The following is a 123,627-nucleotide window of genomic DNA, read 5'->3' as shown; positions in this document are numbered from 1 at the left end:
TTCTCGGTCCCACCTTATGATGGCTTTGGCCCTTGGGCAGAGGTATGGGAAGTGATGACAGGATGAGAGACTCTTGCAGGGGACCTGTCTGTGGGCTTTGTACCAGGACAGACACCTCCCTGCTAGCTATGGGGGGCTTGAAAATGAAGCTTCCCTTTCAGCCCTCCAATGTGGTGGTTCCCCCCAACATTATTTGCTACTCCAATATTGAGCTCTGCCACAGCATGGACAGTCCAGTTAGAACTGGACTCCAATCTAATTGAGGTGGCATGGAGGCACAAGACCTGTTTAGTCAGGTTGGGTGTCCCCTGCTCCTCTTCCCTGGTGGGTTGGGATACAGAAGACAGTGGAATCTGGAAAGATCAGCCAATGACTCTCATGTTGAGCAAAACTGACATTTGAAAACTATTTTACAAAGGAGCTCTTCTAAATTCAATTTTCTAAATTACAAGCTCCTGTGGACCAGGGGTGTTTCATAATTATAATTGACAAAAACAGAAACAAACAAAAATTCAAATGAAATAAACCCCAAATCAAAAATGCAACCCAACAATTAAAGAATTTTTTTTTTTTTTTTTTGTACTGAGGATTGAACTCAGGGGCACTCAACCACTAAGCCACATCCCATGCCCTTTCTTGTATTTTATTGAGAGACAGGGTCTCACTGAGTTGCTTAGCATCTGGCTAAGTTGCTGAGGTTGGCTTTGAACCCATGATCCTCCTGCCTTGGCTTCCTGAGCCATTGGGATTACAGGTGCAAGCCATCATGCCCCGCCAGTAAAAGAACTTTTGAGTTTAATGGATAGATTTTCTGTATTATTCAATTTTTTTTCTTAACTTCTCTCCACTAAATATTATGCTGGCAGATAAGAGGTCAATAAAGATGAGATTGTTGGGGCTGGGGATGTGGCTCAAGCGGTAGCGCGCTCGCCTGGCATGCGTGCGGCCTGGGTTCGATCCTCAGCACCACATACAAACAAAGATGTTGTGTCCGCCGATAACTAAAAAAAATAAATAAATATTAAAATTCTCTCTCTCCCTCTCTCTCTTTAAGAAAAAAAAAAAGATGAGATTGTTGGTGGGAAGACCTGAAAATTGTCCTTTGAACAGTGCTGAACTATTTCAGATGAGTGTATAAACAACTATGTCTGATTTCCCCTAGTACTGAGGATTGAACTCAGGGGCACTCTACCATTGAGTTATATCACCAGCCCATTTTATTTTGGGACAGAGTCTCCCTAAGTTGCTCAGGAAGGCTCCAAACTTATAATTCTCTTGTCTTAGAATCCTGAGTTGTTGGGATCACTTATTTTAAGGATTGCATAGTATCTAAAATAAATTAGTCTGAGTATTTCCGATGTAAAGGAACAAATTCTGTGCTGAACCACAGTTAAGATGGGATTAAACATACGCCTGTTTCTTATGTCTGTTCTCAGACTTTCCAGGTCTAAAAGAGACAAGCTCCTCTACAAGCCATCTCACCCAGGTGATAGTTTCCCAGTTAACTGAATGAACCTAGCTCTGGTTTGCAGATCCAGGGATATACAGTCCCTCGGGTCTCTAGATGCAATAAAAAACCAGATGGCCTGACCAGACCCTAATCAATATTGGAATCTGGACAAACTGACCTACACAGGAGAGGTGATAGAAGGTTCTTGAATCTTGCAATCCAGCTGATGAGGTCAACTGCAGGCTGGGAAGCCAGGTAGAGGAAAGGTCTTAACACCAGCCTGGGACTTTGGACCGCAGAAACTGAGTACGGACGGCCTCTGGTGGCGGGGCCCCAGTATTGCCTCCTCCTTCTTTCAGACAATTTGATAGCTTCTCAAAGCTGAAGGGTCCTGAGGACATGCTGCGTCACACTCCCTCGTATTACCAATGGGGAAACTGGCCCACGGAGCAGAGGCGTTTTTCCTGAGGTCACACAGCGAATCAGGCGAGAACTGAGAATCGAATCTAGGTCTCTCCACTCTACGGCTGTGATTCCGAGTGACTCGTGTTCTTTTAAATGGACACTTGTCTTAAGCGCGTTCGGAGGGGCGAAGCACTTAGAATCTCCGAGAGGCGAAAAATGAGCTCTTCATAGCATCTTGGGCGGGTGCTTTAAAGCAACATGACATAGTAGCTCACGTGTCCTCCTTCCGAGGTCCTTGAGGCCGTCGCTTCGGGTGGTAAAGCCTGGCTCCGGCGCGGGGCATCCCGGGAAATGTAGTTCCACCTTTCTCCGGACGCTAAGTGTGGGCCGTGTGGAACTTCATTTCCCACAAGGCTGCGCTCCCCGTCACGTGGGCCGGGTAACGAGCCGGCAGGGGCAAAACCATGGCCTGAGCTTTTTAAATTCTCAGGAGGAATGAGTGACTGCGGACACAGGCCTTTGGCAGCGCGGTTTGGAGTTACCTGCCTGGGCGAAGCGGAGCGCAGAGACCATGGTGCCAATCACACAACTCTGCTTCCGGTCGGCGGGCAAAAAGCTGTGGCTGGTCTCCTTTAATTGAGGTGGGCGGGGCGCGGCGACGCGATCCGTGTTGCCATTGGCGGCAGTTGGGGGCGCGGAAACTGAACTGGCGCAACTGCCGTCGCCACGAACTCGGGCTCCTCCGGCGCCTCTGGCGCAGCGATCCTAACCATGGCCGCACCCTGCTCAGTAAGTGCCTGCCGCGCCGCCTGTGCTTTCGTGTCCCCTCTGGGATGGCAGACACCTGGCTGGCCCGAGCAGTGACTGCGAGAGGGCGGGGTGAGGCGCTGGGTTCCCGGGCGGTCCTCTCCGCCTCCTGTTACGGTTTGCAGCGGACGGGTCGGCGCTCTTTCTGAGAGCCCGCTGCGCCTCAGGCCCCGCGTCGGTCTATGAGGGTGAACAAACAAGCTCCTGTCTCCAGGGTTCGCATCTTAGGAAGGAAGTCACCAGCGCGATGAGACTCAGGTGTGGCCTGGGACCCGTGTGGGCCTTTATAGTCTGTCTCCCCATCCCAAGCAATGGGTGGCCGGACTGGGTCTTGTGAAACATCTACCCTTTTCCGACAGGTGTGCACAGCAGGCCACTGGGATGCCTGGGAGAGCCCAGGTCTGCTGTGTGACCTGGGCCCGGACACCCTATTTGGATTCCGGGCTCTTCAAGAAGACAGAGAGGAACCCTTCAAAGTTGGTCCTTTTGAGAATTTGCTTCCAAGTGGACCTGGCTTTCTGGCCAGAGGGTAGTCTGTTGCCTCCCCCGCGATCCCCCACCCTGAGGCGTCTGAGAATCTGGGCAGAGGGCCCAGATTAGGACCCAGACCTCTTGACTTCTAACCCCATGCTCACCCTGCCTCCCCATACAAACCCTTCTTGGGGAAGATGAAGCCAACATCTAGGGAACACAGAAGGAAGAGGGGTTTGGGCATTTTAAAGGCACCCATGATCAGAGGTAGATCTGTACTTGTCTCTTCCCACTGAACCCAGAGTTGGACCCTGTCTTGCACTCGTTTTTCCCCGAGACAGGTAAGAGCAAGAGGCAGAATGGAGCACTTGCTATCTGTTGGAGTCCCTCTCCCTGTTTTTTGAAAAGGGCGCTCAAGCAGGTGTGCTGGGGGTGGAGCTGGGCATTGGGCCATGGAGTCTTTGTTTTGGTTACAGCTTTGTGGGGTGACATCAGCTTTGCTCTGCCTTATCGGCATCCTTTCCCAAGGAGAGTCTTTGCAAAATACTTCATTGTGGTTTCGGATATATATATATATTTCTCTCTAAATAAAATATTTTATTTATTTATTTATTTATTTATTTTTAAAATTTTATGAAAATTTATATATTTATTCTAATTAGGTAAATATGACAGCAGAATGCATTTTGATTCATTGTACACAAATGGAGCACACTTTACATTTCTCTGGTTGTGCACCATGTAGCATCACACCATATGTACAGTCATATATGTACTTAGAGTAATAATGTCCATCTCTTTTTTTAAAAATTTTTATTGGTTATTCAAAACATTACAAATATTGCAGAATCACATCGGTTACACATCCACATTTTTACATACTGCCATAATAGTAACTGTTGTATTCTGCTACCTTTCCTATCCCCTACTATCCCCCCTCCCCTCCCATCTTCTCTCTCTACCCCTCTACTGTAATTCATTTCTCTCCTTATTTTTTTCCCTTCCCCTCACAACCTCTTATATGTAATTTTGTATAACAATGAGGGTCTCCTTCCATTTCCATGCAATTTCCCTTTTCTCTCCCTTTCCCTTCCACCTCATGACTCTATTTAATATTAATCTTTTCCTCCTGCTCTTCCTCCCTGCTTTGTTCTTGGTTGCTCTCATTATATCAAAGAAGACATTTGGCATTTGTTTTTTAGGGACTGGCTAGCTTCACTTAGCATAATCTGCTCTAATGCCATCCATTTCCCTGCAAATTCCAAGATTTTGTCATTTTTTTAGTGCTGCGTAGTACTCCATTGTGTATAAATGCCACATTTTTTTTATCCATTCATCTATTGAGGGGCATCGGGGTTGGTTCCACAGTCTAGCTATTGTGAATTGTGCTGCTATGAACATCGATGTGGCAGTATCCCTGTAGTACGCTCTCAGATATATATTTTTAAATGTTTATTTATTTTTTTTAGTTGTAGTTGGACATAATACCTTTATTTTATTTATTTTTATGTGGTGCTGAGAATCGAACCCAGGGCCCCACACGTGCTAGGCAAGCGCTCTACCACTGAGCCACAACTCCAGCCCCAATGGTTTCGGATATTTAATATGGAGGGATACATTTGGGTGACTGGTGGGTAACACCTCAAGTGCTCAGATACATGCTGCTGTTGCATGGAGAGAATCTCTTCCTAAGTAGTGTCCCGAATGCCCCTACTGTTTCTCTGATGTTGGATAGAGTAGAGATTGTGATGATGCCACCAGGAGTCTGTCCAGGGCTGACCTTTGTGTTCACTAGCCAGTTCACAGGGAGATTGAGGGTACAGGATCTGATACCTGAGATGGAAAGTGCTTGAAAGGCCCATTTTTCCTCTTTGCCCTCACCATCCCCAATACTTGGGATTGAACCCAGGGCACTTTACCACCGAGCTATATCCCCAGCACTTTTTATTTATTTATTTATTTTTTAATTTATTTTTTAAATATTTATTTTTTTTTTTAGTTTTGGCAGACACAACATCTTTATTTGTATGTGGTGCTGAGGATCGAACCCGGGCCACATGCATGCCAGGCAAGCGCGCTACCGCTTGAGCCACATCCCCAGCCCCCCAACATTACATTTATTTTTTCTTTTTTTTTTTTATTGGTTGTTCACAACATTACAAAGCTCTTGACAAATCATATTTCATACATTAGAATCAAGTGGGTTATGAACTCCCATTTTTACCCCAAATACAGATTGCAGAATCACATCGGTTACACATCACATTTTTACCTACTGCCATATTAGTGACTGTTGTATTCTGCTACCTTTCCTATCCTCTACTATCCCCCCTCCCCTCCCCTCCCATCTTCTCTCTCTACCCCATCTACTGTAATTCATTTCCCTCCATGTTTGTTATCCCATTCCCCTCATAACCTCTTATATATAATTTTGTATAACAATGAGGGTCTCCCTCCATTTCCAGCTATTGCCCTTCTCGGACTATTTCCTGAAAACCTTAAAAGAGCACACTACAGGGATACTGCCACATCGATGTTCATAGCAGCACAATTCACAATTGCTAGACTGTGGAATCAACCCAGATGCCCTTCAATAGATGAATGGATAAAAAAAAATGTGGCATTTATACACCATGGAGTATTACACAGCACTAAAAAATGACAAAATCACGGAATTTGCAGGGAAATGGATGGCACTAGAGCAGATTATGCTTAGTGAAGCTAGCCAATCCCTAAAACACAAATACCAAATGTCTTCTTTGATATAATGAGAGCAACTAAGAACAGAACAGGGAGGAAGAGCAGGAAGAAAAGTTTAACATTAAACAGAGACATGAGGCGGGAGGGAAAGGGAGAAAAAAAGGGAAATCACAACCAGCACTTTTTATTTTGAGACAGGGTGTCACTAAGTTGCCAAGGCTGGCATAACTTTATTGAGATACTATTTCTATACCTTAAAAATTCATTAAAAAAAAAGAGAGAAACCTCATACTCAATAATAGTACTTCCCTTCCCCCTCTTTCGAGCTTCTGACAACCATAATCTACTTTCTGTCTCAATAGATTTGACTATTCTGGATGTTTCATATAAGGGAAATCAGATAAAATGTTCCTTAAGTTTTCAAGGCTCATCTATGTAGCATGTGTCCTTTTTATGGCTGAATAATATTGTTATATGAATATACCATATTTGGTTACCCTGTTGTTGAAAACTTGGGTTTATTCACTATTTGGATAGTATGAATAATGCTGCTGTGAACATTCACAAGCAAGTTTTTGTGTGAACATGTTTCCAGTTCTTTGAGGCATTTGCCCAGAATTGATGGGTCATTGTTAACTCTGATGAATTGACAAACTTTTTTCGACAGTGACTATTTTGCTGTTGTTGTTGGTTCTTCTAAGATTTTTTTTTTGGGGGGGGTATGAATTGAGTTTCCATACAAATTTTAGGATTAGCTTGGGCCCTGAGATTTTGATAGGAATTATCAGGGCTGACCTTTGGGTTCACTAACCAGTTCACAGTACAGGCTCTGATTCCTGAGATGGAAGGTGCTTGGAAGGCCCATTTTTCCTCTTTGCCCTCTTCACCCAATACTGGAGATTGAACCCAGGTTCACTTTACCACTGAGCACTTTTTATTTTTTAATTGGGATAGGGTGTCACTAAGTTGCCAAGGCTGGCCTCAAACTTGTGATCATCCTGCCTTGGTCCCTAACTAGTGAGGATGATAGGCATGTGCCACTGTGTCTGGCTCCTTGGGCTATTTTGGACATTTTATATAAGTGAAATCAGATAAACTGTGGCCTTTGGTGTCTGACTTCTTTCTGGTATTTTGACAGGAATTATGTTGAATCTGTAGAATGATTTGGGATGTATTATATATTAACAATATTGTATTCCAATTCACAACATGGGACATCTTTCCATTTTTTTTTTTAGTTTCTCTTTAATTTTTTTCAATGATATTAGTTTTACTGTATGTGTCTTATATTTCTTTTGTTAAATTATTCCTAAATATTTTTTGTTTACCATAAGTGGAGCTGTTTCTTTTATAGATTGCTAATTGCTACTGTATGGGTGTTGATTTTGTATTCTGCTTTCTTGCTGAACTCACTTATTAGTTCTATTAGTTTGTAGTGGATTCCTTAGAATTTCCTGTATATAAGATCACACCTTGAGCTTTTTTTGTGTGTGTGTGTGTGTGTGTGTGTGTGTGTGTGTGTGTGGTGCTGGGGATTGAACTCAGGGCCCTGTGCACGCAAGGCAAGCACTCTACCAGCTGAGCTGTGTCCCTAGCCCCACACCTTGAGCTTTTTTAACCCTTCCTGCCTGTTATAATTAAAGTCTTGGCTCTGGGGCAGCCTCTTCACTTATTTAATGTGACTCTTTTGCAGGAGGACCCCTCACTGGAGAGGCATTTTAAGGGCCACCGAGATGCAGTTACCTGTGTGGACTTCAGCGTCAACATGAAGCAGCTGGGTAACAGAAGGCATCTTGTCCCAGGCACTAGGTTATGAGTTGAGAACCCTTGAGTCTCTACCTGGGAGGTGTGGTGTAGGGGCAGCAGAGCATAACAGTGACGTGGGCACTTTGTCTGGATCCTCTTCTTGTTTTCACTTACCAACCATCTGGGCACTGGGCTTCATGAATTCCATTTTACATGCAAAGAGCATGACACTTAGAGAGGTTAGGGCCTTTGCCGTAGTTACACAGTCTTTGAAGGTAAGACAAGAGTCTGGGCTATTCCCTGCACATTCCAGTCACCTCTTAGTGGGCTCTAAGCTGTGAGCCCATTTCCTTTAGTCTTAGATTCTGTTGTTCACAGTATTATGATACACCTGGAGTTTTGTCTGTTTATTTGTTTGTTTTTGGTGCTACCGGGGTGTCTTACCACTGAGCTACATCCCCAGCCTTTTAATTTTTTATTTTGAGATCAGGTCTCACTAAGTTGGCCTCAAACTTGTGATCCTCCTGCCTGTGCTGTTGTTCCTAATGGTACACCTTCTTGTTACAGAGGCCTACCAGAGAAAAGATGTTGAACAGAGCCTGGGAACCCCCACCCCCATCCCCTATTCCCTTTTGCTGTGGCTGGGTGCCTCCCTTCCTTAGTCACATGGGATTTATACAGTTTCTTGGTTGTGGCTTTCTTGTTCCCATGGAGTAGGCTCACCCCTTCTTTTTGTCAAAATCTCTTGCCAGAAGCTGTTGGCTTTATAGTTTGCTGTAGGCAAAGGAAACTGAAGTCATTTTTGGTCTGTTCTGGGGACCTCTTTTAGGTTTTTCTGTTGAGTTGGGTCTTCTCAATGGTGAATGGGTTGGGCTGGCTCCTTAGTACTGGGAAGACTTGGTCTTTGTGCCTTCAGGGTGTGTTAGTAGGTAGACTAAGGGCCCCATGGAGATGAATTTTCCCAGAGCCCTGGATTGTAGCTCATGGCTGGCATACTGAAGGGCCTCTGTTGGACTGATTTCTATATAGGACTGTTACTTGGAGAGTTGCCAGGCATTAGACTCTCCAAATTTCAAGTCAGTGTCACTGGCAGTATGGGCTGTCACTGTGGGGACCCTTTTCATTGCCCTGTTTGTGAATGCTGGGAATGTGGAGCTAGGCCCGATTTCCCCACTGCTTCTCCAGTATCCTAGTGAAGCCTTGTGGACCACTCAAGCCAAGAGTCATAGCATCACCCACTCTCTTCAGCCAGTGGCTCCATGGACTCATGCCTCATGATCTGGCACATGAAGCCACAGTCACGTGCTTACCGCTTCACGGGCCATAAGGATGCCATCACCTGTGTGAACTTCTCCCCCTCCGGACATCTGCTTGCCTCAGGATCCCGTGACAAGACTGTTCGCATCTGGGTGCCCAATGTGTGAGTTATATATCTGAGGGGTTTGACAGAGGCTGGGACCCTGAGCCAGGGCTGTCCCCACCAAGGTCTCTATTTTGGCTCTGGTTTGATTACAGTGTGACATTTGTCCTACCACAGAGAGAGAGCATCATCAGAGGCTGGGCTTTAGTTGGGGCCCTTTCCTCAGGTTTGGAGAGGGGTTCTGGGGTGCCACTAGCCATCCTCAAAAGGTCTACTACTTGACATTACTTGCATGTGGGTAGAGATGGGAGGGCAATGCTCTGCTCCTGTGTTGGAGACTCTGGAGGGACTGGGGTACTGAGGATTGGACTGATTTGGGGAGGGTTACTTGAAGGGTAGGAGAGCTTTGATGTGCTTTTGGGCCCTCATGTCACTTATAGGTTTCCTGATTTGTTTTCTATCTTCTTAGTAAAGGTGAGTCCACTGTGTTTCGCGCACATTCAGCCACGGTGAGAAGTGTCCACTTCTGCAGTGATGGCCAGTCCCTTGTGACAGCCTCTGATGACAAGACAGTCAAGGTGTGGTCAACTCATCGCCAGAGATTCCTGTTCTCCCTGAACCAGCACATCAATTGGGTCCGCTGTGCCAGGTGAGCATTGTCATGGCTGGAGGCTCTTGGAGGAACTCAGGGGTTGAGGAGGGATACAGTGAGGCTGTTAGGTATCATCTTGTAACCTTGGGCAAGTTACTTAGCCACCCACCAATCTTCTTGTGCTTTGGTTTCCTTATTTGTAAAATGGCAACAGTAGTATTTCCTACATTGTATTTGCTAAGAAGTTTCACTGAGTTGATGACACATAAATTAGTCAACTGGCCACCATGACGACGATCTGACATTGGTGCTGGCATAGCACTAGCTGAGCCAGTAGGGGCCACTTCTTAGCAATAGCAATATCAGTAATAAGACATTGTTAGAACTATGACTATATAAATTTTCCTTGTTTCTCGGGATAGTTCTCTCAGCTAGATAGTATCATGTGCATTTTGCATATGAGACTCAGAACAGCACAGTGTTTTGCCCCAGGGTACATAGTAGGTAAGTGGAAGAGCTAGGGATCTGAACCCAAGTCTCTCTGGCATAAGTCTTGCCTACTTTCTGCTGTAAAGAGATTGGATTTTTTCCCCAGAGCTGATAGAAGGGATTTCAGGGTCCTAGGGGGGATTGGCTTGGAGGCTGGCCCTCTCTTTGGTATGGGAGGCTGTGCTATGCACATGGGGAGCCAGGTGACCTAAAGGACTTTTCATGGTCCAAGAATTACAGACATAGATATGCATATTCTTAATTATTTGATTCCTTTTGTTTTATTGTTTTTTTAGTACCAGTGATAAAACCCAGGAACGTTTAATCACTGAACCACATCTCTAGCCTGTTTGTTTTTTATTTTAACACAAGGTCTCACTAAGTTGCTGAGGCTGGCTTTGAACTTACTCTCCTCCTACTTCAGCCTCCCAAGCTGCTGGGATTACAGGCATGTGCCACTGCTCCTGGCTATTTAATTCCTTTCAACAGAGTTCTCTCTCTCCCTCTCCTTCTCCCTCTCCCCGCTCTCCCTCGCTGTCTCTCTCTTTTTTTTTTTTTCTTCTCTCTTTGCTCCAGAGAAGAGGGTTGAAGGGGCCAGGAGACACTAGGAAAACATTGCAGTCAGAGACTGGGGACTGTTGAGCTGTCTCTTTTGAGAATCCATGCAAGTTTTTGTTCCCTAGGGCAGCGCTCATTCCTTTGTCCTGGGAGGTGCCTGATTGCTCTTAAGGTCTTACGGTCAAAGTCATAAGAACAGGAGGGACCAAGCCAGCAAAGTGGCATGTCAGGCCCTTAGCAGGCCTTTGGTGGTTAGGTCCCCATGACCTCCATGCTGTTGTGTTGGCAGGTTGTGTTTTGCTGACCCGGATAACCTGGGGGCAAGATAGTTACACCTGATGTGGGGTTCCTCACCCCTTAGTGCTAATAAGCCAGGAGTTAGCACTGGGTATGTTTTGCCACATGCCATGTACCTGTTGGTCCCCCTGTCCCCCTGCTACTCCATGTGAGGATTGAACCTAGGGCCTCATGCATGGCAAGCACTCTACCACTGAGCTACATCCATCCCTTGGCCCTCTTTACTGGGGTTTTTTGTGCATTGTGTTACTCTATGCTTACTGTGGGATAGGTACTGCTCTACTCCACCTCAAAGAGAGGTAAGCACTTACCCAGGGTCACTTGGAGTTGCAGCAAGATGTGTACACCCTAGATAGTTCCTGGGTCAGGTAGTACGCATTCAGGGAAAGGTAGCTGTGGAAAATGGTGTGTGATTCCCATGCAGTCTTTGTTAATCAGTGCTGTGACTTCTTCCCTGTCCGGCTCAGATTCTCCCCTGATGGGAGGCTCATCGTGTCTGCAAGTGATGACAAGACTGTCAAGCTGTGGGACAAGACCAGCCGGGAGTGTGTTTACTCATACTGTGAGCATGGCAGGTAAGTCCTAATGCTATCTTCTATCTGCAAGTGCTCCAGCACAGAGTGCAGACCTGGAAATGCCAGGGGTCTTCAGGGGCTGGAGCCATGGGGGTGGCAGCTACACCTCTTCTGCTTCTTGGCTGGTGCCTTTTGTACAAGCTCTGTATCTTTTCCTGTGTGAACGGAAAGTGTCCCAGCAGCTTGGGAGGCTGAAGTAGGAGGAGAGTAAGTTCAAAGCCAGCCAACAGGAATGTTAACCTCAAGCTATGTAATTATTTAAGCTTCCCTCTTTTCTCTTTACTTTCTAGTTCTCAAAATTGTAACATGTCTGTCTCTGAGCAGTTGAACTCACTGCCCCAAACTTCATTTTTCAAGCTTCCATGTATATTACCTGTTGTGATGGATTTATGAATGAAAGCCTTGTCAGGTTTTTATAGCAGTTGATAACTGTTTATACTGTGCCACATTATTAAGAGAGGAAGGAGCCTGCATTTCAGTAGGGACTTAGTTGTTCCAGGTTCCTAAATGGACCCGAGCTTCTGCCCACTTTGATTAGGCTGGGGACCACAAGGAAGGACTTCTCCTGAGAGGCTGTGTATTGAAAGCCCTTGGTACGTCTCCTAGAGATACATAGCCAGCACCTCAGCTGGCAGGACCTACTTTGGAGCCAGCCCAGGCAAGGGTACTAGTTTCAGCTCTGGAACTCCAGAGCAGCCTTGCTGACCTGTGGGTTTAAAGACAACCTTTTCTGCTTGTACTTGAAAATCGATCTTGGTAAGTCCACTGCTAGTGACTATTCTCACTTTATTCTTGCTCTCCCTTGGTCATCGGTTTAAAAAGGGGGAAAAAAAAAGTATTATGGGTTGAGGAAACAGTGTGAGCAGATGCACAGGGCTAGGAAAGCGATAATGCTTTTGGTTACATCCTGAGCCAGGGCAGACCTCTTACAGTTCCCGATGGCCCCTGTTTTCTAGCTTTGTCACCTATGTGGACTTCCACCCTAGTGGTACATGCATTGCTGCCGCTGGCATGGACAACACAGTGAAGGTATGGGATGTGCGGACTCACCGACTGTTACAGCATTATCAGTGTGAGTATTGAACAGCCTCGTGGGCCTATAAACAGCCATGGTGGGACTGTGCTGGTTCTAGATATTTGGTTTGTTGCTGTAGACATTTGGTTTGATGCTCCTGAGGACATCCCTGAGGAGGAGTCTTCGGTCTGTTGGATAACCAGGGATGAGTAGTCTGTGGTGTGCCTGTCCTGCTTGGAATGTTGACTAGGAAAAGGAACCTGGTACCATTGGGCTTCCAAAAAGCCCTTTGGTGCCCAGCTATTAGGTGGCAGAGTCTCACGCACACTGTAGCTGGAATCTTTGGCTAAAACTCCTTCCCTTTAAGGCCACTTCTGGGGCCATCCATTGCTCTTATTTCTCCCCATAATGGAGATTGTCCTTTAGGGCCATGGGACAATACTGACCATACAGGTCAGGATTGGTGGGACCTTGGCCACCTCTGGCTTCAAGGTATCATCCTCATGTAAAGCCATATAGAGGGTTGACTTAGCAGCCAGGCTCAGGAGTCAGGCCCAGTGCTGTGCACCCTGATTTAATGTAGCCTTTGAAAGGCAGGGCAGCAGGGGTTTGACACAGGTATGGGCTTTGAGATTCAGAGCTCTCCTTAATACTCCCATAATCACTTCTAGCTGCTCTCAGATATTTGAGGACAGCACTTTCTTAGGATAACCCTGGTGACCAGACCTCCCAAGAATGGGGAGAAATTTCTGGCCTGGGAACAGCACAGGGTGGAGGATGACTCTTTGACCAACTTTGGTACTCCTGGTTGTGACACTGGATATTCATTTGACTCCTTGGAGCTCATGGAACAATGATAGGGCCTCTTTCCGAGGTGGTGTTAGAGGGTTTATGAGTTGGTTCATGTCAAGAAGTAAGAGAATAGCTGGCACAAAGTGGGAATAAGGTACAGTGTTAATGATGCTGCTGCTCTTGTTGAGTCTCCTTCTTGAGTTCTTTTTTTGAAAAAATCTTTTATTGATTTTATTTTTTTTTAACATACAATAGCAGTGGAAAGCATTACAATTCTTATTACACATATAGGGCACAATTTTTCATATCTCTGTATATAAAGTATGTTGACGTCAATTTATGCCTTTATATATGTACTTTTTTTTGTATTACAATTCTTAATACACACATATACCACAATTTTTCGTATCTCTGTTTGTGTATAAAGTATGTTGACACCCAATTCAAATCTTCATTCATGTTCTTTGTATAATGATGTCTATCACATTCCACCATCCTTGATAATCCCCTGTCCCCTCCCTTCCTTCCCACCCCTCTTCCCTATCTAGAATTCATCTATTCCTCCCATGCTCTCCTTCCCTACCACACTATGAGTCAACCTCCTTATATCAGAGAAAACATTTGGCATTTGGTTTTTGGGGATTGGCTAACTTCATCTTCTAACATCTTCTCCAACGCTATCCATTTACCTGCAAATGCCATGATTTTGTTTTCTCTTAATGCTGAGTAAAATTCCACTGTGTATATATGCACTTTTTTTTTTTTTATCCATTCATCCACTGAAGGACATCTAGGTTGGCTCCACAGTTTAGTTATTGTGAATTGTGCTGCTATAAACATTGATGTGGCTGTGTCCCTGTAGTATGCTGTTTTTAAGTCCTTTGGGTATAGTCTGAGGCTTCCTGAGGTCTTTTAAGAGTCTGGTCTCCTGGTAAGGCCAACTGTTGGTCAGGACCTGCAATAATATACATCACCACTGGATGGCAGGGCCCAGCCACATAAACCAGGTTTTGGTTTTTTTTAAAAAAATGTACCAAACATGTATATCTTATTACCCCTTCCTTAAACAATACAATATAAAAACTATTTACTTAATGTTTAAATTGTATTAGGTATTATAAATAGTAAAAAAAAAAAAAAACCCACACACAGTCCTGGCATCTGTCATTGATGGTCTTTTAGAACCTTCTAGAACAGAACAGTAGTGGTGTCTACTATCCACTTGGAGACCACCACCACTCGGAGAGTTGTGGTCCTTTCCCTTCTTCAGGCTTAGAGGCCCTTCTTCTGCTCTAGGTCAGGCCTGAGTTAAGGGTTGGGTTGGGGTGTTGGACACATTTATGCATCTATTGGTGAAGGTGGGCAGGTCAGAACAGGGAGGGCTTGGGCAAGGAGAGATGGGACAGGAAGTTGACAAGACAGTGCAGTTTTCAGGAGTGAAGCCTATTTTCCTTTTTGTAAAGGGAATGATAATAGATCCTTATGCAGTGAAGATCTGATGGGAGAATCCACATGAGGATTATAATATAGGGCTGGGTGTGGTTTGTACCACATGAGTCCTAACACTGGGAGGAGAGGGTCTTCAGGCCTATCCCTGGTGATTCAGGAACCTAGGCCCAGTGTTCATGGAGTACAGCAGCAGGTACCCCTTAGAAAGAGCCTTGAATGCCATCTCTGGCCGGAGTCCCAAAGATGAGTCCTGACTGGTAATAGTGGGAAAATGGGCCTGTCACTTGAGGAGCAAAGGGATGAGGGACATCTGAGAAAAAAGCAGTGTTGATAATATATGGATGGAGTATTGCTGTCTCATGGTGACTGGTGGGTGGGCTATCAGAGCTTAATGTTAAAGTGAGCTCTGACATCAGAGTGGGGAGGGGTCAGGCCCAGGGAATGGCTTGTGGGATTTGGGATGAGAGAACAGCTGATGCCACATCCTGGGGCTCCATAATTGAAAGGCCCTGTAAGAAAAATGGCCACAAAACAGCTGGAGTGAGAGTTATGAAGTCCATCTCCCAGTACTAGAGTGCTGGAGAAATTGAAGCCAGGGGAAGAAAGAGAGTGGGGTTTCTTAGGGGATGGTCAGGAGGTAGAGCAGTGCAGAGCAGGTGAGGGGGATGGGTGGGTCCAGGGAGAGGGCCTTGAGTTCTGGGGGAACAGGCTAGGCAGTGGACAAGAGTGAAGCTTAGTGATAATAGGGCTGGGGAAGTGGATGCACTCAGGTGAGTACCAGAACTAAGTCCTGAGTTATTTTAGTTATGCCCAAAAGACCAGACAAGAACAATGTAGGGGAGGAAAAGTTCATTTTGACTCATGGTATCAGAGGTTCAGTCCATGGTTGGCCCACTCCATAGCTCTGGGGCTGGAGTGAAGCAGAGCATCATGGTAGAAGGGCATGGCATAGGAAAGCAGCTCAGACATAACAGCCAGGGAGCACAGAGTGAGCTCCACTCACCAGGGACAAAATGTGAACCCCAAGGCACACCTCCAACAACCTATCTGCCTACAGTTACCATCCATTTAATCCATACCCACCGGTTAATCCATGGATTAGGACACAACTCATAATCATTTCACCTCTGAAAATTCTTGCAGTGTCCCACACTAAACCTTAACATGAGTGCACCTGAGTATATGTCCTAGTGAACAGGCTCCACTGGGAACTTCCAGTCTGCTTTTGCTGCTGTCCTTTCCTCTTGAGATGGAGCTCCTTATTGAGCCTGCAACATCTTGTTTCTCTGCTGCCCTGATGTAGATCGGAGTCTTGAAAAGACTTGGTACATCCTGTAAACACAGTAGGTTCCCCCTGAGCTCCCCTTCCAATGCTGTGTCACCTGGCAGGTGTTCACAGGAGAGCAGACTCATCCCCTAGCCTCAAGGCTCACCTTGGGGTCTCTTTGGAGGCTGATTCCACAAGAAAGGCTCTCAGCATTATGGTGGAAGATGCCTGATCTCTTTTCTGTCTCTGGTTTCTAGGAAACCCAGGGGAAAGGTTTTAAGGATGCAGTGATATCCAGTGTCTCTCTCCCCTGTTGATTCTGGATGGATATCAGGCACTTCCTAAGTGGCTTTCTGGTATGTGAGTCCAGTAGACTCTTCTGAGAGAATTGGTAAATGATATTGCAGTGTGTGTCTGGCCACCCCCCAGTCATGCTTTGTAGAGGGCACTCCCCGTCTTGGGTTGGGTTGTTGGAGTTGAAGCCTGCCTGGGGCTTTGGACTATAGATAGCTGGCACCATTTATCTCGGGCTAGCCAACTCTCCTCCCAGGCAAAGAGTTACTTGGCTCTGGCCTATCACTGTGGGGAGCATTTCTGATTTCCCAATTCAGTTAAGGAGACTAGCTGGTAGAGCCCTAAGAGTGCCAGTCCCCATGGAGGTGGGTTAGGATCCATATGCTCTGAACCCACGTTAAGACTGTTCAAACATCTGAGCAGCAGCCCCCGTCCCAGAATCCAAATGTGCTTTGTGAGTTTACAGGCATGTGCTGATCCATTATCTAGTGATATCTAGTGACAGGCCTGGGTGGCCAGCAAGGCAGGACAACGTCCCACTTTGATGATGGCCATGCAGCTAGGAGGCTGTGAATCTGGGTCTTCAGCTCAGGGTCTCTAAGTCTGGCATTCTGCCACCATTCCCACGCTGGGTTCCTTAAACTGTGTGATGACTCTAGTGTTTTATCCAAGATCCCAAGGAGAGGCAGTTCCCTTGGCTGCCTCACAGCAGGTTTGACCTGGCCTTTTCCAGAAGCTCTAGTTGGAGCTTTGAATCCCAGGTGTTTTGGGCCACTGGTCCCTAGTATAATACCCCTGCACTCCCAACCTACCTGAGGCTTGGTCATGGAGGAATTTTTTTTTTTTTTTTTAATGTAGTGCTAAGGATCGAACCCAGGGCCTCACACATGCTCTACACCCCCAGCCTCATCATGGAGGATTTTGAAGTGGCTGTACCCTTTACTTGTTATTTTGAGACTAAAACCATTGATTGAGAGCAGTGTGCTTATCCTTCCTGATCTGGCCAACTTACCTGTCTCTTTCCTTCTATCCTGAAGTGGGCATTTACAAAGTGTTTGCAAAAAAGAATGTTTTGGGTGTCCTTTGCTGCTAGTATTAAGGCACTTACAGGTATGAAACAAACACCCCTTGGAAACCCAGAGCCACTGTGTCACAGGTGATACCTGTGATACATCACAAGGATCCTCATGGGCACATGGAAGTGAGCTACCCCTGTGTGACAAGATGTGGGGATGCAGCTTGACCCAGGCATGACCTGCCCAAAAAAGGTCCCTCCTACTTTCTGGATTCCTTGGCCAGTTAGTATCCCTTTAGGCCCATGTTTGCTGAAGTCCTCTACACATAGCAGTATGAGCAGAGTGGATTGTGGGTACCCAGGTCTCTCCTTAAGTTCCCTATTGCTTACAAGCTGTGACCCTGATGTTTGGGTCTGGGGGCTGTGGTGATATCATTCCATACCTCGTGGGCTCCTGGTGACCTGTGTAAACTCTCTGTTGGTTTATCTCTGATCCTGAGTTGGAATTCCCTTTTTGAGGTGGAGGTTGAGGGATAATTGCAGTCTGTGTCATCACTGATATCTACCATGGAGCCAGGAAGAAGGCCTGCAGATTTGGACTTGATGAAAAGTGGATTGTTTCTGGACAGTCACTACTCAGGGCATCATGATGGGAGGTTCAACCCCCTTGTGGAGCAGTTGGACCCTTGTGTGGCATCCAGGGATGGCTCTTAAGATGAGGCCTTCTAGATTGGTCCCTCGTCTCCACCACCACTTTAGAGGCAGAAAAATGTTAGAGTGGAGGTGGTACAGCCAGTGAATGAGGCAGGAGAGCAGGTGGAGGAGAGTGTGAGTCCTGTGTCTGGGGCATTCCCCAAAGCCTGGCATGCCAGTCTGAGCCCTCTTCAGAAGTAACTGACTCCAGGTGTTTGGTGTTCTTGGCATTTATAGTAGAGTGGGACTTCTGTTGCCCGTCCTTGGAGGGAGGTTGTCTCCCTTGGGTGGCTTGGCCAGATGAGAGGCTATGGTGTGGTGTCCACACACTGACTCTGTTTGTCCTCGTGGTGCTGGGGAAATCTAAGGATCCTTGAGCCACCTTCCCTGCTCCACCCTCCTGCCACTGGCTGCTCCTCTGCAACCTTTGTCTTAGGTGAGGGCCTAGGGTGGCCTTCATCCTAGTGTAGGCAGTGGGGTCTCTGCATTCTGTCTCTGGACTGCAGAGACCCTCAGCTCCTCTCTAGACTACCTCCTAGAGTTCCTGGCACTTGGAGGGTGTTGTTCAGATATAAATATCATGTTACGTAAATCCTTGGCTGTCTCCCCTTAGTGTACTTGGGAACATGTCTTCACACTCCCCAGTACATCAGCACATCAGCTGGGCTGGCATCTGAGGGGCTCCTTGTACCCCTCTGTTGAGGGCTGTTTGATGGTGGGTATGCTGCTGGTCCAGTGTGTTCTGAAGCCTCTCTCTGCTGAGATGAAGGCATGGTTTGCAAACTTGCCTTTATGTTTGTGACAGTGCTGACTTTGCAAGATCATGATTACCTTAGCCCACTAGTTCGCCTCACTAGACCATGATAGTGGGTGCAAAGTCACTCAGGGCTTTCTTGGCAACAACTCTTAAGAGGCTGTGATGAGCAGGTCCATGCACTGGCTGTGGACTTGCTCCACCCAGAACATGCCCTCAGCTTTGAGGAAAGGCTGTGTGACCTACTGAGGCTTCTGGACACCCAGCTCATCAGCCACTTTCTGATTTCCACTTGGTGCTAGGCACTAAGCTGGTAATAGGGACTCAACTCTGCTCCTGCCTGAGGGCAGTCAGGGGACACGGAGGGCAAGAGTTTTCTATGCCCATGGAAACAAGGGGAAAAAAGGCTTCATGGCTGGGAGAACCAACAGCTGGGCCAACTGGATCTTGGAGAGTAAGGAACAAAGGAACAGATGGTGGGCTTGCGCTAGGATGGTGAGGAAGAGAGTTGTGGATGGGGTTGAGCTGCCAAGTGGGTAATGTGGCAGAACTTGGAGTTGTAAGGGACATGGTGCAGAGAGAAGAGAGACATCCATGCTGGCACTGAGGTCTGAGGGCTCGCTCTGTGGACTTAACCTGGTAGCATCCCTGGACTGCAGAGACCCTCAGCACATGTGGGTGCTGACGTGTAGATGGAGAAACTGAGACTCAGTGCAATCAAGGTGCTTGTTCATGGTCACAGGGTGGGCCAGTAGGGAGGCTAGGATGGGAGCCCAGTACCAACTGGCTCCTGAAAGTGTCTTAGCCTTGTGATTGCCTGTCCCCATACCCCCCTCCCACAGAATATTGGCATTGTATTGGCATTTTGAGGGTTTAGTTTTCCATTTGGTTTTCCTAAAGTAACAATATAAAACAGATTAAACGCTATGTTTGTGTGTTCTCTTCTGCCCCAGCTTGACTGCTGGGTGTCATGAGAGAGGGTGAAGGAATCACTTGATTCCTCTGGTTTGCCACATCCATTTCCTCTTCCTTGGTTCTCCTACTGTCCACCCTTGACTCTGGATGAGTCTTCTCCTGGCCTTTGATTGTGCCACTCTCCTGGGAGATTAATGTGGGATGATCCACAACCCTTCTGAGTAATGGCTATCCTGGCCTATCAGACCTGTGCTGAGCCAAGGTTGACCCTGATTGCCTGTCTCAGGCTTCAGCTTTGCTCTCTCAGCCTCTCAGCCAGAGCCTGACTGATGTCCTTCCCCCAGTACACAGTGCAGCGGTGAATGCCCTCTCTTTCCACCCATCGGGAAACTACCTGATCACAGCCTCCAGTGACTCAACCCTGAAGATCCTGGACCTGATGGAGGGCCGGCTGCTCTACACACTCCATGGGCATCAGGTGAGAGGCATCATCCTGGTACTGAGTAGCATGGAGTGGGGCAGAGGTGCAGCCTTGATGCCAGTGCAGGTCAGAGTTCAGGGTTGGAACCCACTGTGGTCCCTTCATAACCTGTGCAATAAGTAAGATGCATATATGAGATAGCCACCTTTATGACCACCAGGGAAATGGTGGCCTTTCCCATAGCCACCTTTATGACCACCTTTCTGGGCTGATCGCTGGGGTTGGGCCTGGTGTAGCTGAGAAGGGAGTAAGGGAGGCAGATTGGGTGGGGTGTGGGAAGGGCATCATCTGGGCATGGTTTGCAAACTCCCCCCGGGATAGGTGGCTAAATGGAATCTGTCCCCTAATGACCTCAGATATCCCTTGGTCTCGTGGTTGAATAGAGCTCTGGAACCCATGCTCTGTGTCACCATCAGAGTTCCCAAGGATTCTGGGGTGGGCTGACATCCAGGCTTCAGAGGCAGACAATGATGTGTGCTGCAGAGATTGAGGCACAGACCTGGGAATTTTTGAAATTCAATCAAAGGAGCAGTGCCCTTCTGTCTGACTGACTTCAAAGCATCTAGTACCCTGGACTGCCTGGGTGGTTGGTGGCCAGTGTAAGGCCTCTATGCATTCGCTATGGGAGATGGACTACATGCAGCTCTCACTAGCAGCTGACTTGGGTTCAGGCCTCTCATACACACCCTACCAGCAAGTGTGGCCTAGCTGTGCCTTGCTCAGCAGATCAGTCATCACAGTATCTCCTGCTAGGACAAAGTTATTGTGTTTAAGTGGAGCAGGGAGTGTGCAGTTCAGAGATTTTGTCTTTATCTCCTCTACCTATGAGCCGGAGACAGACAGATGAGTGAGGTCCTGGGATGCTAGGCCAGTATGGGAATCCAGTATAGGCATTGAGCCAAGGGTTTTCAGCTGCTGTTTGGGGTTCATTGCCTTCTGGGTTAGGGAGCATGGGGGGCCTTTTGGCCATGGCCGGGGGTTGGGGACATAGGCCTTTATTTTTGTCTCCTTGGGACCTGGAGGCTCCTTGCTATCCCCCAGCCTTGTGGTGACTCCTAGTCTTCCCTGTCAGAGACACATTATAGGACCAGCTGGGCCGTTCTCCCTGGGCCAGCACATCCAAGTGGAATGTGCAGCCAGCCTGGGCTTGGGTGACTGCTGGTCCTGGTGTAAGCCTGCTGGAGTCACTTCTATTACCCTTGGGCAAGTCATATTTAAAGTAATGTGTAAGCAGTTTAGGAGGGCATGTGAAAACCATGTGACTGCTGCTACTGCATTTGCTCACTATAAGCAGAACAAAAAGCATTACGTAGAAACAGCACGGAAATAGGTGCATATCAGGTGATCACCCAGGACATTTTCTTTTCTTTTCTTTCTTTTTTTCTTTTTTTTTTTTAATGTGAGGGACCTTTAAACAGCCAATTCCCCTGTCAACCTGAGCACACTTCAATGTGATATCTAAAATGTCATTGCTGGTGTTCAGGCACAGCATCCAGCACATAAAGATACATCTGTTGACATTGTTCTCCCTGTGAAACAGGGAACATGAGCATCTCCTTGTCTGTGTTAAACCTGGACATGTGGTAACTAAGTTGAGGCAGTTGAAGATCTGTGGGTGTGGAGTACAGGAAAATGGTTCCATGGAATCACTGGGTCATTTCTTCATCAGGACACCAAACTCACAGTGCCAGAAAGAAACTAGGTGACCTGTGTTCATGTTGTCATTCATTTGTTCAGCATCCACTCTGGCTTACTAGGATGGTCATGAGGGAGATAAAATGGATGTCATGGGGAAGTTGACAGCTGAAGGCAGGATGAGATGAGGTGGAAGACGGGAGAGAGGCAGGCTAAGTCTTCAGAGGTACTTGGAGGGTTGGGTAAAGGTGGGCAGACCCTGTCTCTGTCTCAGTGTAGTTCAGATGAAGATAATAGTGAGGATATGAGGCTCTAATTTTTTTTCTGCTCCCAATCCCCCAAACTCCCTATTTAAAACAGAAACTTAGGACACGTTTGCCACAGGTTTTAGGGACTTTTCTTCCTGGAATAGTTGTGACACCCAGCCCCACTGTGGATGCTGCAGGTGTCAGGTGTGGGAGGTCATGGGTTGGACCTGCTCAGGGTTCCATAGGGGCTGAAGATGGGCTGTCCAAAATTGCTTATCTCTGCCCTATCCCTGATCTGGCTTTACTTCTTGCTTCTTTCTAGAGAATGTTAATTCTGTGCCTACTCTCCTCCTCCTCAAGACCTGTGGTGAGACCACCATGTACTCCCAGCTGATGGTGGTACCTTGGTGCTGTTTTTCACAGTTGGCTCTGGTCAGAGGTCCCCAACATGGACAGGCCTGACTTAATTTCCTCACCCATTCTGCAGTATGGGGTGGCTGACTTGAGAGGGCTTTCATTTGGGGTGCTCACAAGTGATGTGGAAGCAGCATCAGGATTAAGAGTCCAGTCTTGGCTGATGCAGGGATGTGAGTGCATGAGCACACGTGGGAAAGGGCTGCGCATGAGAAAGCCGTGTTTACCCCGAGCAAAGCCCAGCTCACCCTCCTGGCTTTGCCTCCTGGGTGAGGGTAATTCAGAGTCGGCTAATGTTGGCTTCCAAAGTGGGGATTTTACAAGTTGGACAGCCTTAATTTGGGCAGTTGGTTAAAATACAGAGCCCACAACTGGACTGAATTCCTAATGCTTATAGAAATCCATGACCAGGAGTGGGGTCTGCTATGCTGAGTTCCAAGGGGGAAAATCCCCAGAGGCTGGCCAGTGTTGTCTGTTCATAATTATGAGAGTTTGTGAAATGCTGGTAAGCACATTTGGCTCAGCTCCAGAAAGAAGTTCTACGTATTACCCTCTGATTGAGCCCTAGGAGTCACCCTAAATGGAGATGCATCCCAAAGGGCGTTGACCAGTGGCTGAGCTCTGACTGGGTTCTCTGCCACAGGTGCTTAGTCCTCAGAGGCTCCCTGCTTTGTAAAGCTCATTCCCTCTTTCATCCTTCCAGGAAGATGTGCAGGTGGGCTCTTCGGTGACGAACTTTCACATTCTGTTCTAGGAGAATGGTGATGCGGGGGCTGGTGGCCAAGTGCCTGATTGAACACAGCTGCTATCAGCCACTTCCTGCTTTGTGTGGCTTAGCAGCTTCAGGGCCCCCAAATGGGATTGGCTGCCCAGGGATTCCATCCTGTAGATAAGGAGGAATGCAGATATGAAAGCACTTTTGAGTCCAGTGGCGAAACAGAGCTGTCTAGACTTGTAATGGGGTCTCATGCCTCTGAAAGTGGCCCAGCTGGGACAAGTACCTACCTCTGTGCAGTTTCTACCATACTCACTCGGCCTCACACACATTTTAACATTCAAGTTGTGGTTTCACTCTTGTTTTTGGATCACTGGTCTGAGTGAGATATCAGCAGGCCTCATGGTCGCTTGGATTCCAGTCTTGTTGCTACATACTTATACTGGTCTAGCAAGAGGGAACCCCATGAAACTTTGGTCTGGATTTGGAGGTCCTATTAGTGTAGCCCTGGGGGATCCATGAGAGGGAGGGCCACTGAGTTTTCTAGTCAGTGGGACAGCCACTCCCTCACAAAGGCTTCCATTTTCACGTTTGTGAGAAGGGGATGATGCAGGCTAGGGTGAAGCCAACATAGAGGTCGGCTTCAGGGAGCTGCTCTGGAGTGAAGCAGACCTTGACCAGAAGGAGGGCTAAGTGGGTACTAGGAAAGTGCTGTGTCCTGAGGGCAAGACTGAAGCAGGCCCCTCTGGGGAGACCATGGGGGAGGATCCCCCATAGGAGAAAGAAGGGTCAGGGCTGCAGTGCTGTTTGGTAGCACTTTCTTGTCTAGACTAAGGTCAGAATCACCTGATGTGGTTTTCCTTTGTCTTCTAAAGCACAGGGATCACCAGGATGAAGGACTTGCTAGTGCCAGATGAGATCAGGATCATCCAGTACCCTGAGTCTCCTGGCTGGACCTCTATGCTGGCATTGAGGGTAGTTCATCAGCCAGGGAGTCTGACCATGCAGACAGTTGGGTGGTTCTTTGGTGCAAAATGGGCCACATTTCCCATTGGCTCATTTGAAGGACCTTTTGTTCAGAAAGCCCTACTTTGGGGCCAGGGAGTTGTTTGGATCCACATTGGGCTGCTATAACAAGATGCCTGAGACTGAATAATTTAGAAAAGTCAGAAATTTATTTCTCATAGTTCTGGAGGCTGGGAGGACAAAAATTAAGGTGATGGTACTGTTGGGGGCTGTTCTCTTCTTTGACTGAGGCCAAGTACTAGGAAGCATTTTGTGAGGGAGGGCTCATACCATCTTATGTGGTAGATGATGAACAATGCCCAGTTTTCTTTCTTTCTTTTTTTTTTTTTTTTAAAGAGAGAGAATTTTTTTAATATTTAATTATTATTTTTTTATAGTTTTTGGCGGACACAACATCTTTGTTGGTATGTGGTGCTGAGGATCGAACCCGGGCCGCTCGCATGCCAGGCGAGCGCGCTACCGCTTGAGCCACATCCCCAGCCCCAATGCCCAGTTTTCTAAGGAAACCCCTGATGTCTCCAGCAACAGCTCATACCTCCCCATTCCTCATTTTGAAAAATTATAGGTGCTCTCCCAACTTGTTCAGCCTGAGCAGCCTAAGCTCCAGGAAGCTCCAGATAGCAGAGGAAAGGGCTGCAAAGGGGCTGCATTAGACTGGTGCGCCCCCTCCTCTTACAGCAGGGAGCACCAGTGGGAGAAGGAAGGGCTTTCCTACTGAATGTGACTGTCATTTGAAGCCTCGTGCCCCAAGTGAAACTCTCACAGCTTTGTGTGGGGGAAAGGTGCTAGAAATACGATTTATTTTTCTGTATTTTCTAAAACATAATCTTGAGCCATGCTCATTTGGTTTAAATCCCCTACAGCTATTTGGGAGAGGGTGGTGGGCGGTCCGTGGGCAGAGAGTTAAATCTGGTGTTAGTGGCTGTTCAGTTGGTGTGTGTGTCACTGCAGAGTGACTGAGCTGCACGCAGTTCCATGCGTCCAGCTGGCCCATCATGTGGGTGAGCCTCCCTCACCTTAGGCCAGACCTGCACAGGGGCTACTGACTACAGCGGGCACTCAGACTCTGAGTGCAGGGTCCACAGATGTTTCCTGGGCACATGTGCAATACCAGGCCCTAGGCTGGAGCTGGGGAAGTGGCAAAAAAAAGAGACTCACCCTGGAGGAGGGGAGACTGCAGTATGACAAGAGTCCTGGGAGGCTGGCCCTTAGGCTGCTCCAGGCAGAAGGAATCTCTGAGAATGTGCCTTTAACCCTTGTTTCTTGGAGTACTCTATAGCTCTTGTCCAAATCATCTTATTTGGGGGTTCTTTTTTTTTTGGCAGGGCGGGGGCTGAGGATTGAACCCAGGGCCTTGTGCATGTGAGGCAAGCACTCTACCAACTGAACTCTATCACCAGCACTCCAGTTGTCTCATTTTTGGAGGATTATTTCAGTTTTCAGGAGGATCATACCTAGTTTGGATGGTTGGGCCCCACTTGAGAGATGAGGGGACACAAAAAGAGAGATCAGCTCATTTATTCTACTCTAATAACCTGGAGTCAGCCTGGCCTTTGGTGCCCTGCCAGCAACTCAGAGTTGAGAGCTGGGAGCAGGTGTTTTGGGACAGGTTTGGGAAAGAGCCTGGGCAGCACCTCTTGCACAGAGGGCAGTCCTTGTTTTGTTTGTTAGGTTGTGATGACCCTATCGGCCACCACTCAGACATAAGAGCCTAAATCACAATAGCGCTGTGGACCCCACAGCTGATTGCAGGAGCCCCTGGTGGGGGTTGTGGAAGAGTAACTTGGTAGGTTGGGTTGCACTTTCTTTGCCTGAACACGGGGGTCAGAGGCCAGAGCACCCCATGCCAGAGGGTTCTTAGTCCACCATGGTCTCTGTGTCTGTTTGATGGCCACTCTTCTTTTACCTGTGACCTCAAAGGACATGTGCATATGAAAGCCAGTGAAAAATATTTTACAGCTCTTATGAGGTTGGTAGGTGAGGGTACCTGGCTAGACTTTTGCCAGCATGGCCGTTGTGGGCAAATTGGTCCGAGTTCAGGAATGTATAGGCCTCATCGAGTCAGGTGGGAGGGTGCAGAAAGTAGAGAGTCTTGCAGAGGCTCCTGGGGGGAGCTGAGTGATAGTAATACTCTGCAGTCTAATCTTCTAGTTATCATGGGCTCCTTTTTTCTTCTTTTTGCATGAAAATGAACTGGACAGTATAGTTCCCTTGAGTCTGAAAACTGGCAAGGGAAAAGAAGTGTATAATAAAATTATTGGTGTGGGTCCAGCCAAGCCTAAGGGTAGTAGGGTTGGGAAGAGAGTAGGGTGGACACCAGGTGTGTTCAGTGCTCATGATAGAGTAAATAGGATCATCTCATAAAAGACTTGAGTGGTCCATCAAGGGAAGGGGCTGGCCTTGATTGACCCTGTAAAGCATTCCTACCCAAGAACCTGGTGAGGAAGTCTGACAGGGATGAGGCTTCATCAAGTGGGCCCCTGGGTGCTCAGGACAGGCAGGAGCCACACTGAAGGTTCAGCCGAGAGCCACTGCTCAGGTTATACCAAGAAGTCCCTGTAGAAACAGAGCTGTCTAGATTTGTATGGAGTCTCATGCCTCTGAAAGGCACCTGGCCTGTGGGAAGAAAGAACTTGGCAACAACCCTGCCTGGTAACTAATTAAATGAAAGGAACCAGGCATGGTGGCACATGCCTGTAATGTCAGTGAATTAGAAGGCTGAGGCAGGAGGATCACAAGTTCAAGACCAGCCCAGGCAACTTAATGAGATCCTGTCTCAAAAAGTAAAAAGCTGGGAATGTAACTCAGCCACAAAGAACTGCTAGGCTCAATCCCCAGTATCGTCTGGTACGTGGTATACGCCTATAATTCTAGCAGCTTGGGAGACTAAGATAGGAGGATTATGAGTTTAAAGCCAGCCTTAGCTATTTATCGAGGTCCTAAGCAACTCAATGAGTTCCAATCCCCCTACTGAGCTGTGGACCGCTGGGCTGTCCTGCTGCTGGGCACAATCTCTAAATAAAATACAAAATAGGGCTGGGTGTGTGCCTCAGCGGTTGAGTGCCCCTGATTTCAATCCCTGGTACCCCAAAACAATATCACTAAAAAAATAAAAAAATAGGATACCATGAAGACAGAACAGTCTTAAAAATCATATCTTATCTGATCTCTGGCACTGATAAGCAGACATATCCCAATCCCCCTTAGTTTAGAAACTGCACTTGCAAATAACTAGTGGCCTAAAAAGGAACTCACGATGGAAACTAAACATTTGCAAGGGAATGACAGTGAAAACATCGCATACTAGAAACTTCTGAGATTTATCTAAGATGGTCATCAGAGGCAAATTTGTAGCCTGAGTGAATTTATTTAAGATGAAGAAAGAGTAAAATTCAATGAATGAAGGGCTGGGGATATAGCTCAGTTGGTAGACTGTATGCCTCATATGCACAAGGCCCTGGGTTCAATCCCCAGCATCAAAAAAAAGTGAAATTCACTGAATAAAGAGCTCAGTGCAGGAGGCTATGAAAAGAAGAGCACTCAGAAAGGGAAGATCTTTTCTAGCGCAGCACTTGAGGAATAGCAAGTGGTCAGTCAGGTGAGCTGGAGCATTGGTTAGGGAAAGGAAAGGCCTGGCAAGATTGGCAGGGGCTAGGCTCTCCTGCCCCTTGAAGACCAAGCCCCAAAGGGCATCAGTGTTGGAGAGTCCTGTCTATATAGTCATGTGGTGCTTAACAACAGGGGCAAAGTTCAAGAAATGCATCGTTAGGTGATTTTGTCATTGGGCATCCTACCATGTACTTAATACAAACTAATAGAACTACAACATCACTAGGTGATATAATCTGATGGGACTACTGTCATCCATTTGGACCTTTGAGTGCCTGGGGCTATTTGCGTGGGCTTTGGACAGATAAGCAGGAGCCTCCGTGGGAATCTGGTCTTTAGGGGATGTGGAGGAGCCTAGTGCAGGAACCTTGTGGTCCTCTTGGTAAATAAATGGACACTGCTGGGGAGGACTGTGGGCTCCAGAGGGCACACCCATCCCTGACTCTGTCTCTGAGATTTCGAGACTTCGTCTCATGGGAAAGCACCTGCACGTTTTACCTGGGAGCACTCCCAGTGCCTGCCCTCTGGTTCCAGTCTCCCTACTGAGCTGTGGACCGATGGCTGTCCTGCTGCTGGGCACAATCTCTATTGGGTCTATTGCTGTTGCTGTGTTCTGTTTCTGACATCTTGTTCTCAGCTTGGCATCTGGTGGTTGAATGATAACAGGAGAGGAAAGTGACCCACAAGTCTTCAGTTCCTTAGTTGCTCTTCCTTCTTGGAAACCTGCCATTACTCAGCAAACTCTGGGCAGCCAACTGCCCATCTTTTTTTGAAATCCCATGTACTGTTTTATTCCTTTTTCTTTGTTTCCTCTTTGTTTTTACTCAAAATGAAAATCATTTTTGTTGTTTTTATTTTGTAGCAATGCTGAACACTCATTAAAAAATTTAAAGTATGAAAATGGCAAATGTTTCCAATAAGTAACCTGAATTTGCACCACCTCTCATAAGCAGCCCTATTAGCCCCTTGCTGATGGTCCACTTGAAAGTGTACCCAAGTGATGCATGGCCCACCCCCACACACTCAGGCTCAGCACTGCAGCCAGCATTACATAAATGGAGTCACATGGCCCATGATGTCTTGCACCTGGTATTTCATGCTCATTGATATTAGTGGACATTGTTCACCATTGGTAAAAGTGGATCCACTTTAACCTGGCTAATGGCAACTGAGGATTCCTGGGTCTTCTAGGAGTGTGCTCTGGGCTGTGTGGAGAAGGCAGGTAGCTGACAGGTGTAAGCTTTGCCTTTGTGTCCTCAGGCCTTATCCACTGTTCCCCTGTCCCCATTGCCCTGCTTGGAAGGATAAATGCACAAAGTGTCCTCTGAGGATTAAGTGGGCTGATACCAGTGAAGTGCTCTGAGCCAGTGTTAGCTGGTGTTGCACTTTTCTTTGTCACCTCTGAGAGGAAGAGCTATAGGTGGATTCCAGAAACATGTGTAGGCATGCTTCCCATGTGCCTGAGCTAGGTTGGCACTCTCCTAGAGAAGCAGAAACTGACTTCCTCCATGGCCTAGGGGTGCCTTTCCAGCCTAAGCCACGTCTGGTCCTTTCTGGCATTGAGTGAAAGGTTCTTTCAAGTGTTCCTCTTGTCTACAGCTGAGGCTTCACTGCTGGAGTGCCCCTTAGTGGCAGCTGGGGCTCTTGTCACTCCCAGCGGTGGTCTAGAGGAATTGAGGTTTGTGTCAGTGGCTGTGCTGCCCTCATCTAAGAGAAAACCTCTTTTATCTGGTTTTACTTGAGAAATGCCAGGTACTAGTCATAATAAAAGTTCAGTTGGGAAGAAGAGATGGTTGCAGTTGTGGTTATGTGGCCAAACAGATTCTTGTTGGCTCATCTTTCTGGAATGAATTTCAGGCATATGGGAAAGAACTTTCTTGCTCTACTAGGAGATCATGCCCTTCTTGCAAGCCTGGACCTGTCTGATGACCCTCAGAGTGCTACCTGGCACATGCTGGCATTCCTCTTCAGATGGTCGTGCTGACCTTCAGCATGTGGGAAGCCAGAGCAGGCGTCTTTTCACCCAAGGCATACGTATTACATGGGCATGTCACATTAGTCCACTGCCTAGGCACCTTCAGTGATCCCCATCCCAGGCTCCTTCCTGCCAACTGGGTCCCCAACTGTGCACTATTTACTTGACTAATTGGCTCCTCTTTGGGGCCTCCACCTCTCTGGTCAGTAGCAGGCTAGTGTTGGGGAGGAGACTGGCCTGGGTCAGAGGGGTGAGTTCTGGCCCAGTTCTGTAGCCTAGGGTAAGTCAGTGCATCTCTCAGACCTCCAGCTTCTTGTTGGGGTAGCAAGGACCACAATGCTAGCTTGGCAGGACTGCAAGTGTAAACTGCCCTGTTTACTCATCTCTGCCCACCTGTGATCTCACGGCCTGGCCTTTGTCCTGTTGAAGTGCTCAGAAACAGAGGTCTCATTAGTGGCCCTTGCATTGACCACACACAGTCTCCCCAGTCAAAGGATGAGGAGAACTGGGGGCTGAACGGACTCTCGGTCCTTTGTCCTGCTGATGCTTTCATTCAAGAACTGCTAGTTTTCTTCCTGTATGTTTAGACTCTACTGTGATCTTTATTCTTTATCATTTGTTTTGATAGGGACCTGCCACCACTGTTGCCTTTTCAAGAACAGGGGAGTATTTTGCTTCTGGAGGCTCTGATGAACAGGTAAGTTAAGAATGACCTGAAGAGTCTGAGCCTCCAACCGGGGCTTGGAGGCCACGTGGAGGATGGGCCAGGGTGGCTTTCAGCAACCTTCTTCTAAGATCCTGGTAGACTTAGGGTGGGACACTGAGATTCAAAGCCCTTGCTGCTCAAGTTAGCATGGGTTAGTAGGAGTCTGAGCTATTGTTGCCATAAAAAAGTTGAAGTTTTTTAGTTCATTTTCTGATGATAAATAGATAAGAATCATTGTGTCCTCACCGTGGACTTGGCAACACAGTCAGTGTGTCAGGAGCTTCAGACCTCATTTAATTCTCACAATAGCCCTATGGGGCACATCCTCTCATCTCCCTATTTTTTTTTTTATATATATATATTTTTAGTTGTAGATGGACACAATACTTTTATTTATTTTTTAATGTGGTGCTAAGAATTGAACCCAGTGCCTCTTGCATGCTAGGCAAGTGCTCTACCACTGAGCCACAACCCCAGTCCCTCATCTCCCTATTCTTTTTTTTTTTTTTTTGAATTCTTTTTTTTATTGGTTGTTCACAACATTACAAAGCTCTTGACATATCATATTTCATACATTAGATTGAAGTGGGTTATGAACCCCCAATTTTACCCCAAATGTAGATTGCAGAATCACGTCGGTTACACATCCACAATTTTACAAAATGCCCTATTAGTAATTGTTGTATTCTGCTACCTTTCCTATCCCCTACTATCCCCCCTCCCCTCCCCTCCCATCTTCTCTCTCTACCCCATCTACTGTAATTCATTTCTCTCCTTGTTTATTTTCCCATTCCCCTCACAACCTCTTATATGTAATTTTGTATAGCAATGAGGGTCTCCCTTCATTTCCATGCAATTTCCCTTTTCTCTCCCTTTCCCTCCCATCTCATGTCTCTGTTTAATGTTAATCTTTTCTTCCTACTCTTCCTCCCTGCTCTGTTCATAGTTGCTCTCGTTATATCAAAGAAGACATTTGGTATTTGTTTTTTAGGGATTGGCTAGCTTCACTAAGCATAATCTGCTCTAGTGCCATCCATTTCCCTGCAAATTCTATGATTTTGTCATTTTTTATTGCTGCATAGTACTCCATTGTGTATAGATGCCACATTTTTTTAATCCATTCATCTATTGAAGGGCATCTGGGTTGGTTCCACAGTCTAGCAATTGTGAATTGTGCTGCTATGAACATCGATGTGGCAGTATTCCTGTAGCATGCTCTTTTAAGGTCTTCAGGGAATAGTCCGAGAAGGGCAATAGCAGGGTCAAATGGTGGTTCCATTCCCAGCTTTCCCAGGAATCTCCAAACTGCTTTCCAAATTGGCCGCACCAATTTGCAGTCCCACCAGCAATGTACAAGTGTACCCTTTTCTCCACATCCTCGCCAGCACTTGTTGTTGTTTGACTTCATAGTGGCTGCCAATCTTACTGGAGTGAGATGGTATCTTAGGGTGGTTTTGATTTGCATTTCTCTGACTGCTAGAGATGGTGAGCATTTTTTCATGTACTTGTTGATTGATTGTATGTCCTCCTCTGAGAAGTGTCTGTTCAGGTCCTTGGCCCATTTGTTGATTGGGTTATTTGTTATCTTATTGTCTAATTTTTTGAGTTCTTTGTATACTCTGATCTCCCTATTCTTTAGATGAAGAAACTGTCCCAGCAGATGAAAGAGGTGGGACAGGCACTGGTTCTGCCTGATTTCAGAACTGTGCCCTGCCCTAGGAACCTCTCCTCCAGCATCTGCTGCCCTTTGCAATATCAATATTTCAATATCCGTGGCTACAGAGAAAGCACATTGTGAGGAAGTCCTATCTCACCTCATCATCCTTTGCACAGGGGCTTTCGCCTGTCAGCCTTGGTGCCTCCTATCCAGACTGCTATACACCAGTGAGCCTGACACTGGGAGGCCAGGAGCACTGAGGAGTCCACCCCTCGCAGACTCTCACCAGAGTGCCTGCGCAGTGCCTCTTGTCCAGAAAACTGCATTCTCTTGAGGTAGCGAGGAAAGGATGGCTACTGTGAACCACCATTGACCTGGTAGATTGCCAAGAACATTCATGCCACGGGTGCTGGGCCTCACAGCTTTGGCTGCTTATCCAGGACATGTCCTGTCAGTCCTGCCTGAGCCCCAGCCCCAGCCAAATGTACTGATTTTGGTTGGGGGTTTGCCAGTAAGGCAGAGGGTAACTGGGGTCTCTTTGGTCACAGCTTAGATAATAGATAATAGGTGTTCACCCTGCCCTAGCCCTACAGTAGCAGCCACGAGAGGAAGAAAGCAAAGAGGAGCCTGAGGCTTCCCTGAGCATGGATGCCTGGCTCATTGCTTAGAAAACACAGGAACTGGTACAGTAGACTCTCATGGTAAAATGAATTCACATAGCATAAGAGGGTGCCTGGTGGAAAGTAAGCCTTCCACCTGCTCTATCCCATCCTCAGGCAGTCACAGCCATCAGCTCCTTGGCTGCCTTTTAAAATCTGCTTTATGAGCTTTTTTGGAGTTGAATCTGGCATTATTTCTTTGCACGCGTACTAGCCACTGTGCTCCCAGTAATTTATTCAGCAGTTAATTATGCACAATTATACAAGAACCCCATACACAAGAGCATATCTATGTCAGTATTCTATCTGTAAAATGTGAGTGAAAGACCACAGGTGCCTGTCTCTCTGGGAGCAGTAACAAGTGGAGCTCCTTAGGAGTAGTAAGGAGCCTCCAGGAGAAACAGGCTCATAGCTGTCTCAACAGGGATGGTATCCAGGGTATGTCGAGCACTCATCTTGTGTGCAGATGGTAGTTTTTCTGTGGCCTCTGTTGATTGCTGACCATGCTCCACAATTCCTCTTGTGAAGTCCAAGCCAGCCTTCCTGGAAGTGACCCCAGAAACATCTAACTACATAAGGCCAAAAGCCTCCAGCAGGGAGCGCTCTTGCTCCCCAGCAGAGCAGCTCCCTCACCTTTATTGAAGGAGGCTCAACGTGATCTTGTTTATAGGAAGATAGATACTCAGAGTAGGGTACTTATTTTGTGGCCAAACTTTGTCTTAGAATAATGGGTGTCACTCTCTGGGTACCATGAGGCATCAGCTGAGGCACTGACTGATTCCCTTACCTAGGGCCTCACAATAAGGGGTGGACCCAGGACCTTCACCCCAGTGGTCGGGCCTGGAATCCACATGTTCATCACTTCCCACAGTGTAACAGGCCAAGCTGCCACCAGTAGGAGCTTTCATTTTAGTGGGAAAATGTATGATGAACAAGGAAAAGGGACAAATGGATTAAATGTCTACTGACTCTGATGCTGAGACCTCTGTGACCTCCTTAGGCAGAAAGACCCAGCCAGTGCCAAGGCCTGGTAGTCCTGCACAGTGGCACATCCATATTGGTGTCACATCCAGGTTCTCTTGAGGCCTGTTCCAAAAGCCTACTCCTCAGGAAGATGGAGCAAGTCCCAGAATTAAATTGGGGTGTCTGGTGGGAACCACCATGGGTCAGAACTTTAGAGATGGCCTCTGTGCCCATTTTTTTCAATGAAGGAGGCAGGAAAGGTGATTTTTTTTTTCTTCTCATTCTCTGTGCCTATTGGTCTTGGCAGGTGATGGTTTGGAAGAGTAACTTTGATAATGTTGATTATGGAGAAGTCATAAAAGTACAGCGGCCCCCAGCCACCTTGGCTGCCTCCACTGGGAATCTGGTAAGTAGGTTGGCAGGCAAAGCTGAGCCTTGTGACTCTGGGTAGGGTCAGCATTGGCTCAGAGATGGTGGGGACTGGGTGCTTAGGTTGACCATGGGAAAGGGGCCCTAGTAAGATCCGGTCATCTACAAAATAATACTCTGGCACTTGTGTTGCTTTGATTGCAGTCTGGAGTGAACTTGTGAAATATAAAAGGGGAGAACAGCTGCAGGTGCCCCGGCTCCTGGCCCATTTGGTGGGGGAGTGTTTCCATGGCACCTGCTTCTGCTGGATTGAGGCCCAAGGAAACAAAGGCTCTGTCCCATGCCAAGCCCTGGGCCACAGGACCCAGTTGTGAGGTTCCTAGAGGGTTCAGGGCCCAAAGCCACCACAGCTGGGACAAAATGGGAAAGGCCCCCAGTTCTTTTGGTCTCACTTCCTTCTTTTTAAAAACCATGGAGAGGAAGTTCCATGAACCATTTTTAGTATCTTTGTTGATAAAAGGACATTCAGTGTACCTAGATTAAAATAGCTAGTATTTTTTGACACATATCTGGGGGGAAATGAAAGCCGATATAGTCTCATTAAATAAGGTCATATTCATCTTTGACTGAAATGTTAAAGCTGTGATTGCAGAATCCCAATGGTTTTAAGCTCCTATGGCCACAGGCTGGACCCCACTGGACCTTAGAGACAGAGTGGCCTACTGCCACAGGCAGAAACTGGCCCAAACGGCAGGAAGTGGCTCACCCAAAGTCCCCAGAAAGTCAGGGCCTAGGGTCTAGAATAGAACCAGGAAGCCTCCTGAGTCTATCCTAGGGCTTTGCAATTCCAGCAGTTGGATCCCCTCCCCAACCCTTGACACCCCCACTCCCTCCTATTCTGTGTGCTAGGGCTGCCACTAGGAGTAGGCCTTGTCAGTTTTACAGTTTTCTTTCAAGGATTGCCCTCCAGGCTGGTCACTGGAGCTGGGAGGTTTGTTCTTCCTTGGTGTTTCCTAATAAGTGTTTAGTCCTCAGCTTTTTGGGTTTGTTGGGGATGACTGAGTTGCATGAGCTTCTGCTTGCTGCCAGTTTATTTTCCATTTGGAAAGTTGTTTGCATTTGCAGGGTTGGGGTCCTCTGGTGCCTCTCCTGTGATTCCTTGTTCACTGGGCACTTAATGAGCCAGGTACAGCCAAGGCCTCTTGCATGTGCTGCCCTATTCACTTCTTATCTCATCAGAATGAGTGGGTAAAGTTACTGCTCCAGTTCACAGGTGAGACACCTTGGGCTTAGTCATGCTAGCTCCTCTGAACAAGGTTAACCAAGCTAGAAACTGCAGGTAGTGGAGAACTGCCTGACAGGTTTTCCTCATTCTAGGAGGGCACTGCTATGTGCCTCTTGGGAGTGGTTAATATCCACCAACTAGGGAGATCCCGTATTTTTCGTATTGTTATTAGGAAAATATGTGGGATGAGCTATCTTGTTCTTCAATCCTAGCTTACAAATGGAGTATGGACACATTTGCTTCCCAAAGCCTCAGAGCCTGAGAATCTGGGGCAAAGTCATGTGGGTTGGGAGAAGCCAGCATGACAGGATGAGGCATGGGTGGGTGAATAGCTCAGCAGGGCTCAAGGCAACTGATTGTTCCCAGACTACCTTCAGGTGCACATGTGAGCTGTTTTTACAACTCTACCCACTGGGCATACCTCCACGGGGGAGATAAATAGGGGACAGGATATGGGATCTGGAGTCAGAGAACTCGGTTTGAACTCCAGCTTTGTGACCCCAGCAAAGTACCCACTCTTCCCAAGTCTCCATTTCTTCAGTCCTAAACACCCCCACAAGCAGGCTCTGAGGACCCCATGGATGATGAAGATGAGCTTTTGCTATCCCCTGAAGTGATCCTTAATCCTATGATCATTCTTGGTTGAGATCAGGGCTCTTTGCTTGCTTATCATTAGCCACCTTTGAGATTCTGAACAAATGGGTGGGCTTTTCTCTGTTCATAAGCCCTGGTCAAACATACCACATGAGGCTTCTCTAACAAGGAAGACCAGAGCTTGGGTGTTTGTTTTGTTGTGATTTTATACACATGCGTATGTACGAACATATATATATAACATAAAATTGACCATATTAACAACTTTAAGTGTACACCTCAATTTCATTAAGTATATTCACATCATTGTGCAACCATCACATTCATCTCCAGAAGTTTTTCACCCTCCCAAACTGAGGTGAGCTAGTGTTTTTTTTTTTATAATGCTGTTCAGTGGTTAGGTTTTTCCCAAGATAGGAAGGGAAGCTGAGGAGTGTGTTCCTGCCCTTTTTGCTGAAGCCTTGCCTGTCACTGAGATTCCCTGGCTGGCCAGGCTATCTCAGCCCCTCAGGGAATCCCAGGAGCACTACCATACCCCATGGACTATGAGTCCAGTAGTCCCCTGCCCCCCCCCCAGTTCTGTCCCCTTTCCATTCTTCCAATAACCCAGGATTGTTCCACTTCAGCACTGTTCATATTTGGGGCCAGATAATTCTTTGCTGTGGAGGCTGGCCACTTAGGATGTTAAATAGCATCCTTGGCCTTTACCCACTAGATACCAGTAGCATCCCACTCCAACATTCATGATGACCAAAAATTGTCAGATGTCCCCAACTGAATATCACTCACTGCAATACTTCGTGCCTCAGAAGTGAGCCCAGAATGGAAGCTGACCTAGCAGTGAAAGGGGTGATAAGGTGGGATTGTCTTGGGGTGCCAGTGGGTGGGGGGGATGAGAAGAGCAAGGAGAGGAGAGAGGAGTACTCCGCAGGGGGGAATGAGGAAGGGCATTCCTGCAGTCCTGTTGAGGACTCTGCTTAATTGGGCTGAATCTGGGCTCCTGCCAGCAGCTGTGGCCAAGATTTCTTAGCCTGTATTTCTAACAGAAGCCCATTTTATAGGAATGTTGTACGCTTAAAATTGGAGCATGTTCTCTCCCTTCCTACCTCAAGGCTTCCCTGGCTCAGAGATGGTATCTGATGAGAGGTTTGGTGGCTGATGAGCATGACTTGACTTCTCAGGTCCCTGAGCTCTGCATCCAGTTAGGAGCTCAGGAGTCTGATGACCCTTAGCCAGCTTCAGCTCTATAGACAGTGGGCCCTGGCACTGAGGTGCTCCTGGGGATTTGGGGGTTCTAAGGAAGTCTGTGGTACCAGCTGTGGGTTGTTGAATTCCTGACCATTGCCAGAGAGGCAGACCCCCTCCTGCCTCCTCTGCCTTGTACACCAGTAGAGCTGACTAAGCCCTGTGAGTCTCTGACACTTCTTGCACCCTGGAAAACCCCCTGCCCACGACCCTGACTGGTGTGTTTCAGCTCTCAGATCCTGGAATGAAGGCTGTCCTTGAGCCCACTCTGAACAGAGCTCTGTTCACTGCAGAGCTATTTTCAACCTCTGGTTGAAATTCACAGCTTATTTTTAGGCACATTTCATGTTGAAAAGCAAAAGCCATTTCCCAGCCATTCAGAATGAAAATAATGGGTTCCATTTTCCTTCTATTCTTGGCTGAGTTGTGCATGAGGAGAGATTTCAAGGCTGTGGCTGGGGAACTTTCTCTGCTTGGAAGGTTTCAGATGAAGGATTCTAGGCCATGCTGTGGGCTGAGTGGGCAGGAAGCTCCTTGTTATGCCCTGTGACATGCTATAAGGCTACAGGAAGGTTGGAAGGGCCACCTGTGGTAGATGAGTGCCTTACTGTGGTATGTGGGTCTGGGGAAGGGGCAGGGACCCTAGGGGGCTGTCTGCTGCCAGTGCTTGTGCTGATATTTTCATGGGTCAATTCTTAGCCCAGTTCTCTGCCCTAACCCTGACCTTCTCTCTGTGCTTATCCACCCTCCTGCTGTCTGTACTTGAGGCAAGTCTCTGAGGGAGAAGGACCCTGTGTCTTGTCTGACCCTGACTTCAGCATCTGCCACACCCCTAAACCTCAGCCTCCGTGGCACAGGTTTTTTGCCCCAGCCACAGAAGCACTTTTAAACCACTTTTAAATAGCAAAGATGCATTTATTTGGACTAACTCTTATTTTTGCCTCCCCTTGAAATATCTGAGACTCATTATGCAATTGGGAAGGAAGGTGGTGTTGGGTGGGGTGGGGTGGGGTGGGAGGGGAAGAACACAGAGTTCTAGGTAATTCAATGAAATTCAAAACAAAACAAAACCACTTCCTGAGTTCTCCCGGTTGGCTGCTCTCCTGTTTAGACATTAACCTTGAGCTCTGGGGCAGAGGGCTTTTCTCTGCTCACCTCTCAAGATCCCACCTGTGGTTGAGAGCTTGGGTTCTGGCTTCCCACCTACCTGTGATTGAATCCTGCCCTTGCCTCGTTTGGGCTGTGACCTAGGGTGAATGGTTGGATCTCCCTGAGGCTCCGTTTCGTGTTCTATCATATGGGGAGATGCTGGGCCCTCCCTCCTTCATGAGATTTTGTGGGTGGTATGCCAAGCAGCACTTGGCACTGTGCCTAGCACACAGCAAGTGCTCACCAGGCTGTAGCTATTTTTAAAATGTTTCTCTTGCCTCTTCTGTCCCAGTGAGAGCCAGCCAGGGTGATTGTGTGTTCAAAACCTGCTAAAGTATGGGACAGTGGGCAGGGGTGAGGCGGTGCTGACGGCAGTCATTTTCCATGCTGACTCCCCTTTGCAGGTCACCCTTGTGACAGTCAGGTAGGTTTTTAGACCTTGCAGGCATTAGTTGGGTTTTCTAATGACAGAACCAAATCCTCTGTGCTCCCAAACAAGACAGCAATACTCTGAGTGGAAACAGACCTGTTTTCTTCCCCACTGCCTCCTCTTTCCTGACTCCTTGGGGCAAGATGCCTTGGAACCCTGGAGCCTCAGTGTTAGAATGGTCCCTTGAAAGAAGGGTGGCTCCGCCAAGAATATCTGACCTGAACCTGAGGCCATCTCTCTGAGAATGCCGTATTTCCTTTTCCTTTTACCTCCGGTTTTAAGAGCAAAACCCCAGTCACCTTCCATACCCACATCTTAGCTCCCATGTTTCTTTTGGGGGGGTGGGTTTGACTTATTGGACCTAGAGCCCCAGTCCCTAGCTCAGAGATTGTCGGCATTAGAGCTTTCCCTATGCTGAGGATCTGGGAGTCTTGGGTGCCTGTGGTGGTCCTTTAAGACCTGGGTTCTTGGATCATACCTATAATTCCAGTGACTCGGAGGCTGGCAGGAGGATTGCAAGTTCTCAAGTCTCAGCAGTTTAGCAAGGCCCTAAGCAACTTAGTAAGATCCTGTCTTAGAATTTAAAAAGGGTTGAGGATGTAGTTCAGTGGTAAAGTAAAGTGCCCCTGGGTTCAGTCCCCGGTATCAGGAGGGGAAAAAAAGAAAAAAAGACCTGGGTTCTCACCCTGGACACCTTGCACCTCGCCTGAGGAATCAAAGGTTAGTAAGCAGGGAGAGAAGGGACTCACTTCCACCTGCCTCATGGAGTTTGTCTTAGTCTGTTCAGACTGCTATAACAAAATGTCATAGACTAGGTAGCTTATAAATAACAGAAATTTCTCTCCCTTCTGGAGGCTGGGAGGTCCAAGGAAGGCACTAAGAGATTTGGTGTCTGGTAAGGACCTGTTTTCTGTTGCAGAGATGGCTCCTTCTCTATGTGTCCTCACATGGCAGAAAAGGCTAGATAGATCTCAGGTCTTTTTTTATAAGGGTACTCATCTCTGTTAGGAGGGCTTTTTTCCTTATAATCTAATTACCTTCCAAAGGCTCACCTCTTAATAACATCGCCTTGGGGATTAGGATTTCAACATATTAATTTTGTGGGTGACACGGATATTCAGACTATGGCAGATTTGCTTTCTCTTCTGGCAACATGAAAGACTTAAGTCTCTTTTTGAGAACACAAATTTCTGGGTTGGCATTTATTTTCAGTAGTAGAGAAAAGTGTGGATTCAAGGGTATGCTTAGCAGGAGGGGTGCTGTGGGTGTTTGGAGCATGAGTGAACCTCATATTTTTGTGTCTTAGAAAGTAACCTCTTCCTTCTCTCTTGACCCCAATTCTGGCTCCTAATTTTTTAAAGGGAACTCTTGGCTTTCTGCCTGCTCTCAGTGAGTCAGAAGATACCTAGGCTATTAGTTATACAACTTGGAAACCAGTTGGCTTCACGGGACCTAAACCCCTAACACATAGAGCTGCCTCAGCTTCTGAGTACAGGATATCTCTGAGGGCCAAGATATGCCTCTTAATGAGGCTCATCACACCTCATAGCTGGCTTTGTCCATAGTATCCCTCATCTGTGTGATTGAGAGTGTGGTAAGAATAGGAGAAAGCAGACCCTTTCCTGAGGGGTGCCATTCAACCTGCTTTGGCTATTGTGGGGCCTTGCAGGGTCCAGGTATCTGGGCTGAGTTGGTGATAACAGGGCCTTTGTTTTCATGATTCCTGGGACTTATCAAGGTGGCACATCTCTTGTGTGGCTCCTGAGGGAATATTCATTCCTGCCCCCTGAGCCATGCAGAGGAAGAATGTGTGGGCTCAGAGTCTCCTGCTGGTGAGTGACCTGGGTTCCAATCAAGCCCAGGCCCCTGAATTCAGGTGCAGCAAAACTAAGAGACCTTTGACTGAAAAAGAGCAAGAAGGAGCCTCTCTATTTCTCAGTGAGCAAAAGGAACACAGTATCCTCAGCCCTTGGTCACATCCCCAAGCCTTCCTCAGAGTGAGTGTTGTATGAGTGTGCAAGCTTACCAGGAGACTCCTGCGTTGCTGCCTCAGGAGCCCTTGGTGTCTACATTCTCACCACTCTTGGTCAAGTGTGACACTCTGGTGCCCATACTTATCATTCCCCCTGTAGACCCTGTGATGTCTGTTATGTGGGGCATATCCACATTATGTGGGATGTCCTTGGGCTGGGCACAGTGCAGGCAATGTCAGGTACCTTCCTGGGAAGAGAATAAGAATCTTACAAGGATGGCTGCTCTGGAAAGGATTCTCAGGCAGCCTCACCAGGAATGTGGAAGAGACTGGAAACTTGTGGTCCTGAAAACCACCTTAAGAACTTGGTTGACATTAAAAGCTGCACTATTTGTGTAGTATGCTACTTCTGGTATGTTGGTCTGAGCAGAGGTTAGACCAGCCCAATGTAACCTCAGACAGGTTGTCTTGATTCTCTGCACCTGATTTCTCCCCGACAGCCTGTATCACACCCTCTGGGCATTTTCCATTTCACGGGCTCACTCTAATTGATCATACTGCAGAGGGGTAGGCATTGGAGCCTTTGCTGACTTTAGGTGATGGGGCCCTCAGGTTAAGATGTCTCATTTCACACCTTTACCTGATGGAAGTCATGGAGAGTTCTCTGGGGTCCTTAGTTTCAGTGAGTAGAGAGGATACTAAAAATACAGAAGATTGAATATTTGTTACTCAACCGCCATTTTTTAGAAAGTTTCCTACTTGAAACAGAGCCTCCTTGGACAGTGGCTGGTGGGTGTCACAGCTGTGCAATATCCAGGAGCACCAAGGATTCCAGTGCTCCTGTCAGAGGAACCTCCTAGGCCCAGGACAAAATTCTAACTCCTTTTCCTTCCAGAGACCACAGGTGACTTTATTGCCAGGTACATGTTAAATAATTATTCTGTTTCCTGCAAGGAAGGGTAGCATTTGACAATTATGAGCATGACTTTGCAGGAAGTCCATCAGGAGATGTTAGCTGAATTTCCCAGGCTGTGTTGGTAGAGAGACAGGCCCTTTAACATTTGGCATTTGTCTTTGTAAGCCTCTCACAGTGGTTCCTGGACCTCATTGTGCATCAGAATCATCATGAGGGCTTGTTAAAACATAGCTGGTAAAGTGTAGTTGATTGTGACTATGGTATCCTGGGCAGGCAGATGGAGGGAAGAAGAAAACTTTTCATCTTGGAAGTTTCTATTACTAGTTGGGGCTATGACTTGGGAGAGGCAATTGAGAATCAATTATTCCCCTCAATTCACTCTAATGGAAAAGGGGTGTAGAGGAAAAGGGATGTGGCCTTGGTTCTAATCTCAGTATTGTTAAAAGAAATCCCAGAGGGTGATGTAGCTCTGAGGTAGAGTGCTAGGAAGGAAGGAAGGTAGAAGGTTTGATGGATGAATCCCAGTGTTGTCCCTGTGAGCACCTTTAAATACCAGCAGAAGGGGCTGGGGATGTGGCTCAAGCAGTAGCGCGCTCGCCTGGCATGCGTGTGGCCCGGGTTCGATCCTCAGCACCACATACCAACAAAGATGTTGTGTCTGCCGAGAACTAAAAAATAAATATTAAAAATTCTCTCTCTCTCTCTCTCCTCTCTCACTCTCTCTTTAAAAAAAAAATAAATAAATAAATAAATAAATAAATAAATAAATACCAGCAGAAGAGATCAGTAAGAAGGAAGATGAGACTTGCTGTGGGCCTTTGCCAGGCCTGGCTTCCTGTCCCAGCTCTTGACCTTCCTGTTATTTATGCTGCCATTAATCCAGTCACTTGTTCTTGAACTCACATTCTCTGCCCCCCTGCCTTCTGCATTGTCTTCAGTGTCTCTTTTTGCTTTCTTGGTGTACTTGCTTCCCACCTCTCACCTGTACATGTGGGTGCCTTGGCCAGCTTCTATCCTGTAGAATGCCTGCTGGCTTTAGGGAAGCTGAGGGGTGTGAATATCTGACATCTGAGCCGGAGGTGGCCTGAGTGTTTGTGATGCAACATTGAAACCCCTAGATGAAGGTCTTATTTGCTGAGCTTTTGGGGGAAGTATCTCTAGGTAGCAAGAAAAGGGACAAGCCCTGTAACAGCAATGACAGTAGAAGTGACAAAGATGGGATGGAAGCCAGAATTTCCTTCTCCAAGTTGCTCCCTTTGAGGGGCTGATAGTAATTTCCTATAAAACTAAAAAATTCCCATCTATTCCACAAGCAAATAGGTCCCCCCTTCAGAGGAGAGTAGCCTGATGCCAAGAAGGGAGGTTCTCTTTTATGACATAAAGCAACAGCAAGTAGGCATGGAATATTAAAACAGTCACCATGCTATGAAGATGGAAGATCCTGACTCCAAAATTTGTAATTTATTTATTTTTATGTGGTGCTGAAGATTGAACCCAGGGCCTTGCCATGTGCTAGGTGAGTGCTCTACCGCTGAGCCACAACCCCAGCCCCATCCAAAATTTAGATGTAGCATAGAGGCTCTTGGTTCAGCTCTGCATGTATCAGGATGTACCTGGTGCATAAACCTGGCCCACATCCCCTCTGAGAGCTCCATTATTTCTTTCAAGAGTCCCAGAACATTCTGGGGTCTTCCTTTCTCCCTGGCAGTCAAAGCCGGGGTTCAGGGTTGTTGGCAATTTCACATTGTGTGTGGGGAAATGAGTCTGAATCACAGGACAGAAGACACTGCAGCCTTAACATTGTGATGCTTTATTATAAGGCACACATGGCCCTGGAGCACCTGTCATTTCAGCCACTGGGGCCACTACTGTGACATTGCCATTTTGCTGATGGTGATGACAAACCATCTACAGCCCCATCAGACCACGCTGACAAGTCACCTCACCACATGAGAGCCAAAGAGACCATAAGAAGAATCTTGTGCCAACTGTGATATACAGAGCAGAGAAGGTAGACAGGAACTGAGGCTTCAGACATTTGAGGATCTTTCTTTTTTCTTTAATTTTGGTTCCATTTTATTTTATTGTCAAACCCAGAAACTTGAAAGTGGAAGAAATAAGCCCTGTGTAGCAATAACCCCTGTCGCTGGAGTCTGAGTGTATTTCTTTGAGCCACTGCCCCCATCCCAACAGAATTGCACTCATCTCTTCAGTCCTTCTCCAGATGGCACCTCATCCATGCAGCTTTCCCTGGGAGGCCAGCAGGTTGTAAATTGTTCCTGCTCTGCTTTCCCAGAGCAGTCTTCTTCCTGGAGCAGCCCCCTCTCCCGCTGTCAGTTACTTGCAGGCCTTACTAGTCTTCCTGGAGTTCTGGGACCTTATGCTCCCCATGGTCCCAGCACGTGCCTGGTACGTAGAATGCTCAGGAAATCAGTTAAGAGGACACATGCTTGAGGTCTGTGGGCAGTGTGGGTTGAATGTGCAAGGCTAGAGGCAGGCTGTGACTCTTTCCTTTTAGTATTTTTGATGATCCCAGACTAAATGAAGGAAGCCACTTTCTGACCTCATTTGTCAGTTTGGTGGCAGATGGTGTGGGGTGATATGGGCAGTGTGACCAGGCCACAAAGAGTGGTAGGATCTACATGTCTACATGTAGATCTGCATGGACTAGAAATTCAGAACTTCTTTTCACTTTAAGTGAGAGAAAAAAAAACAAAAACAAAAAAAACCTTTGTGGTTTATATTTTCCAGATTGGATAGCAGAGTTGCCCATGTGGTGTAAGGGTGTTGAATAATGTTCATGTTTATGTTCTTATTGGTTACCATGGAAAAAATCAGAATAGATGGTTTCCATGGAGATTATCTTACAATTAGTTTCTTTGAAGGTCCAGACATTGCTAGAGTTCACCTAATACTGTCAGTGCCATCAGGGGCTCTGTGGCAATGCCAGAGGCTGGTGGGAATATTCCGTGGACTTAGACAAAGTCATCTGCCTTTCATGCTTGCAAATCCCAGGATACCCGAGAGGTAGTGATCCTGTGGCTTAGCTTCCTGTTGGGGTCTCCCTGGCCTGGCCTTAGCTCTATAGCTTGTTCCAGTCACTAGGAAACATTTTTTTATTAAACAAAACACCTTTGTATTATGGAAAATTTCAAGCTAGCAAAAAAGTGGAGAGGATAACATAACAACCCTCATGTATTCCTTCAGCATTTTGCCAATCTTATTTCATCTCTCTCTTCCCCACATTTTTAGAAGAGTTAAAAGTATTTTTTAAATTTGAGACTTATCATTTTACCCTAAATAAGGATTTTTCTTGGTTATATAACTGTAATGCTCTTATCACACCCAACAAAATTAACAATTCCTTCACATGAAATCCTAGTACATATGCACATTTTTATGTATTGTGTCAAGAATGTTGTTTTGTGCTTTTTGTTCAAATAAGGGTATGGGAATCAGAATACCCAAGTAGAGGATTCTTATCATCTCCCTGTCTTCCTGCCCATGGTGTGTGGACAAATTAAGAGTCTTTGACCAGCATCTTTAGTTGGGGGGACAGGAAGAACTTTTGAGCTCACCTCAATCTCCCTGTCCTCAGAGTTCTATGCCAAAAACTGCTTATTCCTTCCTAGAGATAGGTCGCAGCAGGTGGGCCAGCTGCTGCTAGCCATTTTGGGGCAGGCATCCACTGGGGGGCGCTGGCCCTCTTTGAAGCCTGCAGAGGAGGGAGGGAGAGAGATGATGTAACCCTGGTTCACAGCAGCTGTCTGCTACTTTTTCCTGGAAAGGAGAGGCTGTGAGACCCTGTGGGATATAGCCTCTTCCTTTGACTCCTCCCTGAGAAGCATGGGGCCACTGTCAAAAGGTTCTGGCCAATCCAAGGCCAGCTGCCTCTGTGGGTTGGTCAGAGACAGTCCTGGGTCTGCCTTGGCCTTGTCCTGTGATGATGCACAAAATATGAATTACCAAGCTTGGGAGTATGCCCGGGGTATGGTCAGTGGCTCTAACACTCTCCATTGAACTCAGTGCAAGGAGAGTTTAAAATAGCCAGCCTTTGTTCCCAAGGTTTTAAAAATTCAACTCCAGTAGTTACAATGAGCTGTCTTCAAGTGGATCTATAAATAAACTGCTACTGTTCCTCTTTGTCACCAAGAGCTTCAGCGTCTTCCCGAGACGTCGCTCTGCCGCTCATCTTCATTACATGCCTCCCATCTGTGGGGCAGCTGCAGCCATCAGCAAACTGGGCTGACATACGAAATTTGTGAAGACAGCAATGCGTTCCCTTTTTAAAATCTGCAGTTCCCCAAAATTAACTACACAGGGAAAGATAGTAACCTTCCATTGGAGAAAACTGGCAGAGCGGGCAGTGTCCTTATTGATTAAGGTTAACATCACCAGTATTAAGTCCTGTTTGCATGAACTCTGTGATGTGCATGTTTTTGTGGTGTCAAAAATCTTGAAACATGACACCTTAGACAGGCCCAAATTGTCATTGACATTTGACAAAATAACTGATCAATATTCTTCAAAAGTATCAAAGTCATGAAAGACAAAGGAGGACTAAGGAACTGACAGAGTACAGTAGGCCACATATATAATAAAATGAGATGTGAAGTCCTAAATAGGATTCTGGCACATCAGGATCCACGGACATTAGTGGGAAAACTGGTGAAGCTCAAAGGGGGTCCTTAGTTAGGTTAATGGTATTTCCCAGTGTTAATTTTGTGGTCTGATCATTGTTCTATTGTTATGTAAGATGTTAACACTGGGGAAGAGAGATATGGAAATTCTCTGTACTATTTTTTGCAACTTTTCTCCAACTCTAAAATTAGTTCAAAGCAGTTTAAAGAAAGGGAGTAGGGAGCTACAGTCAACATTTGGGCTTTATCAGAATCTTTCATCTTCTCCCCTCCCTGGGCACATTGGTTCAGATATTTGTGTTGAGATAGTGGGCATTTCTGTCTCCAGGTAGAGGGTAGGTAACCCTGAGATAGTCATCGATAGCTGAAAGCTGTAGTGGGCCTTCAGGAATAGGAATATTCACAGAACTGAACTGAACCAAACAAGAGCTGCCCTAAACGGAGCCCAGGTAGTTATTTTCCAAGGGAGTACTCTTACCCAGGGGTTGGTCACCAGCATGGGGCCCACAGGGTATCATTTCTGAGGATGCTCCAGAGGTACATTTGCTCCAGAAGTCTAAGGAAGACTAGGTAAGAGAATGGGTAACCCCCCTCCATGGTCCTGTCTCTTCCTAATGCTTCTTGGGGCTAGGGGGGGTCCTAGGCCTCACTGTCCCGCCCTACTTCTGTATTCTCAAAATCTCTTACTCACTTTTGCTGCAACCCGTGTGTGTTTCTGGCTGTGACAGTTATGGTGACCTGGGAAGCTTTATCCCTAAAGGCTGGATGGTGTTCTTCTATCCCCTGAACCCCTCCAGGGAAGAAGTCCAGAGACCTGTGTGCCAAGGAGTGTCCTGGTTCCATGAGCATGGCTGCTTTCTCTCTCACAGTCTCTCCTGGCCTTCCCTCTCCATTTCATCTTGCTCCTTTCTGTGGTTTCCCTCACCTGGATGTGACATTTCAGTAAGGCAGACCTCCCAGCTCTACTTTTTTCTCCCAGGGGCATATGTGGACACTGAGTAACTTTCTGTTTCCTGCCTGCCAGGGCATTCCTTTCATTCTTGTGAAGACTATCCCCACCCCCTCACCCCCACCCGCAACTCCCAACTCCCGTGTGTGGGGAAGTTCTTGGAATCCTTGCAGTTTGGTGGGGGTTGAGCCCAGGAGTGACTGTCCCAGCCCTGGGGCAGAGTTCTGGGCTTTGCTGTGGGCCAGGGTGAGGAGAGAGTGGTTTGTCCCTTTAGCATTCTCCCATATGCCCAGAGACCTGTGAGCAACACAGGTATAATAGAACCACAGAGGCATCTGTGGTTCCTGCCTAAGGGGACTGAGATGACAAAGTGCACCATGCTTGCTGCTTGTGGACCTGTGGCCCTGGAGGCACTGGATCCAGTGTTAGTTAAAATGGTGAATTCCTCATTTTCCATTTTAAGGATGCCCTGTCAGTTTCCCATTGCTGACGGCTTTGGGACAAGGGATGGTCCTGAGACTTATCTGTGGTTGTGGAACATCTGTCTCAGTTTGGAGGCTGCTGTGCTGGCCTCAGGTCCTTTTTTGTGGGTCCCTGAGCTTTCATAGATAATCCAGTACCCTGCCCTCCTCTGAGTCTGTCATGGGGAACACAGAAAGGTGCTCTGTGAGTTCAAGCCTCTATATAAAAGCCAGCAGCCGTAACCAAATCCTATGGTCATGCTCTGGCTGGCTTGGGAGAACATTGGCCAGACTGCTAAACAATTAGGTGATTTTATGAAACCAGAATCCTTCTTTGGTTCAGGGCTATGTTTAGAACCGAAATTTTCCTCTCTAGTTGAATTCCAGACTAGAACCTTAAATTGTAGGGCAAATAAGACTGTAGTGTATCTAGTCTGCAAATATGTGCCGTGAATACAGTACAGGTTTCTTTTGAACTTAGATTTGAGAAAACATCCCTGCCTTTTCCTCTTGAGAAGTTGGACATGAGGCCAAGCCCAAGTGAGCTCTGTCCTTTGCCTACTTCCCTCCCCAGGGCCACGTTTAGCAAATATGGAAGCAGGCAGACATGGATGCCTGTTAACTTTTCATATAGTCACAGCAAGGACCTGAGGTCAGGGCTAAGAAACACCTGTGCCTGTGGTGCTTTGTGCTGACTTAGTAGACCCCACAGTAAGCAGTCTAGTGAAAGATTAAACTGAAGAGATTTGATCCTGGTTTTGTGTGTTTTTATGCACACATGTGTCTTTTCCTTCCAGTTTTGCACTCAGCCCTGCTTTGGAAACAAAGTGACATGCTTTGATGTTTGAAGTGGGTAGTGGCCAGATGGGCTGTCTGCCTGGGTTTGTTCAAGAAGAGTAGTAGTGAGAGAGCCCAGCTCTTGACCCCAGGTCACTTTTCTCTCCCTCTCTGGCCATGAATCAGTTCCTGAACACTTATGTCCATTACGGAATTTCAGTTTCAGGAGCAGTCAGGGAATATTTCAAGGTCCAAGATTACAGATTAAAAGAAAAGTAGATTCTCTGAGATCTGCTCTTATTAAAGTAGATCAATGATGAAAGTAGCCAAATCTACAACAACAACAACAAAAAATTTCCACCTTGAACAAATGTTAATCATTATTTATTCTACCCAGCAGAGGGGGGTGTTCTGTCAGGTCACCGTACAACAGATTGGGTGGACTCTAGCTACTCCTGGCTGCTAGCCAGCTATGCAGATCTTGTTCCCAAGATCTTGCTCCCATGTCCAGCTATGCATAGATCCCTAAGTGGCTGATGACTGGGTAGCCACTGCTTTGGAAGCCTTACCTAGGGATGTCTGCTGCTTTCTTATGGTTTCCCAGAGAGATTATGACTTTGGGAATAGACCTGCACTGAAATGAGAGTCTCTGTCTTTCTGCATTTGGCCCCACAAGGCTCTTCAGCCTGGAGAAACAGTGATTCTCACCTTGATATAGTCAATGATGAGTAGCATCAAGTGTCATGAGATGGCTAGTTGGGCTCCTAGAGGCATTGCAATTGCAACTACATCTCTAGTTTGTTGTTGTTGTTGTTGTTGTTTTGGTTTTGGAAAGCTTTATAATTTACAAATAGTTACATTCATCATTGAAAACATGAACAGTTCTATGAGTTTTGACAAAAAGATAATCACATAACAACCACTACAATCAAGATGTAGAATATTTCCATCATCCCAAACAGTTGTCTTGCTCCTCTTTGTACATAGTCCACTCCCAAGCAACCCTTACTTTGTTTTCTGTCACTATAAATTAGTTTGTATTTTTTAGAATTTATTGTAAATAGAATTATGTAGTAATATATTCATTTTTGTCTGGTTTCTTTTGGCTGTATTGTGAATGACTCATGTTAAATGTATCAGTATTTCTTTCCTGTTTATTGTTTAGTAGTTCTCCATTGAATGGATGTGCCACAATTTTTTTTTCTCTATCTATTGATGAATATTAGGTTATTTTCTATTTTGGGCTATCACAAATAAAGCTGCTCCAGGCTGGGGTTGTGGCTCAGCGGTAGAGCATTCCCTTTGCATATGCAAGGGCCCCTGGGTTCGATCCTCAGCACCACATAAAATAAATAAATAAATAAATAAATAAAGGTATTGTGTCCAACTACAACTAAAAAAAAATACATATATATTTTAAAAAAAAACAAAGCTGCTCTGAACCTTCATATACATATTCTTTATGGACATATGCTTCTATTTTTTATGGGAAATCTCTAGGAATGGAATGTATAATAGGTATATTCTAATCTTTAAAATAACTGCCAAACTTTTTCAAAGTTGAAATAAATAAAAACAAAATTAGAGGAAACGTACTTCCTTGATACCAAGACTTGGTTTAAAGCTGGAGTAATCAAAACTGTGGAATTGGTGAAAGATAAACACCATGGATCAATAGAACAAACAATAGACCCACAGGTGTCTGGCGAGTTAATTTGTGCCATCTCATATTTGCGTGAGCAGTATGTGAGAGTTCCAATTTTGCCATCGTTTCTAGCAGCACTCAGTATGGGCAGTCATTTTAACTTCAGACCATTCTAATAGCCATCTAGTAATATCTCACTGTGGTTTCATCTTGCATTTCACTACGAACTAATAATGTAGAATATCTTCTCACATGATTTTCTTTTTATTGTATTAGGTGAAATGTCTATTTAAATCATTTAAATGTATATTTTTAATTGGGTTGTTTATTTTCTCTTGAGTTTTGAAAATTTTTTGTATATTCTGCATGCAAGTCCTATACTAGTTATGTGACTTACAGATATTTTCTCTCTTTGGTTTGTCTTTTCTTTTTAATTTTTTAATTTGTGGCTTTTTATTTTCTTAACAGTGTCTTAAAAAGAGCAAAAGTTTTAAATTTGGTGAAGTTTATTAATTTTTTATTTTATGGAATTATGCTTTGCATGTACATATGTCTGAGAAATCTTTGCCTAACCCAAGGTCACAAATATTTTTCTAATGTGTTTTAGAAGAAAATACGTGTTATGGTCTTACATTTCACACTTATACCTATTATCCATTTTGAGTTAATTTTTGTATATGATACAAGGTATGTACTGAAACTTCTTTGTTTTTGCATGTGGATATCCAGTTATTCCAACAGTTGTTGAAAGTACTTTTTCTCTACTAAATTGTTTGTGTACCTTTATTAAAAATTATTTGACCAACCAGGGTAGTGGCACACGCCTATAATCCCACTCTTGACTACTGTAGCTTTAAACCAAGTCTTGATATCAGGTAGTGTGTCTCCTCTAATTTTGTCTTTGTTTTTGTTTCTTTCAAAATTGTTTTGACTTTTTTGGTTCCTTTGCCTTTCCATATAAATTTCTTGATGCCTATTACTTTGAGGGAGAATCGACATCATGACAGCATTGAGCTGTTATTAAAGAATACACAATGGGGTTGGGATGTAGCTCAGTTGATAGAGTGCTTGCCTAGCATGCACAGGGCCATGGGTTCAATCCCCAGCATCACCACCACCACCACCCAAAAAAGAATACACAAGCATGCTATATATATCTTCATGATATAAGTTATCTTTGATTTTTCTGATCAGTGTTTTGTGGTTTTTAGCATATATACCTAAGCATTTTATCATGGGTTGACTATTGACTAATAGTTCCCCCATCTCTGCAAAAAAAAAAAAAAAAAAAAAGAGAGAGAGAGAGAGAAGTTCAGAACTTGTGAACGTTTACAGGTATAATTAAGAGTCTCAAGATGAGCTCACCCAGTGAATCAAAAGTAAGAATTTCAGAATTCTTACATGAAACTATACAAACCAAAGATTATTGGAGTAACATCTTTGACATATTGGAAGATGCTAGTCCAATATTCTATACTCGGCAAAAACAAAAAAAGAAATCAGATTCCCTTTCCAGACTTTTTCAGATAAAAAAAAACTGAGAAGGGCTGGACACACAGGTATGGCCTTGGCAGGGCTTAATGCCCTTTCTGTGGTCCCTTCTACAGGCCTGCACTTGGCTGGTTTTCTCCTGTTCACTACCCTGCTCCCACCAAGTCTTTCTCACAAATGCCCAGTGGTCTGTGGGGAGGAACCTGTGAGTGGGTGCAAACTCCTGTGTCTGAGGCTCCCAGAGGTTCTTCTCTTACCCTAGCCCACCCTTGGCCTTCACCTAGAACCATCAGGCAAAGCCACCTTGATGTCAAATAGACAAAAGGCTACTGTGATTTCTTTTCGCCCTTAATGCTGCTCTGGTTACTCTGCCATTGTCATTACTTATGTCCCTGATATGAATGTCTTTTCCTACTTTCATGTCAGTTTCTTATCACTGCTTTCTCACTTATTTGCCAAGCTCTTCAGGAAATGCCATAGCTTCAGAATGCTGGAGTGCAGGTGAGTGGCTGCATCGCTGTGGGGCAGGGCTGCAGGTCCTTTGCTGCAGTGTAGGCGTTGGGGAGACTTCACCACACAGGAATTTCAACACCGTGGTGGGTCTGGCTCTTAGAGGTGTTAGGTGTTCATGGAGAGCCTCCTCTATATTCAGCTTTTGCTGGGCAGGCATGCCAGGGGAGGCAGGGTGGGGGAATGATGCCAGACTCTTAGACCTAGGACCTGGTGGCCTCCTTGAGATGCAAGAGAGAAGATGTGCACATGGAAGCCCAGCTACAGCCAGTGTCACTTTCCAGAGGCTGTCTGGTGTCTAGGAAGTGTCTGTAGTTTGAATTTAGATCCCTACTCTCATTTGCTGGGTTACTTAGAGCAAGTTACTTAACTCCTCTGAGCCTGATTTTCCCTATCTAAAAAATGAGGTTAATATCCCTATTCCAGAGGCCATCATAAGGATTCAGTGAGGTGATGCATTAAATGGGGTGATATTAAATGAGGCCATGTAGTAGACGGCAAGTAAACAAAAGCAGTTGCTGGGCTTGTAGTGGCATTTAAGTGGTCTGATGTCATCTGATGAGAATGGACAAAGAGGAAGGGAAATGGCTCAAGGCAGACTTCAGGTTGAGGACAGTCACTTCCTCTATCAGTCTGTTTCCTTTTTTGTAAAATGGAGGTAGCTGTGAAAGCACGGAATGGATGGGAACATGTCTCTCTTCTGAAGGCCAGCTCCAGGCACTGTAGCTGCAGTCCTTAATGCTCCCTTGGACCCTCCTCAGCTTTGGCTTAGAAGAAGGCTTCTGTTGGTAAAGTCAGTGGTGCTCACCCCACTCCACCGTCATCCAGTGTTTCCAGCGGCCATCAGCACTGGCAGCTTCAGAGCTACTCTGCAGAAACACTCAGAATTTCCATTCCCTCTTCCTCGGGCAGCAGGCAGCACCAGTCTGGCTCCCTTCATGAGGATGCGGGCTGTTGGGACAGAAGGGCTACACCCTCTCTCCGGTGACCTTTCCCAGAGAAGTCACAAGGACTTAGTGTCCACAGGAAAAGTGAGTTTGGCTGCAAGAAGTTGGCACAGCACTGTGAACTTTTCCCAAGGCCTGCTGGTGACTTTAGATGAGCACCTCTTATGACCCAGCCCTTTGAAGGGCTGGCCCAGTTTTCACCCCCATATTACAGATGAGGAAGTGGAGGCCAAGAGAAGTCAGCCTCTTGCCCACTGCCTCTTACTGGTCAGTGACAGAGCTTGGATTTCAGCCAAGACCTAGTCTGACTCACTATTCTTCACCACTGTGCTCTTGCTGAGTCTCTGACAGACTGCCTGGGCCTTGGGGCCACTGCAGTGGGCAGAAGGCTGTCCTGGCAAGGCCGTTTGGCTTCTGAAATGTTTTCATTTGGAATGGGCTTCTGGGTGGGCAAGGAGATCTGAAAAGCATCGATTCCTGGAGGACTGGGAGAGCCCTTGCCCTGATGGCTCAGGGCTTCAAAAGCGGCCATAGTACATAGCAGATGTGAGGGCAGTGGACACTGTGCTTCTTCTGTTCTTGAGAACGTCCCTCCGGCTTATGTCTCACAGGCATTGTTTAGCCACCAGGGCTTACATTTTTCCAGGTTCAAATCAATGTGCCCTTGAGAGTTTGTGGTTTATGAGATTAGAACTCTTTCCTAGTAAAGGAAAATATGCAGGTAGGGGCTGCGCTCAACTGCCCTCACATTCCTCGTCAGTTGGGAATCTTCTCCTGGGCTGATTCCTTTTAAGGACTCTGATGCCTGACCAGGTGAGCATGTCCAGGGCAGAGCATGTTCCCAGTGGTGGGCTGCTGTAGGTAAGTTCAAGAGATGAGAGACAGGAGAAGCAGCTAGCTTCTAATGGTGGCCTTGCGTTGGTCAGAATCAGGTACACAGGCATCCTAGGGGAGCCCCAGTTGTTGCCAGTGTACTTCACCGCTGTGGCACTGAGAGGCAGGGCTGCTGTATGGAGTAGCCTTGGTTTTGTGATACACAGGTAGTTGGTTTGCTTTCGACTCTGAGTCTAGTGAGTTCTGGGTTAGCAAGAAAAGGAAGGAGGTGTGCAACAGGAGGCGTTAAAGGGCAAAGCTCTATGGGCAAGTCGTGGGCCCTGTGGACAGGCTAGTGTTAACTCAGCCATTCATGTGTCCTGGCCCTGGCAGCGGGTAACTGAAGGAACAGGGCAGGATGCGATAGGCCCAGGTATACAGGAGCACAGAGGAGCTCCTGGTTAGGAGTGAGAAATGGGGAGGGGAAGGGAGCAGAGGTCAGGCTGCTTGAGCTGGAAGTGAGGGGGCAGAGGCAGGAGAGGAGCTTTCGAAGGAGGTGGACTGGCTTCAAGTACCTTGCCAGGGGCCTTGGATTTTTTTCCCAAGGGTGGCAGAGAGCTGAAGGACTATCAAATCTGAGGGGTGACATGGTAATGTTTAGAATGCCCTTTGCCCATTAGTGAGGCAGTGGTTTAAAGCCCAAGTCCCAGCTGTGGCTAAATTTATGTGTCACTGAGGCTTTGGGGCTGGCCAAGAGTCGAGCCATCACTGAGCATGTCAATCCACAGGGAACAATTCCACAGAGGAATCACAGCCTTCAGAACTAGAGCTGGGTTGGGCTGGGGTTGTGGCTCAGTGGCAGAGTGCTTGCCTCACATGCTTTACACATATGAGGCATGGGATTGGATCCTCAGCACCACATAAAATAAATTAGTAAATAAACAAAGATAGGTGTTCATATATAACTTAAAAAAAAAAAAAAAAAAAAAAACTAGAGCTGGACCAGGCATAGAGCCACACACCTGTAATCCCAGTGGCTTGGGAGGCTGAAGAAGGAGGAGCATGAGTTCAAAGCCAGCCCCAGCAATGGCAAGGCACTAAGCAACTGTGAGACCCTATCTCTAAACGAAACACAAAATAGGGCTGGGGATGTGGCTCAGTGGTCCAGGGCCCCTGAGTTCAATCCCCAGTACCCTCCCTCCAAAAGAAACCAAATCAAACCAAAGCTGGGGTGTTCCCACCTGCTGAATATTCACTGCACTTCTTGGGTCTGGGGAAGTCTTCATCTGTGTGTAAAGCAGAGACCCGACTTTTCTAATTGGCACAAGCCTGAAGGGCCTTAAGCAGAAACATGGAGCACCTCATATTCCTAAGGTCACATTGGGAATAGCCTGACTGTTCCTATCCTATGGATTTCAACTCCCATGAGCCATCTGGCCAGGACAGTCACAGAGAAATCTTTTTTTTTTTTTTTTCCCAGAGGATCTGGGCCAGGGCAAGTTTGGGACATCCCCTCACCTGATCCTGGGCCACAGTTGCTAGACCCTTGGGAAGGCCTTCGTGAAACCTGGAGCATCCCATGTTGGGGGTGGGGAATTAGAGTGGGCTGACTGGGAAGAGAGGCGGCTTCGGGGCCAGGTAGTCTTCAGTGTCTCTAGCCCTACTTGGAATAGTGGGTACACCTTGAGTGAAGAGTTGAGACACAGACCAGCCTCCTTAAGGACCCCAAGAGGGCACCCACTGGCCTACCTGCCTGTTCACCAGGCCACTTCTAGCCTAGACCACCGTATTCTGATTGCATTCCTCATAACCTCTGTTCAAAAAGGTAGACGTGTGGACCCTGATGTGGGAGCCCCATCATTCTGCCGTTTCTGACTGACACTTTGAAGTCATTTTCTCAGATTTGCTGGTGGTTTTCCACGTGATCCTTTGGAGCGGCTGTTCTTCTCTCAGCATTTCCTCACATATTGAATAGACTGAGGGACTCTTCTTTCTCTTTAGCCAGAAGTGGATTTCCCTGTCCCACCGGGCAAAGGCAGGAGTTTAGAGTCCGTGCAGAGCCAGCCCCAGGAGTCCATCAGCATGCCCCAGACACTGACCAGCACACTGGAGCACATCGTGAGCCAGCTGGATGTCCTCACTCAGGTAGGCCATGGTGTGAGTTCACTTAGTTGCCCATACTTGGTCTGGCATTTGGACCATTTGAAGTTGGCCAGCAGGTGTTGGATTTTTTAAAAAATATAATTAGCGTGGACTGATTTTCCAGCCCAAATTAATGAATTAGCAGTTCCTTTCTTGGGATTTTGGCTCTTTGAGCCATTCAAACCCTGGCCAGGCCTCCAGATTCCAAAATCCCCAAAGCTAGAGCTTGCCAGAGTGCCCCCATCCAGCCTGGGCCACACCAGAGCATTGATTTTTTATCCCACTCTTGGCTAGGTGGGCACTCCAGGGACATGCCAGGGAACTGAGCAGTGAGTGAGTTAAGGCTTTGAAGAGCACAGCCTGACACTATTTTTTATCCTGTGAGCAACCATGGAGAAATCCCCAGTTCTCAAATCTGGTACATTTATCTGTAGTGTGTGGTGGTTGTGGGTGCTCCCTTCCTCATTCATGGTGAGGATTAAGAGATACAAATTTCTCAGGCTGGGGTTATAGCCCAATGGTACAGTGCTTGCCTAGCATGTGTGAGGCCCTGGGTTCGATCCTCAGCACCACAAAAAATAAATAAAATAAAGGTTCATCAACAACTAAAAAGAATTTTAAAAGAGAGAGAGAGAGAGAGAGAGAGAGAGAGAGAGAGAGAGAGATAAGAATTTCTGCCAAGTGTTTGGCCCATGTCTGTCTCTGGGTACCTGTTCAATACATGTTCACTGTGACCCTTGTCAGCAAAATAGATGTGGCTCCAACTCCAGAACTTGCTGTGACAGCTTGTAATACAGATTCATAGTGCAGCAGTTTCAGTAAGAGAAAAAGCTCAAACAAGGGGTGACGGTCAGCACTGGGCTCATGCCCTGTGGAGCATCTCACTTCAGGGAGTGAGAGTGTCTCTGGCAGAGGTAGCAGTCTGCCTGCAGGTCTGGAGGAGACAGTAGGCACATTGAGGAACTGAACAAAGCCCAGAGTGACTGGCATGTGGCATGTGATGGGGCTGGGAGCAAGGCAGATTTGAAGGTCCTACAAGGCTTTGGTTCCTTGGCTCTTGATACCAGGTGGGGACTCAGCAGACCCTCTCTCTGCCAGCACATGGGAGAATAAGGGTGTGAGAGGGACATGGGGCCCACTAGGAAAAGAGAGGTGTGAAAGTGGGGAAAGGGGAGAACGGTTTAGCCCACAGGAGGCATGCACAGGATCCTTGATGTCTCTGTCAGACATCAAGTGGTGTGGCATCCTTTTCCTGCCTCTGGATCTTGGGCTAAGTGAGAAAAACTCCTCCACATTGTGCCCATCATCCATGACATGTCACAGTAAACAGCTAGGACTGTACACCTTGGGCCCACAGAAGGACTCTTACAAGGGAGAGGCCAGGTCTCAGTGGCTGGGGTTTGTAGGACTATTTCCAGACATTTTGGAGAGCCTGTTAACCCCTGGGAAGAAGGCCTGTGCTAAAAGAGATGTGAGCAACGTGAAGAGACACTTCAACCCTGTCAAAAACCGCCTGTGTTCCTCACAGCCTCATCAAGTGAGAGATCAGGGGAGGTGGAATCAATTAGAACTTTATAGGATAAAATTGGAAATTAAGTCTAAGAAGATGGTTAAAAATAGCTTCATTGGATACAGAGGAGTATATCATTAAAAACATTTCCTGTCACTGTTTTAGGGGTATACATGGAAGGTTTTGTTATGTGTTAGCAATTAGGAGTCTGGTAGTAACTTTACAAGAAACTTGCATCATAGATTATAAGTGATGGCTTTCCTGTGGCCTGGCACTGGTGTCCAGTCCCTCTGGCACCCTTGTCCAACCTCACCATTCAGCCCCTTTGCACATCTACCCACTATCAGATGCCAAGACATCAACCAGTTGCCTGTTTTGCAAAATTGACAATGTCTGTGTGTTCCTGGATGCTACAAAGCAATGCTTTCATACTTTACTCAGGTGCCTGAGGAAACCTGGACTCCACAGAGGCACCTGAGGTTCAGCCGTTTTTTTATACAAGGTACATTTGGGTTAATCTGGCCATGCTCTCCTGGGGCTTTGTCATTAGCTATTTTCCAGGCCTACATTTCTCTCCTGGCCTTGGCACTCTAGCTGAGGTACCAGCCAGAGCCAGGGCAGTCACCACCAGTGGGCTTTAGCTTTAGGCTTCCCTGCCCCTCCTCTTGGGATGGACTCAGCACAGGGCAAGTCTACAGCAGGAGTCTCTTTGAATGATCTAGAAGGACCCAGCCCTCTCCTAAAGTATAGAACCAGATGGTCATTGCTATCCTTCTTCCCAAGTGGCTTATGAAGCCAGGTTCCCCACTCAGCCTGTGGGTACTGGCCTTGGGTGCCACCCCTCAGCAGGTACTTCTCACCTTCTGCTTGGGTCTGAAGCACCTCTCTTCTGTGGAGCATGGGACATCTCAGTCACCCCAACACTGACTCCTACTTCAAACATGTCCATCTGAACCATGCTATTCTGCTCTGTCCTGTCTCCGTCTCACTGCCCCTTTCCTTCTCTGTGAGGAAGTCTGCTTCAAAGTAACCTTAAGGAAAACAGATCTTCCATGTCCTTTGTGCCTTCTCCCTGCTGAACATCCTTCCAAGGGAGAACCAAGAGGGTGGCAGTGGCCAGGCAGTGGGCAGGGATGTTTACTGAGTGGGTCATAGAACCCCTGAGTGATATGAATGTGGAACCCCTCAAGGCCTGCTTTACTGCTCAGCAGGCTGGGTATGGCCCAATGTGGCGAGGCAGTCTGAGGGTCAGAGACTCAGTCTCTGCACCTCTGCAAAGCAAAGGCCTGAGGCCAAGAAACCGAGGGAGCCCATGGTGGGGAGTGACTCAGAGAAAGTCAGCTTCATTGTGGCTTAGCTCAGTGAGCTTGGACAAGTCACTGAGACCCCCATGCTTCACTTTCTGAATCTGGAACACAGAACTGATAACAGCTCCCACTTCACAGGCTTTGGGGAGGATTAAGTGTGTCCATCTGTGGAGCTAGTCAAGCAGTGCCTGCCAGTACCATATGCTACTGACATGTTCTGTGCTGCTCCTGCTGCCACGACTGTCCAAGGCACCAGAAGTATCTCTTCAATTTCCCATTACCTTATGAAGCTATTCCCTACCCTGTCACAGAGAGCCATTCTTTGCACACATTCATAGAGCCCATTTGTGGGTGCCCACGTGAGAGACCTAGTTCCACCCTTAGATAGTCCCCAGAAACAAATCTGCTGATGTCAGAGCTAAGACCCCAAGGAGGAGCAGATAGCTGGGGCCACAGGTGACAGGTAGGAACAGTGGGGGGGGGCAGGATGCAGATCAAGAAGACCATGGGACCTTTGGTGTGGGGTAAACAAAAGATGCAGCCCAGGACTCTGGAGCATGGTGAGACCCTAAGCAGCATGGAGTCAGAGCCTGACCCAGTGGAGACTCTGGGGTAGAGTGGATATAGGGACCATAAGCCTGTACTTGAGCGAGTGACAGAGCTGTCATGGCCCAACTCCTGGGAAGTGACTTCTGCAGAACCAGGTTTCACTGCAGATAGGAAGAAGCAGATAATGAGATGAATAGGACTGTAGTGACCTCTGCCAAGGCTTCTGACTGACCTCCAGAGTAAGGAATCAAGTGGGGCAGCTTTCCCCTAGCCCTCCTAGGGCAAGAGGCCTCTCAGTCAGGAGGAAACCACATTGACCTAGGGTTTGTGCAGCATCAGAAACCCTGTCCTTTAACTCCTGAATTGGAGTTGTACTATTTGCTGTTTTTATAAATACTTTTTATAAACTGAATATACTATTTTTCAAAAGTAGATTTATATGGGCTTTGGGATGATCTTTTAAGATTCTATTTCCTGCCTGCCAGTGCCCTCCTGAGGAGGCAGTCTTCAGGTGTCCTGATCTGGTCAGGTCTCTCCAAATTGTTGTTTTAGATAGAAAGTTCTTAAGAGCTTAGGGCTCACATCGTCATCATAATTATCGTCATCCTCCTAGTGCTCATCTGAGACCTGTGACTTTCCTAGGACTTCCCTTTGCAGCCCTCACTTTATCGTCCCACCTGGTGCCTGGCAATGAGCAGTGACTGTTGTGCTAGGTACAGATAGGGTATTCATAGCGACTGGCTTATTGTGCCTGGATCAGCCTTGGGGTCCACCTAGCCTGGTGATCCTGGCGTCAACACTGTTGGGTCAGTGTCTCCAACTTTCCTTGCTAAATTTTTTAAAATTTAAATTAAACATTAAATTAATTAAATATTAATTTAATTAAACAATTTTTTTTAATTTTTATTTTTATGTGGTGCTGAGGATCGAACCCAATGCTTCACACACATGCTAGGCAAGCACTCCACCACTGAGCCACAGCCACAGCCCCCAGCTCTTTTAAAAAAAATTTTATTTTGAGACAGGATCTCACTGAGTTGCTTAGGGCCTCACTAAATTGCTGAGGCTGGCCTTCAACTTGAGATCCTCCTGGTTAGCCTCCTGAGCCACTGGGATTACAGGTGTACACCACTGTGCCCGTCAGTTTCCTCCCTTATGAATAGGACCCAAGCCTGCTTGGGTCCTTTGGGTGCTATTGTGAAGCTCTTGGATAACTGTGTATACTGGGCCGCTGCCAGCTGTGTGGCAAAGCACAGGGGTAAACTGACATTGTATGAGGAACAGTGTAGGGGGAAGCACTAGGGTAGCCTGTGGCACAGGAGCAACAGAAATGAACATTCCACAGGCCTCTAACCTCTGGACTTGAGTTCCAGGAATGTTTGTGAGCTGCCAGTGAGACTCCAGTGTCTGAGTATGCAGGAGAATGAGAGGGGAGAAACAGAAGAGGGCTCTCCAGCCCCAGGAGGGAGGGGGATGCAGGAGATAACAGAGGCGCTGGGGCGTAAGTGGAGCTGTTGAAAGTAAGGAATGGCTGGGGTTGTGGCTCAGCAGTAGAGTGCTCGTCCAGCACGTGTGAGGCCCTGGGTTCGATCCTCAGCACCACATAAAAATAAATAAATAAAATAAAGGTATTGTGTCCAACTACACTTAAAAAATAAATATTAAAAAAAATTTTTAAAAAGAAAGGAATGGATCCTGGAACCCATTAGATAAGAACTCTGAATCTGAGCTAAGGCATAGGACCAAGATTGAAGCTCTTCAAAGATGTGTACTTCTTGTGACAATTGTTCTTTGAATCAAGTTGTCATAGTGATTTTGGGAGAATATGTATTTCCTAACAATGGAATTTAAGTTTTCCTTGGAGGATATTTTGCTCCTTAAAAAACCCCTAAGGGAGTTCTCAGGAAGCACTGGTCTGAGGTCAGGATTGTATGTGCTGTGTGCTATGTGCTACGTGTGCCTCACTTAGTGTACATCTGTCCTTCATGGTGCCAGGGTCTCTTGGGGCTTGGGTTGTGGCTTAGTGGTAGAAGGCTTGCCTCACATGTGTGAGGCACTGGGTTCAATTCTCAGTACCACATATAAATAAATGAATAAAATAAAAGTCCATCAACAACTAAAACAAAAAACAGAAAAACAGTGCAGGGTCTCTGCTATGAGCCTGTCTGCAGCCCCCTCCCCTCCCCTGCCCAACACAAACCTGTCCTATAGCTGCCTCGGGTCACTCACCTGCCAGGCCTACCCCAACTCTTCTCTGCTAAAGAAGAGAAAAACAGGGACCAAGAATCAGACGCGCCAGCTGCTGTAACCCACCTTTGCCTCTTTCTGGCTTTCCATAGGGTGGAGATTTTAGCCCAGTTGGTAAAGGCCTGTGGGATATCCACTCCTGTTGCTCCTATGCCATAGGCCACCTGGGTCCTTGTACAGCATGGACTTATTGCTTCACCCCACCTCTTGGTCTATGTTGTGGTGTGAGCCCCAGAGGTCAGCACCTCAGGTGGGGCTGGGACTTTTCCTGGGGTCTTATTTCCTCTGCCTTGCCTAGTGGAATCTAGCCTGGAACCCCTGGTGGCCTGTCTGCTTGATGAGGGGCATTCTGTGGTGATCCAGGCTCAGGCCCTGATCTGGGTGCTCTTTCCCCTCATGCTTGTGTTGGGGTGCTGCCAAATCCAAGGGTCCTTTTCACAGATGCTGGAAAACTAGTCATCAAGCAGAGAGAGACTGACCCTCCAGATAGCATTCTTCTTGCATGAGATCCCTGGCTTCCTCCCTGGAGAAGGCCAGGGCTTGGTTACCCTTAAGAGTGACAGAGGTTCAGGTGGTATCTGCTAGTCACTGAGGCCCTGGACCTTCCTTGGGGTAAAGGGGTGGATTGAGGAGCTGTGGACAGTGACCCAGGAACCGGGGAGGCAAGGACCTGGTTCAAGTCCAACAAGCAGCTTGGTGGTTTTTGCCTCAGAATCCCACAGAGAAGTTATTTTTTACTCTAGTTTCATGTCTTGCTGCTTTTTAAAAATACCAAGCCATGAAATTCCTGTTCCAACTGTTTTTTATGGCACCCAGTGCTTCAGGCTGGCCCCAGCAATGCTGTGATGTCACGTTCAGGTTCCTGTGACTCATGGAGCTGGGCTCCAGGACTTGCAGTACACACAGTGGGAACCAGGCCCACCCAGCTCTGCTGGTTTGGGTCTCCTTGGCAGTTAAACGTATAGGTTATTCAGATCTGCAGACCTAACTCAAGAATTTTTGCTATTTGATCTGGAGAGTTAGAGAGAATTGACCACTTGATGGGATATCCTAACCACCCCCAGCCCCTGGGTCCTGGCAGTCCCCTATTAGATGGGCTGCTGAGGTGAGGCATCTAGTTCTACTAGTGGGAAGGTGGGATTGCTGCACCCTGCTGCAGGTCAAGCTGCCTGACTGCTCTCTGGGACTCCTGCTGTCCTTTGTTAGGCAGGCCAGCTGTCTATGGAAGCATATCCAGATCTCAAAGTAGTTGCACCATTTTCCCTGGGGGCTGGTCCTCCCAGGTACACCCAAGCCCAATTTATTGGGAAGGTATAGAGTAGAAGTCACCCTGTGTGCCCTTTGGTGATCCCTGTTTACAGGGTATGTGCTGCCCTCCAGTCATTACCTCACTCCCAGGCAGGGCCTGCAGAGTGGTGGTTGGTTTGTTTCTCCAAAAGCAAACCTCTCCACATCATGACATTTAGCTGCCCAAGTGGATTTAGCCACTTTCCTTTGTGGATAGTCAGGGCTGCCTTTTTAGTCAAAGTCCACTTTAGTTTAGTCAAAGTCAGATCAAACTCGCTTGGGGTTTGGGGAAAGAACCTCTTTTTCCCCCTCTGTTAAGAGGCTACTTCCTGCTGGGCATCATGATGCACTCCTATAATCCCAGTGACTTGGGAGGCTGAGGAGGAGGATCACAAGTTTAAGGTCAGCCTGGATAATTTGTTTATCTTAAAAAATCAAAAGGGGCTGGGGTTGTGGCTCAGCAGTAGAGTGCTCACCTCTCATGTATGAGACCTGGGTTCAATCCTCAGCACCACATTAAAAATAAATAAACAAATAAAGATATTGTGTCCATGTATAATTTAAAAATTTTTTTTTAAAAAGGACTGAGCTGTAACTCAGTGGTAGAGCACTCCTGGGTTCAATCCCTAGTAGTATAAGAAAATAAAAAGAAGGTACTTCCTAGAGGACAAAGGACTCAAAACATTGTCTGATGGGTAGCAGAAATATACTTGGTGCCTGATTCTAGCCACTTGCAGAGGGACTAGGGAAGAATGTCTATCTAGACTCCTTGCCCCTCCCCAACCCTGTTGCTCACTTTGACGTTTTATCTACTGGCTCCCCTGGCTTTGCAGTGAAGAGAGATGGGGAAGATTGCACCTTTCCCCAGTACCAAATCAGGGCAGTGTGCAGCTTCCTCTCATGGCGAGCAGCCTGCTAGCAGCACTCAAAAACTGGCTCCAGTTTATTATTGCATGGGGAGCCGGATGGCAGCTCCCATGGGGGATCTGGCAGAAAACTCTTGCTTTCCATCTTCTATCCCGTCTGCGGTTGTGGCAGAAGCACCCCCTCCCTGAAGAAGCTGCAGATTGAAGGCCCCTGCCTGCCAGATGGGCTGGGCAATGGCTGTGGTTACCTCTAAAGCCTGGGAATGTTCACGGTCGGTCATTCGAGATTTCTTCTGAGGCTCCAAGCAGGCCAGGAGGTTGGGGGAGGGCTAGAAGATGACAGGCGGGAGTGTGAGGGGCAGTAAGGTCCACGCAGGGACATCTTACTAAGGCTGACTTGGGATGCGCTTTGAGAAGGATGAGGGGACTCCAGGTGGTTTGCTCTTATTTCTTTTGGGGACCTGAGGGCCCTCCAAGGAAGGGTCAATCAAGCACAAAACCTATAAAAGGACCTGTGAGTGTTAGTGACTAACAGCCCCAAATGGGCCTGCCTCTTCTGCGATTCACCAATCCAAAGCTGACACTGGCTGCCTGGTGTTCTCCCCAATGAGGCACTGCTACAGCAGACCAGGGAAATCTGCAGGAAGGCCTCTGATCAGATCCAGGGATGGGGGGGTGGGGTGACGGGGGGACTTGACTAGAGCGAGAAGAGTTGAGTAGGAAGAAGCCTTGAATTTAGCAGGGCATGGCGTTTGGAGAACATTCTGATCTGGGCCCAGTTGGCTCCAGAAAACTGGCCACAGTGGCAAGGCAAGTTTTCCCACGTGGATGAGTGGATGCTTCACAGGGCAGGGGGAGGCCTATAAGAGCCCACCCTGATGGCCTGTGCTCTTCTTTCTCCCTGTGATTGTCTGATTAAGTTAGGCTTCATTGTGATTTTCCAGGCCTCCAGCAAGTACAAAGTAATTTCTTGAACTTGGGGTGATTGTGTTCTATGGGGTATTAGTAAATTAACTACTTGGTATGGATTGTGGGGAAAGTCAGCCTCTGAAGAAATGGGATGTAGAAGGTGGCCACAGCCAAGATTCATGCCCCATGCTTAGCTTCACTGGACTCACCTGGGAATCAGAACGCAGCAGAACCGATGGTCAAGTGTGACTGGTGTCCTGCCTTGAGTCCTGTCCCTGTCAGGCACATGGCTTGTGAGAAGATGTGTTTGAACTTAGGCAGTATGAGCAGGGTCGTGGTTCAAGTCCTCCCTGTGTGAGCAGTGCCCCATCAGTCCTAGGAGCACTGGCTTTACAAATGGTAGTGAACGATCCCACTTTTTGTAATTTTTTTCTTTTGGGGGGAGCAATGATATGGAAAGGCTGTGTGTTTATTTAAAAGAAGTTGTAAAGTCATGAGGGAGGTAAATTAGCCAGGATTCCTTAATCCAGTGGCTAATCCACTGATAGAAAATAGTGTTTCGTGTACTTCCTGGAGAGAGCTAATCCTCAGGAGAGGCAGGGGTTGGGGATGCAAAAACATCAGAGAAATCCTAGATCCCTGAGATAATATGAAACAGAAACATGGACCCATAGGCTCAAGGAACCAAAAGCTTACTTTGTGTTGTTTGCAGCAGACTGTGGGGTAAAAGGGAATGGTTAAAAGACAGTAGTTGAACCCAGAAAATTTCTTTAGATATTTGTATATTATGGACCAACATTTTGTGATCCTGGTCTCTCTAGCATGTCAGGGAGTCTCCATTCCTTCCCTCTGAAGTTTAGGCCTTGAAGCTTTTAGTCATCATCAAGTCAGGTCTGAGGTGGAAGGGGAGGATCCCTGCTGTTTTCCTGACTCGCCCCCACTTTGTCCACCCCCACTTCCTGCTGAAGCCAGAATACTTCCTCCAACCCAAGGCCAGCTGGCGAAGGGGCTGGCCCCTCCTGCCTGCCCACTCTCCCTCCCCCACCATCCCCTTAGGCCTGCCAGGTCCAGGGCCCAAGCTGCTGTGAGTGCTCTTCACAGCCAGGTAGGCTCATCTCCAGACCAGAGCTACCTAGTCTCTGTCTCAGGGACCTGGGATGGCAGGAGTGTGCACTTCCTGCTTCCACAGTACTCAGGGCCAGGCATTTGTCTGTCTGCTACTCCATGTGTACCTCCTTTGTGCCAGGAGCTGTCTGGGAACAAGAAGACCATCATACGCAGGAACAGACAAAAACTCTCTCCTCATTGTGCTGTCACTAGACTGACTGACGTAGTAGGCTGCTTGAGGGCCAGTATTTGTACCCTCAGACTCTAAGGGCCCTGTGCCACAGACCATTAGGCAATGGGGCCGTGACTGGGCTGAGAGGCAGAATCTGGGTGAAGGAAAGGCCTAAACTTAGCCCAGCTGCCCCTATCCCTAGGGAGCTGGGTGGTCCCTCCATCTCTCAGTCACCCTTAACATGTGGCCGCAGACTGGCCAGGTCACCATCAGCAGCGTAAGGCTGCCTGTGTGCACTTGTGTGCATGCTCACACATGGACTTAGACCAAGAGGCGAGCTGGGGCTGGGCAGCCTGTGAGCCCAGCAGCCCCACTTTGTTTTGATAGCTTGTAAGACCCCACAGCAAAGAGGCTCCCTTTTATTGCATCTGTTTTAGATCTTTAGAATCTGAGTGAAGTTAAAACCATGCTACAGGGGAGATTAATTCCACATTTTCCATCTTCGCAATGAAACCAAAGGAAAGTTAGACATTGTATATAGCACAGTAGAAACCAGGACTGCTGAGCCAGTGGCCAGCCCTAGGATATTTCCCCAGGCCTGGCACAAGTGCCCCTGGTGGTGTGGCAAGGTGACTGCACCTCTCTCTTTGACCCAGGCCTGGTGGGATCCCTTACCCCCTAATAATCTGACTCCTGTGTTGGGGGAGGGGAGGTCTGGAGAACCCCAGCCCCTCCAGGGAGACCTCCTGGGGAGCTCAAATCAATTGCAATCCTGGAAATGATTAAAAGCAACTTTCCATCACAGGAGAACTTTAAAAAGCAATCAGACCACCATGTGCCCCGATGGTTCAGGCCCTCCCACGCTTGACTAAAGCCACCTCTTTATGACCCAATGAGCCCCATATGTGCCCAGGGCTCCCCTGTTATCCCACAGCTCAGTCAGGGCAACAGCTGGGGGAGTCACATTACCCACAGGGCAAGTGCTGTATCAATGTTAGCTACTAATATGAGTGTTATAGAGCTCTCCAGAAGATGCGTTGTATAGACAGGAAACTGAAGCCGAGTCAGGGAGCTTGCCCAAAGCCACTTAGCAAGTTAGTGGTCCAAATCAGACTCAAACCCGGGCCATACAGCTCTGGAACCTCTGCTCTTACCACACAGGACAAAGCTGCCCCACTAGGAATCATTCTGACAGCCTTTCCCAAGGGCTCACACCTGCGCCACAGCTTCAGGGAAGGAAGGCAGGCCCTGACCCTAGGACTGAGTGAGGTCAGGAGGGCTTCTTAGAAGAGAAGCTAGAGCAGGCCTTCAAGAGGGTAGTAGTGACCAACGACATAGGACCCAGATGCCATGTGAGTGCCACGCCAAGGAGTCTGATCTTCATTCCTGAGTTCTTGGACAAAAAAGGGATATAGCAGAAGTAATGAGGAAGGCGGGGTGGAAGGTGATCCAGGAGTAGGGTCAAGGGAGTCACCAGGAAGTTGAGGCTTGAAGAAGGCAGGGCAGGAGGTGAACCCCACAGTACCAACAGGGAGGTGTTGTCCATGTTGGTGTCCTAGTACAGGAGAAACCCAGCAGGGCAGGGGTGGCCTTCCTGAACCTGAGAAGGAGTCTGCTCTCAGCAGAGCCCCATTGGCTGAGTACCCTGACCAGTGGTGCCCTAGTTGGTATCACGCAACAGTCAGGGATGCCTGGACAGCCTGGCCCTGCTGTGCTCACATTCCCGCTGCCCTCTCCCAGGTGCCATACCTCTGTCCAACATACTTCCCTTCTGTCATCGGTCTCAGTGGCTCCTCATCTGATGGGATGGAATACCCCATCTCCTAGCTTCCCTGCCAGTCAGCCAGACCAGGCAGAGTGCCCAGTGGGCATGTGGCTGCATGTTGGCTCTCTGCCTCTGTCAGTCTGGCCCAGCCACCCTGTCACCTCTATGCTACCTGTCTTCCACCTCATGTAAGAGACCCAGAAGGGACTCTCTGTCCTAGAAAGCAGTACCACTCACCATAGAAGACCCAGACAGCACCTAAAAGAGCAGGAGGTAGACATGGGGAAGTGCCCTGCCAGGGTGAGCAGGGACCACTGGGAAGAAGGGCCACCCCAGAGCTGGATAGGAGTGGGAGTGTAGAGGGAAAGCCTCAGGTGAGGCCTGCACACGTGAAAGTATTTTTAAGGATCTAGCTGAATGTCTGAGAAATGTAGATAGAGTGGCCAGCTGGTCACCTTTGTTCTTCACCATCAGTGATAGTGGAGCAGCTTTGCCAAAAGGCAGCCCAGCTGGAACTGGTACTGCAGCCACACTGGGGCCTAGAAACCTCCAAGAGCCAGAGTCTCTTGTTGCTACACATGGTGGATGCCTGACATGTGAGAGATGGGAGTGTGAGAGTCATGGGGGCCCTACAAGTGTCCCCACAAGTGTCCCATAGCCCCTTGGGCTCCATCTTTCATGAGAGGGACCTTCAGCAAAGGTGGCGGCAATGGTAGCCTGGGAGGAAGAGCAGGTACTGGAAGGGGCCTGGCTCTGAGGTGCACCCTGATCTGTTTTTGAAGTGCCAGTTCAGTGCCTCCTGTCCCACCACTTGTGGGACCAGGTGTGGACAGTTCCCAGACTGCATCTTTTCCCAAGTTCATTCTGGAGCCAGTGCTCTACAAAGTGGCCCTCGGCATGTGGGAGCACTGTCTTCCCTGGCTGTACCTACCCAGACCTGTGATCCTAGTGACACAGCCAGGAAGTAGAGGCTTCCCTGTCCCCTTCTCTTTCTGACTGAGGGCCCTGAGGCCCTTTCTCTACCTCCCTTGTGCACGAGCAGGCCTCTCCTCTACTCACCCACCTCAAATCAGCCACACTGGCCTCTTGACAATTCCAACAGCGCCTCGGAGCCTTTGCACCTGCTGAACCTTGTACTTGGAAAGCACTTCCATTGATATTTCCTGTGGTATTTCCTCACAGAGGTGGCACTCTCCTTCCCAGGCCTTCCAGCCCAGCACCAGCCCTAGAACAGGTGAACTGTGTTGGGGGGGGCTCGGCCCCTGTAGGCCAGACAGACACTCCACTCTACTCTCCTTGCTTTGTCCTCACACATAAGTGAAAAATGGGTAAAACAGGAAACCAGTAAAAGAAGGAGAGAAAAGAGCTGAGAAAAAGATGCAGGGTGAACCCATCTCAAGAAGAAACCAACTAGGTAGATGGAGATGCCAGGGGAGGTCAGACTGTGAGGAAGTGGGGAGACTGGGGAATAAGGGGCCAGCAGGAGAAAGAAGGAACAAAGGAAAGGCCTCATAAACCCAGGAAGAGCACCAGGGGTTGTGACTACAGGGGGAGAAAGGGGACGTGGGCCAGAGGGGCTGTGTACCCCTCCACACGTGTCAAAGGCAACCAAGCAAATCCTGCCTGAGGGTGGGGGACCCATTCTCTCAGAGAGCTCTGACTCTACTCCATGTGACACCCAGAAAACTCTTCCCTGGACCTATACAGAGCCTATAGGAATGTCACAGTGGACTGTGGAGCCAGGCAGAGGCCCTTCAAACTCTCCCTGGCCTCTTATAGTGCTCCAAATTCCTGAGCCCTCATCACACAAGTCAGAGAATCTGAGATTTCCCCTGGCCATTCCAGAGGCCAAAAGAGATGCACCAGCCTGGGCTCTGTCCTGTACAGGGCACCTACACTGGACACTTCAGGCCATTGGTAGGCATGGGGGACAATGTAGGAACTGAACTCAGCTGTTCTAAGTCCTTGAACCCTATAGGGCATGAGCAGGCCTTTAGCAGATACCTATTAACTAGTGCTGGTGGAGAAAGAGGAGTCTAAGTTGGTGAGGTGGAAAGTGGAGATGTCTTCAAAATGGCCCCAGTGTGAGGCCCAGGTGCCAGACATGTCTCTGAGGACTGGCATTTTGGTGCAGCTTCTTTGGGTGTCACTACAATTTTTAGGGAACCAAAAATAAAAGCCTGTCATTTTAAAATCAGTTCTTTTTATACCATCCTCAGAAGGCCCTTTAAGGTGTTACAGAAAATGTCTTACACATCTTGAACTGTGAAGGAGGGAGGTGCACCCGCATGTCACATAGGAGACAGATCACTGTGTCTTTTCTGTCTTTTCTCCCCTATACAGGAACATTGGGATTCAATAGAATGCCATTGTTGAGGCTGTTAGGAGAGGATTTTCCTCTGAGAGCTCAGGCAAATGAGTATGATGGCAACCCCACCCCTGGCCCCAGCTTCTAGACCACTGGCCAGCTGCTCAGACCCTGCCCAGCTGGCTTCTCACCATGCCCTTGATTTTGATCCCCAACCTTAGCGCCCTCATCGGTTCACCTGGTTGGACCCTATAGGGCACTAACAGCAGGGTAGTCCCTCTCTGGTCACCTGCCAAGTAGCCAGGCTGCCTTCAGTGGGGTTCAGTGGCATTGCTGGCATCACTCTGAGCCCTGGCAGGGCCCTCAGCTTACCTGCACCAGATTCTCCTTTCCAGTATGCAGGGCTTGTGGATTCACTGCCCTCCCCTCCTGCCCCCTTACCATCCAACTGCCCCATGTCGAGGACAAACTCAGAAATGCAAAGCAGCCCGGCACTGTGGTGTACATCTATAATCTGCTCAGGAGGCTGAGGCAGGAGGATCACAAATTCAAGGCCAGCCGCAGCAATTTACTGAGACCTTGTCTCTAAATAGAATAAAAAAGGGCTAGGGATATGACTGCCATGGCATGTATGAGGCCCTGGGTTTCATCCCCAGTACTGAAAGGAAGGGAGGAAAGAGGGATGAAGGAAAAGCAGCTCTGCTGCTGACTAGATTTCCTCCCTCTCAGTTGACCCTTACACTCAACATGTCCCATTTGGAGCCTGTCTTCTGCCTCTTGTGCAGGGCCAGTCCTTGAACTGTGTCACCTTCTGTCTGGTATCCCTCATCTGACTCACCACCAGGTGGTGTTGGTCTGTTTTTTGTAGATAACCTCTGGTCTTTTGTCCACTTTCCTCCTGAGCTCCCCTTCCTCTGTCTAAGCCACTACCATTCCCTCTCGTTCTTGTTTCCACATTGCCTTTCCAAGCCACCCAGCTACTTCCCAGCCCTTCACCCTGTGGCTTCCAGAGGGGCCTCTCCACTCTCTTCCTGCTGCTCTGAGAGGGGGGGGTGAAGCTGCCTACGTGGGCTGCAGGGCCAGGTTCCCTTCCTGGACCCTCTCTCCTGGCTTTGGCACAGGAGCCTCCCTGGGTCCGTCCCACTTGCTCACTGCCTTTCCTGCCCCCCACCCCCCACCCCCAGGGCTCTGTATACACCGTTCCTTTGGCCCCGCTGCTCTTCTTGCTCCTCTTCCCTGATGAGTTCCTCCTCCTCCTCTGCTTACTCCTCACTGCCTCAGGGCTACCTGAGGCCAGACCCGTTCATTTTTTCCAGCACAGCCCCCTGGTCTATGTGATTGTGTATAATCGTCTCCTTAAACCAGTGCCACACTCTGAAGCCAGGCCAACAGCCTTCATGATCCAGGTTTGTTGTGGATAAACTAAGTAACTTTAGGCTAGTTGTTTACTAACACTGTGCCTCTATTTCTTCATCTGAAAAACTGGTGATTAAAAATCCCTGCCCTGAAGGATTATGCTGGGCACAGGGCAAGCACTCCCATGAGTAGACTGTTAGGAATCATCAGGAGGACTCCTCCCCCACCCAGAGCTCAGTCCTAGATCTTCCCACTGGTCTCCCTTGAGTCTGGGCTCCATATCCAATTTAGAAAGAACTTGGAAATTAGCTATTGATGTCAGGTGTAGTGATGCACGCCTCTAATTCCAGCAACTCAGGAGGCTGAGGTAGGAGGCTCACAAGTTTGAGGCCACCCTCATCAACATAATGAGACTCTGTCTCAGAAAGTTAAAAGGGCTAGGGATGAAGCTCAGTGGTACAGTGCTGCCCCTGGGTTTGATCTCCAGTACCAAAAAAAGAAAGAGAAAAGAAATCAGATATAGGGACCACCAGGGCCAGGGAAAAAGAGTGAATTTCTTGGTTCCTCCAAGGTCAAAGGACAGACAGAAGGAGCCTCAGAATGAAGACATTCTGAGGAAAAGTCTGGGCCCCAGAATAAAGACTTTCCAGCAGATCAGCCATCTTTCCTGTCCGCCTTGCCCTGATAGGCCCACCCAGCAGCCAGAGGCCCATGAACATGTTTTCCCTCATTGCCCCTGCCAGGGGACCCAACCTGCTTCTCCTTGGGTACTTTCTGGGGGACTGGGCCAGAGGTCTGCTCCTGAGTAGAGCAAGGGGAGAGGCAATGTGGGCCAAGGGGCTGCTTAGAAGATCAGTTGTCTTTTTTTTTTCTCTTTTTTTTTAATTAATTTATATATACATGACAATAGATTATATTTTGAGAGATTATATATATATACGTAGGACTGAAAGATCAGTTCTCAGTTGCCCTTGAACAAAAGAAAGTTGAGACTGCTGGGCTGTGGATCATGGGCTCTCACTGAGACTTCAGGGTGATTGCCTTTGAAGTATAGTCTTGTCTCTGGGCCTGGCCAGGACAGACCCTGTGTGGCAGGAAAGTTCCCTGGGCCAAAAGAGTGTGAGGCAAGATCAGCAGCCAGCAGTCCTTTTGGCTAGCCTCAGCTGGCGGATGGATCACAGGTGTGGCCTGGGCTCCCCGACATGGAGCTGGGCAGCAGAGGGAACAGCAGCTGCCTTTGTCCTCTGGGCACTAGGGCAGCACATACTTACTGAGCCCTCCTCTGCACCTGACCCTGGTGTGTGCTTATCCTTTATTGCTCTTAACCAACAGGTAAAGGTGATACACACTATGAAGAAGGCCACGTGATCTGACCTTGCCAGGGATGTCCTCATACACCCTATCTGCCACCCCACATGCTCTCTTTCCCCTTCTCCTGCAGGTTTATTTATTTTGGCTTTATTGTATGCTTGATATCTGGTAGTTTAATTCTCCATCTTTGTTGTTCTCATTCATGAACTTTAAAGTCAGTTTGTTAGTTTCCATCAAAAAAAAATCTTGACAATATTTTATTATAATGGGAGAATACTCTAAGAACAGTATTTCTAAGTTTCAACTTTATCATGGGGGATTCATGTTCTGTGAAGAAGAGGTCTTGTGCTTTATTGGAGTAGAATATTAAGAAAAATAAGTGCCAAACAACATTCTGATGAACAGAAACCTGAAAAGCCTCCTCCTCTCCCCACCCATCCTCCAGGCTCAAAGTAGGGTTGGGTGGCATCAGATGGGGCCTGGAAGTGCCTGGTAGTGAGCTCTCTGGTGGCTACCTCCTGGCACCTAGGCAGTAGTGTAGGCTTAGGAACTGGAGGAAGTGGAGACCACACTGGAAAGGCACAGTTACTCAGAAGCTTGGCCCGGAAAGAGAGAAGCTGAAGAAGGGCAGGGAGGAGAGATGCAGGTGTGAGGGGAGTGGGCTTTTTAAAGTCTGTCTATAATTTGCTAGGAAGAACCCCACCTGGGCTGGCAACCTCCATTAGAGACTCGTAAAGTAGGTGATATCTTTCTGTTCAAAGGAATCTAATATTGACACATTTCAAGGCACATTCCTGCTGAGCTGATATATGGGTCCCCTTGGGACTAAGTGGAGGCCCTGCTGTGCCGCTGATCCAGCACCTCACCCACATGTTTTCTAGTCTCTGCTTTTAGAAATTGGGTTCCTAGGAAAAGTTTAAAAAAAAAAAAAATTACAGGCAGGAACGGATACACAGCAGGCTGGGCTCCTCACTGTGGCCTTGAGTCTGGGTGGGTTGTCCATCAAAAAGAGGCTGGATGAAGAATGGTTTGAGCTGTGTGAGTTTCTCAGCAGCCAGTGGAAACTTCCAGGAATGCTGCTCAGGCCAGCCGGGGGCTGTTTCCGTTGCCACTTTTACGAGATACAGACCCTTTTTCTCCCTTTCCCTGGCTGGCCGGCCAGCGATGGGGACGTGATGGTCTCAGCTCTGCCTCTCAGGGTGCATTGCAGTTCATGTTCCACAAGCAGTGATGTTTTCTAGCCTCTATACCATGACCCAGAGGTCAGAACCCTCACAACCCTGGGGCCAGCTCATTTAAAGAGTCGGAGCACCCTGCGTGGCAGCAGACAGCCTGAGGGATGCTGTGAGGATTTATAGCAGTCTTGAAGGGGAAATTCTCTCCCAAAATGTTTTAATGTTTTATTAAATGTATGAAAGGAAAGTTCACTTTCCACTGGACCAAGGCCCAGAACCTTCATGGTGCCCCTGGGATATGGACAAAACCTCTTGGGAGCGTCCTCAAGTGAAATTATCTGCCCTTTTTGTGGCCTGTGGGCTACACAGTACAGGAAGCAAGCCTGCTGTGTTCACAGTGACCTCTGCCACACTGGGCTCATCCAGTGGCCACTGTAGGCCTGCTGTGTAGTAGGCATCAGCAACCCTCAATGAGGGAAGTAAAATGAGCCGAGCCATTGTACCAGCCTGGACCAACCCGAGCGAGGGTGGCATGTGACTGATGGACAGGCCCATGATAGGTCAATCCCTCAGTGGCAGGTACCCAGGGGACTCTTCTGTTGACACTGCTCAAAGCTAGAGGAGATGAACAGGTCTTCATGGTCTGTCTGGGAGCCGTGTCTATAAGATTGGCGCTGACCCATGGAACACGTGCAGCCTCAGGTGGCTAGGTCCATGGGCAGCTATCATGCTGGGTACAGGAGTGAGACCAGGGGAGCAAGGACTTAGCCTCAGGAAGGCAGTATGATGGCAAGCATGGGCACAGTGGCCAACATGGGTCAAGCTGCATGAGTGTCGAACACTGTGCTGAGTTCCCTGTCCTGTGAGCTCAGCATTGTGCTCTCCACTTACAGAGAAGAAAAGAAATGGCTCAGAGATGGAGCTCTCTGATCACTCTGGGCCTAACCTACAGACAATGCATTCCTACAGGTTTCTTCATTGGACTCACACAGAGGTGCTCCTGGGCTTAAGGAACTGATTTCCCAGCTTCTGTCCCCTGCCAGCCTGGGAGTACCCTCAGGTATAGAGGGAAAGGGCCTGCATCAGGACAGAAGTCAGGTGGAGTGCCTTCATTTGGGGGTGCAGTTCCTCATTTCTGGAATGAAAATGGTTGATGGTCTCTAATGGTATATGGACAAATCCTGTCCAGAGAAGGAAGCTGTCTTAATGCCAGGCCACCAGAACTGGGGATTCCTGACCCCTTAGTTGTCTTGTGGCATAGCCCAAGGCTGTGAGACCTGCCATCTGCTTCCCCTCACTGCATTCTCCCCCTAACATCAAGGACCAACCATCCAGAGGCAGAAGCAGTGCACATAAAGGCATCTGCCACCAGAGACGAGGGGCAAGGAAGAACTCCACGCGTTCTGGCATCAGGCTGGTGGCCCCTGAATCCCCTGAGTCTGTCCACTATTTATTTTGCAGACAGTGTCCATCCTGGAGCAGCGGTTGACATTGACAGAAGACAAGCTGAAGCAGTGTCTGGAGAACCAGCAGCTAATCATGCAGAGAGCAACACCATGATCAGGGGAGCAAGAATCAGGAGCTTGGTCGATTTGGGGGGTGGCAGGCCAGGGGTTTGTACTGCAGGACTTGGGTAATAAATAAAGGGATTCAGCTCTGTGGGAATTACGTCCTTACCGAGCCCAGAAATTGTGCAGTTCTGCCTTCTACCTTGCTATCTGCATCAGGAGGCTCTTCTGGCAGTGGGAGGCCCCAAGTGGGTGGGGCCCACAAGAAAATGCTTGAGTCTCACTGGCAGGACCACATTTAGTTTAACCCGAAGGAGCCACTTGATACTTCTGGTGTCTCTGAGACATAAGATTGTGGGCTGTCCCTCTGGAGAACCTTGCTTTTCACTCCATTACTTTCAGCCATGTGACTGGCTTTTCCCATTCCATCCATGACTTAGAATTTGACTGCTCAGCCAGACACTGTAACCCAGACTCAGGAGCCTGAGGCAGAAGGATTGCAAGTTCAAGGCCAGCCTGGGCAACTTAGCAAGACCCTGTCTCAAAATATAAAAAGGCTGGGGATGTGGTAAAGTGCCACTGGGTTCAAGTTCTAGTACCTGGTTGGATGAACCAGGCCCAAAGCAGGCCCATCTGAGTCAAGTCTATTTAGGAACAAACTCTGTGGAATGGGGGTAATGGCTTTGCAATGACATTGATTTCTGTTCCACATATGTTCACTTGGGCCTGGTGGCTTCCTCTTCTCTCTGCTCATGACAACAAAGGAATCTGGAAATTAAAACTGACTTTATTGACTTGCTGAGGAATGGCTTGTTCTGGGTGAGACCTAGTTGGTCCTGCCATCCCCAGGGCCTATAAGGGGGGAATGAAAATGGCAAAATGGGATGCCCCTGTCCTTTGAGTATTGCCTTTCAGGCCCATAACACCCTTCTTTGCAGTACTGATGGAACAAGGACTACCAGAACCCCCTACATGCCTCCTACCTCCCCCTGGCTGGCCCCCACTGGCTTCTGTTGGGACTGGGGGGCTCAGGTACCCACCTTTCCATTTGTTCAGTAGGGTTTCCTTAGGCTCCTTCCTCTGCATCTGAGCTGGGAAGGCCAGGGCAAGTGCCTTCCTTATTACTACATGTCATTCATGCCTTCAGCCTTTTGTGTCTTGGGGCTCAGCCAGCCAGGGAGGTCTTCATCCTCACACACCTGCCCTTCCTGGGCAGAGTGGGATCCAGTGTTAGATATTCCCAGAAGCTGGCAGAACCACGAGGTTAATGGGGTCCCAGCCTGAATGCCTAAAAACTTCTACTGACAAGGGGAACAGGCTGTGTTGACTTCTGATAAACAAGAATATGGCAGCTGCCTGCAACCTGCACTGGGTGAGGAGAGAGCAGGTCTCATGCTCACTTATCCCCAGCTGTGTGACCTCAACATATTCTAACTTCTCTGAGCTTCAGGCTTTTAATGTCTGAAGTGATGACACCCAGTCCTCCGGATGGTTGGTTACAAGGTATGTGCTGTACTTTACCCAGTGTAGAACAGGTGACCAAAGGAAGCCCATCATTCCCCACCAGTCCTGCTAGGATAACAAGGGCTGCCAGCTCTGAAATTGTGAGGCCTCTAGGGATCTGCCGATGTGTGAAAGAGCCTAAACTTACCTGAACTGGCAGGTGAGACTCTAAGCTGCCTTGGGGGAGGCGGTGAACTCTCCATTCCTGGAGACCTAAGGACAGCCTGGGTGACATGGGTCAACCTGCTCAGAGGGACCCAGCTTGTGGAACAAGTCTTTTCATCTTCCGTGCTCACTTCCCTGCCACTGACCTACCCTGAGGTACCTCTTGTGGCATCCAGACCTGGGCTTGGAGCTACCAGCTATTGGGACTCTGAAGTTTGAGCAGCCAGCCCAGAGCAAGATCATCTCCAAAGACAGTTAGTAGTCCATGGCTGGGGCAATAGGACATGAGCAGGTCTCCTAAGACATTGTGGGGTAGTTCTCGCTCAGAGGCCAGACTGGTGTTGCCATTTTCTGTCTTCATTTCACACCAGGATCAAGTTTGGAATCCTGCAGAAGAAAGTGTAACTTAAGGAGATGGTCTGGGGGTAGTGGTGTGATATTTGCCTTGGTTACTTATTACTCATGGAAGCTCCAGTTATCAGATGTAAACAGGAAGGCACACCAAACACACACCATTTTTCTTGTAAGATGTTATTGACATGACCTAGGGCAGCCCTGGGACATCTTAGAATGCTGTGTTGTCTTGAATATAACAGAGACCTGCCAGGAGCCATGATCCATGCCTATAATCCTAGCAACTCTGGAGACTGAGGCAGGAGGATGAAAAGTTTGAGGCTAGCCTGGGCAACTCAGCAAGACCCTATCTCAAAAGAATTAAAAGGGCTGGGGATGTTACTCGATGGTAAAGCACCCTGGGTTCAATCTTTAATACAAAAAAAAAAAAAAAAAAAAAAAAGGACCTACCTCCTTCATGCTGTAGAGGGGCTAAGACTCTTGTTTAGGGTAAGTTCTTCTCCTGAGAGTTTCTTTTCTTGCTCATGTGAGGCCTGACTCAAACTCAATGCTCTGAGTGAGAATCTGGGATCCCAGGTTATACTGGGGCTAGGGGGACCCCTTATGGAGCCCTGACTACTGACACACTCCAAGCGCTGCCCACCCCCTCACTGCCAAGCACAAAAGCAGCCCTTCCAGAGATCCAGATGCCTCGCCTCAGCCTTCATCTGTCCTAATGTTGGAGTTCAGTAACTGAACTCCCAGAAATTATGGTTCTCTCCCTCTCACCTCCCCTCTCCTTCCTCTTTCCACTCCTTTCCCCTGCCTCCCTCTTTCTCCTTTTCTCTCTCTGTCCTCTTTCCTCTTAACCCCCATCCCCACTGCTCTGTCCCCTCCCTGTCCTCCCTCTGTTAGGAGGAGTTTGTTAGCCAGTGCATCTCAGTAGCAATTCTCAATTGCCCCCCCCCCCTTCGTATCTTAATCTCCCATGTGAAAGAAAAGAATAGATGTATAGGGTTTACATTGTCATCCCTTACCAACCCTTTGCCCGATTCTTGGGTTCCAGGGATGAACCTGCATTTCCCACTGAGGATGCAGAGGCAAGCAGACTACCAGATGGGCCTGGACAACCAAGTCAGGCCACCCCCAGAAAGAAGCTGCTGAGCCCACCTCACACCATGACAAGCCCTTCTGCCCCTCATCCCTGAGTCACCGTGCCCAGGAGCACCTAACAGACTGTGTCCAAAGGTCCCCACAGACCTGTGACTACTTTTCCAGAGTCTCAGGTGGCACAAGCTGGTCTGCCCTGGGAACACTGCTAACTGCCCCCCCCAACCCAACTGTCCTGGGCCCTCTGTCCAGTGATGTGCTTGCCAGCTTCAAGATTTCTCTGTGGGGTAAGAGTGGGTGTGTGACTCTTGACCCATTGCCCAGAGCCCATCTCTGCCTCCCACTGGCTCCATGGCCTTGGAGGAGGTCCCTAAGGGTCCTGGACCTTTGTAAGATAATACCTGTCTCCTTGGACACTCGGAGTGACTATGGTCAATGTGTGACTCTGTTACCCCACAACCAGGGCTCCATAAGTCAATGGTACAGGGGACTCAAGGTCCCAGAGTTGTCGTGGCTCAAATTGTACGTGGTTAGCATTGTCTCCTGATCCTGTGGCCCTGCTGTGGGTGTCCCCAGTGGTAGGAAGGAAGTTGGGCCCTCCCCTCTCCCCCCCCCACCCCGAAGGTAAGCACTCCGAAACCACTTCTGCTGTCACTAAGGCCACCACTAGGACCAGCACAGGCTTGGGGGTGGATATTTGTGATTGCTTGGAATTCCGGAAACCCAGCCCGCTGAGCAAGCGAGAGCACGGTGAGTCACACTGGCTCTGCAGTCCCAGGTCCCAGCTCCCTGTCATTAACCTTGTCTTCCTGAATGACTTGCTAGAGATGGACCCCTGTTAGCTCCAGCCTTAATTGGTGTGTGGCCATTTAAGGGGGACCAGAAGCTGCCTTGGTTTCTCTCCTCCTCGGGTATCCCCATTCTTCTGCCTCATCCACACCTCTTCCCCAGGGTGCTAAGAAGGGAACCCCACTGGCTAAGGTAGCAGCGACAGCCCTGGTGTGCTTCCAGTGAGCACTGCCACCCTGGCATGGGGCCTGTCCTAGGGTCTGGTAGGCTCCAGCCCACCCCAGCCAGGCTGCCCTGCCACCACAGGCTCACTCTCTTGGCCACTTTGGGAGAGAGTTCCTGTCTCCCTGAGCCACGAAGGCCCAGAATGTGGGTCCCTCACGACTGTACTAAGATGAGCCAGCCCAAAGTGCCTGCAGCAAAGCCATTAGGAAGTGCTCTGCGCCAGCCCCTCCTGCCAGGAGCTGCAAGTGGAAACACTCTCCCAAGAACCTATTTATAGAGCACAGCCAGGGAGGGGTTTTGCTTTAGGTTAGGCCACCTAGAGCCCGGCTGCCTGGAAGGCTGCTGGTTGCAGCAACCCCCGCCCCTGCCCACTCTGTCCTACCACCCATGAGAAATTGGGCATGGGGAAGAGGAACCTCAGCAGAAGAGGAAGTGATGTCCTCCTACCGCTTCCCGTTCTCAGCCCTCTGCTTCTCTTTTAGACACAAGCACATGTTCCTGAAAGGAGGACTTTGTCATGTTTTGTGGGCCCTCCGTGGGTAGAGGCCTGGCCTGCAGGAGCCAGAGCAGTGTCACTCAGTCACACACAGTGATACCACCCCTGTCCATCTTCATCCTTCCTGGCTGTGCATCTGGATTCAGTGTTGGAGTCAAGACTCCTGTGAGATCCCTGAGTACCTGGAGCCCACGTTTACCCAGCCATGTTCCCTTGGCCTCAGTCAGGTCTGGGCCCTCCAGATGCCCTACTCAATTGGCCTCTTGCAGACTTCTGCTCTCCCCTGCTGGACTTAGCCTGGGACCTTGCTTTGACCTCATAGGTTTTTCTGGAACCACCCGGCTCCCTCAGAAGCTCCTCTGGTGTGTACCCACTTCCTCACTGAGCTTCTCAAACTGTGAACCCAAACCAGAGCCACCCCAACCCTCAGGCCCAAGGTTGGGATGGGTGCTGGTTCTGAGCCTAGGCCCCAGAATCTTCTCATGACAACTGCTCCTAAATGTGTTCCTCAGAAGCCTCTGGAACTTGGAGCGGGACAAGCAATGTAATTAGCCTTCCTTGCCCCTCCAGGCAGTGGCACAACTGGGCCTGCTAACTGGAAACAGAAGGTCCTTTCTGTGGCACCGGCCCAGGCCGGCCTATGTCAGGGCTGCCATGGGACTCCTTGACCAGAGCTGTGAAGCTGACCTCTGCTTCTAAACTTACTCCTGGTCCTTGGACTGGGTCCAGCTCCCCAGGAATAGGGCCACAGCCTCACAGGAATGCCCATGGCCCTTTGAAAGTCTCCTATTGGGGACAAATGGTTTGCGAGAGCCTCAGTTCCATAGACCACTCTGGTGGGGGATGGGAGCCTCAGGCTGGGGGTCTCTCCAGCCTTCCAAAGCATGAGCCTGCCCACCTCTCAGGCACCCTGGAGTGAGCCCTTCAAGGAGCCAGGACCTACTGGGACAATGCCTGCTCACTCCCCACCTGGTCTCCAAATTTTGCCCTTGGCCCACCCATTGTTTTCAACACATTGGCCAGCATCTACCAAAATACAAGCCCCCCAAATAATAAGTAGTTAAAAGGAAACTTGTAAGATAGCTTATGCCAGCTCTGCCCAACCCCCTTGAATGGTTCCTCAGCCTCCAAGGACACACCAAGTACTCACCATTGCTGAGGCCTACTCCCGATCCTGCCCCCCTCTACTCATCACCTACCCCCCTCCTCATTCCCCTCTAGCCACAGTGGCTTCCTCACTGTTCCAGCTCCAGGGCCTTTGCACCTGCTATTTCTGCTGCCAGGAATACTGGAGTTTACATGAGAGCCTCAACCTCCTCCTCTGAAGAATAAGAGCAGGAGTGGGTGGCCTCAGAGGACTATTGGAAGATTTGCTGAGGCAATTCACACAAAGCTCCAAGAGCTGGCTTTGTCCCTGCTGAGCTGTGATCCATGACCCAGGGAGGTAGAGAGGAATGGTGCTGAAGAATTGGGTTTCTGGCATCATAAGCTAGATAGCCACTGGACTTACATGGGGCTCAGTCAGTGCTCCTGGGAATGGGATCCACTGAGCCCCTTGGGCCCTCGGACCCCCCTCCCAACTGCCACTGGGTCTCTCTTATTGGACACCCATACCCAATTATGCCAGCATGGCTTCCAGCCACCAAGACAAGCCGGGTGCCCCTGCCCTACCCCCTACACAGGTAGGAGAGTGGTAGCCAGTTCTTCCCACTTGCTGGTCCTCCTCGCCTATCTGCTAACTGAGGGGCAAGGACAGTGTCAGGGCTGGTGGCCTGCTGCACCATGGCCTCCCTGGAGTGGTGAGGGACAGCCAGCCTAGATTTGAAGGAGCATCTTGCTGTTGGCTGGGGCTTTCTCCTGCCCCCATAGACCCTCCCACCTGGTTCTATCCTCTCAGGCCAAGCAGAGCCACAGATTTAGACTTAGTCTGAAGGAGAGGATTGAGCTTCTAATGGGCCTCACGCCACTCCCCAGCAGGCCACTGGCCTGGGGCCTCCTGCAGGGGCCTGTGAGCCAGGCAGCTGACCTGGTGGGGGTAGGCACCAGAATTTCTGGGGATAAAGTCTTCCCCTCCGCCTGCCTTCCCCCCCTCCTCCCACTCCCTTTGGTCCTCCACAAACACATGTTTCCAATCCCCTTTCAGGCCCCTCTCCCTCCCCAGCCCCTTCCCATTTCCTCTCTGAGGCATCCACTCACATGTGGAACTCATTAGGAGACCCTCAGGGCTCGTAACCCAACTCTGGCCTGGGCTTGGGGAGGGGGCCCTGTCCGCAGCCCCCATGCTGAGGCAAGGCAGCCCCCCCTTGTCTGGCCCTGTGCAGCTTGGAGCTGGAGACCACAAGTTGCTGGTCATGGCCAAGAGTGGGGGATGCTGGTGGAGGGAAGCGTGGCCAGGAATCTCGCTCATGCTCTCCAGCCTGCTCTCAGCGGGTGCCCGGCTCTGTGGTAGCTTCTGATTCCACAAGGCAGCTGGACCCACGCGTGGAAAGCAGGTTTCAAGGCCCCTAAAGCAGGCCAGAGGAAGGATGAGGGGTTCTGAGCAACTAACTCAGTGACCCTTTGCTTCCCACCTGAATAATGGGAAGGAAGGAGGTGATATATGGAATAGCCATTGAACAATGGAAGCCCACCTTTTCCCCTGAAGACCTGGTCCCTTGGCTTGTCAATGGAGGCTATGCAAAATACTAGTGTTGTGATCACCAGAGGTTGGGAAATGTGTGGATGAATGGATAAAGTTAGCTACTTCCCTCGCAGAACTTGTCAGAGCCTTGGTTTTTTGTTTTTTGTTTTTTTTTTTTTGGGGGGGGGGTACCAGGAAGTGAATCCAGGGGCATTTAACCACTGACCACATCCCCAGTCCTTTTTTGTATTTTATTTAGACAGGGTCTCACAGAGTTGTTTAGTGCCTTGCTAAGTTGCTGAGGCTGGCTCCTACCTCAGCCTCCAGAGCCACTGGGATTATAGGTGTGTGCCACCATACCAGGCTTGTCAGAGCCTTTAACATATTCCTATGTGGTGCAACTAGGATCCCAGACTCCACTGTTTCCAGACATGACCCTGATTGTGAAGGTGAACCTGGTGGGCTTTGTGTTCTATTAAAGCCACTTTGGAAAATACTTTAGGAAAAGAGGTAAGGAAACAGAAGGGATGGGTCAGGGCCCCCTAATGGGAAGGACTTCCTGAGGATCTGAATAGGAGTTGCTAGCTGCCTCTGAGGAAAGAGTGGAATTTGGGGGGGGGGGTAGTTTTTGTTGTTTTGTTTTGTTTTTGAGACAGAATCTCACCAGTTGTCCAAGCTGACCTCAAACTTGTGTTCCTCCTGCCTCAGACTCCCTAGTCTCTGAGATTTCAGGCCTGTGTGCCACCAAGGCCAGATAAATCAGGAGCTCAGCAGGGGGCTGTTGTAGCTGAGGCTAGAGGCAGGAAGGCACTCAAACCAGGCGAGGACCCTGGTGATTCCAAGTCCTTTCCTACCCTGGCGTTTCCCTCTCATGAGAGGACAGGCAGGTGGGTGGGCCTGTGTGGGCACCCAGGCAGAAGCTGGAGGGCAGGGCCTTCCCACGCAATGGGATTTGCACAGACAGGCCCAGAGTGTTGGGAGTGTCTGGGCTACCACCCCACTACAACATCAGCCTAGGGACGGGGCAGCTACCAGCTCGGGGTTCAGAAGAACTTCCCTGTCTCTGCTCCCCTCCATGTTGGGACCAGCCTCTGCCCAGAGCCCACTTTGTCCACACTCCCAGCACAGTTGCTCCTAGGCCCCCCTAGCCCTCTGCTGCAGGAGGCCTTCCCATGGGGTCCTTGCTACCCTGGTGCCTTTCCCCTTCTGGGCACAAGGAGAGGGCAGCTGAGTTAGCCCTTCCCACAGCACATTTGCTCCTGCCTCATAACAGTCTTGCCTTGAATCTGTACCTCCATTAAAAAAAAAAAAAAAAAAAAAATTGTAGTTGTAGATGGACAAAATGGCTTTATTTTATTTGTTTTTTTTGTTTTTGTTTTTATGTGGTGCTGAGAATTGAACCCAGTGCCTCATACATGCTAGGCAAGCACTCTACCACTGAGCTACAGCCCCAGCCTCTCTACCTCCATTTTTATACAGAAAAAAAAAAAAAATGTGGCTTGAAGAGGAGAGGTTAGTAGTGGAGTTAGGATTGGAGCCAGGTGTCTTGGCCAGACTCCCCAGTGTCCACCAACCCCATTTCCCCTGCCTTGTTCAAACACACATGGCACACTCCCTCCTTGGTCATCTAAGAGCCATCTAAGACTGTCTTGCTCTGCTCAACACAAGACCTTATCTGAACAAGTGGACCAGGCCAAGGCCACTCCTGCCACCTGTAGTGTATGGGGGTATTCAGGCTCAGTGCCCAGCCCCGTAGGCTAGAGGCCCTTTCCTTTGACAGTTCCATTGTACAGCATGCCTGGCTATCCCCTGGGAGTTACAGTAGGTGGAAGGTGTTATCCCACTTGACAGAGAGATTGAAGTCCAAGAGCTGGACTGTCACCAGGGGCCACCCAAGTCTATAGCAGGCAACAGAGCTGGGTCTTCCCCAGCTCCATGGGGACTTCCTGTAGCCCTTGGGAGCTCTATGTCTGGGTAGAGCCTGGGGCCTGGGGAATCCAGCCACTCCTCACCCCGAGTTCTTGGGCTGGGCCTGGTGGTTCCCAAGTGGCTGATGCTTTCAGGCCTCTGAAATAGCCAAAGGCCTTTCAACAGCCCTGCCCCTGACTGGCCCTGGGCTGAGGCAGAAGCTCATCCTGTCTGGGGAATAGGGGTTAGAGCAGTGCTGCCTTCTGATGGGACACTGTGTGAGCCATGGTGAGGATCAAGGGGGGACAGGGGACCCCTAGGAGAGGTGACCCCTTGTCCACCCTGTCCCCATGGCAGAGGGCCCCACTAGGAGCCCTCACAGAGAGTTCCTACCCCATCTCTAGTCTTTGTAGGAGGGAAGTCTTGTAAGTCTCGGGGCATGTGCCCCTGTGGTGGGAATAAAGCTGAGTAGAGCCAGCCAGAAAAGGGAGTCCCCAGACTCCTTCCTGGTGCTGCCCACATCCACCTCCAGGCAGGCAGACAGACAGCTAAGCCCATGTTGGATGGCACCAGGTGTGAAAACCAAGAGAGGGCTGGGCTCCTAGGCAACCTTAGGCCTGGGCCTGGCCAGCTGGTTCCCAGGCCACTTCCCCAGTCTCCTCATGGTCACTGTCATCGTCACCATCAGTGGCTTAGAGGAGTGATTCCTGAAAAACAGGGCTGCGTCGGCTGGCAGGGAGGGGACCAGACAGGCCCAGGCGGGGCAGATGCTCATGAGGCAATTAGGCCTAGCAGCTACAGAGAGACCTACCCACCAGAGGCAGCCCAGCCCAAGCCCCTGGCACATCCGCCTGCCAGGTGTCCTGGGAATTCCTGGCCTGCTCCACCCTCCCAGCCTCAAAGGCTGGACTGGCTTCATGCCTCCAAAAACCAGAGGCAGGTTTGGCAAAGACAGAACCAGGGCACCATGAATGACTCCATGACTACTCCTTATCTTCTCTGGGACTGAGAATGCCTGCCTGGGATGCCCTCCTGCCCCTCAGCCCTGTCAAACCATCCGGGTTCCAAGTCCTTCCTGGAAGTGGTGGCTTTAGAAGGATCAGAAGCTTGAGGCAGGAGGTCAAGTCGCCAAGTGGGCAGGCAACTAAGGATCCCTGCTTCCCCCAAACCTTGGCTTCCATCCATCAGAGCCCCAGGTGGGCTCACAGGGTGCTACCCATGGTCCTGGAGCATCATGTGAGAGGAGATCAGCCCATAGCTAAGATGCTGGGATTCTAGTGAAGGGGATGCAAGAAGCAAGGGCAGGAAATCCAACCTACCTGAGCTTACCTGAGTCCTTCCCCGAAGCTCTCCTTTGTCAGCCTCTGAGGCCCCAGGAAATCTGAAGCAGCCTGCCTGGTTCATCTGGGGTTTTGAGTGGCTTCTCTTGGCTTTCTAGGGATGACCTCAGTGTCAGCAGATGTGCATCTGGCTGAGTCAGAGCCCCCTACCAAGCCCAGCTCTTCTTCCAGGCTTCAGCGATTGGATTAAAACCATGGCTTGGGACCCAGGGCCCCCTTTGGTGTGGGGTTGTAGCTCAGCCTATGGGTGAAGGGTTAGCTACACGTAGCAGGGAGGGAGAGACAGGGACTTGAGGTACCATCTGAGATCAGGGATGAGGCCCCACGTGGCAAGAACAGGGGCCCATTCCTTCCTCGCAAGGAGATTTCTGGTTCTAGGACTCTCACTGAGTGACTCTGAGCAGGTCAGGCAGGATATGCTGAGGCCTAAGTAGGGCATGGAAGTGAGAGGTTTCTGGAATCATCCCATGACAGGGGAAATCCAAACATATTTTTAAGTCACTGATGATGAGGCAGAGGAATCTCAAAACACAGTGGGGTTCTTATCCTGGCCCAGGCCCTTCCCAGGTACCCACTCTGGCCCCAGGAAATAAGTGGGTCTGGCACGGAGGATAAAAAGGCAGTCAAAGGAAACAGCAGTCAGAGGAAAGTTCTAGCAGAGGGACCAATGAGTGAGGACCTCTGAGGGCAAAGAACCTGCAAAAGAAGCAAGATGGATATTGTCAGAGCCTGGGCTGGGGGTATGAGGGAGAGTGGAGAGTAGATGAGACTATAGGACCCCGGAGGAAAGGAGGAAAGGGGAGGAGAGGATCAGGGTAGGTCACCAAGAGATATGCTGACCATGGAGTAGAGCCTGCATGCTACACTAGAGACAGTGGCAGGCTTTGGAGCAAGAGAAGACCAGGATAAAAGAAACACCCAGGCACAAAGTTTGGATGCAAGGTCAGAGGGAACATGATTTGAGACAGTCAGGTGTGCACCTGCCCAATAAGCCCATGGGGGCCCGGGTGTGGGAAGTCCTAGCTAGGAGCCCCAGGCAGGCCTCCACCCTCCCTCAGACAGCCCTTCCCACTTGCCTGTGTTTATGTGTTTCCTTCCCATCACCTGGGCCACCGTGACTCACCCCAGGCCCCCGGTGAGCAAGTGAGTAACTGGCTGGGCCTCAAGCCAGGCCCTTCGGCAAGACCCTTCCCTTCCTGGGCCTCAGCTTTCCCATCTGCAGAATGGTCAGACAAGCCCTGCTCTGTTCAGCCCACAGGGGAATTGGGTGGATGCAAGGCTAAGTATGTTAAAGCAGAGCCCATATTGGAGTAAGGAAAACAGGTTTGGCTCTTCTGCAGGCCCTCTAGACACCATTTCCAAGTCACCTCTATGCAGAACTTAGAATGCCCACTTGCCCAGGCTGACCAGCCCAGCAGCTCTTATCACTTTTAGGGATACCTAGAAGAACATGGAGTGGCAGGCTAGGTGAGGCCACAGGAGAGGCCTGGCCAGGGCTCTGGTTGACCTTGGAGAGTTCAGATTCCAATGATGAAAGGGAACGTCACTAGGTAAAGTCACAGAGGTGAGGCCCAAGGCCCTATCCCAGACCCCAGTGAGCTGAACTGCCCTTAAATGGGTAGAGACCAGCCAGGGGATGGCTCAGAAAGAAAAAGTGCTGCACTTGACTGATAATTTCTGCCAGGGTCAAAGCATAGAAGTGAAGGGTAGTGGAAAATAATATTCCTACAAGATGGATTCCCACAAAAAACATAGGGACAATGTGACTTGGGAGGAGGAAGGGGAAATTAGCCAAACATTAAACCTCTCCCAGTACATCCCTTCCCAGTAACAGTGGGCCCTAGGGAAAAAGCAAACTTTCATCTCTTCCTGGGTTCATCCCCAGAATCTCCACCAAAAGCAAATATTCACCTCTTCCCTACCCTAATGGATCCTGAAGGGAGAAGGCAAATACTGAAATTCTGGGCCCTGGACTTTTACCCTTTTCCATTGCAGATGAGTCCTGGAAGGAGAAGAGCAAATAGTGAAGCTCTAGGTAACAGTGGGTCCCAGAGGAAGGAAGACAAGCAGTTGTGAGCTTTCCCAGTGACAATGAGTTCCAAACTTTTACAACTGCCTTGCTGAGTTAAAATTTTAACCTGCACAACCATGTCCCTGACTGTCCAAATGGCACATCTGCAGTCTCCAATGATTAATTCACCCTCATTGTAATCTATAAAACTCAGATTTCTTCTGTAACCTGGGGGCCATTTCCATACCCAGAAAATCAGCTCCCATGCTTGCTGGCTTGACTTCGCTGCAGAATGAAGGAAAGTTTGCTGATGGCAGTTTGCTTCCTGTCTCTTGCCTCCATCATTTGTAAGTTTACATTTTGGTTCCCTGACTAGGATCAGGAGCAAGATGAAATAATTAAACCTTCCCCATCACCCTTCCCCTTCCCCTGCAGTTAAGTTAAATGACCAATGGGGGCCCAGGAAGTGACCATTGAAATGTCGGCACCCCAAGGATCTCTGAGGTCGGGGGAACTCCTAACCACAGCTCATACAGCTACAGCTGAATCCCCAGACTGACTGCTCCCCTCACCTCCCTCCCCACCCTACAGAAAGTGACCCTCCATACCCTCAGAGTCCACTTTGGCTGAACAGCTGTCAGTATGCAATCCATAACCCACCCTAGCCCGTAACCCACCCCAACCCTGGGGTAGGTTTTTGTGGCTTTATGCTATGTGGACAAAGCAAGAATTTGTGTTGAATCCTTCATTGGTGCTGAAGGCATCCTCTTTCTGACCCCCTTCCCACACCCTTGCCATCCACCCCCCAATCCCTCCCTTCCCCTACGCCCTGCAAATCTCTAGATCTGAGACTTCTTTGCCATTTTGTTCCTGCATCCAACACCAGCCTTTAAGTTCTCCAGAGAGGTAGGACTCTGCCAGTCCATTCATCTGTTTGGTCTCTAGCAGATAGGTACCCTGCCCTGAGACCCTGCCTTTTGGACCCCCAGGACCCCAGATGCCATTTCATTCTACCATTGAAATTGGGGTGAAGACGTTTCCCCATTTTCTGGTGGGAATGTCCAGCTTGGTATCAAAAAGAATCCAAGGGACACTTTGGTTTCCATCCAACACCCCGTCATACCTCTGCACATGGGAATCAATCAGTCAGTTCCACAGGACTCCCCTTTGGCTTGTCTCATTAGTCATTTCAAGACCCTTTACTCCCAAAGTGACCTCAAAATCAAATGCCTCATTAGGCTCAGCACTCAAATTCGGCCACAGTACAAATTAGATTTTAAGGGCACAAACCATCACCCATGGCCTAAGTATGTAACTCTTGATAAAGAAATTCTCTGGGCTTTAGGTCTCAGCCATCTATAGCCCTAAAAAAGCCACTACTGCTAATGGTCTCACCAGACCCTCTAATATACCTGCTGGGTCCTGTTTCTGATATGGAGAGAGTGGACACTGGGCAAAACTTATCATAACCCAAGACCCCCCACCAATCCCTATCCCAACTATGGACAACGGGGACACTGGAAGGTGAACTGTTCCTAGGGAAAACCCCCCTCCTAGAAAGGTGGAGTCTCCACAGGCTCACTGCCCAATGGGCCACACCTTTGAAGGTCTTTAAACCTCCACACCAGTACCTGGAGAGGATGCCCCTCCCCTCGGTGCAGCCAGCTTCTTAAGTCCCCTAATACATCCAAGGAGTCCCAAGTTACAGGGTGGTGAATGCCAAGCAGCTGGCAAATATTCCCCTTTACATATACCCCTAGATTTTAAGGGTACAACTAGCTAGTAAATGTCCTCCCTTAACTTAAAATAATTATCAAAAAGTTAATTAGTATCCTCCATTCTGAATTAGATCCCATAGTTATTTCAAGCCCATACCCTCAACTTACCTATGGAGCAAAAATTTAACCTGTTTATCACTGAGAGAGAAAAATAACCCTAACCAGCCCAACATCAGTGACGTGTCTCATTAAGGGGCATGACATGGCAGCCTCATTCCTCAAAAGTAATGGAAGATAATGTTTCATAATTTTCTGCATCCAAACCTGGCCTGATTACCAATTGTAGGAGGACATGGGTTTAAAAGCCCTAGGCAGCAATTTCCCTAGCCAGGCAGTGTGGAAACTTGCATTGGAATGCAAATAACAGGCTCAGGAGAAGACCGGAGACTAAAGAAAAAAAAGTGTCCTTTACTTGTTCCTGGCTGCAACACAGAAGAAGAATGATTTCAGGGCGATCTCTCTCTCTCTCTCTCTCTCTCTCTCTCTCTCTCTCTCTCTCTCTCTCTCTCTCTCTCATGCTACTTTACTAAAATAATTAACAACTATATCGGCCTGGGGATGTGGCTCAAGTCGTAGCGCGCTCGCCTGGCATGCGTGCAGCCCGGGTTCGATCCTCAGTACCACATACAAAGAAAGATGTTGTGTCTGCCAAAAACTAAAAAATAAATAAATATTAAAATAAATAAATCAATATTTAAAAAATTAACAACTATATCATTTTTTTCTCCTAGAACTCTTTTTTTTTTAATCTATATTTTTTGAGCTCATTATTTTGATCTGGTGCTCCTAGGTTAATGTGTTTTTCTGATCAAATATCTTACCTAACTATAAAGGGTTTTTATTTGTTTGTTCTGTATTGCACTGTCTGCATGTGTTTGTGTGTTGAAATTGTCATATAGATGAATGAGCGCTCATGAATTAAAATTTTTTAAAAAAGGATCCAAGTACCTTTAATTCATGTGGTTTGAAAGATTCAGTTTACATTGGGAACCCAGATGACAAAGTAAATCTATAAATCCATTATTTCTAGGATTTTTCTTCAACAAGGAAGAGGTGCATGCTGTTCAATACACTTTTCTGATACCTTAAGTCTTAGAATTAATAAGTAAATTGAGATATATGAGATTAATCTTCATAAACGTGTTTGTTAAAAGCATCTGATTAATTTGTAAAGTTAAAAATGCTAACTATTAAGGAGCTGGTGGCTCAGAGGTAGATGGTTGGGCACTGGGTTCGATCCTCAGCACCACATAAAAATAAAGAAAGAAAGAAAGATATTGTGTCCACCTATAACTAAAAAACAAGTATAAAAAAATGCTAACTGTTATATTATAACATCAAGTACTCTTAGCTTCTTGAATTCCATAGGGTGATATACTTGAACATGTTTATGTTTTAATAAATTGGTAAACAGACATAATTCTATGTGCAAGGGGTCCAAAAATTTCAACTGTGTTTTAATTAGAGTGCTACAAATACATAAAGTATTTATTCTTATTAAAATGGAATAATTTGTCTAAATTCAGAAATTTCATAAGGGTTGTTTCAGATTATGAACAAAAAGAGGGGTCAAGAGATAGGAAAGAGAAATTAGAAAGTATTAGGTATGGAAATATATTTAGTAGAAGGTAAAATAAAATGTTTCTGGGGGTTGGGTGCTGTAGCTCAGTGGTTGAGCACTTGCCTTGCATGTGTGAGGCACTGGGTTCCATCCTCAGCACCACATAAAAATAAATAAAGATGTTGTGTTCATCACTAAAAATAAATAATATTTAAGACTGGGGTTGTAGCTCAGTGGTAGAGCACTTGCCTTCAATTCTCAGCACCACATATAAATAAATGAATAAAATAAAGGTCCATCAATAAATAAAAAAAATTTGGGGGGCTGGGGATGTGGCTCAAGCGGTAACGTGCTCGCCTGGCATGCGTGTGGCCTGGGTTCGATCCTCAGCACCACATACAAAGATCTTGTGACCGCTGAGAACTAAAAAATAAATAAATAAATAAATAAGAAATATGGGTTTAAAAAAAATTTTTGAAAAAATAATAATATTTTTAAAAGTGGTATTCAAAAAAAAAGAAAATGTTTCTGGGTAAGAAAGTCTTTGTGTGACGAAATAAACAACATGAAGGTCTAAGTAAGTGATAAGAAAGTCTATAGAAATAAAGGGCAAAATTTCAACAAGTTTGTTTGTAACTCAATTGGTTGTATGTATATGGAATAATCAGTTAAAGCTATTTAATTTTTTTCCTTAAAGTCAAATACTAATGTACTGATATAAACCCCAAGTTTAATTTATGTTGTAAACTGACAAGAATTTCTTAAAACATTAATTTACTCTTAACATGGTGTTTATTAAATTTTATTCTTTAAAGTGACTTGTCTTGGAGGAATTGGGATCTGTGCAACACTGGTTGGTTACACAGCAACAAACGTTATTTTCGAGTCCTATGCTACATTACAAAGTCTAAACTTTCCTTTAAAAGCTAAACTTGGTTAATATAAAACACCAGTATAGCATACTAAATGTGTACACATCTTCCAGGTATATAAGTCTTTAAAGCAGGAAATTTAAAAGAACATTTTTATCACATTGATGTTCTCCAAACTAAAGTTGTCTGTAATGGTAATTTTAAACTTACAAGATAGCAAGTTTACTTATATCAGTCAACATTCTGTAACTGGACCTGAACCTTACACTGGGATAAAAATGTAAATGTATTTCTAAAAGATAATGAGAACCTAATTTGTTTAAAGGTTAATATTTGAAACATGAAATCATTTTACCACTTTTCCACACAAAAGGAAAGTTAAAAGCTCTCTCAGCCTTTCTTTGATTCGTGTTTTAAATATAATGTTATGTTGTGTTAGCTAAAGTTCATATAGACTCAGGAAACAATATATACAAACTTTGTAAAATGACATTTAAGAGGGGCTGGGGTTGGAACTCAGTGGTAGAGCGCTTGCCTAGCATGTATAAGGCACTGGGTTCGATTCTCAGCACCTCATATAAATAAACAAAATAAAGGTCCACTGACAACTGAAAAAAGAAAGACATTTAGGAAAGAGGCAAAGATCAACTTCAGAAGTAGAACACTTTACCTAAGATTTGTGAAGAGCCCCATCTTACCTGAGATAAGGCTCTATCTCCCACCTCACTGCATATTAGAATGACTTCAAAATAGGCTAGACCACAGCTTACTTAAAGTTGTATTCAAGGGACTGAGGCTGTGGCTCAGCAATAGAGTGCTTGTGTGAGGCACTGGGTTTGATCCTCAGCACCATATAAAAATAAAATAAAGCTTATTGTGTCCACCTACAAATAAAACAAATATATATTTTTTAAAAAGTTGTATTCAAAAAACTGATTTTTCTTGTAAAGATTACTGTGATCTCAAACAGAGCATATAATGTATAACTCAGCCAAAATTCAAGACAGCTATTACACAAGCAGAATATGTTTTTACTCTTGCTAATTTCATTTTGTATTTTCCTTGTAAACTCTATAACTTTGCCTGTTAATGTTTTGCAGAGGTACTAATGCAAGAACACACAACCTGGGTGAATTTGAGCCATCACCAACAGGACAGATAGGATATAAGCTCACTTCCAGTACTAACACAGACCCCAATTGAATAAATGGGATAAATAAGTGACTGTAAGGTTATAGACATTAGAGTCAAAGCCCAGTACTCTTACTTTAAGACTGATGAGACTGGGGCTGGGGATGTGGCTCAAGCGGTAGCGCGCTCCGGCCCTGTTCGATCCTCAGCACCACATACCAACAAAGATGTTGTGTCCGCCAAGAACTAAAAAGAAATAAATATTTAAAAAAAAGAAATTCTCTCTCTCCTCTCTCACTCTCTCTTTAAAAAAAAAAAAAAAAAAAGACTGATGAGACTGGCTTGCTGGATGTTTAAGATCAAGGCTTACAGGTTAAGTTTAAAACAAAAGGGCCAAGAAAAGCAATATTTGGCTCTTGCCCTCTGAGTCAGCCTAAACCCAGGGAATGAGAGCACTTCTCTGAGGAACTTTGCAATTCTGGGTCACATGATCTCAGGATCAGGGAGATTAATGAGACCACCAAATAACAGAAAGCCTATCAGTGCACCTGCTGCAAAGAGGAGAATCATTGGAGAAGGGAGACATTCCTGATGCTTCCAAGGGAAGCCATCTCATCAATGAGACCCTGTCTAGCAGAAGATACTAAAAGAGCTAAGAATCTGCTCTCAAGTTCCCTAACAATGACCCCTGTGGGAACTCAGCTGACTCTTTTCTTCTTCTTTTTTTTTTATACTGGGAATTGAATTTAGGGGCAATCAACCACTGAGCCATATCTCCAGCCATATTTTGTATTTTATTTAGAGAGGAGGTTCTCACTGAGTTGCTTAGTGGCTCGCCGTTGCTGAGGCTGACTTTGAACTTGCAATCCTTCTACCTCAGCCTCCAGAGCTGTTGGGATCACAGGCATGTGCCACTGTGCCCAGCCTCAACTGACTCTTAACAGCCGATAGGAACAAAGTTAATTTGACCAGCTTGGTCGTGAACAACTAGCAAAAAGTTATAACCAGGGGCTGGGGATGTGGCTCAAGTGGTAGCGCGCTCACCTGGCATGCGTGCGGCCTGGGTTCGATCCTCAGCACCACATACAAACAAAAATGTTGTGTCCTCCGAAAACTAAAAAATAAATATTAAAATTCTCTCTCTCCCTCTCTCTCTCTCTCTATTTCATCTCTCTCTCTCTTAAAAAAAAAAAAAAAACCCACGAATCCTCCAGAGTTTTTCTCCCTTTCTACAATAGGGCTCCTGCTTTGGCAGCCTTTCTCAAAAAAAAAAAAAAAGTTATAACCAAAATACAGCACACCTGGGCATTTAAAAAGAAAAAAAAAACAATAGTTCTTTTAATGAAACTTAAGACCTACACTTGTGTCAGTGCCACAGCCCTGATGCCCCCTGAATTCTGAGGCTATTTTTCCTTTGTGAGACTCATAATTACTCCTGCCTACCAAAATTAAGCTGGCCTCTGAACATTAATCTTCCTTACTCATCAAACTGACATTTTACCTTACAACCAAAGTCTACTCATTCTAACAACAGCACACACAGACATAGAAGAGTCCCCAAATTATTCCTTTACTCATAGGACTAAAAACATTCACTGGGATTAACATAGGAGCAACAGGGATTAGGAACCTCTCTCTATTCACTATAAAAATAGTCACTACAGGTTATTGCAGATGTCCAACAGGTCACCAATTTAGTACTGACTTCACAAAATCAATTGGACTCCCTGGTACCTGCCATCCTGCAAAACCAATCAGGGAAGAATGCTGTTTCTATGTAAACCTATTGGGAGTGGTAAGAGACAAGGTTAAATGGCTCCAGGACCACCTGGAACATGGAAAATAAGTCCATCTCCATGACTCAGGAGCCCTTTCAAATCTGGAACAGTGATTTTTCAATATAATAAGTTTTAAAATGTTACCCAGGGGCTGGGGATGAGGCTCAAGCGGTAGCGCGCTCGCCTGGCATGCGTGCGGCCTGGGTTCGATCCTCAGCACCACATACCAACAAAGATGTTGTGTCCGCCGAAAACTAAATAAATATTTAAAAAAAATGTTACCCATCTTATTATTTCCTTTTATAAGAAATTCTATCTCACAGCACCTGTATTAACCCATTCAAGTACAATATAATGCCACTCAAAACATGTTAAATGTGAGAACATCTGCAACAATGTGTCAATCAGACTCTATAGCAAAGTTCAGGACAAACTGTAATGATTCCCAAAGGGTCAGAAGTCACCTGGCTCCCTGTAAAATTAACTGGCATTGTTCTTGCCTAGGATAATTACCTCTGCATCTATTGAAGTGGTGGCATTGCACCAGCAGGCAAAACAAATCATTTTCTTCAACAATTTCAAAAATTTTACTAGACCTGTCAAACTCAAGTACATATTGATAAGGTACTTGATCCTTTTCATAATGCCTCTTTGGATGCATTAAAATTACAATCTCAGGGATGGGCCTGGTGGCACATGCCTGTAATCCCAGCAGCTCGGGAGGTTGAGGCAGGAGGATTGTGAGTTCAAAGCCAGCCTCAGCAATGGCAAGGTACTAAGCAACTCAGTGAGACCCTGTCTCCAAATAAAATACAAAATAGGGCTGGAGATGCGGCTCCATGGTCAAGGGCCCCTCAATTCAATCCTTGGTACCCACCCACCCCCGCCTGCCAAATTACAATCTCAGGTTCTAGCCATGGTCAATACAAAAACACCTTCTTTTAAGAATAAAGAACTTTGAGAGTTTCTTTTATTTTTATTTTTTAAAAATATTTTTAATTGTAGATGAACACAATACCTTTATTTATTTATCTTTATGTGGTGCTGAGGATTGAACCCAGTGTCTCACCCGTGCTAGGTAAATGCTCTACCACTGAGCCACAACCCCAGCCCCTGAAGGCATTTTTTTCTCCTAATCCTTTTAAATACTTTTCTGCACATATAGCTGGATTACTAGCTATAACTATATTGTTAATTTTATCTCTGTTCTTGTTCTGCATAATCTGTCAATCAGGATGGAGACAATTAAAACATCAGGGACTATGGTTTTAAAGTTAATCATGCTTGCTATGCTTCAGAGGATGTAGACTCCTGAAATCATGGAGAGTGTAACCTAAATTTGAATAGAGCCTTGATTAAGGAAAATAGGATCCCAACTATTTTTCCTGCTATGTATGATTCCTAGTGTTTTAGAAGAACGTGTCTTGTTTTGGCACTGGAAAATTGTTTTCCTAGCACTAGCAAATTAATTAATCCTGACCTTTCTTATAATAACCTTTCTTCTCCCTATTCTTAATTTTGTACAGAAGGAGTTTCTCCCAGAACACACTTCTTTGGCATTCACAGCCTGATTTTCTGAAACCACAAAAGAAGGACTTTGTCTATGATGACCTCAAGGCTCCTCCCCCACACACCCCTCCCCACTAGGGTCTCTATGCTCTATTCCAGAGCTTTAAAAAGAAGGGTCCCCCCACTTTGCTTCTTCTCAGCTTGAAACAGCCAGATCAGACCAACACCCTAATTCATTCTTCCCTTTCAGAGTCTGGAATGAAGGGTTATGGAAAATAATATTCCTACAAGACAGCTCCTCAGGAGGGACAGTGTGACTCGGGAGGAGGTAGAGAAATTAGCCAAATATTAAACCTCTCCCAGAAATTAGCCAAATATTAAACCTCTCCCAGAAATTAGCCAAATATTAAACGTCTCCCAGTACATCCTTTTCTGGTAGCAGTGGGCCCCGAGGGAAAAAGCAAACTTTCATCCCTTCCCAGGTTCATCCCCAGAATCTCCACCAAGAGCAAACATTCACCCCTTCCCCACCCCAATGGATCCTGAAGGGAGAAGGCAAATACTGAAACACTGGGCCCTGAACCTTTACCCTTTCCCATTGCAGATGAGTCCTGGATGGAAAAAAAGCAAATAGTGAAGCTCTAGGTAACAATGGGTCCCAGAGATAAACAGTGGACACCGAGTTGTAAGCTTTCCCGGTGACAATGAGTTTCAAACTTTTTACAACTGCCTTGCTGAGTTAAAATTTTAACCTGCACAACCAGGTCCCTGACTGTCCAAAGACACACCTGCAAATTAATTCACCCTCATTGTAAACTATAAAACTCAGACTCTTCCTGTAACTTGGGAACTCTTCTCCATACCTGGAAAATGAGTCCTCCTGTGCCTGATGGATTGACTTCACTGCAAAATAAAGAAAATCTTGCTGATTGAAGTTTGCTTCCTGTCTCTTGCCTCCATCATTTATGTGCCATGAATTTACAAGAAGAGTGGTAGATGTCCATTCTCTATTTTCTGACCTTGTGGGCTGGGTATGTGGTTAGTGAAAGTACACTCTCAAGTGAGTGTTCATGGGGACTCCACATGGAGATGTTAGCCAGGGGGCTGATCTGTCACTGCTGAATTGTGGGTGGGGAGCTGAGAGAACGAGGAACTATATTGATCTGATTCCATATGAACCCTCACCTCACTGTCCTGTACACTTCCTGACACAGGGCAGGCATTCAGAAAATGTTTGAGAATTAATGGGAAGAGAGGCTAGCTTGAGGCTTTTCTCTCTTCTCCCTCTTCTTTGCCTTCTCCAAGCAGCCTTAGAGACTCTCCACCCATCTCCTAAGCCATTGCTTCCATCTTTCCAGGTCTTGGGTTCTGATTGCCCTGAGCATGACCCTCTCTCCCGTCAGGGATATTTGCTCCCTAGGGCCCTGCATTCTCACCTCCTCTATCCCACATACCTGGGCAGCTGTGGCTTCCCAGCCCCAGAGGGTCCCAGCTTCCCTAAGCTATACTGCAGGTAGCCAGAGCCTGGCAGCTCCCTGCTGGCAGTAAGGCACAAGTAGAATCCTGTTCCATTCAAAGCTTGAAACCACAGAGATCCTGGTTAGCCAGTAGGGGAGAGTGAGCCCAGTTGACTGGATTGCTGGGAGAGAGAAGTGTGGATCCCACCAGCCTGATAACAACCCTGATGGGGAACCTGTCTTCAGGCACCTCCCAACACCGTAGGTCAAGAAGATAAGGGTTGCCCAATAAGTTGGGGTGACATCCCCTGAGGGCAAGCCAGAGTCACATTAACAGAAGGCTCATGCTATCCTCAAACAAACATTCACTCCTTCCCCAGACATAGTTTTGTGTCTATGTGCATATGACATAGTAAATGTACATACAGAGTTGTGTGTTTCTACACATGTGCATAGGTCTGTATCTGTGTGTTCTGCACATACACTTATGAGCATAGTGGATATACAGGTGCTTTGTGTTGTATGTTCTTTTGTGTGTAGAGCCAGGGAGGAGAGTTGCCAATTCTTTCACAGTCCACTTCTGTCCCTGGCTTAGATATTAGCTGTCTAGACCAGCCTGACTGAAGAAGAAGCTATCCCAAAGTTCAAGGGCAAGGAGAGTGAGTCTCAGTGGATCTCCCACCACAGCCTGGGGGAGCTTCATTGGACATTGATGACTCAGTCTCAGCAACAGGCATCATGGATTGCAATTCCTGACCCCTGTGCCCAGCCCCTCTTCATCGCTTATAGGGATTTAGACACCATTAGAAAGCTGTTCCGTTAGCAGGAGTTCATCCTAAATTTGGACTGGTCTCCTTAGGACCAAGAGGGCAAAAAACTGATTCTTTCCCCACTTCCACCATATGGCACCTGAATCACAGTGGCCCATTTCTAAGAAATCCAGGGGCCACAAAGGGAAAAGGAAAGTCTGTTGATACTGTTCTTGGTTACACATCTTCTGGGTCACTGAGAAATGTGGATGTTTGGGGTGGAGGCAGACATAGCATATCAGTTCACATCTGCTCTTGAGGACCCTTAGTTCCTCTCAGAGGAACAGCAAAGAGCCAGAAAATAGCCCACCACCACAGCCCACTCTTGCCCTGCCAGGAAGACCCTTCTCTGTGTGATTCTGGGTTGAATGTGTCCTGACAGGGAAGGTAGCTCCAAAGGAGTCTGGGAGCCCGGCACTTGAAATAGGGAGGGAGGAAGAGGAACAGCTTTGAGGGAGTGCAGACATGCCATTGGGCATCCAAAGTGAGGAAGACTAGTGGAGGATGCTAAACAGTGGCTATGATGGAGTGTGGAACAGGGATGGGGGTACAGGGATCCTGAGGCTTTGGGCCTCTCCTCCAACCTGGCACCTCACATGGCCAGGCTAGTTCTCCTGCCATTCCTTTGTTTCCACTGTCACTCTCTCCCCACATGTCCTCCCTTTTGCATTCATCCAAACCCTATCTCTCTTTACATCCCTGCTGAGCACATCCCACCCACCCCCCTTACTCTGCAGCTTTTCCAAATCCCTACCTCCTTGTGGACCTCTCCTGTGGTTATATGTCCCCCTGGAGGACTCTAGAGGAGGAGAGAAGAGAGGCATCACAAGCCAATGGAAGGGGTTGCATGGCCTCCTTTCCTCTTCTGTAGGGTGGAGGGCTGGAGACTGTTGGGCCACAGAGGAGATGCCTATTGCAATTCAGTCCTCATTAATCAAAGCAATGACCAATTCCTCACCAGGCACTTAGAAGCAAGCATGCCTCAGCTTGGGGAACATGCAGTCCAGCTTCGCTTGAGGATAACATGAGCCTTCTGTTAATGTGACTCTGGTGTGCCCTCAGGGGATGTCACCCCGACTTATTGGGCAATGGATACCTTCTTCTTTCTTTTTTTTATGAATGGCTTTTAAAAAACTGTATCATTTTTATTGTTGTCGTTTATTTTTTATGTGGTGATGGGGATTAAACTCAGGGCCTCATGCATGCTTGCAGGTGCTTTATCACTGAGCTATCTCCCCAGCCTCAACTGATATCTTATTGACCTAATATGTCAGCAGAGCATGGTCCCATCTGGGAAGGGGACACCAAGCCCAATCTCTCCCCTAGAGAAGGATGTTGCCATCATCCTGCATAGATCTGGGGGAGCACCCAGACCAGCATATAACACCCATAATGGAGCACAGGGGCAAACAACCAGGCTGCTGCTGCCACACTGAGAAGAGAGAGTCACTGTGGTTGCTCCCATCTCAGGCATGCCTAGAGCTTAGTAGCCCCTCAGGACTGCTGTGAGTATGAGTCACTCCTAAGTAGCTCACCCTCCCCTGGGTGCCTGCTTGAGTCTCTTTTTATTTTTTATTTTTGGGTGATATTGGGCCAGGCTAGTTCTCCTGCCATTCCTTTGCTTCCACTGTCACTCTCTCCCCACTGAGCTGTCTACCACTGAGCCCTTTTTTCAATTTTTGAGACAGTGTCTCTCTAAATTGTCGAGACTGGCCTCAAACTTTTGATCCTCCTGTCTCAGTCTCCCAATCACTGGGATTACAGGTGTGTGCCACCAGGCCTGGTTTCAGGCCTCTTTTTGAGTGCTGCCTCTAGGCCTGGTAACCAGCACCTAGAGAGCCCCTACTTTCAGGGGTGAAGCCTCAGAGGAGGTCCTCCCAGCGGGATGGATCAGCTGACTGGCTGAGCATTGTCCAGAGTAGCACTACATTTTGCAACTACATTGCAAAAACTGAGACCATGAGTTGAGAACCATCCTCAGGTAGCATAACACACTAGCAAGTGGCAGGACAGAATCTGGTCTTGGTCTTTCAAGTCTTGGTCTTTCAAGTCTGGGACCCAGAGTAGCAGGCTCTACTCAGCAACCCCAAGACAACCCTGGCCAGAGGGTTTATTCTCCTTTATCTCTGGGCATCCAGTTCCACTGATAAGACTATCTCTTGCTGCACTGCAGTGGCCTTTCTGAGAGTGCTAACGTGGGAGAGACCCCACTCCTTTGGGACACAGCCCTGCCAATGGAACCCCGTAAACTATTTCTCTCTTTTAAGACTGGAGGGTTAGGGGTGGAGTGGGGCATGGGGAGGGACGGCTGCTGGAACTGCTTTCTGTACCTTCTAGTCAGAGGTCAGCTGAAATCCTTTGCTTTCCAGAGGCCCTCACTCACTTAAGCAAATATCAAACATTATCGCCCCTTGACCCTACAACCTTCCCCAGTTGGGGGTAGGGGCAAGGTGGCTCAGAGCTGACCAGCCTCGACAGAGTGCAGGGGTTACGCCCCAAAGAGGTGCCTAGCAGGGAATGGGGCCCGCAGTCCGCTTCTTCCAAGGGAAGACCATCCTAATTCCAGAAGAGACAGCTCAGCAGGTCCTGCGCACGCGCGCCGCCGGAGTGGAGCCGCTTTGTTCCAGCGCTACCTGCGGATCCATTCACCTCCTCTGCCCCTCCCTCCAGCGAGCCGAGACTCCACGCTTGCAGAGACCCCGCCCACTTCCCGCGCTGGGTGGAACACGCAGTGGGGCCCCACCTCCCTACCCCCCTCATTTGATCGTGATTGGCTGCATTCACAGCGCGTGCCCGCCTACCTCGAAAGTTGATTGGTGCACTGAAAGTCCTGTAGGAGAAGGAAAGCAGATTATAAAGAGCGCTCCCCTCCCTCTAGTTCTGCTGGTAAAGTCACGTGGCGCTTCACTCTCCGCTTGTCACTACCCCACTTGTAAAGGCTTTTTAAAGGGCTCGCGCTCCATTCCCGGGCTAGTCCTTTGCAGAATTTCTCCACCCCAGCGTGCGGAGGGTGGCAGCGGCCCTGATCCGTCCTACTCCGCCAGTCACCTAGGTGCCGATTCCCCAGCGGGTCTGCTGGGGTGAGGTCCTGCAAGCCTGTGACTTGTCAGGAGGATAAGGAGCTCTCCTAAAACGTTGACCCCCTAGCACGATGCCTGGCACATAGTAGGCATTCAATTTCCATTTGTTGAACGAATTCGATGAAATAATGAATGAATTAAGGATAACGGGAGAGAAGGGAAGGTTGGCGTAGTGTGACTGCAGTCCCCTCCCGGGTACCCATTCTCAGGGAAACTGCTTCTTTAAGTGAGGTGCCAGGCGTAGGATATCCCTAGGACAGCTTCTCCCGTAGGGTACTAAAAAGTTGGGAGCGCAGCCAGAGGAAACCAAAGGGGGCGTATTGGCTGGCCCCCCTAGGCGTGCCGTAGCCGGTTTCGGGCTAAGCGAGACAGCGGAGGCGGAGATAGGACCCGGCTACGGGTCTCTGGACACACCAGCGGCTAGTGAGCTCGAGTACTGTGGGGAGGGGCAGCAGAGGCGCGGCGCCTTTAAGCCCCGGCACCGGCCTCGCGGCCCCGCCTTCCGGAGGACGCCAGGGCGCGCGGCCGCCGGAGTCGCTGTTTAATTGGGGCTGTCAGGCCGCGGCGCGCGCGGAGGGCCGGGCGGGCGGGCGGGCGGGACTGAGGCCGGGAGGCCGGGAGGCCGGGGCGGCGGGCACGCAGCTCGGCGGGAGGCGGGCGCCCGGAGACGCGGCTGGGGCCCGCGCGGCCGGGGCGCCGTCCCAAAGTAACGCTGCCCGGCCCCGGCCCCGGGCTGCCCGCGCTCCCCATGAAAAACCAGCTCCGCGGCCCCCCGGCGCGGGTGCACATGTCGACTTCGGGGGCGGCGGCGGCGGCTGGGGGCACCCGGGCGGGGTCGGAGCCGGGTGCGGGGTCTGGGTCCAGCGCAGGCACCGCGACGGGCGCGGCAACGGGAGCGGGGGCCATGCCCTGCAAGAGCGCCGAGTGGCTGCAGGAGGAGCTGGAGGCGCGCGGCGGCGCGTCCCTTCTGTTGCTAGATTGCCGACCCCACGAGCTCTTCGAGTCGTCGCACATTGAGACGGCCATCAACCTGGCCATCCCGGGCCTCATGCTGCGCCGCCTGCGCAAGGGCAACCTGCCCATTCGCTCCATCATCCCCAACCACGCCGACAAGGAGCGCTTTGCCACGCGTTGCAAGGCGGCCACTGTGCTGCTCTACGATGAGGCCACGGCCGAGTGGCAACCTGAGCCCGGTGCTCCTGCCTCGGTGCTCGGACTGCTCCTGCAGAAACTACGCGACGACGGCTGCCAGGCCTACTACCTCCAAGGTGAGGGCAACACCTAAAACCCTATACGGGATTGGGGTTCCTCCGCGGCTCCCTAATGCCCCTGCTGCAGGCTATTTCCTCTCCACGCTCTTGGCCAGGCCGGGCGCCACGTCGCCCCTGGCCCGCATCCGCTCTCCGTCCCCCACGATGTGGGCTTAGGCAGGGGAGGGCGGATCTGTGTCCCCTTTTCTCAGCATGATTTGTGTAGGTAGAGAACAACCCCCCCCCCTTATTTATTTATTTATTTTTTTCTTTTGACGGGGCGACCATAGTGCCCCGGCTCCAGCTGAGCGCCCGAAAGGAGGGAGAGGCCACCTCCTGGAACCCGAAAAGCGTCAGGGCCTAAGTCCAGCGTGGAATTCATGTCCCTGGAAGGCCAGGGTCAGTAAGGGCACCTTTCATAACACCATCCAACTTCTTGTACATAGGGACTGTTTATGTTGGGGTCTCTGGGATCCCGTCATGGCCCCTATCACCCAGGGATTGCTGCCTTTTGGATGCACTTGGACAGAGGTTGGCAATGCCCATTTTCATGGCCCAGGTCTCCTGGGGCCCCCAAGTCCCCAGCCTGCTGCCTTAGAGCTTTTGGAATAGAGGAGGCAGCGGCTGGGGGGCGAGTGGCTGCAGCCGGTGTTTCCAATTAACATTCCAAAATGGCCTCTCGCTGGCAGCGGGGCGGGCGGGAGGGGAGGGGAGGCCTGCGGCACCCTCGGGCGCAGGGCCCATGCCTAGCTGAAAGGCGCTTCCCATCTTTCCCAGCAGTGTGTATCCCCAGTGACCCTCCTGCTCTTCAGGTCCAGGGCTAGACAACCTTGTGTTCTGAGGGAGGGTCCAGAGAAGTGTGTCTCGGTTCCCCTTCACCAATCTACCTCTGGGGGTGTGGGAGTATAAAAACTTGGGGGGGACTCAGGACCAACCTATACCTTCACATTACCATCCCCTAATGTGGTTATGGAGGTGGATAACCAGAGACTGTCAGGAGGCCCAGGTCCTCTCTATCTCTAACTGACCTAAATGTGGCTCTGGACCCTGTGGACTCATCTATAGGAGGGGTTTGCAGACCCCTGGGTGCTGGCCTGAGGGGGGTTTGTGTACTTTCCTTTGCCTCTTACTGAGTACTAATGAGTACTAGGTATGCATGAGAACTGCAGGAGAGGATTGAACTGGTGCCTGTCCTCAAGTGCCCTAAAGCTGGTGGTATGGCTGAAGTGTTATGGGTAAGGGTTCAGAGCCCTGGCCTCAGTTTCCTCATCTGTGAAGTGGTCATAGTTTAAATGGAAAGAGCACATGAGAGGATGCACATTGTATGTTTGACATGACCCATGTTGCCCTTTTGTGGTATAATGCTTAACATGGGGAGTGCTGGCCATCAGTGGTCTTATGTGGCCCTTTTGGACTCTCACCAGCCTCTCACCCAGGCCCTGTCTCACCTCCGTCACAGGTGGTTTCAACAAGTTCCAGACAGAGTACTCGGAGCATTGTGAGACCAATGTGGACAGCTCGTCCTCGCCCAGCGGTTCACCGCCCACCTCGGTGCTGGGCCTGGGGGGCCTGCGCATTAGCTCTGACTGCTCTGATGGCGAGTCAGACCGAGAGCTGCCCAGCAGTGCCACCGAATCGGATGGCAGCCCTGTGCCATCCAGCCAGCCAGCCTTCCCTGTTCAGATCCTGCCCTACCTCTACCTCGGCTGCGCCAAGGACTCCACCAACTTGGATGTGCTCGGCAAATATGGCATCAAATATATCCTCAATGTCACGCCCAACCTACCCAACGCCTTCGAGCATGGTGGCGAGTTTACCTATAAGCAGATCCCCATCTCTGACCACTGGAGCCAGAACCTCTCCCAGTTCTTCCCTGAGGCCATCAGCTTCATTGGTAAGTGTTGCTGTGCTCTGGCCAGAGTGGGTGGGCGCATCAAGGTATGTGTGAGACTCTGGGTGTCGCCCCTGCCCAACTGGGTACCTCTGGGCCTGTCAAGACCTGTGTGTGCCTTGCATGTGCCAACGTGTACCTGTGGGTGTACCCATGCCTGCTGTGACTCACCGAGTCCCTCAGGCCCCTCTACCTGTCAGGGCCTGAGCAGTCCCCTGAGTCCTGAGCTCCCCCCAGCTCTTAACATGTCACAGTCTCTCTGCTGTCAATCTTATATTTTCTGGCTTTGCTGTTGTTTCTTACTTAGCAAGCCAAAACATTACAGCTTGCAGACTCCCACGAGGCCCAGTTGCTCTGCATCACGCCTTGGCACACGTGTCTTTCTAGGATGGGGCTGTCACTGTGCTTCTTTGGGCTTTACTGTGCACCTAAGAGGACTGAAAGCTAACCCTGGGGCCAGAGACTTGTCCCAAACAGGCAGTTAATGAGAATGTGGTGCCCCAGAGTGTCTCTGTGGGACCCCAGCTGCTCTTGGCAGCCTGTGGGGTTTGCTTGGCGTATAGGGAGTGTGCAGAGAAGGTGGAGAAGCCCGAAAGAGGACTACATCCCCAGCCTCAGCTACCTCGGGCTTCCCCCCTGCTTCCTCTTTGGTCAGCTTGAGGTTATTGGACTGCAAGTCATCTCCCCAGGCCTGGGGGCTCACCCAGGTTATGGGGAGGGACTCAGGCTTAGGATAAAAGCAGACCCTGTCCTGTCTGAACCTGGTGACCGAGTGTTTCTGTCCAGCCTCCTGTGGTAGAATGGAGTTGGCCTGGGCAGTCTTTTCCCAATGGCGGCTGTGTCCAGAGGAGGGCGTTTGGTGTCAGCCTGGCTGGGCCAGCTTTAATAACAGGAAGTGGGAGGCTTCCCCGCCTCATCCGCTTACTGGGAACCCAAACTAGGTGCCTGCCTGGGAGGAAGGAAGGAAGCTGAGGCCTGGGGGAGGGGCCCCGACTGGGGCTGCCTGGAGCTTCCAGCCCTGCCCCAGGGGACATGCCAGGAGGACTGTAGGTGCTGTCTCAGCAGTTGACCTCCCCATTCCCCCCAGGAGGAAGAACAGAGAGGGGAACCCCAGATTTCTCAGGGCTGAGCCTACTTTGGGTGCTTTTATCCTTGAAGATTCCCCCATATCTGGTAGGGGTGAGGGGACCCATCAGGATGCAGAGGTAGAAGAGAATCTTTTTCCCTGTTTGACAAAGTGAAGGAATTGAGATCCAAATATCCCATAGGACTCACTGGGGCAGGATTAAGCTAGATACTTGAAAGGACTCAAAGTCAGCAGAAGAACTTTCAGTGTGACCCTGGGAGTGGGTTTGGGGGCTAGGCATTCCCCACACCTCGTGTGTCCTCTCTGCAACCCTTTTTCCACTACCCTTTTCTCTCACTCCAGATCTCAAGGTCAGACCACACTTCTCCATACAGAGCTGCAACATCTGTCTCCTCTCCTGCTAGTCCTGTCCCTAGTGTCGTAGCCAAGGGACCATCCTGTTAGTCCCTGAGTCTGGACTAAGCACCTACATATGCTTAGTCCTGAGTCCCCTTTGTTGAGTAGAAATGGGGGAGGGAGGCCAGAGGCAATAAAGAACTTGGAGCCAGGTGAGGTGGCTGTAATCCCAGTGACTTGGGAGACTGAGGTATGAGGATCCAAGTTCAAAGCCAGCCCCAGCAGTGTAGCAAGGCTCTGTCTCCAAAACTAAAAGGCTGGGGATGTGGCTCAGTGGTAAAGCACCTCTGGGTTTAATTCTTGATACCAAAAAAAAAAAAAAAAAAATGGGAACCTGTGTGTCATTTTATAGGAGAGCATTGTTTGAGTGCTGACTGTGTGCCTGGCTCCCAGTGGGTTTGGAGTTAGAGAACTGGAAACCGCGGGGAGCCTAGGCTGCTGCTTGTTAGTCCACATCCCTGGCACAGCTGTGACACTGAGAGTGGAGAGGAGAGGTCACAGGGCTGAATTGTTCAGGAGCTCAACCATCATTTACTGTGCACCTACTGTGTGTCTGGCAGAGGAGTCTGGGTAGCAGTGGGGGAAACTGGGAGGATGAAGAAAGAAGGGAAGACTGGCCGAATCCAGTTGGCTATGGGGAGAAATCACTGGAAGGGCCCCCACTTAAGCCAGTCCCACCTGAGAAACCCCAGATGTGGCTGTTATCTTAGTCCCTGGCTCTTCAGAAGCTGGAGCTAAGGCCTTCGGGACTAGCTGGGCGGAGCCCAGAGCCCAGGGTAGGGCCAGGCAACCCACTTCCTCCCTCAGGCCCACTTTGCAGGAGGCACTGGGAGTAAGAGAACAAGCACAGCCCCCACCCCCAGGTCATGGTCTGGTAGCCGAAGGTGCTGAGTTAGGAGAAGCCTCTGGTGGCCTTGGACTTGTCACTTTGTCTCATATCTGTTTCCACATTGTTAAAATGGGCTTATTGGCCATGATGCAGATTATTTGAGAGGAAACGGAAGACATCCTCTAGCCAGTTGTGACGTGACAGTTGCTCATGTTTGCTGAACCCTGTTTGGCCTGGGTCCTTATGAGAGTACTGAGAATAAAAGGGCTCAGGTGAGGCTGAGGCTCGGGGATGTGCAGGGGCTTACAGCTAAAACGAGGCAGAACCCTTTGCACACCCCAAGTTGTTAGCCCACCACACTGGGCTTAGCTGGGTCCCTCAAGAGTCAGGTAGTACCAACAAGCCACCTGGCTGCCCTCTGTGCCCAGCCCCAACTGCTGTGGCCCCTCTGCCCACCTGTTTGGGGAGGCTCTTTGAGACACACAGCCTTGACCCATGCCCTTGTGTTTCAGATGAGGCCCGCTCCAAGAAGTGTGGTGTCCTAGTGCACTGCTTAGCAGGCATCAGCCGCTCGGTGACGGTCACCGTAGCCTACCTAATGCAGAAGATGAACCTGTCACTAAACGATGCCTATGATTTCGTCAAGAGGAAAAAGTCCAACATCTCGCCTAACTTCAACTTCATGGGGCAGCTGCTGGACTTTGAGCGGACGCTGGGGCTAAGCAGCCCATGTGACAACCACGCGCCCAGTGAGCAGCTGTACTTCTCCACGCCCACCAACCACAACCTGTTTCCACTCAACACCCTCGAGTCCACGTGAGACCAGGTGCAAGGATGGGCATGGTGCCGGGGCTCCCCCAGCCCTCCACAGGGCCCGATGGGGCCCAAGCTTGTTGTCCCTGGCCCGAGGAACCCACGGATGTCTCCTGTGCCCAGAAGCCGAGGCTGAGTGGTGGCCAGCTCTCTGCCATTTGTGGGGGCAGGGTCTCCCTCTGCAGGACTTGCTAAAGAGGCCTCAGCTGTCAGACACATGGCTTTGGGGGCCCCTGGACCCTCATGTCTATCCCAGGACACTCCTTTCTGCTGGTGGCCTGACCATTCTGGCTGTTTTTAAAGACACATCCATGGACCTGAGTTTACTTTTTCCTTTTAGCAGGTAAATCCAAGCTCCACGGAGCACAGAGTATTCAAGCTCTTTTTGATTTTTTTCTTTTTTTAACGAAAAGTGTTATTTTCAGGCTACATGCAGCAGTGGATTGTATAAACCAGTATTTCATCCCTTTCTTGATCTTGTGAGAGAGAGAGAAGTGTTTTCAGTTTTGTTTTTCTTCCTATTTCAAAAAGCAATTATTGGTGTGTGTTTATGTTTTTAATGGAAAAGACAAACCCCATGTTGATCTTGACCAAATGCATTTTGCACATGTATGGAGCTCGTTTCTCCAGCAGACACTTCTTAAAGGGGTGGCTTGCTGCTTTCCAGGCATCAGGACCCCCAGTTGTGCCATCTCCCACCCATGGCTCAGCCCAGCTTGGTATTGTGTCTGCCTATGCACACTGCCTCAAGTTGTGCTTGGTGGGCTGGACCTGGGTCTTTGCATTGTCTGCCCTCCCATCCACCCCAAGGTGGTCCTGCACACCTCCTTGCGCTATCCTGCTGGAGGTGGGGCTGCAGGGGACTGCCAACTAGTAGCATTAACCCTTTGGTCTCAGCCCCTAGCAGGGCCAGGCCATGGGCCCTTCTATATACTTACCCAAGACTTCTATCTAGTTCTTTCTGTAACTGGGAGTGGAGACCCAGTAGCCGGGGAAAAGAAAGCTTAGGTGGTGGAGCCCAGCCCTGCCTCCCAAGTTCTTTTCTTCATCCTGGCTGTTGCTTTGGTCCAGCTGCAACTCCCAATTCCCTTCTCTCTGGAAGACTGCCTTGCTCACCTCCTGCCCATGCCTTCTACTACCAAGAAACATGTACCCATTTCAACCCTGGGGCAGGGGCAGGTGGGGCAAGGATGGACGAGTAGAAGGGGTGTGAGGCTCCCTCCCCACACCACCCCGGCCCTATAACTACAGGACAAAGCCACGGATTCCGTTACCCTCCTCCAGTTTTGTTCCTCAGTTCTAATCAGGTGTCAGGACTGCATGCAGGCTTGGGAGGGGTGAGCAGTTGGGCCAGGGTCCCTGATGGAGCCAGCACTCAGCATGTGAGCGAGGCCATGGAAACTCTGCCCCCACCACATCTTACCTCACAGGGGTGGTTTTCAGGGATTCTTTAGGGCAGTGGATTCAAATCTTGCCACAGTCGAGAAATTGACAAAAAGCTTCCAAGCTATATATGGTTCTCTTTCTCTCTCTCTCGTTTTTTATTTAAAAAAAAAAAAAAAACCCAGAAAGATGTATCAGATTTGTGTAAATGAGGGTATTCCAGAGGGTGGCCAGTTTTGCTTTATGATCTTATGAAGGAAAATTTGTGACCCTACATATATATATATACACACACACATACATATATATATATATATATCCCGAACCAGCAACGGGACTTTGTTTATATTGCAAATAAATATTATTTTTTCTTTAAAATGAGTTGTGGTGTTTGGTAAGAGCTTGGGGCCCCAGGAAGGTGAAACAGGAGTGTTCTTCACTGCCACCCCAGTGCTTGCTTCTGTGAGGCTAGCCCTGCCCATGGTATGCTGGGCACTTGCTTAGACCAGCCAGAGGTATCCCCCAGATGGCAGGGAGCAGGCAGGGCTTCTGTCTGGATAAAGCCTCAGTCTCCATCTCTAAAATGGGGCAAAGCACAATGAGACCCCAAGTGCTTTTTGTATTTGCCCCGATGCTCGTGATCTTTATCTGGTCAGGGTCTGGGTTTGCAGGGAGGAATGAGCTGAGCTCTAGCTCCCACGGGCATGGGGTGGGTAGAGAGAGTGGCCTGGAGCAGAAAAGGATCCTGGAGAAGGATGGTGGCCATGGCCTTCGGGATGGAGCTCCAGAGCCTTTATGTGTCCACTTCTGGCTAGATGGGATGAGTCCCAGGCCAGAACTTAAGGAGCCTGGGTGCTGATTCTGACCCCACTTCCGCCTCTGTCCGTAAGTGGGCTGTGATAGCATTAGGCGGGACCCAGGTGGAAGGTGGGTAGGGTGTTCCAGAAGCCAGGGCATCTCAGCAGCTCCCCAAGACATTCCCGTCAGGATGCCCAGGCTCTCCCTTCTCTGACCCTGACCCATTGCTTCCTGCAAGTCACGTTGGAGCAGAACACAGTCACCACCTTGGCAGCTCAGCCTGTGACCACCAGTAGAGGCCAGGTTCTGCCGACCATGGAACCTGGGTTCGACTCCTAGCTTTGTGATTGCCTGCCTTGGCCTCTCCTGCTCAGTGCTCCTGTCTTCAGAATGGAGGGTCACTGTTTTCCAGCGGCTGCCCGCAGGGTGGAGGCAAGGGGGAGCCGGGTTCTCGCAGCGTCGGCAAAGGGGCGGGTGCTGCTTTTGCTCTCGGACTCCCTCAGGGCCCTGGTCCTTCTGTGCCAGGGGCAGCCAAGGGGGGGGGGGGGCCTGGGCAGCCAGAGACTGCGCCTTTGTTCCCTCTTGCTGCCCTCGCCCAGGGCCGGGGAAGCCCGCGGGTGCTGGGCTGGGGGCTGGGCCCTTGATAGGCCAAGTAAGTGCCTGGCAGTGCCAGCGTGCCCAAGCACAGGACAGAGGGTGAGAGCAGCAGTCGCCTTCTGAGCGGACTCCTCAAACTGAGGACTGGGGGCTTGGGAGTGCATGAAATAGGCTGACCCCACGCACTTAACCCCATGCACTCTCAGGCCAGGTGGTCGGTCGCTCCAACCCTTAGCGTCTGATCTGTAGAAATCCTGACCTCAGCACTACCTGACTAAGACTCCCTGCCAGGAGAGTCAGGTTGTAGTTGAGTGGCTAGGGGCCTGGATCCTTGCTCTGTGACCTGAGGCTAGTACTGTGGACCATTGTCCCCCACCTTGGGTCCCAAGATCCCACTCATGGAACCTCACTCTGAGCTCCTGTTATTCTGCCCCATCTCAGCCGTTCTGTCCCTCCATGGGCCCTACCTGCTCAAGACCATCCTTGACCAGGGCCCTTGATGCCAGAGTCCCCTGAACTTTGCATGTCTGGCTCTCTAGGGCTGCTTCTGCTTTGTCTCTCTTCTCCCAAATCCTGCCACTTTCCTCCTGTCCCTCTGTTAGCCCCCTGGGGGTCCCTGTTTCAGTCTCCATCTCAGCTCCAGCCCCAGGGACCCATCAACTTCTTAGCGCTTCTTAGCATTCTCGTGGGAGAAGGATTCAAGTCACTTACTCACTTACACATTCATCCAGCAGCCATTTCCGGTGCCGCTTGGGCAGTCCCAGGAGTGGGAACATGCCCGAGGGAAAGTTCAGTGATGTCAGACTGGGTGGCAGGATAATAGGGCCCTCAACTTGTCTTCTGATAAATGAATCAGGTGCAACAGCAAGAGTGACTAAGGCTAGACGTCAGGAAGAACTTGTAACATTGAGTAGCAGTCACCCTGAAGGGTGTTCTGACAAGGAAACCACAAAAGAGATGAGTATTTCCCTAAGGTTCTCTGCTATGAACCTGGGGAGGAGGAGGCAGCCCTTGGGAAAGGGGTCTGCCCCACTTGCTGCCTCCATGAGGTCCTTGCCCAGAGTACAAACAGAGTCATGCCTCATGAATGGGGCAGGGTAAGGGCAGGCAGTAAGCCCATGCTAAAACCTGCCCCTTCTCTGCCTCTGCCACTGCATGGCACACTGAGGCATTGGGCGGCCCCTCTGTGTCAGGATGGATACGTCTGGGACAAAAACATCCTTAGCAGAAACCACAGCCTGTGTCAGAGCACATTAGCATGTTAACCTCCAGACACCTGGGTCTGGGGACGACGTCCAGATTCTGATATTTGACGCTTTTCCCCTGACTGTTCTGGGCTCCACCAAGACACATCCCTCTCACCTCCTTGCAGAGGTCTCCTAGGATTGGTCCCATATGACACACAGATCCGAGAGTCCTGAGCTGGCCCTGTTCCCCCCACACAGAGGAATGAGTCAGGGGAGACGCCAGACCTCCTCTGGCTGCTCTCTGAGTCTTTTCACCAGCCCTGCCTCCTCCATTAGGTTGGGCACCTTCCTTTGCTGGCCCTACTGGGACCAGATACGCACACACTCACATGCGCACACATGCAGCCTCCTCATTTCTGAGTGAGCAAGCCCAGGCTGGCCCTGTTGTGTTTGAGGAGCCGCCTGCCTCTGACTCCAGCCTCCCCTCCTCAGGGTGCGTCCTGGGTGAAGTCACCCCTCTCCAGGCATGGCCTTTCAAGAACACCACTAACAACTCTTGAAGGCCTCGGGCCCATTGTCTCTGACTGGGCTGGATGAGCCCCCGTAGGAGACACAAGACTCCAGTGCTAGAAGAACCCCGCCTTGCTCAAGCAGCAGGACCCTCCCCGGGGTTGCCCTACTATGCACCTCCAGGGGCATTGTCCACCCCACAGTGACCATGCATGTGTGGGGTCTCCGTAGACCCGCTCCATGCCCATGCCTCCTCCTCTGGCCTCAGGGATACAGGTAAAAGAGAAGGTGCAGTACCATGCTGGGGGGTCATGGAGGAACCTCTCTAGGGGACAGGGGTCCCCCAAAGGGCTTCAAGCCAAAGACTGACAGTCTGATTGTCACAACCAGATGTCCCAGTTGCTGAGTGGAGAATAGTCTGAAGGGCAAGCATGTGGGTCAGAGAATAAGTGAGGAGGCTGGGACAGTCATTCAAGGTGGGCCAGGAGGGCTGGACCAGGGTGGCCTGGGAAGAGATGGTGAGAGGACATATCTTCACGACCAGAAAGACTTGGGCCCTATGGGAGGTGGGCATCAGAGTGCCAGCAAAGGTTCTCAGCTTGTCTGACTGTGCCCATGGTCTGGATGCCACGGACACGATTCTATGCAGGAGAATGGGTCCTAGCCAGGGGATGTGTGGGTCCCCAGGGAAACCCTGAGTCCCCATTCAGCTCCCTGGAAGGGAACCTGCCCCCCACCCTCACTGTATATGCCATACCGAGAATCCAGAGAGATGCAGGGTACTGTGGTTTCGATATGAGGTATCCCCCAAAGCTCCTTTTAGTGCAGGGGGAGCCGTGACCTAATCAGTCCATTCTAGTTGAAATGGAATGACTGGTGGGAACTTTAGGCAGATGGGGCATGGCAGGAGAAGGTGGACCACTGGAGAGTGCCCTGACAGAGTGCATCTTCCCTCTGGCCCCATTCCCCTCTTTCTGCTTCCTGACCCCGCCATGAGCTGAGTAGTTTTTCTCCGCCGGGCTCTTCAGCCATGACGCGTTGCCATACCTTGAGCCCAGAGCAATGGAGTCAGCCATCTATGGACTGAGATCTCTGATCATATGTACCAAAATAAACTTTTCCTCTGCTAAGTTGTTCTTGTCAGGTATTTTGGTCACAGTGACGCAAAGCTAACTAAAACGCAGGATGACCAAGGTTCTCCTGCACACCGGTGTCTCTCCCAGGCACCTCTCAGAGTCTTGGGAATGTGAGCCATGAGGATGTTCATTGAGCCATGATCTTCCACCCTGGCTGAGGGGCACTATCTGGGACCAGTCATTGTTGATTCACTGTGTGATCTTGGGTGAGCCTCCTCCCCTATCCAGTCTTCACACAGGAAGAGATGAGAACAATTACCTTTAAACTCAGGGAGCATGGTCCAGACCTTCAGTTCTGTCCTGAGGGCTGGACAGCCTGGCCTCAGTATCCAAGAAACCTAGGAGCCAATATGCAGCCTAAGAGGAAAGGGCCCTTGACTAGGGTGAAGCATTGGGATAGGGTGCTAGCTGGGGGCCAAGCTGCCTGGGCAGGACTGAGCCAAGCCAGTCCTTCTCTGCCCCATCCCCTTAAGGACTCTCTCTCTCTCTCTCTCTCTCTCTCTCTCTCTCTCTCTCTCAGTACCAGGGAAAATCAGAGGGGCTTTACCACTGAGCCACATCCCCAGCCCTTTTTATTTAATTTTTTTATAGCTTTACTATTTATTTATTTATTTTTATGTGGTGCTGAGGATCGAACCCAGGGCACATGCTAGGCGAATGCTCTACCGCTGAGCCACAACCCCAGCATCCCCCACCAATCCTTTAAAAAAAAAAATTGAGTCAGGGTCAAGCTAAATTGCTTAGAGCCTTGCTAAGTTGCTGAGGCTAGCTTTGAACTTGCAATTCTCCTGCCTCGGCCTCCAGAGTTGCTGGGATTACAGGCATGTGCCCCTGCATCCAACCCCTTAAGGACTCTTGCTCCTTCCTTTCTGCTTCTTCCCTGACAAGGGATCCCTCTTCCATTTCCCCATGGTCCTGAGGTGCAGAGTACTGCCAGGGTCAGGGCACCCAGGTAAGCCATGGTTCCTGGTCACAGCTTCACTGCCTGCCCCTCGGTGTTCTGGTCTGGGTGTAGTTTGAACCTGGATTCTAGTGGTCTACCTGGGCTGGCCCCCCACTCCGTTCTTCCCCTTAAGTCATGTGTCTACCACCTACCACCCCTGCCAGCCTGCACCCCCACTCCGTTCTTTCGCTCTGCCTATTGCCTACACTGCTCATCTGCAGACCCTGCCACAAGCTTCCCAAGTCTGCACCTTTGTGAGCCACTTGTGTCCCCGCATCCTCTGCCTGAAACCTGGGCTTGTCTGAGAGTCACCTCTCTTCTTCCCTCTCAGAGGAGCAAGGGAGCTGGGGGCTAGTGTTCCTGAGAGGGCTGCAGAACAAAGGCACAGCCCATATCTGGCCTCAGATCCTTGGAGCCTCTCCCTGACCTTTGGGGGAGGGAGGCTGGATACTAAGCCCCTCCCAGACCACCTCTGAGCAGGGAGAGTGGGTATGCTTTGTCTGCATCTTGAATTCTTTCCCTGGGCCTTGTGCCCAGAAGTGGCATTTCTGGGACAAACACCTGAACTCAGTTTTCCCAAATTGGCTTCTGAAAAGAAAGCAGAACTCTCTTTCATATTGGTCTATTATTATTGATGATTTAGAGAAGCCATGTATTGGCTATGCCAGGTGCACACTGGGGGCGTTGAGTCCCTATCAGCCTGAGCCCCTGACAGGCCCAGCCTGGGACTTGTGCTGCTGAGCCTTATCCTCTGCAGCTCTAACTGCAGCAAGAGTAATGATAACAATGATACACACAGCATGGCCCTTGCTCTGGGATGGGGTGTCCTGCAGGCTTTTCATTATAAACTCATTTAACTTTCCAGTAGCCTTGGAGGAGGTGCTGGACTAACCCCTGTGGGCAGATGAAGAAGCTGTCAGCAGTAAACCCACGTGCTGGGAAGGGGCCACCCCAGGATCTAGGTGTCTGGCTGTCTTGTGAGTCCCTGCTCTCAACTACCCCATGCCTGAGAGGCAAGGGGGCCTTCAAGCCTTGGCTCCCTCCCAGTGCTAATATCACCTGGAGTCCCAACTCCCAGGAAAGCAGCATCTTGTAGCAAGGAGCCCTCTTTGAGGACTTACTGCACAACTGTGGGTTATCTGGGCTAGGAGGGAGAGGCAGAGGAGGAAAGCTGGCAATAGCTGGGAGGCTTAGGAGGAAGTGTGGCATCAGGGCTGTCCTGGTGTGTGCAGGCTGGAGGGGCTGAGCAGCAGGGGTCCCCAGGTCTACCGAGTAAGGCCATCCGGGGAGGTTTCTCAGAGGAGGCGACATCTTACAGTAAAGTCGAACCTTCTGCAGTTCTTTCATATCCTAATTCTTCCCCTTAAGTCATGAGTCACCTACCACCCCTACCAAGTGGCTACCTCTGTCTGATCTTTCCCTGAGCCTCCTCCTCCAGGAAGCCTCCCCTCACTCTGATGCTTCCTGTGGCTTCCATGGCCCTCTGTGCAGCCCCATATCTGAAGGCCCTGCTGGCCATTATGCCCAGACCCTCCTCATCCCCTCTGGCTATATGTCTGGGGCATTTCTGGACTTGTGCCCAGCTCTGGGTATCAGGCTCTCATGACTAGCGCACACAGAGTTTCTGCCAGGAGCTTGAACATATTAGGGATTCAACCCAGAGCCTTGCACATATTAGGTGAGCACTCTACCAGTGAGCTATCCCCCCCAGAACCCCCAAGCCCTCTAAGGCACTCACAGCCATTCTGCCTGGCAGGGTTCTCCTATGTGAAGAGCAGAGCCCAGCCCCCCACAATGGGTGAGCACCCCATGGGTCCCTGGAGTCCTTGCCTCCTACATCCCCTCACAGGTCCTCACATCACTGCCTCTGCCTGCCCAGGCCTTTGGTGGTGCCCAGGAGGTAGGACTGGCCACCTCTGTGCCTCTGCTCCCTGATTCTGCCCACCCCGATAGCGGCTCACTCCTCGGCCAGGTTCCAGCCAGAAAAATGTCTGGCCTCTCCTGTTTAGAAAGATCTGCCACTGCCACAGCTAAGTGGAGGGGTCTGGAGGCCACACTAATTGATTAATTAAACCCTCTCGGTTAATTAGCTGCGTCCCTCCAGGGAAAAAAAGTCTAGAGCTGAGCTAGGGCCTCCTCTTTGTTGGGGGAGGATTTCATTAGCCTGGGTCAGGCTGAGCCCGATGCCAGTTGCAGGGAGCTGTGGAGAGCCCTGGGGGAGAGTTGTTCTGGGCCCTGGAGCCCTTTAGGCCACCTGGGTCCCGGAGAAGTGTCCTCCAGAGTAGGCCCACCCTGAGTCCCACAGGCCAGAGGCAGCTGGACCTGGGGGAAGAGGGAAATGTACACTCAAGCTCCAGACAGAACCCCTGGGAACAAGAGGATAGAGGATGGATATGGGAAGATGAAGCAGTCTACTATGGTCAGGGCTCCCTCACTGGGCTGGGGAGGATCCAGACAGGACCCCACCACAGGTGCTTCATGCAGGAAGGGCCTTGAATGCCAGCATAGGAACTTGAACTTCCTCTGGAGGTGGAGGGCCATAGTAGATTTGAAGCTGGAAGGAACTTGATTTGGGATTTGGAAAGATTTCAGGGGAGGGCTCAAGCGGTAGCGCGCTCGCCTGGCATGCGTGCGGCCCGGGTTCGATCCTCAGCACCACATACCAACAAAGATGTTGTGTCCACCGAGAACTAAAAAATAAATATTAAAATTTAAAAAAAAAAGAAAGATTTCAGGGGAGGAGAAGAGAGAGGTAGGGGAGTATGGCAGCCCAAGAAAAGGGGCTTCAGGTGTCCAGAGAGATTGAATATCCATGAGGTCTGGGGACTTGTGGGGAGGATGGTCTAGCCTGAGTGCCAGAACATCAGGCCCTGCTGTGTGGCCTATGGCCACCCAGTTCCCTTCTCTGGCCCTCTCTCCTCTCATGTGCCAGGTGCTGTGTCTAGGCAGATGTTCCCGAAGCCACAGCCTTGGTGAATGTCACTGGCACATTTCCTTGAGTCAGGGCAAAACACCTTTAAAAAAAAAAATTGCCCAAGCCCTCTTTTCTTTTCTTTTTCTTTTTGGTGCTGCTAGGGTTTCAACCCAGAGCCATGCACATATTAGGTGAGCACCCTACCACTGAGCTACCCCCCCAGCACCCGCAAGCCCTCTAAGGCACTTGTGGGCATTCTGCCTGGCAGGGTTCACCTGTGTGATGAGCATCCCCCAACACTGGGTGAGCACCCCCTTCAGGATCTGCAATATCATGATTCCCAATGGGAGGAGCTCAGGGGAGGGGGGACATTTGGGTAGTGGAGGGACACCTGTGCCTGGGCTGGATCTAGGAGAGAAAGGACTGACAAGGAGTAGGAGGCAGAGAGTCCAGGACACCCCAAGTGGCTACAGGCAACGGGCAGGGCTGCAGCCTTGGCACGAAGCCCGCCCTGGGCCGGTCCTCCAGCTCCCTGAGTGGCTGCCCAAGTGGGAACAATGACCTTTTCACGTCACGCCTCCTCCAGTCACAGCAACTTTGGCGCCGCAGGACAAAGGGGCCATTTCATCATTGTTGGGCTGGATCAACAGCCCGCCCTGCCTGAGCCCTGCTGCCCCCACCCAGCCCAGGCCCCAGGAAGGGAGGTTGACTGCCCAGCCTGGCCAGAGCCTGGGACCTTCTCTCTATTTATCTGGTCCAGCCACATCCATGCTGGAGTCCCCCCTCCCTTTTCCTACCTTCCCCTTTCTGGCTCAGTCCTGCTTGCTGAGGGGATGCCAGGCTGTGCTCCCAATCCTTGGTCTCTCCATGCATGGGAAGGGGTGGGGGAAACCGGCTGTCAGGCTTCATCCAAGTCTGCCACCTTGAGGTGTGAGACTTTCCACCTGTCTCTCTGCCCCAGCCAGCCCTGGAAACCCCAGAGGGAGCACCCAGGTGGGGTGGGGCAATACCTCCTTGAGAAGAGACCCCTGTCCCAGGGGGTGAGGAAAGCAGAAGAGGCCTCTTGCTCTGAGTCTTTGGCAGGGTCCTGCCTACCCTTCTGCTCACAATGGCCTTTCACAATGTGAGCTAGCCCATGGCTAGCTTAGCTCGCCTTTTGGCTAGTCTCAGCCCTCCATGGGTATCTGGCTGTACAAAGGCCCAGAGGGCCAAGACTATACCCACGGTAGACTCCCCCATGCCCAGCTCTGCCTCCTGCCTCCTTTGCTTAAAGGATGAGAGTTTGGGACCCTGAGCCCCATCTTTCCATTTTTTTCTCTCTACTTAGCAGGATTTGCTACAGCGAAAAAGGATGGGAGGCCATAGCTTGCTCTTGGTGAAGAGATCCTAGTCTGAGCACCAAGACAAAGACTGTATACTTTTATGCACTCTGGTCAGAGCTAGGCCAGCAAAAAAGCTCAAGAATCTAGCCACCGGGCCAGGCATGGTGGTGCATGTCTGTAATCCCAGTGACTCTGGAGATTGAGGAAGGAGGATCATAAATTTGAGACAAACCTTGGCAACTTAGCTAAACTCTGTCTCAAATTTTTTTTTTTTTTTTTTTTTTTTTTAAGCACTGGGTATTGAACCCAGGATCTTGTGCATGCGAGGCAAGCACTCTACCAACTGAGCTATATCCCCAGCCCCTCAATTTTTTTAAAAAAGGACCAGAAGTGTGGCTCAATGTTAGGGTGCTGCTGGGTTCAATCCCCAGTACCAAAAGAAAAAAATATTCAGCCACCAGGGGTCCAAGTTTCACTCTCAGAAGCAGGGACTGTGGGACAGGGTGGTGCCTCATTTTGGGTGCCTACAACCTTGAGCCTACAGATAGTAATGATGTTGATAGCTCACCCCCCAGTGGTGGGCAAGGGGTAAAGGGATATGCTGGGCTCCACCAGAGGGTGGGGATGTAGATGATTCTGTCAAGGCCGAGGGGCCTAGGGGATCTCCCACCCCCTGTACATCTGCATAGCATAAACATTTCAAGAAACCTGTCTGGAGACAGCTGGGTGCTCTGGGCCTGGATTCCCCTTCTGTGCAATGAAGGCACAGACTCTACCCTGGTGGCTCTTTCAAACCCAGGACCCTAAGAGTGAACCAAACTGGAAGGACAGGCTACTAATGTTGGGAAGGAAGGAACTAGGGGAACGTGGGTTCCATAATCTTCCCCATTTTGCAGATGAGAACACCAAGGATCAGAGATAAAGTGACCATCGAACCACATGACAGATGAGGGACAGAGCAGAGACTTAGGAACCGTGTCAGGAAGGAGCTGGAGTTTCGGGCTGGTCACCACTGGGGCCTGGTCTCAAAGTGAACCCCTGAAGTGCTGGGCAGTAGGTTGGCCATGTATGGTTGTAAGAGACCTGCAGGACCAGGCTTGCTCTGCAGCTCCTACAGCTGCCTGTCCCCGCCAGGCCCAGAGGCACTGCACACACGTGGCCCATTTGCCCTGCCTCACTTCCTCTGACTAAGACTAAAGAATCACCCCTCGAGGGGAGTGAAGCTCTGGCACTCATTAGCAGGAAATGCCCAGCCCTGCCCTCTCCAGTGCCTGCCTGCCCTGACACCCCTCATCTGGGATCTTGGCCAACACTGCTAAGGAACACATGGGTGGGGGCACTGCCCTGGTTGGAGGGTGCTGGGCTTAGCCTGATCCACCTTCAGTCAGTCTGGGGGGTAAAGCGGTTGCCCTGACACCCAAGCCTGGCCAAGGGCCCCTCTCTGCTAGTCTTGATGACATTCTAGCTTCAGAGTCTTTGGTGCCTAAGATCTTCCCCAACTTAGTCAAACCCAGATTTTGAGAGAGGATTAGATATCTAGCCCCCAGTAGGAGGACAAAACCTGGTCTTGGAGTCTAGTTTCAACTCTTCCAATTTATTCATTTGTTTGTTTGTTTATTTTGATGTTGGGGATTAGAACCTAGGGCCTTGTGCAAACACTCTACCTAATGAGCTATATCCCTAGCCCCCAGTTTATTTTTTATTTAAATTTTTTTTTGTTAGACATAATATTAGGGTTCATTTTGATATAATTATACAGGCTTGGAATATAATTTGCTCCAATTCAGACCCGAGCACTTCTCCTTTCTTTTTTTTTTTTCTTTTTTTTTTTCATTTTCTTTATTTCTTTTTTTTTTCTTTTTTTTTTTATTGGTTGTTCAGCACTTCTCCTTTCCCGCTCCTTCTCCTCTTTCTCCCTGTTCCTTTTCCTCTACTCTGCTGATCTTTCTTCTATTTATTTAATTTTTTTTAAAATTAGCACACTATATATATATATATATAAAGGTGAATTTCACTGTGGTATATTCATATATGTCCATAGGAAAGTTTGATCAGATTCATTCCACCACTTGACCTTCTTCAATTTTGAGGCAGCTTCTGAAAGGTGTCTGCCCAAAGAACAGAGAGGTTGAGGCTGCCTCACGATGCCTGGAGAGGAATGAGAAGCTGGCCTAATGACGTTGGGGGATTTCCCCTTCTAGAATCCCTGGATGATCTACTGCAACCTCCATACAGGTTGGGGAGAGTGGGGAGAGTTGGGGCTTCAGAAAACTTCTGGATCCAGGGCAAGGCCACAATTTTCACCAAGGCCCTGGTCTCCAGTCTCTGCGCCAAGCTTAGACCCCAGGCTTCTGCCTACCCAAGGTGGGCCTGTACCCAGCAGAGGAGGCTACTGAGACCTGAATGAGAGATGCAACTGGCCCAAGACTTTACAGCACAGCAGGAGGCTGAGGCTTTGAATTCTGGCTCCAGCTCTGTCCCCTAAGGGCTCTGGGCATGCAGGCAGATCTTTGCCCTTTCTGAACGTTAGTCTCCCCAGAGATTGCCCACTGGCTGGGCCCCTGTCAGCGGCTGCCCCTGACTTGGACTCTGAATCCTTGGACAGTGCCTGTTGGCTGGACGTATCAGCACCAATTAGCCAAAGGGCCCAGTCACCAGACAGGGGAGTTCCTGGGAGGAGATTACACTCCGTCCTCAGAGTTTGTCCTCTCATGAAGGACCACTGTGAAAGGACACAAAAATGCTCAAATGACAGGGCCAGCCAGTGCTGCAACTGGGTCAGACGATAGGATTCCCTTACTAGTGGGGAGACCAAACCTGAAAAGGCCAGCCTCGCAACCTCACATCACTCACGAGGAAGCTTATACTGTGTTACCTGTAAGCACTTCACAATCAGACTAGGAAACACAGCTGGTGTAGAAAGTGCTGCCCCAGAGGGCTGGGGACAGGCAGAAAGCCCATCACAGCTCGGTCCAGCAGCCTGCACCCCTGAAACTCCTGAATGCCTCTCTGTGCACCCCATTGCTGCCCTGGATCTGGTGAGCAACTCAAAATTGTGCGATCCATGGCCAGCCCTTCGTGCCTCCTTGAAGGCTGTGGGCAGGATCAGAGATCTCTGGTGAATAAAAGCTCTGGAAACAGCAAAGTTGGGTGGCATCACACAGCAGCGTTCCAGTGGGGCAAGCTGAGTCTGGCTTTGCAGTTAGTCTGGTTTGCAGTTCTGCCTCAGGAAGAGATCAGCTGTCTGGGTGCGGTGGCACACTCCTGTAATCCCAGCAAGTTTTGAGTTCAAGGTCAGCCTCTGCAATTTAGCAAGAACCTTAACAATTTACAAAGACCCTGTCTCAAACTAAAAAAATAAAAAGGACTGGGGATATAGCTCAATGGTAAAGCTGATTGGGTTTAGCTGACTTTTGGCCAGGTCACTTCATTTCTCAAGACACCTGTCTCATCAGGGGTGGGGTAACTTGGGGCAGCCATCATGAGAGCAAGTGGCATTGATCTGGGCTGCTGTAGGGTGGCTGCTGTGGATCCTGGGCTGCAGATCAGAGAATCCCATGGCTGGGGGCAGAACTACCGATCTAACCTGCTGAGATTCACCATCTGGGGCTGTTCAAGCAAACATGCTCCGAAGGACAGAAGGGATGGAGATGCTGTATTCAAGGTAGGGACACAGGCTGGTGACCCCAAAGGAGGGAACAGAGTGAGGGGAAGGGGTCCTGAAGGAAGGTGATTGACAGCAAGACTCTGAATGCTGCAATCTGAGGCTGACTGTAGACTAGGGGAGCCCTGGGGCTTTGATCAATGACCAGTGGGCTCCGTCAAACACCCCCTCCTGGAAAGGGGGCACCTGAGGCCACCAACGACCACTGCTCCAAGCTGAAAACTTCACACAAGCTCTCAGAACTCCTCCCTGAACTTCCCCCTTTTACTGTGAATATGGACATTAAGGCTCAAAGTTCAGTAACTTAGGATGTCAGGGAGGGCAGGAGGGATAAAATAGTAAGGGTGCTCTGTTCTAGAGAGACTTAGGGACAAGGCCCACCTATAGTAACTCCTGGCTACCTTCTGCTTGGGCTGACATCACCTCTCCTGGGACAGACTAAGTTAAGCACCTTGGTGGTACCTCCACCCTGCCCACAAGGACTGTGAGTTCTTTCCCCAGGACCCCTTGGGAAACTCTGTGAGGCAGGACTGGCCCGCCCACTCCCAAGTCCCCACAGAGGGAGCAAGTGAAGTAGCAGGGGACAGTGAGGCTCTGAGCCTTAAGATCAGTGCATGATGGCCTTTCAACAATTCTCAGGTGGCCTTGTCCCAGGCCCCAAGTATGACTTCACTCCCATTGTCGGATGGGATGACTTTTCCCCCTAGGATCTCCCTAGCTTTCTCATAACCCACCCAGGGCATGGGAGTTGGAGATGCTTTCTGGAGGCCATTTGTCAACTTCAGTTAAAAAAATAAAAATAAAAATATGCATGACCTTTAACCTAGTGATCCTATTCCTCAGAACCTATTTGCCCTGGGGAAATCACTTGAAGGCACAGAGAAGGATCCACCTCTAATTGGCTCTGTGATCCCTGGCTCATGTCAGCTGGGGCAGTTTATGTCCAGCCTCCCCCACTGGGATTGTCTCCTCCCACAGGTTCACGCAC

The 123,627-nt window shown here is 49.0% G+C and overlaps 2 protein-coding genes across 5 annotated transcripts; both read left to right on the top strand.

Annotated features, from left to right (window-relative positions):
• The first annotated feature begins 2,268 nt into the window (after positions 1 to 2,268).
• On the top strand, positions 2,269 to 76,044 carry POC1A (POC1 centriolar protein A). Of its 4 annotated transcripts, XM_081302259.1 has the most exons (12): positions 2,269 to 2,644; positions 7,527 to 7,611; positions 8,828 to 8,999; positions 9,409 to 9,588; positions 11,343 to 11,450; positions 12,407 to 12,522; positions 19,989 to 20,122; positions 30,376 to 30,444; positions 34,040 to 34,138; positions 55,927 to 56,070; positions 58,019 to 58,079; positions 75,398 to 76,044. In XM_081302259.1, the coding sequence occupies exons 1-12, from the start codon at positions 2,627 to 2,629 to the stop codon at positions 75,571 to 75,573; spliced, it is 1,362 nt and encodes a 453-aa protein (XP_081158385.1). In that variant the 5' UTR covers positions 2,269 to 2,626; the 3' UTR covers positions 75,574 to 76,044. The 4 variants fall into 4 exon arrangements, with proteins under 4 accessions (XP_081158385.1, XP_081158387.1, XP_081158384.1 ...); XM_081302258.1 differs by lacking the exon at positions 58,019 to 58,079 and having other exon boundaries at positions 2,575 to 2,644; XM_081302261.1 differs by lacking the exons at positions 55,927 to 56,070; positions 58,019 to 58,079 and having other exon boundaries at positions 2,270 to 2,644.
• Positions 76,045 to 102,480: 26,436 nt separating this feature from the next.
• DUSP7 (dual specificity phosphatase 7) lies at positions 102,481 to 109,946 on the top strand. The gene is made up of 3 exons (XM_081301662.1): positions 102,481 to 103,187; positions 104,629 to 105,063; positions 107,885 to 109,946. The coding sequence occupies exons 1-3, from the start codon at positions 102,668 to 102,670 to the stop codon at positions 108,190 to 108,192; spliced, it is 1,263 nt and encodes a 420-aa protein (XP_081157788.1). The 5' UTR covers positions 102,481 to 102,667; the 3' UTR covers positions 108,193 to 109,946.
• The last annotated feature ends 13,681 nt before the right edge of the window (positions 109,947 to 123,627 follow it).

Source organism: Spermophilus citellus (assembly GCF_964194105.1).
Source record: "Spermophilus citellus genome assembly, chromosome: 7".
In the NCBI taxonomy this organism is placed as follows: domain Eukaryota; kingdom Metazoa; phylum Chordata; class Mammalia; order Rodentia; family Sciuridae; genus Spermophilus; species Spermophilus citellus.
This window is presented reverse-complemented; position numbering and strand designations above follow the sequence as displayed.

Excerpts from the sequence above, each read along its gene's own strand:
- POC1A (XM_081302259.1), top strand. Across the intron at positions 9,589-11,342 it reads AATTGGGTCCGCTGTGCCAG|ATTCTCCCCTGATGGGAGGC; the intron begins GTGAGCATTGTC and ends TGTCCGGCTCAG. Across the intron at positions 58,080-75,397 it reads CAGCCGTTTTTTTATACAAG|ACAGTGTCCATCCTGGAGCA; the intron begins GTACATTTGGGT and ends TTTATTTTGCAG.
- DUSP7 (XM_081301662.1), top strand. The coding sequence starts at position 102,668 with ATGAAAAACCAGCTCCGCGGCCCCCCGGCGCGGGTGCACATGTCGACT. Across the intron at positions 103,188-104,628 it reads CCAGGCCTACTACCTCCAAG|GTGGTTTCAACAAGTTCCAG; the intron begins GTGAGGGCAACA and ends CCTCCGTCACAG. Across the intron at positions 105,064-107,884 it reads TGAGGCCATCAGCTTCATTG|ATGAGGCCCGCTCCAAGAAG; the intron begins GTAAGTGTTGCT and ends CTTGTGTTTCAG.